The 121,138-nt window shown below is 40.4% G+C and overlaps 7 protein-coding genes and 1 long non-coding RNA gene across 16 annotated transcripts; 3 read left to right on the top strand and 5 right to left on the bottom strand.

Moving 5' to 3' along the window:
- Positions 1 to 1,279: 1,279 nt before the first annotated feature.
- On the bottom strand, positions 1,280 to 17,007 carry tfg (trafficking from ER to golgi regulator). Of its 4 annotated transcripts, none has more exons than XM_071478538.1 (8): positions 16,849 to 17,007; positions 14,914 to 15,127; positions 14,700 to 14,783; positions 11,690 to 11,836; positions 10,592 to 10,759; positions 9,073 to 9,219; positions 2,638 to 2,730; positions 1,280 to 2,514 (listed from the first exon to the last, which is right to left on the bottom strand). In XM_071478538.1, exons 2-8 carry the CDS (start codon positions 15,095 to 15,097, stop codon positions 2,105 to 2,107), a joined length of 1,233 nt encoding a protein of 410 aa, XP_071334639.1. In that variant the 5' UTR covers positions 15,098 to 15,127; positions 16,849 to 17,007; the 3' UTR covers positions 1,280 to 2,104. The 4 variants fall into 4 exon arrangements, with proteins under 4 accessions (XP_071334639.1, XP_071334646.1, XP_071334651.1 ...); XM_071478545.1 differs by having other exon boundaries at positions 1,280 to 2,511; XM_071478550.1 differs by having other exon boundaries at positions 2,653 to 2,730.
- A 190-nt stretch (positions 17,008 to 17,197) lies between these two features.
- On the bottom strand, positions 17,198 to 19,551 carry jagn1a (jagunal homolog 1a). Its single transcript, XM_071478566.1, is given in 4 exon segments — positions 17,198 to 18,191; positions 18,194 to 18,456; positions 18,562 to 18,662; positions 19,411 to 19,551. Coding segments are annotated over 3 exon segments (558 nt in total). The 5' UTR covers positions 18,651 to 18,662; positions 19,411 to 19,551; the 3' UTR covers positions 17,198 to 17,985.
- Positions 19,552 to 20,335: 784 nt separating this feature from the next.
- col8a1a (collagen, type VIII, alpha 1a) lies at positions 20,336 to 33,865 on the bottom strand. Of its 2 annotated transcripts, XM_071478447.1 has the most exons (3): positions 33,755 to 33,865; positions 24,568 to 24,871; positions 20,336 to 24,287 (listed from the first exon to the last, which is right to left on the bottom strand). In XM_071478447.1, exons 2-3 carry the CDS (start codon positions 24,860 to 24,862, stop codon positions 22,351 to 22,353), a joined length of 2,232 nt encoding a protein of 743 aa, XP_071334548.1. In that variant the 5' UTR covers positions 24,863 to 24,871; positions 33,755 to 33,865; the 3' UTR covers positions 20,336 to 22,350. The 2 variants fall into 2 exon arrangements, with proteins under 2 accessions (XP_071334548.1, XP_071334538.1); XM_071478437.1 differs by lacking the exon at positions 33,755 to 33,865 and having other exon boundaries at positions 24,568 to 24,937.
- Positions 33,866 to 57,037: 23,172 nt separating this feature from the next.
- dcbld2 (discoidin, CUB and LCCL domain containing 2) lies at positions 57,038 to 74,576 on the top strand. Its single transcript, XM_071478411.1, has 15 exons — positions 57,038 to 57,356; positions 59,281 to 59,505; positions 60,355 to 60,492; positions 64,514 to 64,565; positions 64,651 to 64,723; positions 67,552 to 67,685; positions 68,011 to 68,051; positions 68,286 to 68,498; positions 69,485 to 69,609; positions 70,154 to 70,301; positions 70,408 to 70,557; positions 70,650 to 70,743; positions 70,834 to 70,883; positions 70,975 to 71,109; positions 72,537 to 74,576. The coding sequence occupies exons 1-15, from the start codon at positions 57,254 to 57,256 to the stop codon at positions 72,944 to 72,946; spliced, it is 2,091 nt and encodes a 696-aa protein (XP_071334512.1). The 5' UTR covers positions 57,038 to 57,253; the 3' UTR covers positions 72,947 to 74,576.
- tmem30c (transmembrane protein 30C) lies at positions 74,563 to 78,268 on the bottom strand. The gene is made up of 7 exons (XM_071478424.1): positions 77,926 to 78,268; positions 77,560 to 77,676; positions 77,143 to 77,250; positions 76,302 to 76,392; positions 76,072 to 76,218; positions 75,759 to 75,971; positions 74,563 to 75,567 (listed from the first exon to the last, which is right to left on the bottom strand). Exons 1-7 carry the CDS (start codon positions 78,121 to 78,123, stop codon positions 75,380 to 75,382), a joined length of 1,062 nt encoding a protein of 353 aa, XP_071334525.1. The 5' UTR covers positions 78,124 to 78,268; the 3' UTR covers positions 74,563 to 75,379.
- Positions 78,269 to 78,685: 417 nt separating this feature from the next.
- cmss1 (cms1 ribosomal small subunit homolog) lies at positions 78,686 to 114,337 on the bottom strand. 2 transcript variants are annotated; one of them, XM_071478376.1, is made up of 10 exons: positions 114,187 to 114,337; positions 82,393 to 82,529; positions 80,860 to 80,931; positions 80,604 to 80,736; positions 80,446 to 80,505; positions 80,253 to 80,355; positions 80,099 to 80,159; positions 79,910 to 79,997; positions 79,731 to 79,819; positions 78,686 to 79,012 (listed from the first exon to the last, which is right to left on the bottom strand). In XM_071478376.1, the coding sequence occupies exons 1-10, from the start codon at positions 114,224 to 114,226 to the stop codon at positions 78,929 to 78,931; spliced, it is 867 nt and encodes a 288-aa protein (XP_071334477.1). In that variant the 5' UTR covers positions 114,227 to 114,337; the 3' UTR covers positions 78,686 to 78,928. The 2 variants fall into 2 exon arrangements, with proteins under 2 accessions (XP_071334477.1, XP_071334485.1); XM_071478384.1 differs by having other exon boundaries at positions 80,604 to 80,733.
- On the top strand, positions 91,517 to 113,152 carry LOC139621636 (filamin A-interacting protein 1-like). 2 transcript variants are annotated; one of them, XM_071478353.1, is made up of 6 exons: positions 91,517 to 93,063; positions 94,052 to 94,291; positions 94,427 to 94,597; positions 97,383 to 97,561; positions 106,611 to 109,152; positions 112,322 to 113,152. In XM_071478353.1, the coding sequence occupies exons 2-6, from the start codon at positions 94,190 to 94,192 to the stop codon at positions 112,469 to 112,471; spliced, it is 3,144 nt and encodes a 1,047-aa protein (XP_071334454.1). In that variant the 5' UTR covers positions 91,517 to 93,063; positions 94,052 to 94,189; the 3' UTR covers positions 112,472 to 113,152. The 2 variants fall into 2 exon arrangements, with proteins under 2 accessions (XP_071334454.1, XP_071334464.1); XM_071478363.1 differs by having other exon boundaries at positions 94,035 to 94,291.
- Positions 113,704 to 120,635, top strand: LOC139621656 (uncharacterized). 3 transcript variants are annotated; one of them, XR_011691040.1, is made up of 4 exons: positions 113,704 to 113,910; positions 114,634 to 114,810; positions 118,723 to 118,941; positions 119,459 to 120,635. It is a non-coding gene; the product is annotated as an uncharacterized lncRNA (long non-coding RNA). The 3 variants fall into 3 exon arrangements; XR_011691043.1 differs by having other exon boundaries at positions 118,678 to 118,941; positions 119,462 to 120,635; XR_011691039.1 differs by having other exon boundaries at positions 118,678 to 118,941.
- The last annotated feature ends 503 nt before the right edge of the window (positions 120,636 to 121,138 follow it).

The following is a 121,138-nucleotide window of genomic DNA, read 5'->3' as shown; positions in this document are numbered from 1 at the left end:
CAATTTGTTCTTTCTTTGTTTAATCTGATCAAAACAAGTCACCATTTCATTGAGGCTGAACTATTGCTTGGTAAGCACCAGTTGCCAGGCAACAAGAATAGACTCCAGGAAAGTTACCAAGAAATAGTCAAATACACAACCCTTCCTAAAACAGGAGTTTGTTTATATACTTCAGTATTTGGTGTACAGGTTAAACGAACAAGATACACCTCATTAATTAGAGAGCTTTAGTAGTGTCAGTAGGTGAGTTAAGTCACCACTGGACAGAGCCAGGCTAACCAAGCAAAGTTACAATTTTAGGATAACCAACTAGGCAAAGCCGGCCAGTGCCCGGGTGTCCCAGACCCCAAGATTACTCCACATCATTTGTGTATATAATTTGATTTACAAGTTTGTTAGATATTTGCATCACTTGAAGTACCGCATCAACTATGCCCACGTCCTCCAATTTAAAGAGTCACTGGTAAAGCTGCAAAAACAATTATTTTCTCAAATGCTTGTTTATTAGCTTGTGTATTAGATGTCAGGAACTAGTGACAAATGTCCTTATTAATCCCTTAAACTCAAGTTAATATGTTAAAACCCCCAAATGCTGAGTTTTCTATCATAGACAACTTGGAAAATGAGGAGATATTTACATTTGAAAAGCTGGCGCCTGTAAATGACAAATGATTTAACAATTACCAAAATTGTTAGAATTTTTTTGTCAATTGACAAATCACGTCAGCTGTAGAGCACTGGTTGGTGTTGTTATTACACTCTGATCTGAAATGGATGCACCACATGATGAAGAATGTAATGCAGAATTCAACTCCAGAAGTAGATATTAGCCAAACTTAATAAATCCCTAACACTGGGCTGACTGACTGTATCGATATTGTAGATAATTTACAGTGGATAAAGTCATCTAAACACTGATTTCACTTTGGCACAGACCAGGTGGAGAGTAACTACACACACTTCTCTGAATTATCCTTAATAAACCCTGTGCGAGTAATTCCTCGCACTCAGTGAGACAGTTTGACATGAAAAGTCCAACCACATGCTCCCATGCCACATGTCCCAGCCAACCACAACCCACAGGCAGGAAAACAAAATAGGAATACCAGCATTACCACACTTTTCCAAATTCATGTGGGGGAGAAGGACGAGAGAAGCCAAACTTAACTGAGACATGAACTCAGAAACCACAAAGAGAGACAGAGAGGGTGTTAACAGAAAGTAAGACTGCAGTGCCAAGAGCAACACAAAACAAAAAGATAAAAAAAAGGACTCCTGCTGGGTCTCAATCATTTATTAGGTTCAAGAAAAAAATGTTACAGTTTATACATAAACAACTAATCTCACTTGAAGGTGGAATTTGATTTGATATTAGTAAAAACCAGTGATAAGAGAAAAAGAGAGGAATAGCAAGCTTTACTGGAGGTGATATAACAAGCTAAACAAAAGAAGCCTTCTTCATTACACTGGGATCTACACCTCCCACAAGCCATCACTTAGCTAGTGTTCCCAACACGGGGCAGTTTCATTAACACATCATTAATACCGACATGGTGGTAAAATTGATCAAATAAAGAGAAAAAAACAAAACGACGAAGGGGTAACTTTTCATTTAGTGTCTTATAAATGCATCTATGCACAGTACTCAACACAACCGGCTGAGATGTTTGTCACAAATGCAGAATGTGGATGTTGATCTCACTCGCAAAATGAAGTGTTACCACAGAAAGAACAACAAACAGTTTGTGCGACAGCCTGTTTTGGTCACCCAGGTGTGTGCATACAGACTGGTTACATGTTTACAATGACAGGTACAAGAGGGCGGAGCAGACAAGTGGTGACGACAAGAGAAGACAGGAAAATAACACAAGGAAAGGTACAGGAGGGTCAGAACAGAGTGGTGTGTTGAAGAGACAGCATACAAACACTAACCATCAGACTGGGGCAGGGGGTTGCTTGTTTCATATTTGGACTTGATATTTGTACGAGGGAAGGGGTGTAGAGCAGTAAACCAGGTTTCCTGCACCTACTCCAAACAGCTGGAGCAACACAGAGGGTAGGGGTTTGGGATGTGTGAGGATCAGTAACATCAGCTGTCCTCCTTTTACCGATATCCAGGGCCTGGCTGAGTGTAGCCCTGGCCGTAAGGGGGGCGGTTGCGGGCATACGGGTTAGCAGCTCCTGGTGGAGGGGTGACGGTGCTGCCTGGAGGAGCAGTGTATCCCGGGCGGGGCTGGTACCCTGAGCCGGGCTGGGAGCTGGGCGGCAGGCTGTAGTTAGCGGGCTGGGAGGCCTGGGAGGTATAGTTTTGGGGAGGGAAGGCTCCTGGTGGATACTGCTGGGCTCCCTGAGTAGGATGGGGCTGCTGCTGGCCACCTTGGAAGCCCGGGGCTGGGGCTGGGCCAGGGGCAGGAGCAGGAGCCTGGGAGGAAGGAGGTGCGTAGTTCTGAAACTGCTGCTGCTGTGGCTGTGGTGGACAAGGCTGAGGGGCTCCAGGCTGAGGGCTGTATCCTGCTGAGAGAGGGACGAAGAGAGGAGGTCTCTTTAATTCACTCTACAGAGTACAGAGGGCCACCTTACAACAACACTGTAGCTACCTTTTTCCTTTTTTAAAATCCTGACCATTTTTACTCTTACCAGGGTACTGCATACCGTACTGCTGCTGCGGTGGGGCACCTGGTTGTTGAGGCGGGTATCCACCTGGAGCCTGGTACTGCTGGTACACCTGACCTGAAGAGACAAGGACAAACATTATCAGTACAAGAAAACAAGAAAAAAAGATTTTCATCATCCATTACATCTACATACACTTGTGATTTAAGGTGTTTCATCCACATAAAATCCAGATGAGATTTAATGCACTTTCATCTACACTTAGTGACATGTATGAGTCTCCACTGGCCACATGATAAATCAGAATGTAATCTATTTTGGTTTCTCAGGCTAAATGCAAATCAAGTTCAGTGCTACTCCACTGCAGAGGGTGAAGCTGAAGCTGTTTGTTAACTGCCGGGGGAAACCAGGAGAACAATAATTTGCACCTCAGCTACTTACAGTTTGCAATGAACAGCTAGTTAGCCTAAAACATGCTACACGAATCCTGTTAATGGACTGCAAGTCTTCATAGGCTCTCAGGGATCAGATGAATGCAGCTCAGTGGGCCTTTTAAATGATTATATGTTGAAATCTAAGCAGCTTTTGGAAAACAAATTGTAGTGTAATTTCAGCGTAACTGTAGCTGTTATCCACAGATGACTTACTTACATAGTTACAGGAGGGAGTAGTAGTGCTAGAGTAGTAAAAGACTATGTATGCGGCTTGGAGAGATGGATGCATTTCACCCATTTTCAACACATATCAGGAATGCAATCAAGCAGCAAATTCATCTCAAATACTATTTTGGTTGCATTTACACTTTGCTTTTTGAGATCATATAGCTGTCCAGTTCACCCAAGACACAAGAAGTGATTGAGTGTATAGTGGGATTTGTATCTTCACAGAAATACCTGTGCATCTGGAGAGAACAACACACAACTGCTACAGTGAAAACAGCTGCAACCACTTTCGAGCTAGAGACCAGCATGTAGGTGCCTGAGCAGATGTGAAAATACATACAAACTCTCCTTACACTCTGGCTGACACATGTATCCACTAGGTGCTATAGTGGACAAATAATGGTGACAGATGTTAATAACTGAAACATGTCTGGAGCTGCAGAGGGCAAGCTCTTGTCCAGATTCAGGAAAATATGCCTAAGCCTTCAGACAGTGACTTTCTGCTGCACTTTTATAAACTATGATTTCACCAGTCCACACTGCCTACGTGCACATGTGGAGGATAGTCACCATCACCTCTACGACTGCAGTCATCTCAGTCATGTACTTTAAATAGTATTTTTTTACAAGGCCTCAAAATGTTTCAAAAACATGAAAACTTATTTTCCTTGTTATTTTAATTTGCTCCTCAAGTTTTCCATTGAATGCCTGAATGTTCAGCAAACATGCAAAGACCTGGCAAAGACCTGTTCTCCCTTAACGAGGTCTAAATCTTACTCCCAAATCTCTTGCCTGGCACATAACTTGGAGTGACGACACATGAAAAATACAACAAGAGAAGGCATAATGAAACAGGGCTGCACCCCCGTGCACTGATTTTTCAAGTGCTGGTAAAACTGGTGCTGATTTTCCACTCTTTGGGAGGGCTGATTTTGTGTCAACATTCAGTTCTTCAGAGTAAAACAGCAAAGCTGAGAGGAGACCATAAATTATTCTGTCCTTTCATGGACCTTCATTCAGTCCTCTCAAAAATGGAAGAAAATCCTTACTTTGCGACCAATGGTTCATAATTCAAACCATTCCATGCAGCACGGGCAGTACAAGACAATTCACTTTATGTTGGCGCATTGAAATAAATATACACCAATGAGCCAAAACATTATGACCACTTACAGATGAAGCGAATAACATTGATTAGCTCATAAGAACGGCGCATGTCAAAGTCTGGGATATATTAGATGGTAAGTGAATAGTTGGTTCTCACAGTCACCACATTGGATATGGTACAAATGGGCAGGTGCAAAGACGTGGTCTACTTTGAAAAGGGTCAGATCACTATGGCCAGATGACTGGTTGGAGCATCTCCAAAACGACAAGGCTCACAAGGTGCTCCCAGTCAGCAGTGCCAACAGTGATCCGAGGAGAAACAAACCACGGTGTTGTGGGATCTGCTGGAACAAGCCCGATCCATGGTGGCTCTACCTCGCAACTTTCAGGACTCTGAGAATCTGCTGCTAACACCTTGGTGCCAGATACCATAGGACACCTTCAGAGGTCTTGTAGCATCCATGCCTCAATGGGTCGGAGCCATTTTGGCAACACACAAATGACCAACAGCTTATTAGACAGTGGTGGTCGTAATGTTTTAGCAAGTCAGTGTTTTTGCTGTATAGTCCAGACAACTAAGACTCGTTGTGGCAAAAAACAAGTCATATTACTTTGCATTGCTCAGGGAGATACTTGACAACTAAATATTTAGCTAGAAACAGTGTCTTTGGTGTCTTTTTATAAGCATTGAAGTGATGTGGCAACCATCTGTTATCTCGCTGACAGCACCTTAAACATGCTCTTTATTGTGTGAAAAGGCATGTGTGTGAAACTGGCTTCATCTCCTATTCCCCACGGTCTGTAATCCATCATGAGTGTTATGTAAGAGTGACGGAAGCATGTGCGGCTGTTAGACCTCTTTGGCCTGGGAGTTCACTTCATTCCAGCGTAGCCAAGAGGTCAGCTATCGGGGACAAAAAAATTCGACTGGGGGCTTGCAGAAGACAGCGGAGCATTGCTTTGGGAAATAAAACCCCTGGTTAGGAAAATGATGTTCACTGAAACAAAGAAGTGTTTGGCTGTAGTTCTGCTGACCTTCATGCATGCCTTGAGAAGGAGTCATGGGAATATCGTCCTATTTTTAAGTAAACATTTCACACCAAATGCACATCTGCCCATCTGATAAAGAGCCTCACGCTAAATTTCTGAGCTGCTGCTTCATACACACATTTACAGTTTTGTTCCTGCACAGATGTAAATTATTGCCAAGGATCCATTAGCATCTAAGAGACAACAGGTTGAAATCTTTACCATCGGCTTATGGATCTTGTTAGCAGCATTCTTATGGTTACAAGTAATTTAAGCTTGCATCACAAGTGAGCTTAAGGCTACCTTTAAAAGGCCACAAATGCTCAGCTGGTGTCTAATCTCATGTACTGGCATTACCTTATAAATTCTTGTGTATTGACTGGCTGTTCTGATTTGCCTTGAGGATGTCAAACTGACAAACAGTCTGCAACTAGAGATGGGAATAATGCAAGGATAAACCGTGAGGAAAGGGTGGAGTTGGAGAGAAGGCTGGCCAAGGTCTAGTTTAATGTCTTTGTGTGCCAACCATCTGCAGCCTTGTAGTGGAGTAAGAAAACAGATGAAGAAGGGAAACTGTAGCAGGGAGGAAAACATTTTCATTGTCCACTGCTGGGATCTAACAACCTGCCATGAGATTAAGAGACGCAAACTAGCCAAAGCTGCCAATGTGTGTAGTAACGATACTTTACTGATCTCTGTGGGTAGATTACCTTTTTAGTTGTCTCCCTCCACAGGGAGGTCAAAGTTAACTTGCTGAACTTCACTTGATCGCACAAGGGCTTCAGTCAAATGTGTGTCCTACACTATTGGGGGGTCAGCCTACTTCCTACATCCAGTTGTTGATCTAGACCCGTGATTCCCAAACTCCAATGTATTCCATCAGCCACATCAGATGAGCTCAAGAACCCCTTTATCTCCACTGCCTGTCCTGTTCCAAATGTATTTGTTTTACTTGACAATACTGAATGTTATTTAACATTAATATTATAACATAAAGATATTATTACAATAACTTTTTCATACAAGACAGTGACCCTGAAATTGTTGGTAAGTTTGGTGTGGTTTTCATTCATACTACCACTTGCAGAGGCTGAATGCTGAAGTGTCAGCTTTTTACCTCAGGGTGTCCTGATCCAGTTTTTTTGGCTCCTATCTTGATCCATCTCCTTCATTACTGGATATCTGCTGATACTGATACTTATATTTACTAAACTGTTGATTAAATATGTATCTGACATATTACACTAACAGCAGTAGCCTTATCCAAATACTCAAGGTTCTGTTTAAAAAATTATTCATATGATATCAATAAAAAATAAACTAGGAAAATGCAATTCCTAAAACTGACTCTTGAAATCAGCCCAGTTCGGCTTTATCCCTTCAGTGATTTATTTCAACTAATCTGCCCACTTGCTATGAAGTTTTCAAACATTCGCAGTTGAATCAGACTGTTATGAACTTACAACTTATCTAGTTTGATTGTTTGAAGTGTGTCCTGCGCATTTAGCTTAAGCATAAAGCCCACATTTAAATTAAGATCTGTCTCACACTAATTTGGTTTGTAATATAATTTATAATATAAACAAAGAAGATGTGATGAGAACTTGCACACAATCATCACAGAGCAAGAGAGATGGAGTCTAATGAGCAATTTGAAACTATTACTCAATAATAACAATTCCACAAAAACGTCCTGTCATTCCTTGCAGTAAGCTAAGCCAATTTTATACCCATGCAGAGCTTGGACTGATTGTCAGACCTCCATGATCACATGGCCACATCACCACTTCAGGATCAAACATCATATTAGCAAGAACAAGTTGCTTGTTAGACAACGAAGTCTGTTGTTTCTCCCTGTCCTCATGTTATGGAGGGAAAAGCCATGACCAGCTTTCTGTTGAGCTGGATGTTTGTATGCAACATGTCGCTGGCTAACCCTGTGACCCTGTAAGTCTTCCTTCTGGACCAACTAAACTCTTATTTAGCCCTATGGATAGGCCCTAACACTAAACTGGCCAAACCACATAACACCAGTGAAACTGAAGAAGTCATACCACATGTGTGCTGATTTTCAGTCTTGCAGGTGTGACTGCTCCCACAGCAAAATACTGCTCTCAGAGGGTGCAACACGAGGCATCTTTTTTGCTCCAGTGGCTTCCACATTCATCTGGGCTCAACCACCGAAAACAATCCAGTCTGCTTATTGCAATGTGGTAAACAATACAAAGGTTTCACCTTTATGGCTGCACCTGCTTGGGCTGTTCTTCACAACAATGGGCAAACAAGCCAGAAAATTCCCTAAAGTTAAGTGAGAAGCTTGGGAAAGGGAAAAAAAGGTTTGGGACATTGGCACAGATGTCTAACCCCCTCTGAGCTGCGTCTCAGAGTGGTACTGTGCTGAGAAAATTAAGTAAAATATGTCATGTTTGCTTTTGCCAATACTGCCTGATCCTTTGTTCATTTATCTTTATCAAAGGCTTTGGTTTGGATCCAACAGTTCGGTGTTAAAAAAAAATAAAATACACGTGGGGGCGAGCTGTGATAAGTTCTGTTCTGAGTAAGATAAATGCTCATCTAATTCCATGGATACTCAATGTTTACATAGTCCTGATTAAGACTCCACCATGGTGCGTCTCGAGGATCATTTCTCATTCAATGAAACTTGCTGCTTAAACAAGCCTCAACAAGAATGGATTTGATGACCAAAAAAGGTAATAATCTTAAAGTACATGAAACTGTGAATTTGAAGACTATAAACATTTGTCAATGTAAATCAGTTCACAAAGATCCTGTATGTAAATTCTTCCCATGAATGATTTAACCTCAATTTGATCTTTTGATTAAATTATATTTTCCCTTTTCTTTGTATATTTCACTTAATCTAATCAACTAAGGATCACTGGCGGGGTGAAAGTGATACTATCTGTATTCCAATGAGAAATCAAAAGAAGGTCAGTTGATTTTAATCAAAAGTTCACTAAACAATGGCAGTATAGTATGGTCTGTTGTACTCTGACCCCAATCTATCATGTAACAAAATTACATATGACTAAAAAGTGGGCCAGTCAAGAGTGGTATGACTGACTGAAACAGTGGCTGCACATTTTCCTGGAGTAAATCCTATAAGAATTCTTATTTTAAAAGAAGAAAAAGAAAGAAAGAAAAGGCATTTTCTTGCATCAGACTGGACTGAGCTATGAACAATATCCTACAAGAACCAATACTACTAATGCAGTGTTTAAAAGCCAGAACTATCTGGCCTGCAAACAAAGTAATACCAGCTAAAAGTTAACATAGGATATATTTCTAGGCTTCCTACTTTATGTTTACATGATCCTAGGAAGAACTACGCTTTGGAAAACAAATAATCCTAGACCAGTATTTTAGGGCTTGCTTAATGAGGCTACTTTGGTGGTGGTGTTGGATAAACATCCCATATGACAGCTCAACTGTAAAACATATGTAACTACTTAATAAACTACACTGCAGGGTCTCTGACTCCCCTGTGCTCATTAGGACATTACGCCTTTCTATATACTTTCTTATACACACATATATCTGCCTCAGCGTCTGCAAAGTTTTTGTATTCAACCATATGCTGTGTTAAATAAGACATGCACATGTGATCTTTGTTGGGGACATCTGTGTGCACATGTCTCACCATCCATGCCAGCTGGGGCTCCCTGCTGTACTCCAGGATAGGGAGCCTGTGGTTGGGGGGGCACTCCTGGCTGAGGGGCTGCAGACGAGGAGGAGGCGATGCTGTCAGGGGTTCCTGAGCGCTCCTCTGGTGCAACTGCTGGGGGAGCTACTCAGGGGGACACAGACAGAAGTGTGGCTATGAACACTTTTACATGACAGCTATTCACTGTAACTAAACAAATACAGTCATGTGAAAAAATACGGAAATCCAATGGAAATCGTTGACTTTTTCAACATATATGAAAAAGCAAACCTTTGATCCTTTTAGATACAGTGTCTACAAGGTGATATACTTCAACAAAACCAGAAGTAAAATGAGCTTTTTCAACCACTTATTTAACAGAAATATCAACAGATATAATATGCCTTTGTGGAAAACTAAGCAGACCCTTGGTCTCAGATGGTAGTATTTCCGCCTTTAGCAGAAATAACTTTTGCATAATTGTCCACCATTCTCTGATATCAACTTGCTGACATTTTTGACCACTCTTCCATGCAAAATTCCTTCAAATGCAAGATATGTTTAAATATTTTCTTGGATTTACTACCCATTTCAAATTCCCACAAAGGATCTAAATGGGATTCAAACCTGAGCTTTGACCAGGCCATTACATAACCCTTCATTTCTTCTATTTGAGCTATTCCCGGGTGGATTTGTTTGTGTGCTCAGGATTATTGTCCTAGTCAAAGGGGTACTTTCGTTTCAACTTCAACTGTCTGACAGATGGCCTCACAGTATCTTCAAGCAGTCTTTGTATGACGCAGAATTCATAGCTGAATCAGTGACTGCAAGCTGCACAGTCCCTGAGACAGGAAAAGCTGTTACTCTGGTCAACCAACTATCTTTCATTTGATTATTCCAAAAGGGGTGGCATGGTCTTTAGCTACATGTTCACTGGCAACCTGTACTCTTGCGCTAATGTTCTTTTTGGACAGCAACGACTTTCTCCTGACACACCTCCCACACAGGTCAAATTTGTGTAATCTCTTGCATACCCTTTGACACCAACAGTTGCATGAGTTACCTGCAGATCCTGGGATCAAATGTTGGGGTCTTGGAGACTTTTTGCATCATACTGTTGGCTCTTGGGATAAATTTGCTCAAGTCCTAGACAAATTGTCAATCGTTTGAAATCTATGCAGCTTGCAGATCATTACACATACAGTGAAATGATTTATTTCTAATAATTTGAAGAACTTATTAAATCCCTTGCCAGACTCATCCGCATCCACAACCTTTTTTGGGAAGGACTTAGAGAGCTCTTTAGATCTTGGCATGATGACACCACACACTTCAACAGCAAAGAGAACACCAGAACCTGGATGGCAGAGGTTTAAATAAGACAGGTTTAACCTGCACTCCCTACTTTTTCAAATATGTTGAAAAAATCAACAGTTTCCATGGGATGCACTTCATTTTTCACAACTGCACTTAAAGAAAGCACTTTTAATTTTTGCAGCTGGATAACGTGCAATACCTTGGGCTTGGTCCTCGCTCAAGCCAAAAGCAGAGATGACATTCTTGTTGACCTCATCCTGGTTTTTTAATGGGTCGAAGGCTGACATGCTGGCTGCACTGACTGGAGTTGCCTGTTTCACTGTGGGGTCTGTTGGCACAACTTTGCCTTCACGTACATCCACTGATTCTAGAAAGAGCCAGAGAAATGTTTAAAAACCAGCCAAAAAATGTTACAACAATGCAATGCATGTATGTAGTGTTTTAGGTATAAACAGACCGTGACCAAAAAAACTAAACCTCACCCAATTATAAATGTTCTTACAGCTGTAACTTACAGCAGCCTACAATACCTACAATCATACTGTGATATGACATCACATGTTCCTCATATAAATGCTTTGGTCAGTCATGATGGCAAGAGTGACCACAAACAAACTGGACAAAACGGGTACATATGAAGCACATAATTAAAAATACAAAATATACTGTACAATTGACAAACAATGATTGAGTCTTATAAACTGTCTCAGTCTGGTGCCAGTGTCCATGTGGGACACAGATCTTGAGGAATATGAACAAGTGTTACTTGTTAAGGAGGCTGTGCAGCACCCATCAGGAGGATTAAGAGACCTAACACAAGGTTTGCATTGAAAAATAAAGAAATCAAATCATGTTTGGCTGTGTTTGTGCACATCTGCCAGTACCTAATGGAGCGTAATGCTTGTTGTGGATCCAGCAGGTTAATCTAGTCAATTGTGCTTCTCGTCAATAGGTAGAAATCAGAAAAAAATAAGATAATGAATACATATGACAATAGTAAAGTCATTACAAAAATGAACAATCTTGATATGGACCCCTTAGATTTGTTTTGTGAACAAGATACAAACTAATCAGGAAAAAAATCAGTGTTAAAACTATGTGAGTTTTAACACAGATTTTTTTTAACACAGTATCTCTAAATCTAGTAAGGCATTTCTGCACTGCAGTTTCTTGTTATATACTGGCCAACCTATGCATTAATATTGATCTATCTGCAATAAAGTTCTGTTGGCTGGCGTAGCACTAAGTGGTCTAGCATTAACGAGCGCATGTGTGCATGTGTATCAAAGAAACTTACCACTGTCTGGTGCTGTAGCTGCCACACCAGGCTCTGTGGGGGGCTCCAGGCTATCCAGGAGGTTATTGACTTTATTCCTGAGCTCAATGAGCTCCCTGCGCAGGTACTTCACCTGACTGGACTCCAAAGGCCGCGGCTGACCATTCACTGCAGATAGTAAGACAGCGGGAGGGGAACCAAGTGAACAAATCAAACAAATCCTTAATATGTATTTGGAGAATGTATTTCAAACATTTCTCAATCTTAGCACAGCTGACACTATTTGTGTGCTAGGCCTCAGGGAGGATGATGGATAGCACCTGAATCTTGATTGCTTTTCAAGATTTTTTGTGCATCACTGAATCTGGATCTCATTTTCTACTTGGGACAATTTTGTCTTTAACTTGAACCGCTTGTTGACATAGATCACAGTCTCCAACTGAGTTACAGCCGCGAGTTTCTAGGAATATCTGGGTGAGACTGTACCAAATGTGTCAACAGCCAAGCAGATAATAAATCCAATACAATTTGGTAGGAATACCTAGCAGAGCCTCACACCCCAAGAAATCCTTAGAGTGCTGTACATACGTACTGATGATACAAGTAAGTGTTTGTTGGAGCCTAAAAACTGAAAATATACTGCTATAATGGAGAGGATGTCAACTAATGGAAATATGTGTCTGGTAAATAATGATTAATGGGCAAGTGGACAGTCTTAGAGTATCCCATTAGTCAGTAAACAAAAAAAAACCAATACTGTTACACACAGCAACATCTGTATAATGTAAAACCTTCCGCAGTTCATTGGTCTGGAAAAGCTGTTAATTCAACATTAAGTATGTGCACATTATGAATGATGATCTGTCCAAATTCTGTTAGCTCCTCATTCTGAAAACCTGGGATTACAGGGATCATCTATCACATGGTTGACTTCACAAAGCTATTCACAACAGCAGCCAGGCTGACAGGGGGACTGAGAGCTTCATCATCACCACCACAGCCTGCCAGCTAGGCACTTAACTAACAATGAAGCTGGGAACAGTGGGCACGAGGGCACTGGTTTATTGTCCAGCTTGTCTGTCAGCCTACATGTACTGAAATTTACTTAATGTTATTTCATATTCAGCAAGACAACAAACTTCAGTGCAAAGTTGATCTCACTGTGTTTACTTTATGACATAAAATTAAAGCTATCATGCACAAGACAAAGTTCTTCAAAACCTTCAGCCATACGTTACCTGCAGCACATGGATCACTCTAACTACTTTCAAACTTTACTTTCCTTTTCCAAATTGATTAAGGAGTGAAATTTCTATTGCTGAAGAATGAATGTGAGAATAGAGAACCCCAGACATTCCTTTCTCACACAAGTTTCTCTGTTTGAGTGGATAATGTTAAACAGAGATGCATGGGGTCGTAAGTTACTGGGCTGAAAGACGGGCTGCCATGAGACTGCAGCTACACTTGCTTTCTTTGAATCTCGACACATGTCTGAGGACAACATTTCCACGTGAAGTCATGCCATGTGATGATGAGCCACGACTCAGCTTTGATTGGGAGGAAATAAAATACTTTTCTAAAAAGAAGAAACAAATATATCTTACAGCCCCTTGGCTAATAATAGCAGCAACAGAAGAACAGACTCGGAGCAGAGCACAAGAAACATCATGTAGTCATTACAAATTCTATTATTAAATATCCACAATGCCATGGTGTGTTACCGTTTTGAGACATGTTTTTTTTCACAGATGACAGTACACATATTCTGTGGACTCATAAAGTTTGACTTTGTTTATATGTATATTCCCATACAGATAAAGCTCTACCACAACTTTATTTTCTGACAGGAAGGCCAAAGCCCTGAAACACCATCTTGTCTACCTAACAGCTGAAGACTGGGACATAATACTGCCTTTAAATGAATAACATTCACAGGAAATAGAATAATTCATGGGCAGTAACAAAAACACGTGTAATGTAGAAGAGGCTTGCCAGGAGATATCATTAGTGAAAGCATTTGTATTTTGACATTCACAGATTAAAATCATGTGGTGTACACAACCATATACTGAAACAAAACAATCCCAGATGACATATTTGATTACTACAATTTAATTAATGACATGCAATATTCTTCCACATTAACTTTGTGTATCTGTCTTCTTTTATTTTATGAATATATCTTCTGTTAAGTTAAAATTGTTCAAAACAGTCTAATTCACTTACATAGTTTATATTTTAAAACATGTAACATGATGGGCAAGAGTAGAGTATTTTTAAATGTCTTTGTTGTTTCTATGATTATAGCAGTACAAATTAACCTAAACTTAAAGCTTTACCTATGTGACTGTGTTTGCCATATAGTTTCCTGGTTGCCTTGACTCCTGGTTTCAAGTGAAAACATATTTTGTATACCTATGTAATTATCATAATAATACTCTCTATCAAGCATTAACACTGTATGTAAATAGTCCTGTAAAAACCAACAAACCAACTAGATTTTTTGCAACATGTTGTTGACAAAAACATGTTTCAACCTGACTTGTTAGGGTGAGGCCTACTGGCTGTTTGAGTGATGTAATTAATTATTCTAGGACATAAACCTGAATTCACATTACTGAGGGCCTACTGAATGGCTGCTGACTTAGCTGGGTTGATGCATATTTAGAATTAAAACTAGGAACCTGTATAACTGGCACAAAGATCTTTTGTCAGTATATCTACTGCCTGTCACAGTGTTTGTTTGCTGAAACAGTGCTAAGAGACACACAGAAATTCCACCCAAAATTAGTCAGAAGGGAGCGCAGACAACTTTTGTTGAACAGTGAAGAGCTGAGGTTTGTTGTGTGAAACATAAACTGGACTGCCCTCCAGTGACGGGTTGCTGCAACAGCTGATGTGGAAAATCTTGGTTTACAGTTTATCATGACAACACTATCATATAATTGAACACTCTCCAAGTTTAGATTCCTCATGGAATTTCAATTGCACGGCTGTGGATGCTTATGAATGAAATGCTTTTATATCTTACCAAACAAAGTCAGTTTGAGTATTCTACTGCACTGGATGGCGAAGGAGAGGTCAGAGCTGTCAAAGATGGTGATGAGGTCATCATCTACAAAAACAGGAAAGAGACCAGATGATTCACTATACATAAAATTACCTATTTCCAAAAAAACAAAAACAAATAATAAAATAAGAATAATTAAAAAAAAAAAACAACCAAAAAACCAACCCTGACTCACCTTCATCCTTGTATTTAATGGTAACTTCGTCGTTACTCTGCAGCTTGCCCCTAAAAACACGCTGCATCATCAGCACCAGCTCATCATAAGTTATGTCTTCATTATGGATAGGGATGCGTCTGATGTCGTCGCCCAACTGGGCTTTGATGATCAGCTTCCCGCTCAGGTCCAGCTGGCCGTTCATGGTGCCGTCTGACCTGTTCTGCTCCCACCACTTAACAAAGTCAGAGGAGGGGTAGTTTTAAAAACAACCCACTAAACCACATGCACAAGGTTAAAATGGTTTTAAAAATTAAAAAATATCAATTATTTACGATTATATGTACCTTTGGAAATAAAAGATTGTCAATATGGTACTAGTAGTGTCAAACATGCAAAAAGGATAGGCAACTGCAAATACTGCATGTTAGTTTACCTGGAGCTGCTGATGATAAAATATGTGGTTATCCTGCTGTGTCTTTATGCTTTACAGAACTCAGTGAAAATAAAGAGGTGGTTCATTCACTCTAAGAGCCTGGTTTATCTGTACAGGTGAGCTACATCATCACACATAAATATAAACAAATTAATAAAAACAACATGCATTTGTCATTACAGTGGCATTGAAGCTTTGGTCAGGTCAGGGGAAATGGTTGCTCTCAGAGTCATTGTTCATGATTAAATTGTGCCTTTCTTTAACAAGGACAGTGAAATTATGATCAAATTAGCAACTTCTCTATACTGATATTTGTATTGCCTAAAGGCACCTTATGACAATCACAAGTGAAGGAGCAAGCTGCCCCTTACTCTAAGGATTTAATCAAAGTCTCCCTCAGTAAGAGCATCACAGTTTCACTTTAGCTGCAGGGTTTAAAGGTCAAACATCACCCTGTGAGGTGGCAAAGACTATCCTGTGCTATTGTAGATCTCCTTACAGACTTTGACCCAGATAACGATCAGTGAGATAAAGAGAGTCAAAGCTTTCAACCTAGTGTAGCGTATCTTTTAGAAAAATAATGTAATCACTTGTATGCAAGATCGGTGAAATCCCCAGATTTTATTTGATATACGATCAGGGACCTACATTTCTAGACTGGGGTAATTTAACATGTCTCTCGCTGATTGTGTGTTGTCACCAGCTGGATAAACTACGACGTTACCTGCTCATGATCTAGGCTGGACAATTTACTACTGTGAATTTAATTCCAGAAATGCTACGGCTTTGCCTGTCCTAGCCAGATGAATAATTGGCTGGATGCTAGGGATTGTCTGGTAGCTAACGTTTAGCATACATTTATATTAAATCAGGACAACAACAAACCAGTATCTACCGATATCAACTCTTCCACGCTTAACATTTAAATGTCATTAAAGCGTAACTTAGCTAACGTTGTTTGTAAGAGACGCTCAATCGCAGAGTCATCTGTCAGTGGCCCATAAACAGCAGTCCTCTACTGACTGTTAACATTTACTAGGCCGTTTCACCACTACAGTGCCACTGTTCACAATATGAACCAGTCACGCTGCCTAAAAAGCAATAATAATAGTGTATCATTGTAGAATTGAGTGAGTCGGAATAAACTGTATGCCTTAATTTCACTTTTGAGGAAAAGGTCGGCAAAAAACGGTTTCCTGTGTAACTTGTAATTGCTACCTTTAATAGGCATTCAGAGCTGGCTAACCCAACATATTCTTAACTAAATAATGTACAACTTCCCCTTCCTTTAAACAAGAGTAAATTAGTTGCGTATCTTTTTATAGCTAACTTCCCACAAATCAGTCTCTACACCTGCTTGGGCGAGTTAGCTTAGCGTTAGCTCATTACATTAGCCAGCTAACGCTAGCTACTTCGTTTGCTGGTTGCCCTAGAGGTGGCTAATGATAGCACAGAAACTGCTGTGTGGTTAAGACTTAATGATAATAGAGCTGGACAACAAATCCAAGAAAGTTTTTCACCTGAATCTGACGACTTGACCACGCTGTAATTCAGTGGTTGCCCCAAACAGTGAAAATCAAATCTGTTAGCTTGCCTAGCCAGACCGGGACAGCATCAGGAAGTGTCCCTCAGAAAGTCAACGTCAGCCAGTACGTGGCATTCACTGCGCGCAGCCGCAGTGCATCTGAACAAAGTGCGGTGTGACTGACACACCTAACGATGAAAATAACATCAAATCTAAAGATGACGAGCATCTGTTTATTTTTATTTGGTTTACAGTGCATATTTTTACTCATGGGCACAGGCTGAATACGCTGACTTTCTGATGCTGACTGAAAAATACCTGAAAACATAACAGTACAGGTAGCCACTGTGATTACCACCTTTCTTTATTCATGGCTTAAATGCATTCTGGGGGAAAAAAAAGATATTTTGAGAGGTAGACTTAATGAAGGAGAAAAAATTAGGACACCTGCAGCAACCACAAACAACTTCCTTTAACACACACAGTAGCATTTTCTAAGCAAACTTTACAGAACTGTGCAAGTGTTTTTGGCATTAAAACTAAAGTGAGGATGCTTTCAAAAACAGATTGACTCGATGATGTTGAAATCAAGCCTCTGTGGCAGCCATACCATCTGTTGCATGACACCTTGTAGACTCCTCCCTGATGGGAGCTACTGCATGATGGATAAGAATCTAAACATCTGAAGTGCTTAAAATCTTTGCACAGGATTGTATATGTTGGAACAGCTCATGTCTTCACTCTGTTTTATTATGGTGTGCATTACTAACACTTCTACATCTATTCTGTCCAAATCATGGCAACATTTTTATAGGGATGGCAACAGTCATCTGGTCCTAAATGACCTCTTTCTCCGTTTGAGGTAAAGTAGCAGTCCAGACTCAGTGATGAAGAGGGTTCAAGGTGACTGAATTACAATGACACTTATCATCAATAATTCTGTCAAAAAAAACAAAAAACAAAGTTTCAGCATAAATTGTACATCTTACTCTGTCCTATCTATCTATGTGAGAACCCTGGTTTCTAAGGTATGTTATATGATATTGATAACTGAATAAACATACATGAATAAGTCTCATAACTCATGTGTAACTTAAGATAAAAACACAGTTTTGTCCAGTCACAGCTTTCTTCACTCCATTATTTCTTCTTCTTCTCCTCTGTGGCACTGAACCATGAGTCTAACAGCTTTTTCATGTAATATAACTGCCAGGCGTGCACTTGAACAGCAACCACCATGATGAGGTACATAACTGTCACTGCAGAGAAGCCAAAAATGAAGCGGTAGGCCTTTCCATGGCGGTAGAGCTGCTGCGCTACAGGAAACATCTCCATTCCACCATAAATAAGAGGTGCTACAGTGAACAGCCCTGCACTGATCATGGATATGACCAGGTAACTGATATTGTTCTTTGGAAGTGACAGACTGCTGCAGAGCAGAGGGAGGAGGCTGAGCAGGTAGGGGTACTCCCACTGGTATGGCATGGACACTGTGTCATGGGACACCAGGTTGAAGTGGCTGACAGTCACCTGTGCAGCAACCAGCAGCCAGATCAGAAGGTGGACCAAGTTTAACTTCCGCACCTCTGACTTTAGAGAAGCACTGTAAAATAAAAAGCAGAATATCAGGGTGTGTTAGAAATCTGTGTACACATTGTTGCCATTTGGAGATAACATTTAAATTTAATTACACATCAAATGTACTTGCCTCATTTGGTAGTGCGGGGCCACCTTTTCTCTGTGTTTAAAGTGACTTCCATTGGAACCCTCAGCTCTAGGACCTACACGTGATGTCATGTTGAGAGAAACCTGCAGATACACAAAACACATCCTATTTTAGAAGCTGAAACCTGACAGAACTGCTATTATCAATTATTTAATTGTGAAGTCTATAATATATATCAGGAAATAGAGAAAAATGCCCATCACAGTTTTCTGAAGTGCAGAGTGGTGCCCCCAAATAGTTTGTTTTGCCCAAAACAGTCCAAAAAAAAAAAAAAAAAAAGATATTGAAAATATTGATGTGTAATTTGCTATCACATGAGAGACAGAAAAATCAGCAAATCCGAATAACAATCTTTTGACAATTAATCATTTAACAAAATAGTTGCCTGGTATTTTTCTGTTAGTCATTTAATCAAAATTTTTTTTTTTGTGATACAGTCACATCATTTGTCAATTTTAACCTGCTCTCGTCACAGTGTGAGAACACATTCCCATGTCTACAGTGTAGCAACACAAAAAATACGCTGTCGGAGGAGATTGAAAATCAAGTAAATAATGACATGATATCAGCCATAATAAGCCAGACTGTTGTCTGATTCCGATACCAAGGTGCTTGCTGCTATATGAACTGAAAATAACTTCTTTCACGTAGATTATTTGGTTTGAAGTAGGTTAGTGCGTTAGCTGCAGCTGCTAACTAACCTAATTCAGCATTACCTTTAAACAGATACGTACTCTGTGCTAGGGCCAGCGTCAGTGTGTCATAAGCAAAGACAACAGAGTACGGCAGTATGTGCGACACTGTAAAGTGTAGCTTACTTATAAAGCTTACCGCTGTGAATTTCCTCACGACTGCTCAAACCCGTTGTTCAAATTTGTACTAACAAAAGATGTGGTAAATGGATGTTGCCAACAGCTATGCGCATGCGCACAATCTCAGTCTTCAAACCGGAAGACCTCCCACCGCAGCATCAGCACCCCTCCTCTCATCACGATTTAAACGGGTCAATGACGGGTTTCCTGAATGTTGCTGTGCCAGCCTTTTATAAGCAATAACACCAAACACCAAATCAATGATTATGAACATTAAATGTAAAAGCAACTTGCAGGTTAGAGACCCCAGTGAATTAATGAACTGAAAGGTTAAGCCACAACTTTAAAACCAGGACAATTAAACTTGGTTCAATTCAAGACAATTAAAATCGGTTGTTACTGTATGAATGATAACACGATCAGTGTTACAGAACAGGTGCTTATGGCAAATTTTGTCCTACATGATGCCTAACTGAGTAATCCAGGCAGCAGCTCCACGAAGCAGCTTTTTAAAACCTGGACGGCATACATTTCCACAGGGTGTGGCTTTCACGGCTTAGGTGACTGGGCATCTTGTGACTTACCACTTATATTGTCTTACCTTTCCAATGTTGCTTTTAATTTTTTTTTTTTTTTTATTGGAAGTGTCAACAAGGGCAGATGTGACCCGACAATCCTGTAACCCAGCCAGATGCCTCAAAGCTCTCTTTTGTACCATCAGAGAGACTCCACAAACCCACAGCACCCAGTACCTCCTACCTTTATTGTATCTATCATTCCTACTTTATTTTAACTTGTTTTATTTTTTACCTTAAACATTTTTTAGTAATTGGCCTTCTTACACTTTTTCATTGGTGAGTCCCCTTGGTGAATTTTTAGTTTATATACGAGTCTCACTCAAAAGGGGCTGCCTTCAGTGACCTTAGAAATACAAAAGCCAACAGTTTTTTAATTAAACAATTTTTATTTAGAAAAAACAACATAGACAATAATAACAAACATGAAAAATTAAGACATAAATTCATTGGTTACACTGAAAATATTAGCACCGTGGTTAAAAAAGGGGAGATATTTGTTTTTCCTTTAAAACTTTGTGTGCTTGATATCCATTTCAAAGCATGTAGGTGATCAGTAGATAAGATAATAAATTATTGACATAATTGTTATTATGAGCTGCAGAAACATATTATACTTTTTCTGAGTCCATTAATAGTTATGCAAATGTATATGTTGTCTCCACAAGCCTGGCAGCAAGACATACTGAATCAAGTGCACCAAGGATACTCTGGAACCTAACTTAGTTATCTCACTTCTAAACAAATCACACCAGAGAAACTGGTTAAATACCAAGTCCCACTGTTAAGTAGTTTCATTTCAAAAGTGTAATCCGTAGTTCATTTTCCACATATTACACGAACTTACAGTATGTATAATTAATTTATACTGCCATTATTCTAATTAGAAATCATGGCTTGCAAACCAGTCACAGAATATTAACAGTTGAATTTTAAATTACATCAGCCAGGTAAAAGTTTATTTCTACAATGATTCTTAGTCAGATCGAGAGTCATCAGATACATTTGATTGACTTTTCTTTTTACATCAGCACTGAGAGGAACACTGCTTAATCCTTGTTGAGTATTACATTGTAGTCGTAACTGTACAATTATACATGTTCAAAGATCTATGTTTTTTCATATCAACCATCTGTCACCTACACCTGTATAACACTACGGCTTGGGTAGTGACACAGAAATGCTGTATAGCATTGTATTTTCTGTTCTATTGTTTGTTGTGTTAAATTTAGTGGAAGGAGTGGTTTTCATGTTTCAGGGAAATCCTGTATTTGTTTGACCTTTGAGTTTTAGCACAAAAATCTCTTTACATCACTACACCCATAAACCTATATAACATTAAAACATAAAATTAATATTACATTCTTACTCTTTGATTCTCACTCATGGGAGCAATTGTCACACTTGCTCAGATAATATTTCATGCATGATTATCTAATTTTGACCATCTAATTTTTGTGTGCTCCTCCATGTGAGCACATTAATTACCATTATTAGTAAATCACCAATAACAGTTGTCCCTGTTGTATGTAATGCCTTCACACATCTGAAGTGAAGGTCATTTAGGTTGCTCCCACATGTATTTTGCAAATTTAATTCTCTTTTGGTAATCCAACAGGGAGCCTGAGAGATGGGTCCTTTGAACATCTGAATTAGAGTGTATACAAATAACCAGTAATACTCAGTCATCTGCAGGTCATGCAACCAGAAATGTGTTTACCTCTAAAGCACATACAAACTGCTGCAGTGTAAACCTGTTAATGATGTACATTGTCATTCTCTCTTGTCATTTTACATATTTGCTGTTATCAATTGGGAGACAAAGACTATATTTATACAAAGGTATGCATGCAAAAATAGAAATTTCCTACTAGAATGTCTTCATATTTTCCACTGTATTTCACATTCTTAACACATGGGGTAGCTGCCAGTTTTGAACAGGTGCAGAGACAAACTCCGACACTGTTGCAACAGTCTAACTAGAATTGTATGGTTTGTTTTATCTTCTTTTGTTTTGGCTGTACAGTTCACACATTCCATTCATGTGTTTGTACCTAATAACAAATTGCACTCTTATGGTTATGCATATGTATGAAAATACATGTGGATCCATCTTTAGGTGTTCTTTGAATGTCTTTTTCTCCATGCTTTAAAATAATAAATCTTTACTCTCCCAATTAAACAGCTATAAAGGTCTGAAGTATAAAAGCTGCTGAACATACAGACTGTCATATTTAATACTTTCCTTGAAATGTTTTTATCTTGTCCTCTCTTGACTTAAGACTGCTCAGTCGGAGGAAATTTATGATCATATTTTATATTATACAAAAACATGTTCCCATTTTGTTCTCACTGAAGCCTCTCTTTCCCTGCAGTTTGTGGTTTTACATGGGATACAACAAGTACCCAGAAAAGGAGGAGTGCACGTACTGCCCAGCATAAAGTCCTGAGGCCTGATCTGAGGGCAGCTGAATATACACAGTGTCTCCGGGTTGTAGAGGTAATACCGCACTCCCTGACGCTTGGTCTAGGAAACCCTTTTTGTATTCATCATATGTATACATCACTGGCTCATTGTTCCTCATCAAAGCCACCCAAACATTAGCTCCTTTGCAATGGATGTGGTAAGCAAAGTAATAAATTCCAGGCATGTCACAGGTGAAAATTCCTGTCTCGGGGTTGTAGTTTTGGCGGCCATTGTACAAGAGCTTGTCAAAAACAACTGGAGTGCCCACAGGTGGAAAGGGAGTTGTTGCTACAGCTGTGAAAGCTGGCATTTCCAACCCATTGGCACCCATTACTTCTGCCCCATTGCCTCCATACTTGCCCTTTTTACCATAACTACCAGCTTTAACACCATCTAATCTGGGTCCCATTTCAGAGAGCACTCCAGCCATGTCAGGAGACAGACCAGATGCTCCAGGTGGACCAGGTGGTCCAGGAGGGCCAGGTTGACCTGCTTGCCCGGGGGGTCCTGATGGGCCCTCTTTTCCTGGTGGTCCTATGGGACCAGGAAGACCTGGACTGCCTTCACCTTTAATACCTGGTAGACCAGGTGGACCACTATCTCCCTTTGGTCCATGAAGACCAGGAGGCCCAATTGGTCCTGCTGCCCCATCCATTCCTGGGATTCCTTTTGGACCTTGAGGTCCCACTTCACCAGGTAATCCACCTTGTCCTTTTGGCCCTGGAAGTCCTGGAGAACCAGGGTTACCAGGTAGACCTTTATGCCCACTGTCTCCTTTGGCACCACTTGGTCCTGGAGGACCTCTTGGCCCTGGCTCTCCACGGTCTCCAGGCAGACCATCCTTACCAGGTATCCCAGGAGGACCAGGGTCACCCTGGGCTCCATCAAGCCCTTTAGGCCCTCCTTCTCCACAGTCTCCTTTGGGACCAGGTGGACCTAAGCCTCCTGGGGGTCCCATAGGGCCTATAGGACCTGGTGGACCATTTGGTCCAGGGGGTCCAAGCATACCAGGAAGTCCTCCATGGCCCTTATCTCCTTTTGGTCCTGGAGATCCAGGTGGCCCACCGATACCTTTATCACCCTTTGGTCCTGGAAGTCCTGGTTTACCAAATCCAGGAAGTCCTGGCTTTCCTGGCAAACCTGGTGGTCCTGGATGGCCTTTTGCACCTGGCATGCCTGGCTGTCCCGGTAGACCATTTTGACCTGGCTTTCCTTGACCAGGTAGTCCCGGGGGGCCAGGCTGCCCTCCTTCACCGGGTGGCCCAGCTGGTCCTTGCTCTCCAGGATGACCTTTCTCTCCTGGTGGTCCTTGTGGGCCTGCTGCTCCATTTAACCCAGGTTTTCCAAAACCAGGCAGTCCTCTTGGTCCAGCTGGCCCGGGGGGCCCTGGGAGTCCTTTGTGACCAGGTTGTCCCGGCTGGCCCATCCCTTTATCTCCTTTGGGTCCTGGTAATCCTGGTAGTCCTGGCAAACCTTTGTGACCTGGCTCTCCTTTTGGCCCTGGCTGGCCTGGTAATCCCTGCACCCCAGGTTTACCTATTCCAGGTAGCCCAGGTGGTCCTGGGGGACCCTGAGGGCCTGGCTGTCCTGATGGCCCTTCCTCACCTCTTGGGCCCATTTCACCTTGTGGCCCTGCCTCACCATTTGCTCCTGTCTTGCCTGGCAGTCCTGGCAAACCTGGTTTCCCCACTCCAGGCATTCCCGGTGGACCAGGAGGTCCAGGTCGTCCCATTGGTCCTGGCTGTCCATTTCCTGGAGGTCCAGGAGGTCCTGGAGGTCCCTCTGGTCCAGGTGGCCCAGCTGGGCCTGGTTCCCCTTGAGGAAGTCCCTCAGCACCACTGGGGATTGTCTGACCTGTGAGGAATGAGAATAATTCAACTAGAAATCATGAAATTGACAATGCATGGACTAAGTTGTGGTTATCAAGTTGCCAAAGTTGCTAGTTGGTTGTACCTATACATTCTATAAATGTTTCCTTTCTGGTATTCGAAACAATAAATACAAACAAATTATTTACTATATGCTATGAAAATAAAGTAATGTTTGTGTTCTTGTTTTAATAGGTCATGTCACATTTGTTCAAGATCTGACTGTAAATGTTCTTGGAAGGTTCTTAGTTGCTGAAGTTCCTCACCTTTGTCTTGACCACCATTATATCCGCCCCCTTTACGAGGATTTTCTTTGCCCTTGTACACAGGCATCTGAGGTAGCTCCTTCCTATAATTGGGATATTGCATATAAGGTACTTCTTTGCCAAGGTACTGTTGTTGGGGAAAGCCATCTTTGCCCATTCCCATGTGTTGGAGGTGCTGTACTGGTTGGTATGGCTGAGGGTGTTGCTTGTGTGCGTAGTATGCCCCACCACTCACACAAGTAAGCACCATAAGCTGTAACAGTGTCGGGAGGAGGGGGGCAGGGAGGGGAGGCATGGCCAAGGCCTGCATGGAATGTAGAGAAGACAAGATATGAGGCAGGGGTGTATTTCTTTTTAAGTCCTGTTTGTTAGTAAGTACATCAAACATTACTGTGGTAACAGTTTACAACTTCTTGAAAGTTCTTGAGTGCCTTCAAGTGAGTCAAATGAACAACCTCGTTTGCACAGTGCAGGCAGTTGTATGCTCTGTCTCACTCTGGTGGCTATACATTGGAACTACACATTACACATTGGTCTCGTGAACAGTGGTTTCTGTTAAGTTGCCCTTACAGTGTGTCAACTATGTAATACTGTCATAGCTAGACAAGAATCATGACGTTTGTTTTTCTCTCAGCTCTTTTCAGCATTCATAAACAAAAACAAAATAGATTAAATGAGTAACTGGGCTGCTTTAGTGTATGCCATTTGCAATTTACTGAAGCATTTCTCCCACTGTGAACTTTAAACACTTATTCTATTATTCTTTAAAACCACCATAAATTGTATTGCCTACTGGAAAAATTACAGTAAACAATACAGCTGTTAATGTTTTAAGGCCTAAATGACCTTCATTAGTCAGAACACTTAACCTTACTGTTATTTCAGCAATAAAAATGACAACAGCAACAACAAGTAAATTTGGCAAATTTTCACTATCACAATCAAAGAGCTCAAATTGCTCCAACTTCTGTTCATGTATTTTGGGCTGAACTATCAGACCCTTCCTGTATATCTCTACTAAGGAAGAGCACAATCACATGGACTCGAATGGGACATGAATATGCCTTCAAGAATCCTTCAAAGTCCCACTTTGAGATGAGATAATATGAGATGAGATAACATATATTCTTCAGTATGATAATTCAGAATAGAATTTTGGAAAGTTTTCTTCTTGGGAATAACCTCTTAGACATGTCTCAAATCGTCTTTGGTCTAAATCTAACACCCTTTAACTCCTAACTAACAAATGTGTTCAACTTACAATATAACACAATAGATTTGCTTATTTATGAGCTTTATTGATTGGACTGCCTATGTTTTATGTCTATTTCCATATTTTGGCTGAGTCTAAGGCAAATGTGTATGGTAAGCACTGGTGTGCCATTTAAGCCTGGTACTAAATATATACATGAGACAAATAACAATGCCTCACTCTCACTGACTGGGCAGGGGTAAAATGCACTTACTAGAGTTGTCCACAAGAGGGTGACACACTAAATATAAACAAGATATTTAAATTTTCCCACTGATGTTCAATTGTTGGGCTCATGCTCTGGTGGTGCCATGATTAATCAGTTCTGAGTTGCTAATAATTCATTGCATCTGCACATAGGTGTGTACACCTGTGGCTATAACATACTGGTGTGCACATTATTACAAGGTATACAGACATATTTGTCTGTATACCCTGTATTACTGCAATAAATTCAGTCAGGCATTGACCCAACAAATAAAGACAATGAATACCATTAATGGTATAAAAAGTAAAATGAGAAGATGACACAGAAAGGGGTGTGGTAAGACATAGCTACAGGAAGTCCCTGTCAGAACAACAAGCAACACACATCCAACATCCAACCTCAAACCTCAAAACAAGACTTTTTCTCTCAGCTCAAAACTAGTGAAGAAGAATCCATTCACGTCACGGTGCCTGTCTGATGTCTTTTCTCTGATTTTGGCTAGAATTCAGATGTCTGGTCCAACAAGTACGTTTCTGAGGAAAGAGAGTTTTGTCCTGCTGAGCTTGGCTCCACAGCTCATGAATAAGACTACCAGCTGCTCGTCTGAGTATCTACTTGTGTTATTCAGTCACTCTTTACAACGACTACCTCCACCTCCACCTCCATCCACCACCACCACCATCTCCACCTAATCGGCTCATCTCCTGCCACACTCCCTACCTTGGTTCAGCTGCGATCCCAGTCCCAGTTTTATTACAGCCAACTCATCTGTAGCTTTTCTAATTCACTTCCTAAACCATATCCCTACTGTCCACTCCATCACTGGCTCCTTGGATCTTTCCGCCCTTTCACCTTTTCTCAGTCGACTGCTGATTTTGACATGGCCATGCCACTGTCTCCCCCAATGAGAGCTGGCCTTTGAAGGAAGCCCACCTAGTTTCCGCCGTGATTGAGGCCAGACATGCCAAAGAGTGCAGCGGAATGCCGCTGATTTTTCCCAACAAGAACTGGAACCTATTTTTGACTACTGAGCGGAAGCTGTTCCCTGTTCCCAGTACCCTGATCAGCTCTATGAATCTGTGAGATCTGCAGACAATACAGAGAAGTGGAGGAAGGAGTGTGTGAGTGTGACACAGGCTAGTCTTAGCATTAAGCCTCTGCCACTGTATGTGTGAGGGTGCATTAAGGTTCCCAGGCTGGTCAGATGAACATTATATAGGACAGCAATGACTGATAAATATATAGAGATAATGCAAATACATAACGGAACAGAAGGGGGGGTATACTGACAGTGGTGAGCATTATAAGATTTCTCATTACTTCTGTACTCTTTTTGAATTGTTTTCTCTGTAACAACAAAGACTGTTGATAGTTCTCTACGAAAGGTGACACTATGTATTTGTACGCATTATATGCTGTATAGTTCTCTCCATTCGGAGTGGTGGAGGCTGGATGTGGGGGTTAGGAGAAAAAGCTGTATTAATCATGAGGGATTTGTCGGATTAAAATAATCAGACACTTTTGCCAACAAATACTTGGAGGCAAAAAAAACAAAAACAAAAAAACATCAGAAATGTTTCAAGACCGTGGGTCTTTGTGGCTTGTGAAAAACTGATTCACTTCTACTTTCTACAATAGGATGAAGAAGCTTTTCTGTCCATCATCACTGAATTTTAAATCTGAAGAAATTAGAACAATGCTGACTGTATTTTCTCTGACTTGCATGACACTGTAAATATGCCTATTTTTTGTTTTTAGCTAACTAAAGAGATGAAAGGGTGCTTGGTGATGCGATAGTTCTGATATATAATGTGATACATAATGTGTATTTGCCCAAACGTGAGTGTGTAAATACACATAAAGTGGTTTAAGAAAATGTGACCGTTTTACTACATTTGAGGAACGTCCCAGCTCAGTGTTGGTATGTGTGTGTATAAGTGTTTTTAAAGGGGTGGAAATATTCTAACAAAACTTGCAACTACACATCAGAGGGACCCGTACAACGAGGGTCTGTTTAGTGTCACATAGCAACGCCATAACATTGTCACGACGACCACAGAGTGATGGAAACACCTTGTGTCTTTACCTGGTGTGTTTTTCTCCAACACATTATTCTACATAAGTGTTGCCCCCCGAGTGACTTGTTCATACAGTAGAGCCACTTTCAGACTCTGACATAAACATTAACCAGCAATTTCCACATTTTAACTTGTTATTACAGAAAACAGAAAGAGAGAAGGGTGCAGTTACAACAAAGTGACTATAAAGAAGTCTGTTATGCCCAGTAAAATTATTTTCAAGTGCTAGTGTCATCCCTCCATCTATATTCATGCCTATGGCAGACATGAAGTCACATATAAATGTGCGACATCTGTGAGAAGTTGTGATGGTGTGAGTAATGCGTTGTGAGCGTTTTCTCTCATTTGTAAGATTTACAGTTTAATTTTTTCACACACGGGTGTAAAACATTTTGTCTCCCTCAATGAGGACTCCCTTCCAAGCAGTCATTTGTAACAGTGACTAAACACGAACAGCAACCATGTTCTACATTTTCATGCCAGGCAGATTTCACCAGTGTGTCACTCAGTTCACACCCTTCCAAAACTGGTTTGGTTATGAGACAGGAAAAGATACACATGCATATTTGCACACATAGTGAGAGAACTGTAGACAAGTGCACAAACATGCACAACATCCTGTAGAAGTTAAAACAGTGTTTGAAGAGCAATACATTCATGACTAATCAAGTGACTTTCCCTAAATTAATGGTGAATATATTTTCATTTCTATTGTCTAATAATCACCTGTGTTTTGCATAAATGCATATTTTGTTGCACTATATGGGACTGAAAATCTAGTCATGCCAGTGGCTCTGTGAAGCAGTACTTGTGTTTACCATGTTCACCGTCTTGGTTTAGTGTGTTACCATGTTAATAGTTGCTTACTGGTGCTAAACACACGGTGGTGCTAGATTAAACATCCGGTGACCATGGATGTTTGTACAAAATTTCATAGCAATAGTTGTTGAGATATTTCAGTCCCGACATAAGTGGTGAACCAGCGGACCCTCCCCAGAGCCATGATGTATGCGGCTTTATCACATTTGCTCAGACTGCGAATGCTATGATGCTATGAAATGTGTGGACTTTTAGAAAATATTATATTTGTGTGCATCTATCACTTTAAAAATAGTTGTGTAAAAATTCTACGAAATAATTCATCTGCTCATTTTTTCACACTCACAACATCCCATCCCGTCATCCAACATGTATACCATTAGACAACAGCCCAGGGGGACAAAGAGGTACACATATCTGTGGTTGGGTCCCTAATTTTTCAACCTCTGCTGCCAGAATCATGTGTGGCAGGTCATACACCACTGAGCTCTCAGCATGTCCTGCCTGGCCCAGACAGCCTCAAAAATAAGCAAACCTGAAAGCAGTCTACATCATATGTCTATGTGTCATGTGTGTATGAACGCGTACGTGTGCGCCTCCGTTTCCTCGACTACTTCCAGATGTCCATCTTTTTGACACTTTACATAAACGAAACACAGCAAACTGTCCATCAGGTGTGCGACGTGAGAGGACTCATGGGCATCATATGCCTGTAAGCTGTATTGTTTTTTTTGCTGAGTCAACTTTCAGCCAGCAGAAGCTGAGGTGTTACTGCAGTTTATACAAGCCGCATTCTCCATAACGTCATTAAAATCGTAGCAGCTGTGCCACCCCCCTGAACAAATGTGTGAAGAAAGAATAAGGCTATCAAAAGTACAGTGTGTTGAAATGAACACCAGCTTCCTTAGTCTAGCACAGGAAGGTAGTGAGGGAACGTTTCCATTAGGCAGCCTCAAACATCATGGCATTTAGCTCATGACTAAAAGAGAAAAAACAACTGTATTGGTATTCAAGAGAGCTACTGAGGTTTGTTTATTTGGAAAGGAATTACCTTTCAATGCTTGTAGTGTCAGGACTACCACTGTACATGATATCTACAGTAGGTGGTAATTATATTGTGTTGGTATAACTACAAACTGTGTAACAGTGAGCTCTGAAGTGCTGTGTCACTTTAATAATTTAATACACATTGTAAATAAGGTAAATGTTATTATTATTTGAAGAAGAGAGGAGCTATAATATTTGTGGAGAGTGATTCCTGGCTGATTCTTCACACACACACACACACACATACATACACACACACACACACACACATATGCACACAGGCTCAGACAGACTGATGCACACACAGACAGCGCTCAGCTGACGGGACAGGACCACCAAATACACACAGCTACAGTAAGCAGCGTGCCATGTCTTCCTCAAAATCTCTCCTCCCATGATGGAAATATTAGCCGTGTCCACTGTCCTCATGTCTCCAGACATCTGTCTCACATCCACCCTCCTCTGTCAGATGCAGACGGCTCTCTTCTCACAGTCGTCCTTTCTTCCGATGTCTCTGTGTGAACAGAGACATGTCTGTTCTTCACCTTCTTCACCCTCATTTCTTTCCTCTCTGTTTCCATCTGTCTGTTTGCCCTCACTGGCCTTTTTCTCTCTTTGGAAACATCCCAGTTCAGTGACCTGGAGCCGCTCAGTGACCTTGCAAACTGCACTGGAGGTCAGAGGGCGAGACAGCGTGTCTCATTAAACCACCTTGCTAACAGAGTGGGGAAAAGAACTACAGAAAAGTCCAATGGTGATGAGATGCACAAGGTATTGATTACATTTTGGGCAAAGATTTGAGGTTACATCTGATAAAGTGTTGTTATGTTTGTGTGTGTAGAAAGACGGCATTGCAAAAGCAAAAATAGTCACTTTTTCAACCAAATTAGGTCTTATTTAAAGTTTCTTCTGCTGCATATATGAAACAGGAAGCCTGACCGAAAACTAGTGTTTAAATCCCACGGAACATGCTTGGCAAACCACTCTGCCTTCCTCCCTGCGCTACAGACCATTTACGAATTTATACTTAAGCCAGTGGTACCCGTGCACTCAATCTTGGTAAGTGCCCTGGCGTTGTGGTTTCTCAGTGAAAGGGAAAAACATTTGCAGCTCCTCGAACTCCCTAAACGCAGCTTTTATCACAAAGCACACCTCATAAAATTAACACCTCTTCAAGTCACGCTACAAACGTCCCTGTTCAAACAAACCTCGTACACACACGTACACAGCTGTGCAGCTAAATGACCAAAGTGTTTACTTCTTTCCCTTCCCTTTACCCTACCACCATTCTTGGTTTTCATTGGGCCTTTTTGTCCCTTTTGTCCTGCGTATTCCTAAAGTTTGTCGAATAATGTGTACAGGGAGGCACAATGTTGTATCCGCACACACACAGTTTACTTCTTGTGCGCGGGACTAGCCATACTTAAGGGTCTTGTTTTTAGTAAAATTTCTTACAATCTAAGGTCAGTGCAGGTCCCATACATCAACTTTATAGTCTGAAGAGAGAAAGAAACTGAATGTGCGGAAATAAGAGAGAAAGGAGGAATTAGTAATGAATAGAAAATGAGGTCTGTTTATTAGATTTCATTTTCATGCACTGTAATGTGTATTTTTCTGTTAAATTAGTAGATCAGAGTAGGGCAGAGACAAAACTGCACATCAATGATCAAACAAGAGAAAAAGACCTCATCTTCATCCAAACAAAGCATCAATAATACCAAGAAACAAGAAAAAATTTCATTATTATCATCATTATCATATTCTATTTATTTATTTATTTATTTTTGGGGTGGGACCGGCAGACACCACACACGTTCATGCCACATACAGCCACTCCACATAAGATAAGAAGATAAAAATACTTTATTAATCCCTCGGGAAATTCAAATTGTCCAATATCTTATTCATATATATAGATGGATTTGAGTCCATGTCATGATCCACTGCCTTTGGTTAAGGTGTTATACTGCCTAATGGCATGACCAAAACAGATCAAAATATTTTTCTCACATTGTTTTCATTCATAGTCATGCATAATAGACACTAAAGGACTGTGGTCTCTGTAAAAGGATTCATTTATAGGGATATGGAACTGTATGAATGGCCAGCAAAAGCTGAAAAAGCCCTGAAAACCCACACTGTCTAGTGAACATTCATGTTTTACTAACTACTACAAATCACATCTCAGCTGTAGCCTCATTGCTCAGGCTTTTGAACCCTCAGATCTATTCCTCCGTTTGAACACTAAATGTATGATCAGGAGAAGTGATACTGCATATAATCAAGTCAAGAGGAATTTATCTTGCAGCAAGTGACTCATTCAAAAGTTGCTATGACTGACGAGGCTCCAAACTGAGGAGGATTGTCAGGGAAAGAGCATTACAAAGCACATCAGACTGGAATGACAGAGCTGCACAGAGCCACAGACGGCGTTTGCTCTGCAGTCTCTTCTCACCAAACTGCTGCTCTTGCCCCCGTCACATACATCTGACAGTTTGGCTTCAGCTTTCTGCATTTCTCATACATTATTATTCAACATTGCTCCTATGCCCATGACATTCTACTTTTAATACACTCAGTCCTCAGGGCTGGCTGACCTTATATGTTCTGGCAGTAAGTACTAATGTTGGCAGGACAGGCTTCAGATATCACGCTCCATTTGTGTGGAATAACTTAGAGAACAGACTGAAACTCGACACACTGTTACCAACAGGCCAATTCAAAAATTTCGGTAGAAGTCTTACTGACTTGGGATGTAATTGCTTTACTTAGTCTCTTTTCTAACTTACACTACATCTAAATATACAGTCTGATCACAGTTTATACAAACATATCCATTTGTTTGTATGAATATATATATATCTGAATGTATATTTAAATAGCTGAAATTTTGTTTTTTCTGCAATTAAAATTTCTTTTTGCTATTTATTTTATTTTTCTGCACTCGGGTCTCACTTGTAAACAAGATCTTGATTTCAAAGTGACTTCTGGATTAAATCAAGTATGAGTAGATACACACACACGCACAAAACATTTAAATGTATGTTTGCCTTCAGCAGAGGGTTTCTCTCACAGAGGGATGTACAGCGCACGCCTCAGCCCTCTGAAGCCCTGGAGAACGCAGCCTAACTACAGGGATGCTGTAAATGCAGCTGCCTGATAAAACACCACTACTGCTGTTGCCACTTTCTCTGCAGGACAATGATGTGCAGAAACAATGCTAACTCGGTAGCTAAAGGCCAGATTTGCGAGGCCTATCAAATCCCATAGCAGCCCAAAACAGCTACCACTGACACTTGATTCATTTCTGTTACAAAGATTTTGGACTAGAAGAATAATTTACATTAATTAACATTTATTTGTTTTGCTATATTTCATATTTATCTTGATATATCCATTTAAAACTTTGATCAAATCTGAAGTTGGACCCATGTTAATAATGGGGAAGGGGATATTTTGAATGCTGTAATGAGTCACTCTGTCACCAACAATTCAACCAGTCAAACTCAAATAATTTCACTATGAATTCCTGCAAAATTACAGTTACAATGAAAGCAAACTCAGTTTACTCCTTAGAAGATCTAATGGATAGTTAGTATGAAATGGAACAACACTGGAAACTGAGCTCACAGAATGCACAAAGAATTTGTTAACAGCAATAAAAAAAAAACAACATGCAAAAGTTCAAGAAATTGCTTGTATCAATCACAATGAACTGCCAATAGAGATTAAAATCAAATGCATGTAAAACAGTGGATATAGTGAGAGTAGGGCAGTGCTTACCTTTGTGAGTGGCCGTTTATGGGGAAATAATCACTGCAGTCAGACTAACAGACTGAAAAGCAGGCAGACAGACAACCACACAGAGGGAACCCTGGGATATGTGCTCATAACAGATGCACACCTTGTGGACACAGCTTATATCTGCTGGAAGGTGGAGCCACTCCGGTGGGAGGAAGGGAGAGAGAGAGAGAGAGAGAGAGAGAGAGGGATAAGAAGGGAGGGATGGGGACTTGACTGAAAATAAATAAATGTTATACCATAATTTATAGTGGCAAAACCTACTCACATCCCTGAGCACCCACAGTGGATGACAATGACAAAGAGGAATGTTTCCCTCATTAATGTTGTGATCTACAGGCCACTGAATGCAATAAAAAGCAGAGTAAATTATTAATCTTCTGTTTGAGCCCAGACACACTGCAACTGGTTGTTCAAGATCACCTGTCCTGGCACACACCTGGGAAAAATCCCGTAAAACATCCAAGGATGCTTACACATACTTGAGATCATAATTAAACATTTACAGGGACTTTGTTTACTGCATGTGAACAATTGTGTATAAAAGACATATACATTAAATACATATATTTATTATGAAAAGGACTCTTAATGGTACCTTAAGTATTTCTGTTTGTAAGTTTTACTTAACTGTTACTATATTGGTTTGCTGTAATTAGATTTAAATTATGTTATAGATTACGAATTATGCTTTAAAAATAAGCAATAACATATGAAAGCATGACCTTTTGCTATAGTTAGACATATCTAACAGTATAATGTTATCAGAGTTGGTGCCATCTTGACCAATACAGGATCAAAGTACTGATTATACATTAATATCAATAATTTTAATTTCTTAAGTGACAACTTTTCATTTTTCAAGTACATTTACTTTTGATGCTTGACTGTAATTAATTCTAATACCTCTCTAATATTGATTATTCAAATCTGAATGCAAGACTTTCACTTGTAATGTGTATTTAATTTTTTTTTTTTTTGTGGTATTGCTACTTTAGTTTTTCCATAAGAAAATGATTTAAGCCCTTCTTTCACCACTATGTAGAGTATACAAAAAGGTCTATTTTTTCCAATAATGTGATGATCATCCTCTGCCAGTTAAAATTTAACATCTGTATTTGTCTAAAAGCAGAAGGAAAAATAACATCCTTACTTTTACACCTGTCATAGCAACGGGGTGAAAACTTTAGTCAGCACTGAACGTGGTGAAAAGCTGTCTGATGAGCACCTAGACAGATCGTTCGGTCACAGCCACAGACTAAAAATAATCTTCCTCTCTGAGGTTCTTTGTTGGTCTGTGACGGCAGATACTTTCCAGGGCAGTTTTGACACCAGTGTACAACAACTTTGTAACTCTGACGTGTCCAGCTACTTAAGTATACAGAGTATAAACAGTATCATACCTATGCTATGATGACTGTGTGTCTTCTCTTTTATTTCCTTTGCATAAATCCCTGCACTCTTTGCTCTTGTGATTTTAGATACAGAACAGAGGCCAGCAGTGTGTCCTGGATGAGGGTCCTGGTTGAGGGCGCCCTAATGTGCGTGCGTATGAGGGATAGCGGATGCGTGCAGTTTCAAAGTGACACAGTGGCGTAAAAGGGTGGATGCTCTGCTGTATCTCCAACAGCCAAGTGTCAGCTTAGTCAGTTTACCAGTCTTTGGCGTGATTTGGTAGCTGAGGAATTTCAGTCTCAATGATGTTCTCAGCAGTATCGAACATTTTGCTGCTATGTTGAGTTTATATGACAAAACAAAAAACATTTGTCTAATAAAACTGTATATACCTGCTTGAAAATTCTCTAATGAGATCCTTCATTAATGAGGTAATCATTTTAAAGTCATCATGTTAGCCTCAATGCTATAGTATTTGTATATGTAATGTAACCCACAACCTTAAGTCCAAATACTCCAGAGCAGTTTTCATCTCTAAGGAGCATAGCTTGTAATTGTTCTCAACCCGCCCACTCAAACACAAAGCTCATATAGATGCAATAAATGCACCACACACACGCACACAGACACACACTTTGAGTTGCGGTGTGAAAGGTACACGATAGCCAGGGGGTAATGAGTTGTGTGTGTTTGCCCTTGTGCTTCAAATCTCTTCCTGTTCCATTAATGAAGCCTCAATGGGCCTTACAACTGCCTCTCACCATCCGGCCTGCACCCGTTGTACTGTATGCTGCAGCGTGTGAAAGCAGGCCCTGATCACTGCTTCACTGCTGTTATCTCAATACTGTAAAACCCTCTCCTTTGACTCGTGTCATCTGAGCATTCAGTTTGTTCTTCTGCCAGAAAAGAACCACAACTTATAGTTAACTTGAAGGTGCACTAATCAATATCTTATATTAACAATGAAAGAAGTTACTGTGTGTAACGTGAAGACAGTTGCTCAGTGAACCTACACATAATTATCACCCTATTTTGCAGTTTCTTTCCACTCTGCTGAGTGTTATTTAGCGTCTTTAAGAAAACTGTTTTGGTTTTGCTGTCCAAAACTTCACTGCTTTGGTTCAATCTCACTGCTCTCATGAACTGTTTTCAGAATAAAAGCCCACTCTAAACCCACTGTACACAACCTGTCCTGGTGGAGACCAAAACAGAGCTAAAAAGGGATTTAATATTGTACTAGACATTCACTGCAAATCCATAAGAATTCAAATTTTGCTCCATGTCTGCTGGCTGTGTATATAAGTGACTGTTTGCCAACACATTTGCTATATCAGCTTTATCGGGTGAAAATTTATCAATGTTAAGTTTACAGCTTGTTGCACTGCCCCAGAGTGGCCCACATGGCTGCAGTCTGGGGGGTAGAATCACAAGTGAGTCTTCAAGCAGGAAGATAGATGAAGCTCTTCTCTCCTCTGTTAGACATACACTGAGTGTGAAGAACCAAGAATCCACAAACATAAACGATCAACCAGATATTTCATGTGCAACAAAGAATTGCTTGCAGTATATACGATAGAGTGCCTTTGTTTTCCCACCAGCTAGCATGCCTCCCCTGTGCCTTGAGAAAGTTTATGATGCATATTATGCGTGACATTGTCCAGAGCCCCTGATGAGAGTTACACTAGGTATTTGTGTTTTAGTCGAAGCGCTCAAATGGAGCACCACTGAGCAAAAATACTTGTTTGGTCAAACTATAAATACCATGTATTAATGGTCCAAACAAGTAGATGGCAGACAGAATGGCATTTAGGCAAAAGATGTAGTATGTTTGTCAGTGTGGGGAAATGTGCTGAAGTGTTCTTATTAGATGAATTTGTAACTTGCAGAGCAATCTGTGCCCAGGCTGCCATTTATCACTGTCTATCTATTGCTCATGGTCTCAGACTTTCACACAGTATTTTCTGTGACCTCTGCTCCTCAAACTGTGCAGAGCTTGTGTTTTGTGAATGAATGCACATGTTGTCCAAAGGCCTAAAGGGTCCCAGCAAATCACTGTCTGTGCTTTAGTGCAGCACGGTGACTACAGATGTTTTTCTAAATATTTCCACTGTGTTGAGTTTACATTTTACAGTCATAAAACAGAGACAATCAGCCCGTCACCACGGTAACTCTCTGTTAAGAATCTGTTTTTAACAGTGTAAGTTGAGTTTGAGTTGCGGTCCCATAGTCCTGTCACATTTTCAGATGAGTTTATGGCATCTGAGTTTGTGAGTCGTCCACATTCCTTACTCCGTCCCTCTTCACCATGAGGCAATCTTGGAATTTGCAGTGCAAACAAAAGTAAACATCTGAATGTATCCATGTCACCTCACCCATAGGGACAGAGAGCTGTGGAATTTAGCCCTCCTGGAAAGTGCCTAAAAATACTAGTGATCTGCAAATCAATCAGTGCCGTCAACATGAGAATGACAGTCTTTAGAATACCTACCTTGTCAGCGATTTAACCACTGCTTTCTTTTTTAAGAAAGAGCATTCCCATACTGAGTAATTACCTAAATATAGTCTGAAAATATTTATGTCCCTGTTGCCAGATTCTGATCTCACACTGAGTTAATATTTACCTCTACATGATGTCATGCAGGGGCATCCAGCTGCTGGGGGACTCTTTCAGCGGACAACAAGTAAATCAGGGTTATACCTACAAAGCTTTTCAACAAGTGTGTGATCAGCGTCTTTCTTTTTAGACTTTTACTATTTTGAACTTTTGCCCCAGTGCCCAGAACAGTGAACCTTGACGTTCCTTCTCTGACCCTGTAGGTCACACTGAACTAACCCTACACACGGACAATGGAGGCGGTAAATCAAAATAACTCATGTCAGGACTAATTATTATACTATACAAATCAAGTGTACATGGGCTTTGCCACAACAGCACACCAAATCTTCTTCTTGTAATTTTTAGCCACTCTAGCACCAGGGCTCAGTTCAGGCATCCGTGGTCCCCAAAGAATAAATCCAAATGACTTTGGTGGTGCTTAGATTTTTCCTCTATTGCATTCATCAGGTCAAAATTTCAGATTGCCCAGGAGTTTGGTTCACGACAAACATTCCCATCAGCCTCGGCTGATTTTTGTGCTACTCAGCTAATTTTTACCATAATAATATGCTGTACTAAGATAGTGAGCATGGTAAACAGTGTTAGCATTATCATTATGAACATGTTAGGATGCTGACAGTAGCTAACTTAGCTGTAGTCTCTTATAAGCTGTGTCCCAATTCAGGGGCCGCATCCTAATGAGACGGTCTGGTCTGTGGAAAATTTTCACCGTGCGTCACCAGCTACATTTCTCGGCTGTATTTGAGGGAGCCTCCAAAATGGGACAGCCTAGTTGGGCCACTGTGACACAATTGGTCTACATACGCAGCCTCCGAAGGACACGGCCCCTGAATTGAGACACTGCTATAGTCTTGCTCTCTATTGAGTCCTAAAAACCTTATTTTCCTGAAAGGGGTGAAAAATGAATAAATAAATAAATCTGCCAGTAATGCGCTATGAGTTTTACCAGTTTCTATCACAAATCAAATTCTTTCAAGAATTTTCAAGAATCAAGGGTCATTTTCATTTGCTAACACCAGAATTTGTCTTTTGTCTGTTTCATGGGTGAAATAATCTCACTGGATTGGGTTTTCTTCTTCTTTTAGGTTAAAATGGACCAAACAAAACACAATCATGACAAGATGAAGATTTTTCCCAGGTCATCTTGTCAATGTCAGTAGCAGCCAATTACTGAATATCATAGTTGTTTGTATCAAACAAAACTTATACAAAACCATTTGTTTAATGTCGTAAAATAAATGTGAAGGTATACTTTCCTACACAGCTGGCTTGCTAACAGATTAACTGTAGGTCTACAGTTCCCTTAAAGCTAGTTCAGTCCTGCCCTCTTCAGCGCTGGCTTCACCACTGTGGCAGCTTTCACTACAAACCTGCTACACTCAGGGTGGGTACTTTTCGTTCCTTGCCCCCCTACCACTGGTTTAGTCATAAATCATTGGGTTTAAGAGTCCCCTGTGTCACTTCAAAAATGCCCCTCTCACCACCAACAAGGCCAGAGGTTTGTTATTCAGTTTTTTAAGAAAACAACTTCGTTGCTCACGCAGTGGGGCTCCCAGGACTTGTGCTGCCACCTCCCTCCCTCACAAACCTCCACCCCTACGAAACAGATGCACACTGTGGTAAACCCCACAGTGTGCAAAAGTGAGGCATTCCAGTAAGGTCAAAATCCCACAACCTTTACTTTATCTCTAAAAGATAAGCCATTTGTCATATGTACAATATTTGTACAGTATTTGGGATAAGGACAACACAAACTACTTGATCACACATTTAAGCTAATTTTCTCTCGAAGTGGTACTAAATGTGTAATGTATTCCTCACTGGAGAATCCCATGGCTCAGGCCCAACCACCATGACCAGTCATTATGACCCTAAACACCACAGTCTCCACTCTGTCTACCGGGGGGACCAGGAACAAACCCTGTGGCTACAGTTGCGTATTCATCCTGCTGCACTGTACATATATCCGTGTCTCTTAGTGAGTATTGGGTTTATTTAGCTTTGTGAGTTTGCTGTGAACGTACAGGCGGTCCACACACTCCCCCGCTCACAGCTGGCTGTACCTAGACAAGTCTTCACACAGCAGTGTCGCAGCAAAGCCCCCATACGTGCACATACTACAGAAGTACACATGCACAGTCTCTCTTCATACCACATGTTAAAAAACACACATACACAGCACCCAGCCCACAGTCCTTTGCCTCAATCGACAGCCTGTAACATTCCTGTCTCTCACCCGGGGCTGTCCAATGATGACATCACTGCACCGAGAGAGACAGGTACAGGCTTTACAAGTTATGAGGTGGCTTGGTCGGTTGAGCCTGATTCAAAAGGCTCTCTCTTTCTTATGGACCCTTGCAAAAACAGCAGTTTATCCAAATGAAACATTTTACAGGACATCAAAAACAAACAGAGCTGAATCAACTTTGTCAGATGTATCTTTGTCTGAGAGGAATGTGAGAATGAGTGATGTCTGTGATCTGTATATTTTGAAGAAATAGTTCACATTTTGGGAAATACACTTATTTGCTTTTTTTCCCCATGGATGAGATGAGCAGATTTACACCAACTTCAAATCTGTGTGTAGAGTATAACACTTCTACAACTGATTAATTTGTACATCATGTTTCTAAAGACACAGAAATGTAACAGAAATGTAAAAAGGACAATTGAAATATTTTGGGGAGAACAACAGTCCAGCATAGCAAAAGTGCACGGCATCCTGAAGCCAGAAGTTTCCACCTCCATTTAGTATCTCACCATATCCAACATCCGGTGTTGGGCAAGATACTTGAAAACTGTGATCAGTTACTCATTACAGATCACATAATGAAAAGGTGGTTAACTTACTTTTCTATTTACTCAGCAGCAAAGTTGCTCATTACTCATTTTTGTTTCTCAGCTCTCAGTTCTACCTTTGAACAACTCCAAATCCTTAGCACCCACCTGAGGGTGTGCTTTGTGTTTAAAACATGTAGGAAACATGTAGGAAGAAATAGACATGTGACAGGAAGAAGGGGGTGCTACAGTTTGGAAGGATTTTCTGACTGTCCAGCAGCTAGCTTAGCCTCTGTGACTTCACACAGTTCTCCAGAAGTCCTGACTTCAGAAGCCCTTTTACACACAGTCCACCACATTCTGTGAGGTCACCGTGACCTTGACCTTTGACCACCCAAATTCAATCAGTACATCCTTGAGTCCAACTGAATGTTTGTGAGAAATCTAAGGAAGTTCCACTGAGGCGTTACTGAGATATCATGTCCACAAGAATGGGACAGACGGATGGACTAACAACCTGAAAACAATATGCCTCCAGCTCTGGCTGTCGCCAGCGCAAAGGCATAAAAACGGTGGCTCCTGAATGTACTTGTGGCTAAAATTTGCTACATCTGCCAACCAAAATGCAAAATTTAAATAAGACAACGGTGGAGTCGCATTCTTGAGTCCTTGAGCTTTTACGTCCATTATGGGAATGTAAAGTCACACCTACCAGATAATCCAAAGCAGCCTACAGTCACACATATGTACAGAACCCCCCATACTCCCTCATCACACTATGGTATGACTGCCTCAGCCCAAGACACCTGCATCCACAACTTGGCAAACAGATTTAACTATATGAGTGGTAAACTGTGAAATGTATCAGAGGGAGACAGACAGTCTGTAGATTCTTGACATGTTTGATTTACTGGTCTGATTTTAGGTGAGTGGGAGAAACAAGTTAATAACAGATAAACATATTTACAGGAGCATATGGGGCATTAGGTTTTATAGTATAAGGTCATATATGGACCAAAAAGTAAACAGGAATTTCAGGCCTATTCTGTCATCTCTCTTTCCGTCTTTCTCCCCAGTGGTGAGTTTGCCAAAAGCTCTTTTTAATTTTATACAAAATGATACATAATTATTAATTAAACACACACACACACACACACACACACACACAGGTACACAAGACAACATTCTATATTTGCCTTGATGTGATTAATAGTCTTCATAGCTTTGTGCCAATACTTGCACACTGTGTGCAAATGAAGGTTTATTTCAACTCCTCCACCCGACACTCTGATTTATGAACAAGTATATCTCTCACCTTGTCTAAGGACAATTTAAAGGGAAGAGGATGTACCACCTCTGAGATGAGCCTCCCGGCAACACTTCCTGTCATGCTGTGTACATATCCCACCTACTCCGCAAGGATTAACAGACCCTCTCTGACCCCAAACCATACTCTTTGATTTGCTGGTCACTGGTAAAGCCACACCGAACACAGCAAGCAAGGCAGAGCTGCTACCTACCATTTTCCATGAGGTGCAACATGTCTCTCAGCTAAATAGTGATAAAAGACCTGGAAGTGTTGCAAAAGAACAGAGCAGTAACCGATCACACCGTAAATCTGTCACATTTTTATTGTGAATACATGAAAATTTTTCCTGCTGAAATAAAACTACAGTCAGACACAGCCCCTACAGAAACCTCTCTTACTATGAAATAAAACTTCTACAACCACAGATGTCAGTAATAAACTGTAGTTGCCTGGCAAGATGATGGAGCCACCCTCAGCAGGCAGTTGCGGGAGATGTTGTGCTTAGCTCAGTCTGGTTGTGACATTAGTCTGAAGAAAGTGACACTGATGATGTCATCAGGGTTATCTTGGACTGGTCTTGGAGACCAGGCACAGAGGGTCTCTCTAAAAGTCTGTGCTTATTTGTTATCTTGAGATATAGTCCTGCACGTAATCACCCGTAAAATCACAAATTGTTGTTTTTACATTCAGGTCTTTGTGCAGATTAAATAAACGAGATAAAATATAATCTGTGAGCTAGTAAGCTTTAGAGGCACCAGATGGCAGATTTCGTTACCTTTGAAAAGAGTCGGGCTAGCTGTTTCCCCATACCCAGTCTTTATGCTAAGCTAATTGGCTGCTAGCTCCAGTTTCATATGAGATGGACCAATAAAACAATAATACACATTTTCTCATCAAACTCTTAGTTCGAAAGCAAATAAGTGTATTTCCCAAAATGTAAAAATATTTAAACTATTCCTTTAACTCAGGCATTTACAGTGCTGCAGTGTGAAAAATGTTCACAAACTCTTCTGTCTAACCATTTTCAGTGACTATCATGAATTTTACCCTATTTCATAGCTTGACATTAATGGTAGCAATGAGCTTAAGGATGAGCAGGAAGGTCAGTGTGAATGCATGCTGTCAGAGAACAGGGCAAACAGCAGGATGTGACCACACACAAGCACTGCAGAATTTAGGTGCTGCAAGGTCAGAGGTTAAATGACAATTCTGACTTGCTATGTAACAGATATCAGAGATGAGCAAATTGTACATTTCTATATACACGTTAGAGTCTTGTAAACATGCTGCAGCACACACTCGCATACACTCACATACAGGTATTTCTTGTGATGCTCATAGTGCCTTCCTTCGTCGATATCTGCTGTTTTTAACTAGAGAAAAAAAATACAGATGTGTTCCTCACTAGGGGAAAGGGTAAGGTATTGGGCTATAAACACAGGTGCTTGCTGAAAGGCATTGTGGGTAGAGTATTCTGCATTGAGGTGTTAGTATGTGAGGAATGCTCATGGGACTCAGTGTTTACCTGGGACAAACAGATAGCATGCTGGGATGCAGCATATGGGGACAAGACAGCTCTGGCTTCTGCAGTTTGCCAGGCCTCCTAAGTGGAAATCGTTGGCAAAAGTCAAGCAAGAAAACAGAGTATTTGTAAGATACCAATATCCAAAGAAAAATAATTTTTTATGCATTTGGGTGCACTCAAAAGAGGCCAAATTTCTGCTATGGTATTGTGTCAAACAATACAACCCATAAGTACACAGTAAGTGAATTCACAGCCTGTTTCACTTTATTTCATGCATTTTATGCTCTGAAACCAATCCGCCCATCATGGTTTGTGTCAACCGTAGCTCAGCTTACACAAAAGCACTATTTAACGTCTACCTTGTGACTGAAAGCACATTGAAATAATCTGTATAATGACTGTAAATGTTGGCACTCCTCATAGCTGGGGAGAACAGTTAATGTACAGTCCATAGTCCCACATGGCCTATATATTAGGCGGCCCGCTGCACTACCCTGTGTTATTTAACACTCCACAGACTGTTGCCATCATTAAATGTCAAACCAAGGGCTCTGAAATGGCAGGCAAGCATGCCAGGTATAATACGCTTCCAAAAAAATGCAGCCCCAAATTGTATTCTAAATACTGTGATGTTTGTTTGTGCCATTTAGTTTGTTTAAATCTTAGCAGAATTTCAGCCACACAAACTTGACATGGCATGTATCTAATGGCATGGGTCTGTTCTTACCTCCCTCAATACTGACCCTCACTATACATGGTAGTTTCATTATTTCCCCTGGCACACAAATACCAACCAATACTTTTAAAGCTGAAATGATTAGTTGATTAATTTGTTAGTTGACTGACAAAAAAAAGTAAATGCCAACATTTTTGATAATTGTTTAATTGTTTCAGTAATTTTTTAAGCAAAAAGCTGGGTTTTTGACCGTTATGAAAAAAGCAATTAGACTATGCTACCTTTTGGGAATAATGATGGGCAAAGGAGGGAAAAACTGTCAAATTATCAGCTGTACTGACAGATAAAACACAACCTGCAACAAATGAGCAAAAATACAAACAAAAACAGTTGAGCTCTTAAAACTAGATTTTGACACAGGATCCATCACCAAGACTGGGGCCACAAGATGGAGGATGTTGGACCTGTCACAGTTGGTTGGTATTCTATTTCATTGGTGCAGGTTTTGAATACAATTGTGATTAATCAAATTATGTAGATCAAAATGATATGGAGTAAACCCAGGGCTTTTGGGGCCCCAGGGGTGCTGGGTCAGTTTCCCACTTTGCCCAGTTAGTAAACCAGTAGTATGGAGACTAAGACCCAAACAAAGGTTTAATCAAAGATGTTTTGTATTTGACAGCCCACTGCATTTTTAAATAAAATTCTATGGGTTTTAATCCTACTACTTCTCAAATTATTGTTAAAATTGACTATGGCTGAAGATTAACACTCATTCAAAGATCCAGTTCTCTTTTTCCTGTATCACCTCAAGCTATATTAGTTTAGTGCATGTCAAAACAGGCATGAAATGAAAAAAACAACACACTGAATAAATGTAACATTGAATAAACCAAACCAAGCCTAACTGCGTGATGTCTATGCCAAAAACCCTCTCTAGTTCTCAGGTTTTATAAACAGTTGTAACTGTTCTATTATAAGCTGGAGTGAAATCTCACCACCAAAGCCAGATCACTCCTACAGTCACTACATCCATACAGAGGTAATATTTGCCCAAGTTTACCACAGAAAAGGGTCAGAGATCAAACTGGACGAAATTAGACCTGTTTTATGTAACATACAGTGGATTTTTTTTTACTTGGAGACACCAAATTAATCCAGATGAATATAGATACACCAACTTGGGTAATGCCCAAACTTGACTGATTCACATTTTTAAAAAAGTTTTTTGTCAGTGTCATTATAAGATTCAACACTTCTTCAATCAGTTAAATTCATAAAGTCAAGGAGGCAGCCAATTCCACACAAGCTCCCCAGCAATCATTGACCTCATGTTACCTCAACTAAAAATGATAGCAGTCACTTCCATCTAGTGATGTATACAGGGAATTTGGGAAAAAAGAGCACTGTTATCAGATAGATACTCTCTTTAAGGCAGCTCTGTTACAAGATGTTGCTATTGAGAGTTGAACTCCACAAACCAAGTGTCATTGACCTCTATTATATTGGACTAGTGACATAAATTTGAATAAGTAGAAAAACCATGTTGTTTGGCGGTTGATTTTTTTTTTTTACTTCAACAGCAAATCAATCAAGAAATAAAGAAAAATACAAGATGCACTGTTATACGTTTTTTCCTTTTTATGTATGCATTTACTACGGCATGATTAAATGAAACACACATGACATTTGTGAAGCTTTATTAACCAAATGAATTGATCTTCATTGTGACGTGAATTTTGAGGTGTATTGCATTTCAGTCTTGTCCAGCAGAGAGCAGCCTTGAGCTGCCAATACTAAAATTAAAACGCTGTCATTAGTTTTCCTGGAGAAATTCAAGAAAGCTTCTTTTTTTGTGGATGTTAACACAATGACCATGCTAAAATGAGAAACAGTTTGTTTTAATTTAGGTGTTTTAAGTCTTCCATATAAATGACTCTCCTCTTGAACATTTTCTTTATCCACCCACTGGCTTTTCTCTTTAAAGGCTGTTAAATTCACTTTAAGTAATTTATTTTGAGATCTACATATAGCCTAACCAATCCGCAAACTCATGTTTATTCACTCTCACAGATGACTCTGGCCCCCCCTCACATTCATGCAGATTTAAATCCGTCCACAATCTGGTCGGGCCAATCGCAACCATTTATCTATCATGGGACAAGTTTGAGAAAATAGGAGTACAACTGAAGCTCATACACAGATAACCAAAGCAAGTCCTTCCACTTTGCTACTCCATTCCTAACACAACTAGCACCTAATTTAAGAGAAAAATGAAGAGTGAGTTATGAGCAACACTGGATATATATTATAACACCTACCTGGAGCAGTAGCCTTCCGCCTGACTTCCCCCTCCCTCATCATTCTCTGTCAATCACTAATGTATTCTTGGGCTGCTAGTTTCTACTTGGGAGACCATACAATAAAAACTACATTGTAAACAATGTGTAGAGGAGCCACCCTGAAACACACATGGGAGCTGAGTGTGGGCAGACAGACCTCCTACAATTTGACCTTTGAACTTTTGAAAAGTATAGATATTGCAGTTCATTTATTCTGTCTTGGAACATGAAACACCCATAAAATATGCCTCTGTTCCTCCATTAAAAACTGATACCATAACAAACAAGATTGCCTTAAAATGTTAGCTGTGTTTGAGAGTGAATGAAGTATGACCTGCTGGAAAACTATTTTTTATTATCTGAGTTAAGTCATTAATTTTCCCTTTAACTGATGTCTTCCATTCTTCCTCTGAAGCTGAGTCATTGGGCAGAGTTGATGGTTAGGCCAGAAAAAGAAAAAAAACTTAAAAAACATGAAGTCTTGGGCTGGCTGCCAGAGAGATGAAACATTTTATTGTGTGTTTGAATAATAAATGAATTTGGCCTGGAAAGGTTTACACGAGGTGCTCATGCAGAATGAAAAAGAAAATACACAGCACCTGGACAAGGAATGTGTCCACAAAGCCAAGAATGGATCCTGGGCAGTGAGAAAGAGCTAGTCCATGCAGCTCAGGTCCAAATATTTCAGCCACAAGAAAAGCTCTGGGACTTGAACCAAAACTGGATATTGCCAAACACTTTTCAAAGCAGAAAAACCACAGTTAGAAATCTGTCCCATCTCTAGAAGATTCAAACTGAATTTCTGTCCCGAATCCAAACCACAACCATAGCTTGTAAAAGTCTTTGATTAAAATGCCTCCATCACATACTGTAAATCTGTGCATTCGTGAACACTAAGAGACCAGAAAAATGAATACATGTAATATTATCCATCATAACACCACAAACTACTACAAGCCTATTTTAAAGCTCAATCAACACCTCTCTTCCACAGTGTTAACAACAATCAAAACTGATATATTTCAAAAAGCATTTACTTCTGTGTACAAATGGTTTCAATTTTTCTGCCAGATCAGTTAAAAACAGTCTGTGGGTACAGGCATAGGCATACAAACTATTTTTTTCATCATCAATGAAGCTATTTATACATTATTTATCTATTATGTATTTATAACTTATTACTTCTTTGATTTATCAACTAATCATTTGCACTATAAAATGTCAGAAAATAGTTTTACCAACCAATGGTTCAGAAATGATACTGCCCATAGATATAGTCTAAAAGCATTTAATTTACAGTGATTTACAACATAGAAAAGCATTAATCATCACATTTGACTCTTGAGAAGATGAAAGCAGAGATTAGGATTTTTGCTTGATGATGATGAAGTGACTGAAGCAATTCATCTGTTATCAAAATTGTTGCCAACTAACTCATCAATTAATCCACAAATCAGATGAACAGTGGTTGTTTGTGATGGATGGATATGGATGCATGTGACATGTGGTCTTTCTTATACAGAAGGGAAGCATAGGCCTACACAACAGCTCTTCAGTTGGAGTAAGCATCGTCATGTAGGACCTACTCAACCTGAGCTTCAGTGCCTGGTCTATAAATATTACTAAGTCACTAAACCTTTCCTAAAAAGTTTGTTTTTTCCATGTCTTTTCTGTCATAATTTGGAAACAATTAAGGAAGGAGAGAATAAGAGGGAGGAAGAAAACATAGAAGTATTTTATATGTGATTAAACCAGTGCAAATCCACAGTACTGCAGCTTTCAACAAATGATTCATCCATTTTTACAGCAGAATTCATTTGATCTCATTTACATAAACAAGAAAAAGGGCCTTCCATGTGTTGCTGTGTTTTGTGAAGATCTTCGCTGCACATACTTGCATGGCTGAGGTCTGCAAAAGTTTATGGAAGATTGTCAAGTGATCTCTCACCACCTTGTCTCCCACATCCTCATTTTATTTCTTGTTTGACAGCTGACTGTCACATTTAGTGAATGTACACCATGATACTAAATAAACTACAGAGGTATAAGCAGGTTACACCCACACAAGATGTGTTGATATCTGTGACGTGAATATGCTCCACTGGAAGGGAAATTAGAGAGGAAGGGATAACTAAAAGATGACAAACTGGCAGTTAGACATAGTCAACTGAAATGACGATATAGTCTCGGACTAATTCAGAATGAAACGAAGATGTTTGGTGATTACAGTTTTGTCTTAGTGGATCTGACAAGCCATTTTAAGATGGCCATGGAATTCATCATCTTATAAAATTGCCTTGTAAAGGTCTCACTGGAGCAGTTCAACCTCAAAATACATATGATTTCAAAAGATATCAAATCCTTCAATCTAAATGTATGAGCTAATGACCACCCTCTTTATCTGTCATTGTTAATGATTCAGTACTGTCACATAAAACCTGAACAGAGTTAAAAATTGAAGTACAAACTAGTTACAATAGAATTAAAGGGGTTTTTTTTATTACAAGAAGTGCTGTGTTTTTGTACTACATGCAAGTTGTATGGAGGTGGTCTGAATGGATGATTGGCATATTGTGCACAGGATTCTAACAGAGACTGGGAATCCCAGTTTGTGCAAATAGGACAGTAGAAGACCACTACACATGCTATATTATTGTTCTTTTAATATTCTATAATGTGTCTTTTGTTTTTTGTGCATGTATTTATGTATGCACATGCAGAATGAGCACCTTGTTCAGTTGTTTATTAATATGTATTCCCAGGGAAGATGGGATCCTAGTTGAGGTAAAATGACACCCATCATTTACAGTTGGAGGGCGCTGTGGTTTTATGATTATTTAGAAAACTACAGCAAATTCTCCAGGTTAATAGACAACCATCTGTGCACCAGGTCTGATTACTGCTGTGGGTATGTCTTCCATACACTGTCTATTTTTGTGAGGAGGTATATAGGAAGCTGAATATATGATGTATGTCGGCTGTCCCACTGGAGGGTGCTGTGGTGTGAACAGACAATGTGGTTAATGGTTATAAAGTGGTGGACCACCAGCCATGATCTCCCATAAGTCCATGGGGAGGATACTGAGACTGACTCATCAAGTCACACATGTTTATTTAAATGGAACAAAAAAAATATGGAACAAACCAGCAGCTAGAAAACCACATTTCCTTCCACATTTAAAACCACAAACAGCCACAGACCCTTAGATACTTAAACTCTACTGTTCTTCTGCCCAACATTTATGATGATGGATGGAGGATGACGCATAACTCACATGCACTCATGTATACACTCAGACACTTGCACACAAACAAAGGTACACATGCATGGAAAACACTCGCTGATTTTTATCACTGACTGAAACACACGCACACAGAGAGTCAATTGTCTGAATAACCAAAGCTACATTGATTATGCTGAACATTAATCTAAGTGGGGACAATAATCACTTGGATCAAACACATTAATCTGTTGAAACACAGTTGTGCAAAGAAGCTGTACCTTAGCTCCATATGACACAAATGGTTTTTAAAGACAAGTAGTCAAGTAGAGGTCTACTTTCACTGTGCGTGTCCTTCTGATCAGATAAACAAGGATTTTAGGATCACAGAAAAACACGTAATGTTAAAAATAAGACAAAGTCTATATGTCCAAAGTGACGCTTACATCTCCCCCTGCACTTTGTTGTGTGTGAAAAAAAGACCAGTGTGTTGGATTCAGAGGGGGGTATTGGAAAAATGAAAGATGATATTCATAAATATGTTTTCATTAGTGTAAAATCACCTGAAACTAGGAATGGGTGTGTTACTGTTATCTTAGACTGAGCCCTTCATATCTACAAAGGAAGTGGGTCCTCTTCCACAGAACCCATCATGTTGCCCCACCATGTTTCTACAGTAGTCCAGACTGGACAAACCAAATACTGGCTCTAAAGAAGGTCTTTCACATTTTTATGTTACCTGAAGGCCACTACAGTTTCTCCTACATGCTTGGAAAGGGAGGTGAGAGGAGGGGTTGCAATCTGCAACCTCACCTCTAGATGCCACTAAATCATACACAAGATATGTTATTTTCACATCAACTCAGGAATGCATGCGAACACACACACACACACGCACACACACACACACACACACACACACACACACACACACACACACACACACATGACCCAAAAATCTTGCTTCTAACCTAACCAGTAACTCTGAAATATCCTGGAATTAAAATGGCCCAATAAATCACATTAAGTCAGATCCATTTTCTTTGAGCAATAACTCTAAAATCACCCACAAACACACAACTACAATCCACCAAATTAACACAAATTCAAACTAGACACAAACCCACAGACACAATCTCACAACATCTATGTCTAACACCCGAGAGGCTCTGAAGTTAACCTGTAATAATAGTTACAAAAAAGAAAGAAAGAAAGACATTATGAGGATACTTTGTCCTCAATTTGACACTGTAGCTTGAAGCTTTGGCTCCTATTTACAATCGGCAGAGCAGCTCAAAGACACAATTGTCTCACTCAGGACCAGTGGCTATTTTGCACATATTTAGAAACACATTTTCGGTGAGACAGCTGGAAGCTATATACTGCTTTTTAATCAATGAGAGGGAAAAGAATGATTTACATGGTGATTGATTTGCACTTGTGTGAACCCTATACTGACTCCCAGTGGAGATATTATTTAGTGCATGAGTTTTACTCCCAGCAACACAAGGACTTGTAAGATGAACTGCAAATTGAATTAACTTACATTTAATATATTATGACATTGAACTTATTCCTAATTACATTACTAGTTGTGTGAATTCTCTACATCCACACCATCCAGTCTTCAGGGCACTTTCATTTGGATTCAGCATGAAGGTCCAATGTAAACCAGTGAGAGTCCTGCCTTTAGAGCACCCTCCATTTGGAGTAACCATGGAAACGCTTGACCCTGTGGTCACTGTCAGGACCTTGGATGAATTCTTTGAAGTCCAGTCCCCACTTTGCAGCTGAGTGTGTTAGAATACCAATCAGGTTTCTCTTGCATTTGTTGACCTTCTCGAGCTGACCGGTCAAGAACAGCTACATGCTGAGACTTCAAACGTTTGCAGGAAATTCCATTAATTTCCCACAACAACAGGTCTGTATCATTTATAACCTTGTGCCATCTACTCTCCGGTTTATGTCCTTCAGAGGTCGTGTTTGCCCATTTCTATGAAAGAGAGAATTGAAGACCAGAGATGTCATCTATTCTTGCAAAATTTTACTGCACTACTTTCAGCGACTGCTGTTAAACATAATGCTTCTATTCAAATGTTGTCTAATCCTGTCAGTGGGCAGTAATTATGCTTTTAAATGGTCTGGATACATTAAATAGAAACATTTATTTAGTTCCACAAAGACATCATCGTGAAGTTCAAACATAGGTTCAAGAGTGTGCACTGATGGCAGACTCTCTGATATATGTGACCACAATTTTGTGGTATGAGCAGTGAGCAGATTTTAAGCTGCTTGTATTTTACTTGAGAATTTCAGTTTCATACATCTACTACATTTCAGAAAGAAATATCATTTTTTTTCTACTTCTATAGGCCCTACATTTATTTGGCAGGTAAAGTTACTAGTTTCTAGTTACTAGTTACTATATTACAGCTATAGATTATACAGTTGTTCCTATTTTTTTTTTTAATTTTAATTGTGACCACTTATGAATGAATACTTTATTTATTTCCATACTTTTACTTAAATAGGATTTTAAATGCAGGGCCTTTACTTTTAACTCTGGTGTTGGTACACTTTTTGTTATTACCAAAAGTGCAGTTTTATTTGGTTGTACCTATTGTTTCCTGTATTCATTCCTGAGTTGATCGTTGCCCACACCTGGAGCAGCAAGTACAGACACGACTGTGATGACTAACCCCCCACACTAACTGTCTTTTTTCCCCAAAAGGCAGTGCCAAGTGATAATCTGACATGGGAAAATAAAGCAAAGATCCACTGATAATCAACTAACCGTCACTATCAGACCTACACAAACACAACTTTGTAGTCATGCATGCTGTCAAATAGTCTTTTGTTTTGAATTAAATCTAATTTAAAAATTAAAATAGGTATTACTCGTGTAGAAGTCGCTTTAGGTACAGTATAGACTGTATATGTTGAGGGTGACATAAAATGAAACAAAGGCATATAGAACAGGTACTGTGAGACAAACGGCCAGCTTTTGCCAAATTGCTATGAGACTTTGTGACCACAGAGTGGCACGGTCTCATTTCAGTGGTTTGAGTCTGGTCAACCTTTCTAACAAAATATGCATTTTTCCAGTAGGGGTCCTCGCTGTTACAGGTTTCCTGTCTTTATGATGACAGCTGCTTAAAAATGTGAATGTTTATTATTTTAGCCACTATCATCAAATTAACCAACTCGGCAATCACTAGTGTAACTCCAAGACAAAAGAAAATTTCTAATGATGATTATGATGCATATCTGTATGTTGTTAGCAAGATAGTAGATCTTTGACACAAGACTTTTACTTCCTGTAAAATAAATCACATGCTAAGCAGTCTCAAGGCAACATCTGATGAATACATAGTAAAGTCTTTGTACAGGCAACACCACCAGGACTGAAAATCATTGTTTTATACGTATAACAACTTGTCTGAAGAAATGGTAGAATCTATTATTCCAAGGGTTAGACATAGTGTCATGAACAATTTAATTCAATATCAAAAAATAGCACTGCAATGAATAACTACTCATACTTCTTGGGTGCTTAAAATCTTGAATGTTTGTTGAGACGCATGCAACTCAATTTTTTTTAAAAGGCAGCACAATATAAGCGTGTCCATCACAACACCAATATAGACTTTATGGCCAGTATGGAAGTGTCTGTAGTCCATTTGGATTTCTGGTAGCTTTAAGTTACCTTAAATATGAGTAAAGTCACTATGTTGAATAACACTTCTTGATATAATGTTGTCTAGTAAACACCACCTTTAACTATGACCACACTAATAAACATAATTAAACGTATACATTTCAGACAAGGTCAGCAAGAACTGAACATTAGAAACTATGTTAAAGTTTGAATTTATGGCAGAGCTGTTGCATTGAATTACAACAGAGTATACAGGGGTACATAAGAAAGTGGCTACTGAGTATATTTACTCATGCATAGGCCATATTACATATAAAAAGTGAAATATTACTCTATTTGGGGTAAAAACAATGTTTTATGGTCATTTCTGTGTTTTGTAACCAGTTTTCAGCAAAGTATAGGGTCATCACCTCTACATTCTGGGTATTTATAATGAAAGAAAAACAAACATTTCAGGGGAACATGTCTCTAAAACTCAGTGTGACTGAGTTAAATGAGATTTCAAAAGATTTTCTTTTGTTTTCCTTTTAACTATCCTGGAAATTGTATATTTTCTGAAGGGAAATATGTAAGAATGTCTCATCTTGACACATCTGCCACTTTGAATATATTGGAATTCCCCTTGTGCAAATGTGTCATAGAAATACAGATAGAGAATGCAAAAAATAAAACAGGGAGGCGAGGGGTGTGTGTAGAAGTGGACAATTTCAGCATGAGTGACTATCTGGCTGCTTGTCTAAACATTACACTTTCTTACACCCTCATGGACATCTGTCTACAGCCTGCACACAGATACCGTACACACACAGTCTCTCTCTCCCTCTCTCTCTCTCTCTCTCACACACACACACACACACACAGACATACACACAAACACACACTGGGCCATCAATCCAGAAGTAAAAAACTCTGAATCATTCGATTCATTACTCATAGGCTACAGGCTAAAAACTGTGTTTGTTGCTACATGTTACTATTGGTTACTCTTGACAGTTGCATCACATCCAAGCTCTTTGCCAAGTGAGGGTGTATTGTAGAACAATAACAAATGGATATTTTCTTAAGTCTACTCACATAGCTTGGCTGGTCTGAAATGTCCAGCCAAGGCCTGGACATATGATGTGTGTGCCACCCAGTTTCTGTACAGTCTCATTTTAATAACTCACCTGACTTTCTAAAATCCCAGCGCATATATTCTCTTGTGCCAGATTTGGGTGAACAGATGGAGGCTCATAGCTGAAAGGACAACACATTCATGGTGTAATAAAGGGTGGGCGGTTTATTAGCTTAGTTCAAGTCCCAGTGATTGACCAACATCACAGTGGTTAGGCAGATTTTACTGCTGTTATTCACCAGACATGGAAAGCAGCAATGCACATTCACTCAAGTACTGTACTAGTTTTCTGTGAGGCCTAATACTTTTACACGTCTATGTTGTAGGGGAAATATATTTTACAATATGATTTATTACTTAACAGGTTCTGGACATGATCATTATTGCCACTAGATGTCGCACTAGACCCCCCCCCCCCCCCCCCCCCCCCCCCCCGCGCTTCATGTTCCCAGTCATCAAGAAAATCCCAAGAAATCCCACACTAGCATTGCCATGATATGTTCAACAGCAATGTTGGCAATAAGACAGCTAGCAATAGCAAACACTTGCTGGACACATTTGAAACATCGGTAACAGCGAGTTAGCGAACATATTCATGCCTTCTGAAATTCTTGAAGGTAGCTTTCACCTGACCACTGCACACTGAGCCCCTGTGAGTTTATAAAGGCGGGGAGGACCAGTTTCAACAAGGGGGACCCTTTGCACTAACATGCACACAACATGCACACGTACATACACTAACATGCTCATGTACATGTACTAACATGCACAAGCTGCCAAACCAGACAGCAAAAGAACAGAGAAACTCCGATTACAACACATACATAGGGGGTGTGACTCAGGACGCCATCACCCTACTATACAGTTTGAGTATCTACTTTGAAGATTTTACCACACAGTCAGATTTGAGCACTTCTTTTAGCACTCAAAGATTTATAATTTACATTGTAATTTCGCTACTTTTGTCTGTTCTGAACACATGGCATCTACTGTATGGCATGCTTCACTCCTTTGTGCTGTAAGAGGGTTCCTCTGTATGAATTGTTCAGCCCCTTGAGGCAAATGTGTGCTTTGTGATATTGGGCTATATGAAAAAAACTGACTTGACTTGAAAACCCAAGTAAAAGTACAAAGAATAATAAATGAGGGCAGGTGCAGAGTTCAGCTGAGGGTGCAGAGCATTCATGAAAGTGCAGTGTACCAGCTGTAACTGAGCAACTGTAAAAGAAAGGTGTGTCTGTGTTATTATGTTATACAAATGTTGCAGAAACAACAGTATGAATGGAACAGTTAACACTAAATAAACTGTGTAGCTGAATGAATGGTATAATATCACACTGGTGGTAGAACATGGAATGAAATGTTGTGTCAATAAAAAAGAAGCAGTGGTTTAACTTTGAGGTTTATGAGGTGTATGATAGTAACCCCTTATCATAAATGTCAGTTCAAGCTTCTCAGCTACATGATGAAAAATATCATGTTGCTATTGCTGTTCCCGTTGCTTCGTTCTGACTGTGCAGAGAGTTATGATATAAAAACAGCAATTTTCACAATGGGTTAACTCTTTAAGTCTTTTTTTAACCTAAAGTGAATTAATATTTGTTCATTTTCCTAATGTGATACTAAACTGAATATTGTTGGTTTTTGGAAAGCTGGTTGAACAAAACAAGACATCATTTCTAATTTTCATACTTTCTTTGTTTTGTGTTTATAATGCAAATGTAGCAACTTGCAATAATCTTGTGTTATATATAGCTTAATAGTTTTTTTGTAACGTGTGTGTATGTAAGCATGTACAAAAATGGACTATAAATAAACAGAGGTTTGGTGGTAGCTGACTTTGAATGACCCACGCTGTCTTTCTTGCACTGTGTGAAGAGTTTTATAAAACTAAAAACTATAGTAAAAAAAATTACTATTGGAAAATATGTTACCAACTGTAAAAAAAAAAAAAAAAACAAACAAAAAAAAAACTGTAACATTTTTTGTGTCCAAATTTGCTGGTAATATCTTCGGAAAATAATGTGAGTATTTGCAAATGTTCCAACAGGTGTGACAGTAAACTTAAGTAATAGTAATTTGGGGGTTTTGGACAACTGGCCAGTCAAAACAAGACATCTGAAGAGGTCACCTTGGCCTATAGGGAATTGTTTAAATTATTTTATAATTATAAATCAGTTGATAACAAAATAAGACTACAGTACTCCTGTGTTGGTAATATAACAATACTTTCCACCTGGTTTTCTCTGTGGTATTTACTTTAAATAAAACACACTGTATTTAGAAATACATATACATATAGGGACAGTATAAATTAAATTTACAGTCCTTAAGCAAAAATAAAAATGTAATCTTTGAGACAAAAATAGGGCCACAAGACTCACAAGACCAGTGGTTCAAGTAGTGACATAAAGTAAACCTGGGGCTTTTGGGGCCCCTGGGGACCCTTGGCCCCGGTGCACTTGCCTGCTTCGCCCAGTTGGTGAGCCAGTTTTGGTCGCTGGTAAATCTGGGATTATTCAGACCACTTGGGGGACTCGGGTCTCCCAGATCCAGATCGGGAGGAGGAGCCTCGGTGGAGGAAGTAGAGCTCCACAGATTGGATGTGTGTATGTGTGTATGTGTGTGTTTGTGTGTGTGCGTGTGGAGCAGCTCACTCCACAGTGAGAGTGTCGCCAATCACTGGACTGTTGGACGAGAAGTAAAAGGGCATCCTCAGGAGGACCTCGCTGTCGAGAAAACTGAGGATTAGCAGATTTTCTTTTTGTTTTTATTTTCCTCGGCACAGGTTGAAGCGGTGCAGCCGGTCCAGAAGCGAGCAGTATGCATTCAGACTGCAGGCTGCTATGGGCAGAGCGGTAATGGTGGGCAGGGGACCGACAGGGGCCGGGGTTCTCGTCCTGTCGATTCTCATCATCCTCACCACGGAAAGCTGTCGAGCGCAGAAAGGTTGGTGCCTCCGCACGGCTGCGTTTGTGACAACTGGAGGAGCCGAGTGCAGCCACAGACACATGCGGCCGTGCTGGGTTAAAATGTGAACACAGACGAGTTAGGGGTTTAGAGATAAACTCGGGGAACGGTGTGCTGTTGTTGTCCAGCACACTTAAACCCACCTTACATGGTCGTGTGTACGTGGAGTTCCGCTTGGTTTGCGCCGCTTGCCGCCGCCCGTCGCGGTGGTTTTAGTGAAAGACGGGTGTAGTTAAACCAGGCAAACCGGTTTTGGAAAAGCTATGATAGCAAAGGAACAACTGCAGATTTGTGGACCAGTTGCTTGCTGAATTGACATGTGGCTTCTAAAAGGTTTTTTAAGCGTTTAAAGTAGCAGTCTATTTCTTATTTACGTTCTCTGATGAGCTAGGTACCTTTAAATTGCTAGATTTTCCAATGGAGTCTGGCTTTCAGCTCCCAATGTACGAGACAACAGCACATTTGGGAGCTTGTGGCCTTGTTGTCCTTCCAGGTAGCCCAGTTACGATTTTACCGTGAACCTATTTCTACAACCACGTCAAACTTGACATGTTTTCATTAGTGGCGGTTCACTTTACACCACATTGTACCTAAATACGAATATTTAGTAGGTTTTTGAAGCCGGGAGCCAGCCTCAGGTGGTCAGAGATTGGGGGTAGGGGAAGCAGCCAGAGTGGGGGTATGACTGTAAACACGTGGACACAGTGTGACATAACTTTAAATTTCACATGAATTATAATTGTTTTATCCCACCCACCCACATTAATTGTCTCATGTTATATGGATATAAGTTTATAGATGAATTTCTGTTTGAATAAAGTTGCGTTTTGGTTTGTTTGTGAGCATGAGGTGTAACTCCAGGAACTCCTGCTGAACACCATGCAGTTGTTCAGAAACATTTGTGAGTCAGAGTGAGGGAGGCAGTTTTGTTTTTGTCCTGTTCATCTGGATAGTGTCCACTGAGGGGCTCTTACATAACTCCAGGCCCACAGAACATACACTTAGCACCATGAAGCGTGACTGCTGAGTGTTATCTCAGAGCCGTGAGCCCTCAGCATCAACAGACACCATGTCTGTGCTTTCTGACAGCTCAGAGCGCACAATACACAAAACCAAACTTCTTCAAACGTCTGAGGTCATAATTGTTGTAAAATTGAATTTAAGAGTCATTAAATTGTCTTTAAATTTTAATGATCTGGTCTTTAACTGCCAGAAACAAATAAAATCAGATAGCTGTTTCTAAGATTTTATGTTTCGGTCAGAATTAGTGGATGTTCTGCGCAGCACAGCCAAAAGGTTTGATTGGTTGTAAAGCCCAACGCCAACCTAACGCTCAGCACTCTGCTGAACCCAATTATTACATGACATTCATTTGGCAGATGCTTTTTTTCCAAGGCAAATCACATTCCTTTTACCACACAGACACCTCAACATGTGGACAATGTCACACCTGAGACCCCATGGTTAAAGCTACAGGTATCTCTCACATGCTACACTTCGAGGCCTATTTGGCAGTTGCTGTTTGAGCCAGCTACCTTCACACATAACTAATGTCCAGACCTGCAGAAAGAAATCTGAACAAACATACAAAGCCTTGTAAAATAAAAATAAAAATTAAAAATTGTTAGATTTGTGCTGCAAAAAACAATTATTTTCAATATTGACGGTTTAGCATTGGTACTTAAAAATACATGTAATGAATAAATAATGTCATGTGTTCCAATTTACATAGCTGTGTTATTATTATTATTGTTATAACTTATTATGTATTTATTGGAATACAAAGAAAGTGCTAAAAATGAGTTTCCTGAATCTTCATTCAAAAGTCTGAAATCAACTCTTGGTTTGTACTTGATCTTCCTGCCTCATTTTTCCTGAAACTGTGTGTTTGTTTGCCCCGCAGGTGATGGCTGTGGCCCCAGTGTGCTTGGCCCCAGCAGTGGGACTCTGTCCTCTCTGGGTTACCCGGGGACATACCCCAACAACACAGTGTGTGAGTGGGAGATCAGCGTGCCGCGTGGCAACAGGATCCACTTTCGCTTTGCTGAGCTGGACATAGAAAACAGTGATTGCCAGGTCAACTACCTCCGCCTCTACAACGGCATTGGACCTGAGAGGAGTGAGATTGGTGAGACTGACGAGTAGACACTGAACTGGACTTAAACTAGTTTGCAGGGAGGAACCTTTTTCTCTGTCTTCACTGCAATCAGCGTCTCTTAAACTTAAAGGTCCCATATTGTATAAATTGAGATTTCTGTGGGGTTTTTTTGAATTATAAGGCAGATCTAGGTGCTGTAGTAATACTATGAAAGTATCAAAGTGCTCAGTACACAGGCTGTGAGGAAAGTAAAAGTGAGATTGTTGCGACAGTGGACTGTGACACTGTCATTACTGCAACTCAAAAGAGCTACTGAGCTCATTAACTCATAATAGGAAAGTGTTGATTATGATTTTAATAAATGTTCTGCTATTCATTTAATTATTATTATATACTGCCGGGAAGTACTGGAAAAATGTGATGTAATAATAAATAATTATCAGCCATGTAGTTCCTACCTGTTTTCCAGTAAAACCAGTAATTAATTACATCATATGTGATACTGAAAAGTGATTTAAAAGTCTGTAATTTGGTGAACCAGCAGAAACCCTGATAATCATTGCATTGTGAGAAACATTTGCGAATCATCAATTAGCAATTATTTTAAACATCAAGGGCTGTAGTCACTCAGATTTCAGATGTGTCATCCTGCTCCAGATTATATGGGAGAAACTCAGTTGTTGGCTCCTGTGATGTGTAGCCCAGTTAGTTACACTACACAAGGATTCTTGCTGTATTATTATTATTATTATTATTATTATTATGATCATGATCCCATGTAATGCAAGCTGAATGGTACGTTTGTTGTAATATTTGTTAAACTAACCAGAGCCTGTATCTCCTGTGTCTTTTCCTGCGGCTGCCTGTGCTGTTTAACAGTGAAGTACTGCGGTTTGGGTCTGAAGGTTAAAGAGCTGATTGAGTCCACTGGCAACCAAGTCACTGTCCAGTTCATGAGTGGGACCCACCACACTGGACGTGGATTCTACCTGTCCTACTCCACCACTGAACACTCAGGTAACAAGCTCTCAGCTCACACACCTGTCTGTGTCTCATCGGTATGTCCCAGCCTGCAGGGGATACGTGACTGAGTGTGTTTTGGAGATCGTGTGTGGCTGTATAAGTCACAGCTGTTTCATTCTGCGCCACATTCTTATGTTTTTATCAGTTCTGATGTAATGTGTGTGTTTCTCTAAAAAGCTGGAAGCTCAATCACTGTTGTCGTGTGAAAACTTTGTATTGCTCCTGATGTCAGCTTTAAAGGAAAACGGCGCTGTCTGCAGCATGGTCGCTGTGCAGTTTTGGCTTTTCAGAAGGTTCTCACCCGGATTTGTTGGAATTCCTGAAGCAAGGTTTCATCCTGTGCTACAATATTTGTTTTTCCAAGTTGTGAGATGAAATTATAGAAATTGGAGCCAACAAAGGTTTTGACAGTGACACTTGTCTCTGTACCAAGTTGGTCATAAAACAAAAGTATTGGACAAAGTCAAATTTGGATTCTGCTGGTAGAGTCATTAGAGGAAACGTTAAATCATGATCCAATAGTAAGATTCTAGATGGATTATTCAAGTTGGACAAAACTGGTGAACCAGTGTGCAACTTTGCTGTCCTCAGAGTCACATTGCTGTTTGCTATGTTTGTGTTTTTTGACGTGAGATGGAAACTCTTTTGTCTCTTATTTGGGTTGATTGCATTATGGATCTGGTCTGATTTATTCTTGGGTAAATTCGGATCATGCCTGACTGTTCTCTGGTCTTTTTAAAAATGACTTCATGCATGTTGGGTTTGGTTTTCCAACTGTTCCCTTGTGGATTGGTTCCAAAGTTTTTCACCTCTAAACCACATTATAGGAAAAACATCATGATGCATTATGTCAAATGCTGTTGTATTTCCTGTATTGTTAATGTGTTTTGTTGTCAGGGCCGACATGTGTTATTGGATCAAAGCAGGCAAATTACATTCCCACTGTCCTGTGAGCAAACAGTGTCCTCTGTTCATATGATGAAAGAGAGTAACGGTTAAGGATGACTTGAGTTGAATGGAGGACTGTGTCTGTAGTTTTGTGTTTGTGGTGATATTCGAGGGCGAATGAGAGGTGCGTTTACGTGATGGGGTGTTTACTCACCATTGAGTGTGTATTTAAACACACAGAGCAGATAAGGAGCTGCTCTGGGGCAAAGGCAGGTGTTGAAAAATCTTTCTCAGTCCCTGCTCACCAGTGAATGTGTCAGTGTCTGAGCTTTGTCAGATTGTAGTTTAACAGCCCTCCATGTCTACAGATTCAAAACGCGAACCAGTTTATTGTTAATGTATTTGTCGTTTATTGGTTGTTGGTTGGGTTTCAGTGGAGTGTGGCTGGTAAGAGATGCCAGAGAGGGGTAGAGGAGAGTTTAGACAGATATTTCAGGCAGTGAGAAGAGTCAGTGATGATGTGAAGCCAGTAAAGAAGAATGAGAACAACGGGCGAGAGGAAATTAGAGGAATTGAGAGTAATTGAGAGAGGAGAGTGGTAATATTTTGTGGTTTCATTATAAGGTTTCCCCTCTGTGAGGAGCTGCCAACCACCCTCGAATGTGATATCACAGGAGTGTAGAAGTGTGATAATAATAATGTGTATGTGATAGACAGATTATTATGTGAGGAAACAGTGTCTGTCACCCCGTCTTAACACTGGATTGTAGATAGAAATCATATTATAGACTAACATAGACTTTTACAATTCATCAAAAAACCAGCAGTGACTCATCATTACTGTAGGATATGAAGCTCACCTGGAATGTGGTTTGTAATTACACTCAGCTACACCTGCACAGCCTAATGCAGTCCAATACAACAGCCCTGCCATAACATTTACCTTTAAGGAATTATAATGTTCAGTTTTTGGTGACATTGATGTAAATGTGTAAATTCAGCTATTGAGGTTGTAGTTAAAGATGGTGATGTCCTGGACTTCATTATATTGACTAATCTTTAGTCCTCACTAATAACATACATGAGGGGTGCAGAATATTAGAGGCAGTATGATGCAGTGCATTACAACACCACCAACTATAACTTTAGTGCTAAAACACCATGACAGTATGACAGTGTGAACGGAAACAAATCAACATGTTGTATTGCTCAACTGATTAGAATTGGAAATAAATGTGTCTCTGTTATGTTCACAAACATTACTGACACAACAAGACACTACAAATATGAGAGGGAGAGAGGGAACCAAAACACATGATGATGAGCAGGCATGTTTATTTCCAAACAGACTGCATTGTGTCTTCTGGTGCATCTCGTCTTGGCTCATCTTCCAGTGTGTGAGCTGCTCCACGATCAAGAAGAGCATTGCTTTCAGGCTGTAACTAATTAGTTTCATTATAGTTTAATCTGCTCCATTAATTTTTTTTAATTAGGAGGCACAATGTCAAAAAAACTGAAAAATGACCATCACAGTTTCCCTGAGAGCAAGATGATGCTTGTTTTGTCTCAGCAACAGACCAAAACCCAAAGATATAAAGCAGAGGAAGGCAGCAAATCCTCACATTTCAGAAAATGGAGCAGGAGATTTTTGGCATTTTTGTTTTTGGCATAAATTCTGAAAGTTGTTGGCAATTAATTTTCAGTCACTTGATTAATAAACTTTGGACATTACAGTTTGATTATCAATGGCATAGATATAACTTAGCTGATGCAGCTGATGGTAGTCCATAAGGCAGTGAAACAGACTGCGATATTTTAAGATTGGCGGATTATCTCCTCAATAAGAATGCTGTTGGTAAGCACTGTGATTTCTGTTTTTGAAGGGCAAGCTTTGTTTTGTGGAAAGATCTGTGTGACTTCAGATAAACGGATAATTGAAGCCACAAGAGGAGGACAGCAGTGACGTGTGAGCAGGAGGAAAATAATTCTGTCTTGTGGTCGTCCTGGTGTAACTGAATCACACTGGGAGGCAAACAAGTCCATCGATGAGTCCATTTCATTTTTCCACCACTGCATGTTTTTTTTTTTTTGTCATGTAACTGATGGGCAAACAGTTGGTATAGCTAAGTAACACCGTCACCATGGCGACTTTTGGTGGTTGGGGGTATTTGTCAGTTTGAGTCAGAGGTTAGTTTCGTTTAGTGAGTTTTTTTGATAATGTGGTTAAGACTCACAGAGACTGACCACCACCACAGGGTTTATAATGAATTCCCAGCAGCCCCCACCATCCTGTTGGACGTGTGTGGTGTGTCTCCTCACTGAAACACTGAGGAACCCCCAAAACACATTTTCATGCTGAATGACCTTGATGTGTTTGGAGTTGAGCTTTGATAATTGATTTGTTTCTTTTTTTTTTAAATCATTGGTTCCAGCTTCTCAAATGTTAATATTTTCTGGTTTTCTTCTTTTTTGATGATATTAAACTGAATATCTCGGAGGTTTGGACTGCTGGGTCAACAGAACAAGCTTCACCTTGGCTACTGAGTAGATTTCATGGGTATTTGATCATTTTCAGCCATTTTATAGACCAAGTTATTCACTGGAATAATGGGTAAAGAAAAAACAGGACTCAATCCTCACATTTGAGAAACTGGAACCAACAACCAATCAGTGACTGAAACAATGAATGATTTATCAAAATTGTTGCCATCAAGTTTTCGACCCATAGAATCATTGTTTATTCGAGGATAATTTCAACTCTAGAAAATAATTTGAGCTGAGCGCATTACTCAATTAGTGAATAAGTTAATTGGCAGAACATTTTGCAACTATTTTGGTTATTGATGAATCATTTCTCAAACAAAAATGGTGAGAAAATGCTCCACGTTCTCTGGTTGCCAGCCTCTCAAACATTTTCTCCTGTTTTATAGATAGAGTGAATATCTTTTGGACTGTTTTTTCAAGATGTCATCTTTGGCTCTGGAGAGTTGCAATGGGGAGTTTTTCACAGTTTTTTTCACAGTTGTTATCTCACCTGAGAGAGAGACAGGAAGCAGCAGTGACGGGTGATGGGTTAGCAGGAACAGGCAGAGAAACCAGTTGTGACATTGTTTGTTTGCCTTTGCAGATCTAATCACCTGCCTGGACAAAGGAACTGATTTCCCCCAGGCAGAGTTCAGGTAAATAACGTTTGCATTGCGCGGATATTTGTGCAGCGATCAAGTTGTCAGATATTCATTGTGTGTGTTCTGTCTTTCTGCCCAGTAAATACTGTCCAGCAGGCTGCCTGACATCTACTGAGGAGATATCTGGAACTATACCAAATGGATACAGAGAGGTGAGTGCATGCACTGCAGGCGTTTTCTTTTTGTTGGTAGTCACTGTCTTCAGCATCACATGTCCAGGTGAGTCATGGTGCCCACTGCTCTCCTGCTGTTTGGTCACAACCCCCAGTGTAACCCCACACAAACCACCACATCATCTGTGTTTGCTCACTCACATTTTCTAATCTTATGTCTCATTACTGTGCTGCAGGTTTGTGTATCTTCCAGTTTGGTTCAGTAAGGGCCTCCTTTTATTTCTTGTGTAAACGGGCCCCCGCTCTGTGGTATGCGAGTCCTAGGCTGATGACCTCACAGCACCCCCGCTGTGCGTGAGGTCATGGGTGCCGAGTCTCTGGCTGATGACCTCATGTTCAGAGCTTGAGGTTTTTGTGGAAGGAGGGAGGGGTGTTGCTGGCTGATGGAGGACAGGCGAGGGTGGAGGGGTGGGGGGGTGAGGGGGGGGAGGGGGGGTTTTCGGGGTGTGCTTCAGGGAGTGAGGCGCCCCACAGGAACAGAGGAGGGGCAGGGTCAGCGGGTGAAAGGGAGGTGAGATAATAGTTTGGCCGAAAATAATAACCCTCTAATCCAGTCCAGCTGCAAGAGGGTGCAGAGCAGAGCTGAGTGCTGTGTGTGTGTGTGTGTGTGTGTGTGTGTGTGTGTGTGTGTGTGTGTGTGTGTTGAAGCTGGAGAGTGAGTGTGATTGAGAAGTTGGAGAAAACCTCTGTGTGTGTGTGTATGCTGGGTTTTTTGATTTTCTGTATGCAGGCATGTGATTCATTCATGCTTGTGTCTTTGGGGGCATGTGTGTGTGTCACTAGGCTGTAATATTATGGTGATTATGGAAGCCTGATTGAGTATTATACATACTTGAGTCTGTATCACGCAGGGATCAGCTGCCCCACCCAGACCAGACTCTGCAGCTCGCCTTTCTCTTTCTGAATTCTGCCTCAGTATCTTTTGGTGTGATCCATGTTTTTATATTTCATCCCACTTATCATATCTGTGTGTTTGTGTTAGTGTGGTTTCCTCTGTTGGAGGCAGGGTGCGGCGGTTTGGAGCAGCGCTTCGTGTTTGTGTTAGTGGTTTGGTATGGCTCGCTTTAGGATGTGGTGTGTGTTTTTGGGAAGTTTAAGAGTCACAGGACAAGTGTTGATTGCGTGTGGCAGCATTTGATTGCCGCGCATGTGTGTGAATGCATGCGTACATGTTTACATGTGCTTTTCCCACAATCCTGTCGGCTGCGAATTCCAGCATGGGCCTTTTCCAGTAATAAAATTCCACCTCACTCAAGCAGCTGTTCATGGGAAGGAGCTTGTGGCCAGAGAGGATTCAGGTTTTGTCCTTTTCCCAGTGATGTGGCAGCAGGTTTGGACAGGAATGCAGCCGGCAGTGAATCATTACCAATGCCACTTGATGTTCTCTCTACAGAGAAGTGACTTCATGCTGACTCATCGGCCTTTATCTGCCTCAGTCTGAAGGTTAAGAGCTGACAGTACTGTTCTCTCTCACTTATCTGCAAACGGTCCCAGTTTTCAATGGTACCGAACAGTACCGTACCATTTTAATTTAAATAAAGGTTCGCTCAGTCTGGGTAACAGTCAGGTGCCCATATTAACAGTGAAGCAGTTTTTTGCTTGTTGTAATCAGTTCCCTTCCTAACATGCTCCCAATGTAAGTGATGGGGTGACAGATTCTGCAGTTCTCCTGTGCGAAAATATATAGAAGAGTCTATCTAAAGTGAACATAAGGCTACAACCATTTGAGATAGAAGAATTGAAGTGATATCTTCCAAAGTTTTAGTCTTTTTAGTATAAACTCCCCTTATTTTGTTACTATGCCGCCACTGAAGCTTGTCAGGGAAACACAAATAAGGAATTCTACACAAAAAAGATTTGACTAACTCAGACTCTTTGAAGTCTGAAAAGTTTTAGATAAATACAGGTTTGCACATGACAGACTATTGATTTTGTCACTTACTTTGAAATCACATTAGGAGGGAACCTCTTAATACTGAATATGAACAGAAGGAATGATTACAGGAGACTGGATACTGTTTCTCAATAACCTCGAAACTAGTTTGGCATTTCTCTTCCGCGGTTTCTTGTTACTTATCGGCCAACATACACGCTGATGCTAATACATCTGCAATAAGCTAATATGGCTAATAGGTTTTTGTTCAAATCCAGCTCATTAAATACAAATTAAAATACTACATTTAATCATATTAATGCAAGATTTTTGCATAAAATCCTATATGACCATTAAGCTGTCCTTATCATTGATTTACAACAAGGACTAATACACCACCCACGAGCCTCGAGCCTGCTATAACATGTTCAGCATTCATTCAGGCTGTAAAAACAAACACTGGCAGCAAATATCAATATTAGGACATGTGATTATCTTGCAACATTGCTGATTTTAAAACAAAGTCATGCAGCCAATTTCCTGGCGAGTCTGATAACAGTGTGTGGGCTAAAGCAAAGGAAACTTCAGTTAGCTTTACCTGCTATTTGTTTCAAAGCGGTTCCAGCACATACTGAAGTAGACAAATAACCAACAGCCACTGACCAGTGAACGTCTGTGTGACAACTGTAACCGCCTTGTTTTTCTTGGTGAAATCCCTTGTACATTTCCTTTTTCAACATCCAATCAAACATCACACAAATTCACACAAGCAAATTAGTGATTGTGTTTTGTTTCAAACGAAGCCTTGCCTTTTAGTCTGTTATCAGTTTCATTTGCCTAATCTTCACACACCATTGAATGCAGGTGTAAAACTGTTATGTTAACCAGAGTAAGTTACATAAACAGAGTCTCTGTGTAATCTTTTGTTCTGCAGTCCTCTCCTCTGTGTGTGGCGGCCGTCCATGCAGGTGTGGTGTCTAACGCTGTGGGAGGGAGGATCAGCGTGGTCAGCAGCAAAGGAATCCCTCATTATGAGGGCACACTGGCTAACAATGTCACTTCCACTGGGTAACTACAGCTCATAAACCTACCTCTCACTCTGTTCTTCATTTACTTGTAGTTTGCTCCTGCTTTTTAATCATATGTACTTTGTTTCTGTCCTTTAAAAATACCTCTTTAAATTTATCAGTGTTTATTTTTGAATTGATCAGAATGTGAGTCTGATTTTTCATCAGTAACACAAAATGGGTCAAAGTCATGTTACAGAAAGTTTTAAATTCCTTTGAATCAAAATTTTGGCTTTTTGGGGGTAAGATTGTTAAAAACTGACTGAAAACAATGAAATTTTATGGACTCTATGTCTGATCGTCTAATCCTGCTCTTCTCTCCTCAGAGGAACTTTGTCAAACAGCCTCTTCACCTTCAGGACCAATGGTGAGTTTTTTTTCATAACGCACCATTATGAGGTATAAAAGCTTTGCTGTAAGATGTCCTGTTAATGTTTGCATCTGGATGTCTGGACCATGAGCAGGGATCCCTCATCCTTTATCCAAATGAAACTTACATGCAAACACTTACAAAGAAGTCTCATTAAGACCTCCTAAATCTCCTTCAGTTTCCCAAACATTTTATATTGTTATTAATGATGCTAATGGCCTCTGCTTGCAGGCTGCTATGGGACACTGGGATTAGAGTCTGGTGGTGTCGCTGACACTCAGCTCTCTGCTTCATCTGTGTGGGAGTGGAACAAGTTTGGTCAGCACAGCGAGTGGGTGCCATCAGGGGCACGCCTTAAGAAGACAGGACTGCCCTGGGCGCCGTCTCAGAGTGACCAGCAGCAGTGGCTGCAGATCGATCTCAAGAGGGAGAAGAGGATCACAGGTACACAACATGAACACAATCGCAAAGATACCTTTACATAAAACTACACATTCTCCTTCAGGTTTCACCTTACTTGTTTATTTTTAGTAGCAAAAATTGGTCCACCACTTTGGTCCAGACTGATATACTGAAACACTGAGTGTGTGTTCTGGAGACAAAAAAACTGAAAAGAAGTCATTTAATGTGACTGAGAAGTTAGAGAAGACCTCTGTGTTGAATGTGCAGGTTTTTAGCCATGCTTGCAGAATCGCTCTGTGGTTCCAAACTGAATTATCTTAACAAGTAATAAATAAATTTTGTGCAAACCTTTGTCATTCCCAGAGTAAAAATCCCTCTGACTAGGATTGTGATTGCTTCACTTTTTCTCTACTTTACTCAAAAGTAAGCAGTGAACCGATTCTTCGGACTCAGTTGTCACTTTGCGTCATCACTGACAGGGTCGCTTAACAGTAATTTTTACTTCTATAAAACGCAACACATTACATTGTGGGATGTTTAGCAGCAAGTACTGTACATGCCATGGACACTTCTTGTTTGTTCCACTGTGACTGTATTGTGCATACATTTCTCTTATTTAACCAGGATGTCTCGTACATAAATGATCTTTTTTACCTGACATGAGACCTAGCAAAACGGCAGCGCAAGATGGGTATGACATAGTTATATAAGAACACACATCGCTAATTTACAACAATCACATATAGCACAACAAAATAGGACCTGATAAACATGTGGTATAAAACCTGGCTATTTAAAACAATTACATTCCTGAGAACATATTTCTAAATGTGATGTTTGAGGATGAAGGCAGCCTTTTCCAGATGAAGATTTACACACTCAGTCTCATCTCAGTTCATATAAAGTGGTGGACAGTAAATACAGTGCACTTTACAGTAAGTAGGGAGTAATACTGGACACAGCGTCAGTCTTGTTTAAGATCACAGTCGAGTCAGCTGTGCATTATTTTCCTGTCTCTGTCCAACCAGGCATCACCACCACAGGCTCTACACTGAGAGAGTATCAGTACTATGTTTCTGCATACCGGGTCCTGTACAGTAATGATGGCCAGCAGTGGTACATCTACAGGGAAACAAATTCGACACAAGACAAGGTAATACAATCACAAAATCAATAGACCATGCTCCCTCAACAATTACGTCATTTGCTTTTATCCTTTTTTTTTTTTCTTTCTTCAAATTAGTGCAAATGGACAAAAATGTCACTTTAGAAGGCTGCAGGGACACATACTTGGATTGTGTCCATAGCAACTGGTATTGACTAAGAGATGTTTATGGCAGGAAGTAAGAGCAGTCAGTGGTTTGAGTTAAGTGCTGTGGTAGACAAGTCAGGGCACTTGGGCATTAATAATGAATGGATATGGATTTAGTGGCCGGGTTGTGATGCTGGAACTGCTGTCTACGAGCTGCTCTCTGCCGGGATTCTCACAGGCTCTTATTGTGTGGAGGAAAGTAGTTATTATCTCGCCAAGTTGGAAAATAATCAGCTTATGGCTTATAGTGTAATTGTTCACAGTCCAGTCTGAAACAAGAATTGCTCTGATGATTTTTTTTTTCTTCTAAAATACAACTACTGGCTCACTGTTGGATTTTTAATCTCTGCCTCAAATAAAATGTTTTTTTCTTATTTTATGGTAGATTTTCCAAGGCAATAACAACTACCTGCACGAGGTCAGGAATAACTTCATTCCTCCAATGGAGGCCAGGTTTGTGAGGATAAATCCCACCTTATGGCACCAGAGAATCGCACTCAAGTTGGAGCTGCTCGGCTGCCAAATTCCTGCAGGTAAATAAAGTTGGTTGATTAGCAGGGAGACAAGTATCCCATAATAAGAGAGTTGTATGTTCCAAGAACCTAAGATGTAAGTTTGTTTCGTTTGTTTTTTGGACAGCGAGGCGGAAGACGGTACCGAAGCCGAGGACAATAAACCCTTCTCGTCATACTCCACCTCCTCCGGGTACCAAACGCCCGCCTCACCTTGGCCAAACGACACACACCCCAGACATAAGAAACACCACTATGCCTCCCCACACCAATAAAGGTGCGTCAGACTTTCAGTAAAAGGAAAAAAAGGTAGTTTAATTGATAGAGACAGTTGTCATCAGGTGTTCACTGTGGTATCTCATCTCTTAGATGTGGCGCTGGCAGCAGTTCTGGTTCCTGTGTTGGTCATGGTTCTAACCGCTCTCATCTTGACCGTGGTTTGTGCTTGGCACTGGAGGAACAGGTGCGTATTCTTCTTGTTATCATGTAAAAAAAAAAAAACTCTGAAAGCTTTTGTTTTTGCCTCCATTACTTTGTTTTCCTCTGTTAATAGGAAAAAGAGCTCTGAAGGAACATATGACCTTCCTCACTGGGATCGCACAGGTACGTCATCACTCTGCATTACTAGCTGTGCATGTGCTCCGTGAGGGTTTGCTGGTGCAACTCTGTTCATCTCACTGTGCTTCTGCTGTAGACTGGTGGAAGAGCATGAAGCAGCTGCTGCCATCCAAGATGGTGGAGACCGAGGATTCAGTTCGGTACAGCAGCAGTGAGGTGGGCCGGATAACGGGGAGAGGAGCTGTCCCACGGCTTCATGCTGAACCTGCAGGTAAACACTGTTCAACGTGGTCACTAGTGGAGTAACCAAATGTTCTTAGTGCAAGCTGCTTGTTTTTGTGTTTCATGAGAGATGTTTTCATTGTTTGTGTAGGGTAGCCTGCTAACAGCTATCACACCTACCCTGTGGAGTGTTAATTGTTAAAAAAAAAAACAGATTTATTTACGTTGTGTTTGTCACAGAAATGCTTTCTGTGTACCCTTTCAACAAAACGTAAAAGCTGAGTGGATTTCTTATCTCGTAAAACTCTTGCGAAACCTTTATTTTTTTAATGTTGTGAAACGTCTATTTCAGCAGTTCTGTCTTTAAAAGAGCATCACAGCCACCAACCGTTGTATACAGAACTGTGTGGAAATGAGGAATGTCCGACAACTGTTCTTGTTTGACATGGCCAGTCTTTGAGGTAAACACCAGTAGTATTGGCCAAGACATTAATTGACTTAAAGATGCACAGTGGAGTTTTTTTGTAAACAAGGAAAACTTGTTTACGTTCAGTTTTATACCGAAACACATTGTGTATGATCTAACCCAAGTGAATGCATTTCCTTAAAACATCCATAAACATCTGCAAAGCAGCGTTCTTGTACATAAAAAATCGTACATTGTCTGCAAGCACAACTTGTACTCGTTGTCTTTTCGCTGGATTTGTTGGCATGTGGCTACCCCAACTCACACCGACCGTTGATGAGTGGAAAAGAGTGAAACTGGCAGCTGGAATATGTATCATGTCACCTGCATGCATCACAGACATGCACGTTGGTACAATACAACTCATCGGGAACCTACATGTAAAAAAAAACTGCTCTGTGTTGCTACTGTTGGTCACAGGGTACCTTTAACACATAGGCCTGCCAAGGTCAGAATTCTCTAAAAATGGCTTTGACGCTTCAACCCAACACGAGCCCACATTTGTTCCTGTATGTGAACTACAGTTAGTGTGACTTTAATGTGTGAAAAAATAAAAACAAACCTGAGCATGTCGGTGGGTTGAGTCGTCATCTTCTAGTTCATGTGATACAAACAATACAAACAATGCTTATCACATTGTTCTGCAGTGCAAGAGTGGCCAGAATCTCACTGAGGTACCTTTTTAATGGTCAAACCAATCATTTTTTTTAATGTCACATTAGTTATCATTTAAAAAATCTTAAGTATCTGCACACATTTACGTCTTTGCATCTAATGCAAAAGTAATGCAGAAGACTCCATGCACACACAATTGTTTTTACTTTAAATATGCTACACTTGGCAGTTTTTTATATGATTGTTGTCCTATACAGCTTCCTTGGTTGCTCAGCTTTATAGAAACTGGCCTTCTGGAAAATTGTTCAGCAAATTGCTGACTGTGTGGACACCAGGTAACCTATCAACTGTAAGATATCCCTGGTAATTAATATAATATAAATGCTGTCTTTCAGAATATGCCCAGCCGCTGGTGAGTGGTGTTACAACATTAGGTCCACGTTCAACCTTTAAACCAGACGAGGGGCCTGACCCAGGATACTCAGATCCAGACCTGTACGACGCCCCCATCTCACCAGATGTGTACCATGCCTACGCAGAACCCCTGCCAGCTTCGGGATCAGAATATGCCACACCCATTGTGGTTGATATGGGTTGCCACCCATCGGGGGGCTCAGCTTTGAACCAACCCACCAATGTGTGTAGTTTCATGGGTGCTGGGGCCGCCTCCCTTCTCACACGGACAGACAGTGGCCAGTCAGGGAGGTCGGCGTACGATACGCCGAAGAATGCCACTGGACAGGTCACACCCACTGAGGATCTGACTTATCAGGTGCCTCAGAGTTGCACTCAGAAGCCTACGTGACAGAGCTGCCCCTCACTGCTCAGCACAACCAATTGGACAAAGACAGAGAGGGTTGTTAAAGGATGAGGAGGTGTGAACCTGTGAGCCCGGAACAGGAGCCTGGGCTGAGTCTTGAATGAACACTACCTTAGCTTTAGATTCATCTGGAGATGTCTGTATTGCCTAATTGTTTCTGCATGGCCACAATCCGCTTGTGTAGTGCCATTACAGTCCTATCACTGAAACCACAAAGATGAATGTGTTTGTGCCGTGTGTGAGCATCGGAGGGATGAAAAGGAGAAAGCTGACTACTATTTGCTAAAGACTTTGTCCCTGTTCTGTGATTCTTAGTAGTTCTTGCATTCTTTGAAACTGTGATTTCCATTATTCCCTAATTATTCAGTTACGTGCTAAACCAGGTTAAACTAAAATGTGCCTCTCAATTTCCTTTCATCAAATCTAATGGTTCTCTTACTGAATTAATTGCATGTTGCATTAAGTAGCCCACATTCAAAGAATTCTTCCTTTCATGGTACGTTTTGTCTGACCTTTTTTTTTTTTTTTTTTTTTTTTTTAAAGCATGACTTGAAATTGTGTATAATTCTAGTAATTCCATTCATGCAGACCTGTTAAAACTCTCAAGTGATTTACTGATATTTATTTTTATTTCACATCCTGCTGATGAGGAGAGACTCTTACTAAAAAAATACCCCACCACCATCACCCTTAATGACTAGAGATCAGAAATTTGTGGTTACACTGTTGTTGACGACACCTGACTGACAATGAGTGTCTGTTTTTTTTTTTTTTTTTAACCCTGTCAGAGACGTTGTATGTTAACCTGAAGAGGCTGATCGGGAGAATCAAATCCAATGTACTCCCCAAAGAGAAAATACTTTTTGTAGTATTGGAGACCAAATGTTGCCTTTTCTGTGTTTATGCAATGTTGATTCACGACAGATTCGACTTTCACAACTGTGCCAACATCGCAAGTTTGGCCAAATAAACATGCAAACAGTCTTAATGCAGGAAGAAACATTTTTAAAGTCCTAGTTAAGGATGTTCTAGAGAAAAGGTACAGAGAAGAAGTAGATGGGTAAATCTGTTACAGCTGATAATTCTCCCTTGTGTTTGTTTATTTGTGCATCATGGTGACTGTCTCATGTTGAAATGGGTGTTTGATCTAACCTAATGCATTTGGGTGTGACTTGTTCCTTTCTTGTAACTATGTGCATCAACATCTGTGTGTGTGCTAAGCTGATTCCATATTTCAGTCCTGTGAGTTTGTGTTTTACGGACTGGTGATGATGTGGCTTATAGCTGTATTAGGATGTGTTCAGTCGTTGTCTGTAGCACCAGTAGACTGCATTCCCCTCCTGTCCACCTGTGGTACTGACCTGACCAAACACAACGTGGCGGGAGTGTAGATAGAGAAAAATGGAACAAGCTGCTTTGTAACTTTACAGAACAGCGGCCGCCCCCCGAGGGAAGTTGCTGTTCACGCAGCTGTGCCACCAGTCGTGCTTTGATTATGCTCAATAACCAAGGCGATCAATATACAGAGTTTTGGTGCTCCCTGGTCACAGAGGGGTTGTGTTTATGTGGCTCTCACTGATTGTATATAGAGAAATAAAGAGTTTTTAAAAGAAAATGTTTTATTACAACCTTCAGCTGTCATCAAAAGAGACTTCACAATTACACTGCAAATACAGTTAAATAATAATACATAACACATTTTTTTCCTTGAGCAACAATGGCCATACTTATTCAAGAAAATCAAAACTGCATCATTGTTTCAGTTTATAGAAACATTGTTATGTGATAGTTTGTTTTCTAACTAAATATCAATTTAACGGCCTTAATGCTTAAGAATTGATATTATAGGGTGTGTCCAATAGCTGGTGTCCTCTATTTTACATGACACTTAACTACACTTACACTACACTTAAACCGTTGTTTTTCCACTTTGCATTAATGACACGTGAAATGCAGCCTTAACACCAGTGACTGGACTTTATTACTTGTTAATGTAATAATTATAATAAATATATTACAGTCATCTTAAATATTAACAGTACATGAACAAAATGGTGTGTATTTGTTCATCAAGTAAAAACGTGCCTAGCTTTCAAAAGTGGTTGTTCAGAACAACATCATGACAATGAAAGGCGTCACACGTGGACCATTTAGTTGATTGGTAAAGTCATTTCCAGATGTCAAACTGAATTCTTCATTGGTTTTCCTGCAAATGGTGTTGCGGTATTGTACCAAATTAATGTTCTTTTTCAAACCTTTCTGCTCATCCTTCATTTGATCACATCAGTGCTCTTGTCATTTAGGATTTGATGTCTGTTTAAAACCGCTCCGAAGCAGCCCAACAATCATCAATTTTTAGCTGCTTGTGAGTTTTCTTCTCCATTTCACTCCTCAGCATCCCAGTCCACCTTTTACCCTTCATTCCTCCATGTTCTTGACATTCTTTCCAAACTTACACCAGACCACTGTGAGGATGACAGCTGCCAGTAGGATCAGGCTGCTGGTTACTAGGTAAGCAATGGGCAGGAAATGGTTCTGACCTCCAAACCAGGTCAGCGTGGTCAGCACCACTTCCTTCCTGCCTCGGAAGTACTGCACAGGGAAGTCTGGAAAGGCAAAGGTCAAGGCCAAAAGTAGGTGATCACAAAGAGAAGTTCAAGGAAAAATAGCTGGCTTGTAGTCTTAAAATAGTCCCTTAGACAAAGGAAACAGATGCACACAAAGGGACTGTATAACCTAATTTAACCTATGCCAAAGATCCCACATAAAGCTATCTCTGACACCAGTGAAAGGATACTGTAGGATATGTCGATGGTATAATTCCCAGCTGGAAGGCCCTGAGTAAAGGGCTTGTTGGCTCGAAGTAAAACCCCATAGAGCTTCTTGAAGTTGGGGAAGGCTGCCTCCCTCATCCATACGATCAGGTCATCATTGATGAAGCCATTGTTGTTTGGGCTGATGGGATCAAGCTCATACGCTGGCTTATGCCAGTACAATGGCTTTGCTGTGCCTGAGGAGTAATCCCAAATCCAACATTATTGAAGGGTATCTGAAGTGCTGGCGTACTGACGAGAAAATGAAATACAGATTGTGTTTACATCTCTATTTACCGTCAAACACTTGAGCCAGCGTCAAGTTGTCCATCTTGGGGTTGTGGAACTTGACATTTTTGTCGGTGTACCAGGTGATGCCTCTCCGTAACAGAGGAACACGAACTGAAGCACCACTGGATCCATGATAGGTCAGAGTGAAGGAGTCTAGGAGAACAGAAGCAAGTTAACAGTGCAATGAGAGGACGGATATGATGATTAATGGCGTGTGTGTGAGCAATGGTGTTTACCGTTGAAGATACTGTTGGCCACAGCGCCACAGGGAGCAATGGGGAGTCCATTCTGGTCTTTTATAAACGGCTCGCAATATGAACTGGGATTCTAGTGAAGGAACAAGGTTAATGAAGAAACCCAAGATGATTATTTAACAATGTAAAATAAGCACCAAAGCAGTGGTGGACTGGGGCTAAGTACATTTAATCAGTTACTGTATTTAAGTAGAGGTTTAAAGTACTTCACTTGAATATTTCAGTTTTATGCTACTTGATACTTCTACTGCACCACATGCCAGAGGGAAATATTGTACTTTTCACTCCACAACATTTCTTTTAAAGCTGCAGTTGCTTTTTAGGTTCAGGCTTTACATGCAAAACATGTGATCAGTTCCCAAAATATGATTTTTTATTATAAATTAGATAGTACTACAACATGAAAATGCTGATTACACAGGTATTAGTTAGTAATAACAAGAATAAAATTATGATATTATAATATGTACTAATTTAACATATTCTGCTATAAAATGAGCATTTTTATCCTCATTTCTGATACTTAAAATATTTATGTTAATATTTATGCACTTTAAGTAAGATTTGAAATGGAGGACTTTGACTTGTAAAAGGGTATTTTTGCATTGTAGTATTGCAACTTTAGCTGAAGTAAATCGTTTGAGCACCATTGCATCAAAGGCAAACAAAGCAGCGTATAAAAAAAATCAGTTCCAATCAAGCTTTTTATCTGGAGATAAAAATGATTTTTGTTGCAGTCACTTATGTCAATATGCAATCTAACAGTAAGTGAAGTGTTAACAGTGTTATTCTGGTGAATTAACACATAATATTGTGAAGCTACCTTCAGGTTTTTCTTCCTGCCAACCAGCTGCCCATCATCTCTGGAGTCCATGTATCTACGGAGGTTCTGATGAAAGTTTTTCAGGCCATAATAGAAAAAGACATCTCCCTGGAACGGCAGCAGGGTACACATCATCAACATAGGTGTGCAAACAGAAATGCTGAATTCTGTCTCTGATTCACGATAGACACTGTATAAGAAGTAAATTCTTGACCATGGAATATGGTGGTTTGAGAACATAATCTTAACTGAAGGTCCACTTACAAGCTTTTTCAAAGCATTCAACCAAACTTCAACAGCTGAGCAAACTCCATCTACTTATGAGGACGTGATGAAGTGGATGAAAGTTCTGGATAAAGCTTTTATGTGGACCTTCAGGAAGATTGGATATGTTTGTCAAATTTAAAGGTTATTTACCTTGAATGGTTTGTTGACAGAAAGCACTACTGTGCAGCTGCAGCTCTCTCCTGCTTTGCTCACATTTTTACGCTTTTCAAAACATTTATCACACGTACCGGCCTCTGTGTAGTCCATCTGAAAAGACGGGAGAATGTTACTTGTAAATGGTATGCAAATTGTTCCTGTTTACCCATTTCAAAACCTAACCCTGGACCTTTCCTCTCTTTGTCACTCCCTTTTTTATTGCACACAAGGGCATTCGGTCTCTTCCTCTCTCTGCCTCTCTTACACACATACACTACGTATATTATAATACAATATTTCAACATATGTCAAAAAGCTACTAAACAAGAAAGTGCATTTTTCACAAACACAAACACTCACCTTTATTTCCTGTGTGCTCTGTACCGTAAGAAGCAGCCATACTCCCAGCAGCATACATATCGAGGCCATAAAGTAGAAGAAAGGCAGCACAGTGTTAGCTGTCAGCATAGGAGACCACGCAGGTAGCCTCTGCTGTTTGAAAGCTGAGTTGTCTGGCCTCCGGGCCAAGGGCCCAGACTTGTCCTTTCCTCTGCCCATGAGATGGACCTTCGTTTGGGGACAGGAGAGGAACTTGCTGCACAACGGAAGAGCCAAAAACTGTGTACGAGAGGGCACTATCTTCTCTTCCTGTTCTTTAGTTAAGTGATATCTCCCTGTGTGTGCATGAACGCGCGCACACACACACACAACTCTGCTTGCCAAGAGATTTTCCCAGCAGGCTTTGCAGGGTGGGGGTGACCGTTGTGGCCTGTTACTTATTAACCACAATCTTTCACTGACTACCTCTTTCTGCTTTCCGTTACTTCCATATTATATTTTGTGATTACGTTTTGTTCTTCTTTGCTACTTCCTTCCTACAAACCCACAGGTTTCTGCTTATTTACATCAAAATGACAAAGTAGAGTATTTTATATCTTTGTTGTAATTTGCTGTGGGATACAATCTGTTGGTTCTTAGCTGCCTTTGTGCTGCTTTAAAACGCTTCATCAAAGGATGCTATGATAAATGTGGCTTCCTAGTGGGCAAGTAAACACATGATCTCACATTGTCAGTAGGAGGGACTTCCCAAGGTCAAGAGTAAACAAACAGAAGGATGCCGTTTCATTTTGAGACAATTTATTCAATCCATCACACTGAGACATTGTGTTGGACAACAAGACTGAACAAACAGCAGCACACATTTGACACAGCCTCTGAAAATAGTAAAAGCACAGCACAGGTTTCACATCCACACAAAGGGAAAACAAACGGGATGAGGTGGCTCGGCACGTTGTCAGGACCGTCAGTACATCGCCTTAAACACCGAGTCATTGTGGATCATCAGCAAGTTTACAACGTACATTTAAAAAAGTCCAATTTTGACTTTGTCTTCTTTGCAGCCATTCAGGATACCACTCTCAAGCATCTTCATAAAGTCCAGTTTGATCTGAAAGAGACAGGCATATGTGATGTGTAACATATAGTCCCTAGGAAGAAAAAAAACTAAACAAAACAATCTTTCCTCGCTAACTGAAATGGGAGGTTTCCAACCAGTCGCAATGTCAGAAAATCATGCCTGTATGCAGCACTGCAACTAACAATTAACATTAACATTTAATTCTCAAATAATCATTTAATCAATAAAATATCAGTCATAATTTCCTAGTGCACAAAGTTACATCTTCCATCTTCCTATTGTTTTGGCTGACTAACAATCCACAACCCAAAGATATATGTATGGAAAAAAAAAAGGCAGGTCCTCACAAATCAGAAGCTGGAACTATGGGAAGGTTGGCTTGAAAAATGATCATGACTTTATTATGAAAAAAAAATGTCTCTGATGATATTAATAATAATAATAATAATAATGATAATAACAAATTGTCTGTCGATCAACTAATGACTGACTAGACGCCTGTAAACGCCTTTAACTCAGATTAAAGCTGAGCACAATCAAGCTTTTTATTCAGCAGATGATGTGAAAATAAACCCTGCACATATTATGCACAGTAAAGATCAAACATACACACGTGATAATATTAATAAAAACACATTTTTGGGTGTAGTGGGACTTTACATATCTTTAGATACCATCAAATCCTTTAAAAAGTGAGGTGATGTGCTTGGTCATTATCTTTTCAGTCCAGCAGGGGGCAGTAGCTCACCTCAGGAATGTCAACCATCCTTCTGAGCTTCTGGTCCCTCCAGTTCCAGTCCAGAACCAGGTACCTCAGGGCCTTCAAGTTCAAACCCTCTAGGAAAACAAATAAAACAGAATTTCCACAGATTAGGAAGGTTTTAAGGCTTTGATGTTAAACATTGAGACTATCGTATCCACACACACCTCTCTCAATAAGAGCACTGATCCTGCCAGGGGTTCCCACTCCAATGTGGGTGACGCCTTTCTGCAGCAGCTTCACCTGCTCCTCTATCTGTACAATTGAAAGACACACACACAGAGAAGTGTTCTGGTGAAACTAGTCATTGCATACAATCCACACGCATCATAATGACTAACTGTCCTCTACAGTACCTTGATATGTTTTGCAAAAAGTTTTACTGCTTTGGCTTCACCCTTGAAGGTGGTCAGCTGCCTGGGAGTAACAAAGACAAACAGGTCTCATGTAAGTCTAAGTAAGAAGCTGTAACGCACAAAAAATAACAAACATCACTGGTGTGTCACTTACTTGATGAGCTCGATGGTTCGGAGAGCAGAGCTACAGACGATGAGCAGAACCACCGAACTGTTTTCTGTGTGCTGCTTTTGAATCTTTGCCCACTTGGGACAAACTAAGAAGAACAGGAAAAAGAAACATGCGTGTTTAGAAGTAACAGATGATAAGGGGACTTATCCAAACTAAGTCCAGAAACATCACTCACCCTGTTTCAGATAAGAGGAGAGGCTGTGTGTCAGGTCATTACTGGACAGGAAACAGGAGTCTGGAAGATGCAGGAGGGCAGACGGTGACCTTGGTGAATCAACAGATCAGCAGATATTGACTGAACTTTCAAGTTAAAGGGGACTTGCCCCGACTCACCCTGCAATTTGAGCTCCTCCTGCTCGATCACGGAGCGCTTGTCTGAGAAGTACTGTGTGACCAGGTTCTGCAGGTCAGCCGGACAGCCCGGCTTTGGCTCAGAGGTGGCCAGGACATCTGTAATTGTCTTCTTCTGGAAAACAAAATATATTGATCTAACAGTCAAAGACAAATCCCAGTTCCTTCAAATGCATTGAGCAACAGTCGATCAATAATTCTTGTCTCTCTTTGCATCAGCAGGTGTCGCCACACTCACCTTCCTCTTTTTTTTGGGTTTAGTTGACTTTTCATTCTCAGTCTCTTTCTTTTGAGATGTCACACACTCGGTCTGTGAAAAGAGTACAGTCAGAACACACAATTCAGGCAAAGTACTTCCATTTATAAATCAGTGCTTGAATGCATTTCAATACTCAGGGGTAAAAGGTGTATTTCAAATCTCATATTGTTATAAATACAAAATCCATCAAGATGCCACAACAAATTATTCACTGCAAAAACACACACAAGCCCAGTACATGACATTCTTGTATTAAGCACTGATTAATTTTACTATTGTTCATGTTGCACAAAATTACTCTTAATTTGATACATTTTCTGAAATCTATTTGATCTAACAGCAGAATGCCGGCTTATTTCTGTAGAAGTTTGTAAAAAATGTGCTTTCTGAATAAATGTGCATATGAGACACCACAGAAACTTGTACCAACTGATATCAAATGCATTACTAAATCAAAAAGCTTCAAACTGCAAACGAGATACAGTATGTCTCAGCAAATCAGTCTCTGTCTTGTTGTTCATCTATTTGTGGGCAGTGTTGGGGAAACTACTTTGAAGGCATAGCTTTGCAAGCTACCAATTACTTAAAACTGGAAAAAGTTGAATTACATCAAAGCTTCTCTTGGCAGAAATCTAGTTTATTCAAGCTACTTGGGAAAAGTTGTTCAAACTAAATGTGATACAAAATTATAACAAAATGTAATTTTAAAAAAACGAACATGCCAGCAAAAAAATGCCACTCTGTGGAATTTATTGAAAAAAGTGCCTACTTCACAGATCATACTTAACCCAAAAAAAAAACAAAAAACAAAACTCTGCTGTTCATGGAAAAGTGCAAGAATCAGTCAGTTGTTTTGTAAACAATAACTGCTGAAGTATGGCCGTGATGATTCTTCCTCAGGCGGAGATTCGGGAGGTTTATCCAAGATGACGATGTAGCTGTGTGAGTGTGAGCGGCATCCGCCCTTGGCTTTTGTACACATGCACCACACAAAGGTCAAGTGCGTGGTGGTGACTGCAGGTGCATTGCCTGGGCATGTCTTCACAACAGTCAGGGCTGTTGAAGTGGGTTCAATTACAGTAGGGAAGCAATGGTAAAAAAAATATATAATTAAATAAAATTGGTTGTAGTTTCACTTGTTAACAAAAATAAACTACATGTCTGAAGCAATGGTAAAAAAAATATAATTAAATAAAATTGGCTGTAGTTTCAGTTGTTAACAAAAATGGTGGAAAAGTAATTAAACTACTTGAATCACAGTGCACGTATGAATGGAGTTGAACTACAAGCAAGTAATTGCAAAATGTAGTTAAACTACATGTCTGTAGTTCACTACTCCCCTACACTGTTTGTGGGTTATATAACACTTGTTTTACAATTCTCTCTTTTTTAACTCTTCATGTCTAGATTGTATCTAATGCAACTGCAAAGTCTTCCAGTGCTGCAGTTGTTGTGGAGATCACATACTGTAAAATGAAAACCTACTGGATACACAGGTACGACAGAAAATACCTGTTCATTATTTTTCTTCTTCTTGGCATTAACCGTTTTCTCTGTTATCCTCTTCCTCTTCTCTGGTTTTGTCTTTGTGTTTGTTTTTTCTGTCGGCTGTTTCTCTTGTTCTATCTCCTCCTCTGACTCACACGCATCTGGGAAAAAAAAAAAAAGAAGAGCTTTATATATCTGGATTTATGGGGTTAACTTGCAACTGGGAGTAGTGCAAGATTAAGAAACTGTCAAGATGAGGCAACTCGGAGCAAAGAACATATTTTGTATCAGCCAAAATGAGATTTTCCTATGAACAGACATGCCTAACCATGATGCCATCTTGGATACCGACACTTCTCATGAAATACAAACTTATGGCGCGAGAATCTGTTTCCACAGCTGCACCCCTGTACCAGAGGTTTGGCATTTGTATATTATGTCTCAGACTGTTTCTCCAGTACACATTCAGTAACTACAGAAAAGCAGAAATACATAAATGCTACTTGAGATAACAACAATGCAGCAGACCTCAAACAAAGCGTCTGGTTATATTTAGCCTCTCTGTTGCTACCACTTCTCCTCATACCTTTCGCCTCATGTTATGATGTCATCCTCAGACCCTTTCCTATATACACATGCTTGTTCAAAACATTTTAGCTTTAAAAACAGCTGCCGGAAAGAACTCTGCAATAAATCTGCAGGTTTTATTTAGGTGTCCTTGCTGGATACGCACTTTCAAATTACTGGTGCTTTTACTTTGTAGTTCTTCCTGAGGATCTTCAATGTCAAAGAGCAGTCCACCTTAGACTCTGGGACAGTGGGATGGACATTTTCCAAAAATTTCTGATAGACAAAACTTTTTGTCAATTAATTGTGAAAACAACCCACAGGTATTGAAAATAATTGTTTGTTGCAGTCATGGCGACATCATCGCCCACTCAGTGAAAAGAAGCACAGACTGTTGACAGAATGGCTGCAAGCCACCATCACCTGCAGTTACATCTAAATAAATTCTATATTCTATAATATTAATAATCAATTAATCACAGTTGAGTTGCATCTAGTTTTACTTGTAAATGAGAACTGCTACAAATACTGTAAAAGTAGCTTTTAAGGAATTTAAGCGATGTGAATACAAGGCAGTGGGGCTAACCATGCTTCAGTGCATATCACCATGCAACACTCCACCTTTCCCACTCTGACAACTCTGTGTGCATGCAGCATCATGTTCTAGTGTTTATTATACTGAATCAATACCTAAAGCAACAACAAAGCCGTGAAGTCTGTGAGCTCTGTATAACTGTGACGAACAACACTTCAACATCTGACACCTGACCTCAGATTTTCTACCTTATCCTCTGATTTCCCAGCTCACAATGCAATCATCCAATCCTTATTATCACACCCCTCCACTGCTAGAGTCGAGGCCGTTTGAGTCAACAACCATATAAAAGACAAGACAGTGTGACAGATGGATGGGGGATCTTCATCCACTCTTGCTCTCACATTTTCCCTCACACGTCTTTTTCTTTCTATCATCCCATGACCACTCCCCTTCTTTTCCACTTCATCCCTCACTCCAAGACCTTCATCCTTATTTGTTGAAGTCATCTGTCCAGGCATACACCCCTTCCGCTGAAAGACCGCCCCCAATATTGATGAGCCAAGTCAACCATTCACCACTCTGTCTCTCTCTCTCTTTCCTCTGCTCCTCATGCCCTTTTCTTGTTTTTTATTGTTGACTGTTGGAAGGAAAGTGGGGATAAACAAGTGCCAGAGATCAAGGAAGAGAGGACAACCGAAAGAGGGAAGACTAATTACAGAAGTGAGGAGGATTTCATGAACGGACCATAATCCATCCAGTGAGCAGTCCACCTGTCCTGCACCAGGTAAGAGAGTCCCCCCCACCCCACCCCCCTGAACCCCCAGTCTGCATCTGGCTTTGGTTTATCTGGCTAAAGAAAACGGGTACTTCAGAATACCATGGTACTGGTGAAATATTTAAGTAGAAATAAAGACGGTAACAATTAATTCACCTTTAACGTGATTTGCCTCATCGACAGGCATAATTTATATTTGCTTGAATTGACAACACCAAATGCAATCACCTGCCACTGCTGCTCTGTGTTCAATAGGCTGTGAAATACCAAACTGTCAGAGGACTAGAAGGTGCTGACAGGGCAGCCACGCTGACGTTAGGCTTGAAAAATCTCACCAGTGGCACAAAGGAAACCCTAACACACTGGTCAAGGAACCAGTCAGCATCACTCTGGGCGCGCTGAGTTGCTGATTCAGCATTTTTTTTTTTTGATTTGGTGTTATGTAGGGAAATCAGCCATCTGGATAATTCATTCAGTGTGCACATACCCTTAATACAATGGAAGCACATATGGTTACATAGATATGCGTCAACAATTTAGAGGATCAGAGGTTTTTTCCCCTTTGGCGCAATACTGCCTTAACATTTACACATGAAATTATAATGTAGAAGAGAGCAGATGGCCGGTAAAGGGTTGATAATGAAACATTTAATATAGAAGAATTTAAAAAACCAACACTAATGAACTGTAAGTTTTTATAAAAAAGGAAAAAAAAAAAATTAAACAGAATTTTCTAATGTTGTGAGGACCACAAATACATTTCTGTTCACTTTACCGTTCTAGAGCAAAGGCAGAAATTTTAGACAGATCGAAAGCTGAGAAGATTAAACCAAAACAATATGCATGGCTAGATACTAGAGGAAAAGAAAGATTTGGGCGAAATATCTGTACAATTGCAATTATAGGCTAGGTAATATAACAAGTGCAGAGGAAGTGAAAGTAGGACAAAGGTTGGTGGTGCAGTATTTAAAGACATTTTCAACACTAGCAAATGGTCTCATCGTGCGCAGGTAAAAATGTGACGTTTGTGGTGACTTCTACTGGTCACTCTAACAGTGCAACCAACAACAGTGTTTTTTTTTACTAAAAGCTGTATAAGAGAACAATACAGCTACAATGAGGTCATTCAGAGATGAGGAGTAATAAAGCAATAATTAGCTGCGATTTCTTTCATTTTTACGATGTCAAAACACACATTTATTAAGCAAGCTCTAAACGTACAGAGGCCTGAGGGCATGATTTTTGTAAATTATTGCAATCTGCATATGCAATCTGTCTGTAATCAGCACCAGACTTATTAAAGTCCCAAAAATGCACAACAAAAGACACAAGATCTGATGGTAAGTGAAACGAGCCAAAGATGATACACCTGTTTGACTGATTGCAAGTGTTTGAGAGCCTGTGGATCTGTGAGTCTGTACATCACTGCTGGTGTTTAATAGTCCAACATACCTGACACAGGATGTGTGACAAATGACAAATGTTTTAATAAGTGCTGGGCCGCTAGAACAGTCTCAGTGCTCCTGGGTACAGACTGGAAATCCACTGGAGGGATGAACTCCATTTTCCAAAACATGTTTCCTGCATTTGTTTTAATGAGAGTAGTGCTGTCTCTTTTGAGTCCAAAATCTCACATAGGTTGAGTTAGGTTGAGATATGGTGACTGTGAAGGCTGCAGCAGAGGATTCAATTGATTTTCATAGTCATCAGATGATTGTGAGACCCCTCATAACCTGAGTATGTTAGGATGGCAATGTTACACTCAGTATAACTTGTGTATTTGCTGTGGCATTACCCTCTAAGTGGACCCACACAATGCCAGAACAATATCTCACAGAGCATAAAAGAAGACCTGTGAGACAGTCAGTATCTTCAGCGTCCTCATTCCCACTACCCTCCATGCCACAGTTCATCCAGATGGTGGAGGCTGGAGGAGGAAAAGTGGATCCTTTCAAACGCATCCAAAGCAATAACGTTACAGCTCAGATAACCAGAGATCAATGAAAGTCAAAGGCTCTGGAGAGGAATCACATGAGGGGAAATGGGGCTGCATGGTCATTTTTAATGGCTGATCAATAGAGGTGACTGTTTTTAATGGATGGTCAATGGCGGGGACTGGATGTAATGAGGATCTGCTGACTGGTTCCAGGAAATGGCTGAATGTTTTCAGTTTTTACACAAAAGGGACCAAGATTTGGTTCTTAGTTTTCAAGGGTGATGTGCTTGCTCGTGTAAACTGGTGACGTGCCCACACATCTGCTGAAAACATTGTTGGCCGTGACCTCAGAGAAGCTCTTAATCACCACGGCAGCTTACACTACGAGTCTGATTCTAGATACCACTTTGGCCTTACAGCGGAATAAGACAAAAATTACACCTTTCATCCCCCTGTAAACCCAACATGTCCTTTTATATACAGACATGGACCCCCCCCCCCCACACCTCCCAAAGATACTGTGAGCTATTTTTGTTGTTACATTGGTGCTTCTACAAAAAAAAAATATGCTATACGCTTGTTTCAACAATCAATAACTCATCTCAAGACATGAACTATTGGCTGATCTTGGGAGGGGTGTGGGTGGGTGAGTGGGTGTAGCAGTTATTGGTTTTGGAGGCCTGCAGCTTCTTTTAAACCACAATTTGAGCATGTGTTATTGTTAAATCAATGGGGACTTGAGGCTGCATGCACAAAATTAACAAGTGGGCTATAGTGGAATGACTGGAGGAAAGGCAGTAAATTCAAATTCAGCTGGCCCCCAGCACTTAGCTGTTTAGCCCATACAGACAATTGTCCTAACATTTTTACTTTTGGCAGCTGTTGTTTTACACTTCTTGCTCTTGTTAGTGTTTGTTCGGATATTTAACCTTTTGGCAATAATGCTCATAGCTTAGGCAAGACAAACTGCAGGGATTACGTATCACCAGCAGGAGGAGTATTGGATTCACAGTAAGAGCCACACTGATTACCTAGTAAGGATTCTTACAACCAAATTTTGGATGCACAAAGTAGGACATGCTATGGGACTCCTGTGACAGCAAACAAACACTCACACTCAATCCCTACTAATATATGAAATCTGGATAACTAAACCAAATGATTTCCCTGCTCTAAAGCAATGCACACAAAACAATAAGACAGAAACCGATATCAACTACCTTCACATGCAGCAGGTGTTCCGCAGCATGCAGGTTTTAGTTGAGGAACTTCTAGTTGACCTTTAGTTCATCAAAGTTAAACCAAGCCTGATTTCAGGACAGTGTAGACCTTGGTCCCTGTTTCAATTCCCCATCAACTGTTTTCAGTGACTGCAAGTCTCGGCGGAATAGTAAAAAGAGAATTTATGCATGCATGTCCAAAATGTGTGGGTATGTGTGAGCACTGCCATGTCTCATTTGATCCTCCTCTGTGTCTGGTTTATTAAATTATCCATGACCTGACCTCATCTTCCATCTTCCTCTGAGGAATTCAGTCTCATAAGAACTGGCAAGTCACATTAAGTCCTCAGCCTAAAAGCTTGGTGTAATTTCTGTTCAGGACTTGTGTTTTGAACCCCCAGGTAAAGACGTTGTTCAGTCATGTTTATAACATTTGAGAAATATAGCCAACGTTAAGTTTTTTATTTCAGCCACATATCTGGAGAAACTCAACCATGCTTTTATTTCCTCCTGCCTCGACCATTGCAATTCCCTATATACCTGTCTCAGTCAGAAATCAATCCACCTCCTTCAGTTAGTTTAAAATGCTGCAGCTTGGCTCCTAACTCAGTCCAAAAAAAATATCACCCCTGTTTTAGCTTGTTTGCACTTGCTGCCCATTTATTTTAGGACTGATTTTAAAACTCTTTTAAGTACTTTTTAAGGCCATGCATGCGCTGGCCCCTCCCTGATGTTTATTTTAATGTTACTTTGATATATATTGATTGTTGTGGAGCACTTTTAATTCTTCTTTTTAATAATAATAATAAACTATTATTATTAATAAACTATTATTATTAATAAACTATTATTATTATTATTATTATTATTATTATTATTATTATTATTATTATTATTATTATTATTATAATGGTCAGTTACAAAAAAGTGAAATTTCCTTTCCTCACTTCATTTTCTGGTCTTTTGATTGACTGACCTGTGTGGTATAATCTATCCAATCTATACAGGGATGCTCTGACATTCATGTGTGTCAGTGAAGCCAATCCTGTGTGACGGCGTGTGATAGGAGGTCCTGATGATGTCGCACAGGAGGTGCTAATCACAGATACGAGGTTATGTAAATAACTCGAAGCTTTTAAGCTTTCACAAGGACATAACAAGGGAACCCTTTTCTCTCCTTGACAGCATATTGCTAGTTGTGTAACGTGGGTATTGTTGCTGGCCAAAACTAATTGAGGCTGCCAAACTTTAGCTTAAATAATTAGGTTTTGGCACCATATTAACATTACAGCTCTTGTGTCCTCCCTGCTTTTCTTTTTATGCACAGACTTAATCCTAATCTTTGAGTCTATTCCTCTCTTGCGCTTTTCTAAATCCCCCAGTGGCAAGTATCACATGGATGATATTAGTAACACCACACTCATCTTTCATTCTCTATCAATCATCAATGCAAGACTCTGATGCAATACACGTGGAATCTAGCATCTGATATCACAGTTAGAGGAGGGGCTACATGTGTTTGTGTGAAAAGTGAATGCCTACGTACGAGCACATCCACGGAGACCAGTGCACACAAAATCAACAGTAAATGGTAGAATTTCACATCTTCATTACTCAGTGAGGATTTCCTGCCACAGAGTCTTGACGAACAAAAACAACTCCTTAAGGACACAGTTTACATAAGAACACAACGATGTGGACCATATTTCATTACGTCACAGACTACTTTGTTGGTTGTTGTTTTGCTTGCACAACTATGGTTACCATTTGATTTATGTATGAACTCATTTAGAAAAGACCACCTACAAGGATTAAGCCATACAACACAAATAACAAATACATCGATTTGGAAAGTAAACTAAAAAAACAATGATTAAATGTTAAGTCTGATTGCAGCTGCCAAATAAAACTTATATAATATAATAATATTTTGCTTTTAATGTATGTCAGTCACATAAAACCACAGAACATCACTGCATTACCTCACACTGTTAAAACTTTTAGCTCACCCTCACCATTTTATTTTACTTGTAGTCCAACCAACACCACATCTAGACTTCAAAGATCACTTAAGGCCTGACAGCTGTGTGCCAGCTTATGATGGCACTAAAGCTGTGCTCGTTCCTCACACATCATGTGAGGAGGAAAATATTTAATTCCAAGTGGAACCAAAGATTCAGATTATAAGCGAAGCCTTTAAAGGAGTCTATATCATAAGAAAATGTTTGCAGTCTTTCATCAACCCCAAACCCAACATTCAGTGGTCCTGAAAGCCACGGGCACGTTGAGCAGCACAGACGGTGGGAACACTGTCACATCTGATGCTTAAAACGTATCACTGCCGATAAAAAGGGGAAACCAAGCTCATCAAACAAGACACACCAAAATAACAAAACGGAAAGAGGCTTAAGGCAGAAAATAACTGAGTCCAGGATTTGGCATGTGGAATTTAATATCATATTAAACATATCTTTGGGGCCCATCTACAAGAATTGCATAATAATGGTAAAACTAAACAGTTTATGTTGCACCAGACAAACTTTTCTCCCTCTATACCAATTGTATTTCCTCCACTAAATCAAGGTACCGAGTCAAGTTGACAATCTGTGCTTAACTATGTAAAAATTCAAAACCATGAAAATTCAATGGTCTAACACTTTACACAGAGCATAGAGAGTCATTAGAGACAGTAATTATAACACTTGCAGTGATGGTGGTTGTTTCATCTAATGCTCCCTCTTTTTATGCTAAAGTAATCAATCATTTAGCAATGTGCAGATTAACCACACTCATAATCACAAAGTTCAACAGTGGCATTGCTGGTGACAAAATAAATTTATAGGCTGTTCAACATCTCCCACTCTCTCTAGCTGGCTTGCTAACAGTATAATTTCCCTGTTATAACGCTCTTAGCAGCCATGCCTGCAGTACTGTGCTCCTGCCAAAACATACATCAGCCATACAGAATGTGAATTACAGAGTGCTGTGCCAACTTGACCCTGGAAACTGGAGGCCGAAGATGACTCCCGGGCACAGACTGAGCCAGCCTCCCATGACAGGTGGATATAAAGTGGATATGAGCTGCCAGCTGGGAATGAATAGCTAGGACAGGGGTCTCAAACATAAATTACCTGGGGGCCATGGGCCAGGTTGTTTGGTCCCACGGGGAGGGAGAAAACATTCAGGGGAAAATAATATATATAGCTCTTTTCTTCTGACAATAAATTTAAACCATTGTATTCAATCCAAAGCTGAGCAATGCTACTTTGCCTCTACTCTCTCCTGTACCATCCATACCAATCTGTATGCTTAGTAGTGTAAGGGTCAGTTTATGGTCTCTCAGAACTACATATATCAAATGTGTTTATAGTTGGTCTGACCGGCCACACTGATAGAGAGGGAGGAGACGCGATTTCATTTGAACACCAGGATAACACCGCATATTTTCAGACAGTCTCTCAACGAAGACACTGGGCTGTTCACATTACAAGTGCCACAAATAGTTAAACCGTGCAACAAATGACAACGGCATGTGTGCATGGGTGTCTGTGTGTTGTATTTGGGGGGACTTTCTGCCACTATCCAATCATCTAATATGTAGTCCAGAGGGAGTAGAAATCCAGTTTTAGATCGTGTTCCTGGAGAAGAGAGGCTTTCTCCTTGCAGCTGAGCTAAACCTTGAAAAACAGACACAGTTTCATATTGTGAGAAATCTTTGTCTTCCTACGTTTCTTGGCATGTCACAACTACAAACTGTTGAACAGCATGAAACCGCTGGCAAGAGTTTAAATCACGTCACTTGCATGCATGTGTGATACTAATGGACTTGACAACATTCTCAAAAACACTCCTCTACAGAAGAACTGCACAACATTTGAAAAAACTGACAGACAGTAGGGTCCAAAATGAGACCCCTTTCCACTTTTGGACCCCACTCCATATTGCAATATGGAAAAAAAAAAAAATACAGGAGCTTTCAACCGATGACTTAAATCAACATCAACCTCATCCTTTCTGCAGCTGGAATAATTCCATTCAACTGACACTGCAAAACTTTTTAATCTTTTCAAACCTTTTGAAGGGGGGGGGGGGGGGGGGGGGGGGGAATGGGGGGAGGGGGCTGCTTTGGTTATTTGATAAACTGATCAAGAATGATTGTAATTGATGGTTCTCTGTGCATGCAAAGCCTGCATGTCTCTCACTAGCAACAAACTCTGTGTATTCAAGAACCCTTAAATGGAGTAGATTATGTTGTATCACTAAATTCTCTTGTAGTCATAGTGAATGAGAAACATGCTAATTTTGCTTTTCAAACAGCGAAAACACTGCAGCATGATATGTTAATATATATGAGTTAATTTGCTTTACTGGACATTGTGCATACTGTGATGTGACTCTTCACCCCGAGACAATCTGAAAGAAGTACAGACAAGCCCACTCACTGTTCTAATAAAAACTGCACATAAAGGTGAGAAACCTCAACTGATTACAGAGCTGGTCTGACAGTGTGAAACAACAGGTGGAACTACCACACTACCATATTTCACTTTACTGTTACAATGCCACCTGTGTGTATGCACAGACCGGATTTTGGATTGGGAGACAAGCACAGTGAGTGAGATTATTTTTCAGAAGTGTTAATAGTTTATTCCGAGGGTAGCCGGTGCCCTTTTTAGTAGACAGGAGGGATGCGGGCATGCTGCCCTGGGTGGTGTTCAGACAAATAAACAGAGGCAGCCAGCCACATGTGTTACGGCCAGCGTGCCTGCCAGTGGACAGTCCTCTGAGGGGCAACCCTGGCAGCCACTGTTAAAGCTGAGCCTGGCTCAGAGCCACAGTTTAAGAGGTATTTTCACATGCCTGCCATTGTGTGGGAGTGGGCTTAGACATCAGTATGCATTTGCATGTGTTTGTCTAGACACCGAGCACACCAAAGAAGAATAGTCTGAGTCATGTCATCTGTGTGCGTGTGTGTTTGAAAGAGAATTTCGAGGTGGTCAGACCCCATCAACATTAGTCAATTGAAGGCCAAGGGCAAGGAAACAGCCGCACGTGTTTTGGCTTGACTGCTCACATTAACAGCACCGTCGAATGGGCAGAGTAAAGAAATATATACACACTCGTGTCCAAGGAAAACAGACCCCAGGCCACGACAGAAAATATGTGCCAGGGATCACCATCTAACAGCTCTACTGCATGTCTTCATCTTGAGCTGTACCAACCTTGGGCTAAACCTATTCTAGCTGATTGATGAAGGTTGTCTTTAGTCCCAATCTTCAATCATTCCCTGTCTTATCGGGGGCTCTCAACAAAGAATACAAAAATAATAGAACAGCTTGAGTTCACAGTGCAGTAGTGTGTCCTGTATGTTGTGGGGACTGAGTTTTAGAATACTGAGTTCTGAGTGCAGTGAGTCTCAACAGTTTAAAAGAGACCTAATGAAAACTCCTTTGCAATTGTGTTAAGAGCTTCCATCATCCTTTCCTGTCGCTGCAAACAAGTGGGTCAAAGGAACACAAGGACAGCCAAGACAGCTTCATGTGTCTTCCTGATTGATAACAAGAGGGTATTAAGAGGAAGGGAGAGAGTTTAAGAACGTCACACTTTTTCTTCCCACACAGAGGCCAAAAGAAAAATACCTCATTGCAGACGCCATCCAGTAAGTAAACCGACACTCTCACAAGGATTCAATATCCAAGCGATGTTACTGGCTACAATCTGAACCAGCTAAAGGGCTTGCTTTCTGTTTGGTCTGTCTTTCTTGCACAATGTTTGTCCTTCATGTACCAGCGTTCTTCTTGTTTACAGAGTCTCAAGGTTGCTCAACGGCCTTGAGGATAGATAGAGAGACAGAGCTTTCCTGTTCAGATACAGAATTTCTAACAGGCAGCAGTAAGAAGGTCAGGGATCTTAACTACAGTCTGAAAGCAACTGCACTAAAAACACAACCTCTAGATGTTTTAAAATTTTCATTTAATTGCTTTTCTCAATTTTCACAAGACAGGAAAACACCAGGGCCTTCAGTAACTTCCAAAGAAACTTGACCAACATCTAGGGAATAAGAGGTGGTTCCTGGCTTCTGTGAGAGTTTGGACTAGAGAAGCAGAGCTGAAGAACAGAGAGATGACATCATCTTTCACTAATACGAACCTGCTTGCTTTCTCTCTCTAAATCTAGGTTGCACACATTAAGTCAGCGAGCGCTGGCTAGCTAACACTGTTTAGCTGATGTGATTTGTTTCACATACCCACATACACACACACACGCCGCCCACACGTATTTAGCCCTTATGTGGTCAGTAATCAACATCCTACTTTTTGGCAACCTTGAGTCCTTTTGTCTGCCAAGCTGACAGCGATCGCTGTAACTGTGCTCAGACTATGAGATGACATAAGCCTCACACAAAGTAATGCCAGACACACACTTATCTGTTTCAGTAACACTAAGTGTTATGACAAGAGGCCGACTGACTTTGGATTAGCCCAGCAGGGTTTATATAATCTGCATCAGTTGGTCGTCTATTAAAGCCGCATAACCATTTACTGTGAGGACACAATACATGACCTTGTTTAACCTTTTTGATTGGAAGTTGTTCAACGTTCAGCTGCTATTTCAACTGTCATGTCTCAGTCTCCTGTTCCTCCTAGGTGGACTGAAAGACATGGACCCCTTTTGGTAAAAGCAGCAACACGGTTTCTTGGAATCAAGGGACTCCAGAGAACCACATTACAGAGCCTCTCTTCCACCCAGTCAACCCCCCAAAGACCACTATTCAGGGGGACAACATGCGAGACAAGAGGGAGAGGTGGCAGGGCAGACACACAAGAGAAGACCTGTCCCGTGATGACCTATTGTTTCTGCTCAGTATCCTGGAGGGAGAACTACAGGCAGGATGATTTGTTCCCACAAACACACTCACTCTGCAACATACACCGCAAAAATTGACACTGTGACTGTAACAGCAGCTACAATTATATATTTAAGGTAAAGTAACTTTTCTTCTGTGATGCTTGTCGTGCTAGGCCAGAGATGAGGTAATCACTGTGTTGAAATCAGAGAAGACAGACTCAGCTCTACTGGAGGCCCACTATGGTTTCAGAGGACCAGAGAGGGTGCTCCGTGCCCTGCAGAGAGACTCCCTCCAGGCCCGGCGGGACCACCTGCAGGATGTGTACGAAAAACCAATTGCTAAGGTACCAACAGCCAATAGTAAGAAACCAGACACCATATGGACAAGATAATCAAATTTAATGAGATGAATGCATTACTGTCTGACAAAGGAGCATCTATTACTCCTGCATCATTGCACAAATTTGTTATTTTGCACTACAGGTGTTAACATGTGCTGGATCTACTCCTTGGCAATGATAATGCATTTGTCAACCAAAGCACTATTTTCTTGTTTTTTACTAATCTACAGACTTCACTGTCAACCGTTTTTGTAATGATTATTTAAGGAGAACAAGTTAGAATGAATGAAGTGATTGTCTAACTAACTAGGGTTGAAACAACTCCTTGAGAAACTCACTTAATAAAAGTAATCGAGGCTAATTCTTTGCATCAAAGCTTTGTTTTATCCAAATGACGGCTCAGTAGTCACCATTAGAGACGAAACGGTTACCAGTTTCAAGCTAAAATAACAGTAAAAATGCCAGATGGTTAGTATTACCGTCTGAATTTTAATTAGCACTAGAACCATGGCCAACTACTGCGGTTAATTTAACTCAGGTTAGGTTCTGTAACATCAACCAGCAACAGTCTCCCAGACACATGTGCAGCAAGCAACGTGAGTTTGTTTTGTGTCAGTCAAAACATGGCGAAAGACAGTGACAGAGCTCCTCCCGAGGTTTTCCAACTTTCTAATATCCTTTTACACCTAAGTGAGCAGGTATAAGCAGGTTTTCTAAATGTGAGTAAACCTGCTAAAAAGGTGATTGTCTCCTTTTTCAGGCAACCTTTCAGTTCGGAGTGATGTCATCACATGCACACAGAGCACACATACAGATGCAGTTAAGACAGATAATATTGTAGCAATTAAAAATGTAGATTTTGTTTTTAAAAGGAAACCAATTTGTTGTTCATTTTAAGAGACCTGTGTTCTTTCTCTTCATTGTATTTTCTATATTCTATTATATTGATTTTATTGTTTTCTTACATCTCATTCCTTGATAAGACAAAAGTAGTTCTTATCCGATTACTTGAATTATCGATGGAATAATCGGTAGAATACTCTATTGCTAAAATAATCGATAGCTGCAGCCCTATAAGCAACAACAACCACCTTGTTCCCCTTTCTGTAAGTCGCTTTGGAAAAAAGCGTCTGCTAAATGACTAAATGTAAATGTAAATGCAATAAAATACCATCTATGCCAATTGTATTGCGGTGAAGGTCCTCAATATCAAAAAGCTTAGCAGAGAAACTCCCAACTATCTGTCTGACTACACACCACTGGGGGGGATAAGTGGAAAAATACACTTTTTGAAATCTTCCAGGCATTTTACAGTGATACTGTAAGATAGTGTTGTGCAGATCAACCCTCAAACAAATACTTCCAATCACAGATTTTTCTGTTCCAGGATCAATTCTCATATTAAAAGATTAATATCAAAACAAAGTAATTTAAATGTGCATTTATAATCAACAGGGATAATACCTGGTTTATTGGAACTACTTCTCCTGCTGCCTGTAATAGTCATATGTGAAATAAAGCTCTATAAATGCATAAGTCACTGAACTGAATGATGACATCGATGAAGGCTGACTGTAAATGTAGTGTTGTGTGGAACCTTCTCAGTTCTCAGAACAGCAACAACGCTGTGAGTGTGAAGTGTGTGGGAGGACTGTGAGGTGCTGTGGCAACACCACAAACATTGTTAGGCATCTCAGATTTAATCACAACACAGAATACAGAATACGATGAGGTTATGCAGTGGCAGTCTGAAGAAGAGGACATGTGATGCCAGGGTGAGACAGACCTCACTCACTGAGTCCTTTGGCGGTGGCCGGCATTATCCAGGTGCAGAGAGAGAGTGTGTAGTTATTGGCGACATTTATCACTGTCACTCTACCGTAGGAAAGAAATTCACATCTTTTCTAGGCTTCAGTTTGTGTTGATGCCCACACAACTGGAGCTGCCCCTATTCTTAAAACCTACGGTAGGCAATTTCATTCAGATTGATAAGACATAAAAATGCCAGCTAATTAAATGAATATGGCCATGAAGTAAGTAATGAAATAAATGCTACAACAAAGAGCTATAAAGATCAGGACTGCCACTCTTGAATTCAGCTTGTAGTGAAATTTGCACTCCTGGTATAACATCACATCAATTCAACAAAATATTTCTCTTGTTATATTTTTTTAAAGCCCAGTTATACTAGTATACACAGTTATACTGTCGAAATGACAAAAGCCAGCATCTGCTAACAGAAATGCCCTTTTTATTCCCAATACCCTGGATATTTTGACACTTATGTACCCATTTCAAATGATTTACTCTACAGGCAACAAACCTTACCTTACTAAATGCAGGCCTATGAGCAGCCAATGGTGTCCACTGACCTAGTCTAATTTGTTGTCACTGACAGCTGAAAGATTATTATAAAAAAAATGTAGGGAGTGACTCATTTATGCTTTAATATGGCATTTATTTATTTCATTATGTATTTCAGTGGCATTATTCAAATTTCAGTTTGAATAACATGGCATTCTTTGTCTGTAACCTGTCGGTTCCTCTCCTCTTAGCGCATTTTGTACATAGTATCACTGTTGTACTGGTGTGTGTGATACCAGCCTGGGTTTTACTTGGTACCAGGTTGGAAAAAGAAATCAGTGGTATCACATATCGCTACTGTAAGAGCTTCACTTCTCACATTTACTAACCATGTAGGCCTGACACTGAGCAACCCGTCCTCTAGTCAAGGTACATTCACACCTTCTTCACAGCCCACTGATTTGTTTCCCCTTTTTCCCCTCAGCTTAACCATGTGGTGGAGGCCCAGAAGCGCTCATCCAAAAGGATGCTGGAACAGCTTGTGGAGGTTTCCCACTTTCACACCAATGCCCTACACAGGCTAGAGGAGCAAGAGAGGGGCCACAGGGCTTTTATTCGCAAGAGCAACTGCCTTACCACTCTACTGGAGCAGGACAGAGAAAGGTTGGTGCACCAAACCCTAGAGGCTCTTATGAATGGCAAAGAAAAGGCAACACTGATATTTTATAGTTCCCACTAAATTGGTAGCCTGCATTGAAGCAGGCAGAAATATCCACCTATGCCTTTCAGAATCCCTCCTGATGTAAAAGAGATGAGGATTTACAGCTAGTGCAGAAGAGGCTAAGGGATTAAAGTATTCCAGTAGTGCAACAAGCCAGATCTGAGCTCTGTGACGTACACTTGTGCAGGCTTAGATTCTTTTAGTCTATGTTCGGCTGTAATGCTCTTCATGGCTGAGTGACAGAGCTGAGGCACTGTTGACTGCTGCATTTCTATGAGACAGTGTATGTGACCTCAAGACTGTTCTTAGATTTACTCCACTCAGACACAGTCCATTACATCCTGGACTTGGTTAGACCTTGCGGCCAGCTTGGCTCTGTTTACTCTCCCTTGTAAACACATAAACATGCACTCACATGCAATTACATGTACGGTCTAAATTGGCACCCTTCAACAATACCACACAGCAAAGGATCAAGCCTTCTTCTAAACTAAGTAAATGGGCTGAGGGTTTGCTGGTGGTTCCCAAATAGAGAGCACATTTAGATGTGGCCTGTGGGTATAGCTAGGTCTAACATGAAGGTGGCCCCTGATTCTCCTATGCAATTTGAGGCCCACAACAGGGCCGTTGTGCTGCAGTCCTCGGTTGTCTCGGCTCATGTACCACCAGAGTCCACTCTGTAATCTAGCTGTATAGAGACTGGACCCATACTGGGCTTGCAGCCTTGGGAGGAGACTAGTTGTCTGCATTTGTGTGCCAAAGTGAAAACGCTTTACTGATCCACCACAGGCACACACACAATTAAAGACCAAAAATAGTCATGCCAGCAGAGTGATTAAGTTTACTAGAATTCTGTCTATTCAAATACAATGTGGAAACCCTAAACATGCACACATAAAGGCTTTGTGGTTCATCTTGGCCTAATGATGATTAATACATGAGTAGACAGCATGTCTGTGGTGCTGTGTGAACCCTGAGTGGCTCATACATTCCTGCCTGCTAAAACACAGAGGATTCTCATCTCCCTGCCTGTCCGCCTTTATGATTTCCATTTCAGAACACGCTTCGACAACATCACACTTGGGTAGATCACAGTACCTGAAGTGAGGGCTAACAGGGCTGAAACTCTTTATTTCAGTAATAAATTACTCAATAGCTGCTTTGATAATTGATTTATTGTTTCAGTCATTTTTCAAGCAAAAACGCCAAACATCGTCTAAAATCCACTTCTAAGTTTTATGGGACTTGCTGCTTTTCATTGTCTTATATGACAGTGAACTGAATATCTAACTCTTGGTCGGCCAAATCAATCAACCTGATGGTGCCACTTTGGAATTTAGGAAACAAACTGCTGCTTGGCCTCTCTGCTGCTCCCCGAGCAGAGCAGACACAGAGAGAGATGTGCCTCTCGCTTGCATGTGAATTACTGATGACTGCCTTGGAAAGCAACTAAGGTTTGTCCAGAAAATTGCTAGATTTGTCGCTAAAAAAAAAAGTCGCTAAAGGGGAATAAAAATTAAAACTACTGTCAACCCACTGTAAACGTCCCCTGATGACGTAATACAAAATTTTCGCCATATCATTTTGAAAGAGCAACAGCCAATAGGAAGTCCAACATTCAGCCAGCCAATGGTGTAACTCATGAACTCACAGACATGGGATGTAGCACTGGCCAGTCCAGCCAATAAAAGGTCTACTCCTCATTGCACAGGCAGAATCAATCCACACAGCAATGCTCCCTTGCCAGTATATATTTATATTTGTTCAGAGGTGCACTTGAAAATACTTCATATTCCCCTTCTTTGCATTCCCAACTGCACTTCCTTGAGCTTTGTGCAAATAGGTTTGAGCTGAGTCAATGCTTGCATTTATCCACAGGGTAAACAACACAAGGCACATGGTGATACGTCTGTCCCTTTCATCTCCCTCGCCATCCTCTCCTTCCTGCATCTTGCTCTGCAGTAGCCTAAATATTTAACCGAAAGAATTTCCACTCCTACTCCAAATCCTCTTCAACTATCTTTCAACCTCCCTCGCTGCTGCTTTTCAAAGCATATGCTCTGAGTCAAGAGAGCCACTTAAAATCAACACCACTCTCTTTTTTATAACCTGAAAAAAAAAAAAAAAAAAAATCCACAAGGTGCCATGTGCAGAGCAGATGACCTGTTCTAGCTGTGAACTATTCTGTAAATTCCAGTCACGGCATATAATCACTTTATGCCATAGCATGATCCCTGTTGCGTGTCAGAGGATGATTACATCTGCACATCACAATGCAGCAATCTGATTGTTCCAACCTCAGCTATCTGAACATGCTCTATGCCTGCATGTGTTTCCTATGGTCTGTCACTGGACTGACAGCTTCTCATCATTAACCCCACACACACACACACACACACACACACACACACACACACACACACACACACACACGTTCAACCTACAAAAGACACCCATGCTCTCATTTGTCCACTTGAGTTCTGAATCACAAACACTTCACAGACTCTATGCTACACCCACAAAACCACTTTTAAACTCCATCATGTTTTCACTCCCCAACTGATGTGGCTTTCTCATGGGTACATCATCAATACGTTCTACAGATGTAGGAAAGGAATACGCATAATCTACTAAGACAAGACTAAGCATCCACAGCCACGCTAACAGCTCTGTGAGGCTGTACTTAGGCACAGCAACACTTTTACGCTACACGGTACAATGTTTATGGTGTTCACCCTTTTAGTTTAGCATATAACCATGCTAATATTTGGTAATTAGCACTGAACACAAGTACACCTGCAGCCAATGGTAATGTCATGAGATATGCAGGTTTTAGAGTTGGGCATCGCTTGAAATGTATCGATTCTGATTACAATTCTGCTTATCGATGCCGGCTCTTATTGAGTCCCTGTTTTGATTCCAAAATGGTTAAAGAGGTCAGATGTTTAGAAAATAAAAATTACATAAGCTTTGTGAATGAAGGACAGACAGACAGACAGACAGACAGACAGACAGATCCAGAAATGTGCATTATTCTTTTTATTGTCCCAGTGAAAAGCACTGCACACATCTTGTATCTTTGTTTGTCCTCTGTTGTCAACACATAAACAGCTTGTCCAGAGTTTTTAATTTTAACAGTCAAACAAGCAAATGTAGAAATTATACTCTTGAATTGTGGCATCAAAAGAAGAAAATAATACTAAAATAAACAACTGTGGCCAGAATCAGAGTTTAATTGTAATCAGAGCTAAATCCACTCCAGAAAGAGAAACATGAAAGTGAATGTCAAACTGCTGTTATTGAACCAGGTGCTCAGCAGCTGAGCTTTACGTTACTGTAGGACAGCAGCAGCAGCAGCAGCAGCATCAAACACTGCACAGTCTTTAAGATCATTCGCTGTGCTGCTTTAAATGCTTGCTGATTTGATTATGCTACCTGACGTGGAGCTACTTAGCTTCCCCACATTTACAGTAGTGCATCTTTCACACATTTGTGATGTTAGCTGTGCATGCAAGCTCATGAATTAACTCACGAGTTAATTGTATAGTGTACATTTTTAACTGTTGAAGCTGTCAAGGGTGCACTGGCTCTGCTCTAATTTTTTTTCCCTGGCTACTCCGTTCTTTTGGAACCAGTTCTAATTTGGAACCGGGTTTCGATCCCCAACTCTAGCCCGTATTTGGTTTCAAACCACAGTATTGAACAAATTTAAATTCTGACCTGATGATGGTGCTAAATGATCAAGTCCAGTCAAGGGAAAGTCATTAAAACTCACCCTGAAGGGAGGACATGAATATCTGGACCCAATTTCATGGCAATCCATCCAATACTTGTCGAGGCATTTCACTCAAAACCACTAATGCCAACCTCATGGGGGGGCTAGAGGAAAAGTCAGGGGATCACAAACATCAATGGAGTCCATCCTCTGCAGACCATGAATGTCTGTACATAATTTCATGGAAACTCATCTGATATTGGTTGAGAGATCTCAGCAAAATGTCAACCTGCTGGTGGTGCTAGAGGCCAGAGCAAAAGTCAGCAGGTCATCAAAGTCAGTAGGATTTATCTTTTGGGGACCATGAATGCCTGCACAAAAGTTAATACCAATCCATAAAGTTATTGTTGAGATACTTCAGTCTGTATTAAAGTGGTAGACCGACTGACCAGACAGATGGACAGACTAACATTGCCATCCCAAGAGCCATCCTAGCAAGCAGTCAATTAAAAAAAAAACAAAAAAAAACTCTGGCTTAGTTAAACATAGTGGAGAAAACATTTTATAGACTTTGCTCAAAGAAAAAGGACAAAGTAAACTTGGCTGTGCAATAGCGGAAACCCACAGCTGTTCAGTCCATCCCTCACTCTCAAACATATCCACCATCTGCTCGCTCAGCCAATAATGTGTCAGAGGAAGATCTCCATAAATTACCATAGGAGCCTGGCAGTGCATCACTTCAGAGCAGAACTGCAGTGCTGATTGCAAGCTGTTGGGCCCATTTATTAGCTATACTGAGCATATGAGGTCAGTTTAGTCATTCCCTCAATTTTATTAAACGAACTGATAAATAAGGAGAAAGCCAGCACAGACTGCCGAAGCAGCTGCTTTTCTCTTTGTATCGTCACTATGCCTTTTTTATGATCCCTTACAGCAGTGTTTAGTAAAACTAGAGGATTTGTCAAAGGCAGCAGCTAAAAAAACTCAATATCTTTAAATTATACCCCTGGTTGAAAATAGGAGCTATGACAACAGAAGAGAGATTGCTCCTCTCATATAAGGGCAATATTACATATCGGCAATGTTTGAGGGTTTTCTTGGAAATGCCCTTGAGGGATTGGATCACGCTTGTAATTGAGGACAAGCGGTGCAGATGCCAGCCCCTCCTCTAAGGGACCTCATGAACTCTGGTTTGGGAGTTGGTCCCACGGATAGGAATTGCAAGGAATGAGGAGGATTTTTCTCCCACATCCCACAACAAGAGAAATGTCTCATCTTACTGAGACTTTTCCCTAAAAAAAAAAAAAAGAGTCTTCAGGGTGAAGGCAGAATAAGCAAGCGGGTCGATTTATCAACTACACCCTCCACTGTAGGAAACTACTGGGACCTGTAGCTGATAATCAGTTTGCGAGTGGTTTGGGAAAAGAGTGGCAAGACCAATTTCTTAATATTTAAGGTGTTGCATGAGTAACATGGTCTCTCTCTATATAAAGCAGTTAGCGTTTCAATCACTTTTTTTCAATGACCAGTATCACAGACTGTCTTGGATGCATTCCCATTATGGGACAGCTTCAGTTTTGACTACAAGCTGTGTTCAGCAATGCAGTGGAACTGAGGTGCTAACTTTCTGCATTTTGATGTTCCACTTCCATTTAAATCCATCCAAAAATACAAGTATAATAAACTGGGCTCCTAGTATAAGGCAATAAACAACACCTCAGCAACATCTTGCTATGTGCCTGAGGTAGCCATTTTCATCTAATGTTTTAATTAAATCACTGTTTGTGTGTTTGTGTTGTGTTATTTACCCCTACAGACTACTGAGTCACCAGATGAGGTTCAACTTCTTTACCTAGAGGAGGAACAGTAACATAACTCCAGATGGTTGTCCGCTGCAGTGGAGACACTCTTTTGCCATTTTATTGGGAACACCTGGCTAAAACTTATACAGCCTCATACAACAGCCCTGCATGAATCCTACATTCATAAAAAGGTTACACTTTATATTATTGGGGGTATAATGTAATAAAATTCAACAGCACCACAAATTACAGCTCTGTTGAATCAGAATATCTATTAAAAACAGTTTAAACACAACATGATGACAGCCTTACCATAATTAAGAAGTGTATTCAACATCAAGAAATCACCATCACAAACCCAAAAAAAAAAGTTGAGATGAAATGTTATCAAAGGCAGTAATCTCTGACTTTGAAACAGGCAGCCAGCGCTGTGCTGAATCAGTTAATGGATTAAAGAGAATGCCAAAAAGGCCCGACATCATTAACTTCCATAGCTGCCGCAGACAGTAACTTCATATATTGAGGCTTGTGAACATAAATGTCTAAAAAGTGAAGTGTGAGTGTGTCTTGTAAGCTGTTCTGCAAATTCTTGTGCGATGACAACAAGACACAGGGGAAATAGTTCTCCTTTTAATTGGGGACTAGATGGATTTGTTTGACAGAAAGAAATACCACCAGCCGCATATTTCACAGTGAAAGCTGGAACTAGGAGGCATAGTGCTAGTAAGTTCTCCCCGAGGGAACCTGCGCCACACGCAGACCTGTGTTTGTTTTGTCCTGCAGCACTGTTAGTACTATCATCTAGCAAGCTAAAATATCATTTATTTTTCCATTATGACTTTTGTCATTCTTGTTGTGACAGACAAAACTATCAGTGAGAATAATGGGAGTATTATCCGTCATCCCTCCTTGCTCCACTGAACACAGATTTATTTGAGTAATGCCGCAAAGGAACACAGGGATACAAAAGAAATAGATGATGCCACAAGAAAGGTAAAACTTTCACTTGCAAAAGAAAAAAAAATCCAGAATGTAAAGCAAAAAGGTAGGCTGAAGAATTAATTGACAGAAAGAGAACAAGATAGAGAAGGGGTGTTGGAGAGAGAGAGAGAGAGAGAGAGAGAGAGAGAGAGAGAGAGTGAGAGTGAGAGTGAGAGTGAGAGTGAGAGTGAGAGTGAGAGTGAGAGAGAGAGAGAGAGAGAGAGAGAGAGAGAGAGAGAGACATATGGATGTAATTGAGGGCTGATGAACTGATGATGTCATCTCCCAGTCAGGTTATCAGGCCCCAGGCAAAGCAGCTACAACTCACAAAACATGTCTCTTCTTAAAACATATGAGAACATCACACACTCGTACTCACACACGACAACTGTACATGTGCAGGGCATGCTAAGTTAGGCTTGGTACTTAGGAAGCATAGTTAACATATTTGCTCATGCTAATCCTACAAAACTGAGTGTTAACCTTTCAAGTTTGAATTTTGATTGAAGCTTTAGTTTTCTTTGCATGCACACACACACACACACACACACACACACACAAACTCTCTGTCCTTCCCATTAGCCTCTTTGGCATGGCTACACAATGACCTCATCTGGAATGGGCTGAACTCCAGCAAAAACACACACACACACACACACACACACACACACACACACACACACACTCTCACACACACTCTCTCACACACACACACACACACACTCACACAAGTAGAGCCTGTACAGTCCCATATAAGGGCTTGCTGATGATGTAATGGGCGCCACTGACTGTGAGTGAGACTTCGTGTGCAGAGCACTTCTCATAATGTTTGGTTTTCCGGATGGAATGTCCACATCACTGGGATCTCCGGGAAAGGGAGAGGTGAAAGAGTAGAGACAATTTATTCTCTGAGGATTTTAAAGGACAGGAGGCGAACAGCAGAGTACAGGTAGGAACATCGGAAAGAAACAAATGTGCATTTAGAAACATCTGTCAGTCAGAAAACTTGCTTTGTAACTGCAAGAAGAGCTGTTACGGATAAAGTAATAATTGGGCAATTCTGCATAGATTAAAGAGATCACCTTGTAATGCCAAGTTGCTATTGGATAACCAAAAGCAGACTTCAAAAAAAGGTATCTATGTCATATATTTAAAGACATTAATATATGTCTGTCACTGAAACTTTTATACTGAAAATCTACCACCTTTAATTCCTAACCCTTTGCAATTCTTGCTTTTTAAAAGAAACATTATGACAAGACAATACTTACAAATAAGAGATAAACAAATCTTGAGGTTAAGTAGTGCAGGCAATTGATCTATGCTTTAGAACAATATACTATCATTTTACCAGACCTGTCATCCATTCCATACAGAACAACAAATCTTTGCTACTTTAACCCAGCCAGGCTGAGTGATGACATGTATTTTAATAGAAAATAGTAGAGGTGCTCTTAATGTTAAATTTCAAGATCCAGTTCACTTTAAAACCTTAAATACAATGTACAGGTTTGCATTTTACACTTAACACTGGCTGCCCTGCAGATCTTATCCACAAATTACAAGCAGCTCTCCAAATACCACTTATCAAATGTAAAAAAATAAAAATAAAAATAACACATGCAGGAGTGTTTAAACATGCAAGACAAACATCATGTGTGGACTTTGAACATAAATGCAATTAGACCTAAATGTCAGCACTCTGAACACATCCAGTACGCATCATTGGATCACACATAACAAAAATCATATGAGGAGCTGGATTCTAAATAATGAAATTGCACGGGTGAGAAATCACTTTCAAGTGTCCTTCTTTTGCAGTAACACATGACAAAAATGTGTGCAGTGTATTAAATGCATTGGTACAGTGCTGGTATGCATCTGTGGGTACGTGAGGAGTGACAGCATTTGGTAAATGTTGCCTGTCTGTAATTACTTATGGAACGGGGGGGGGGGGGGGGGTGCTTGCCTCTCATAGCTGGAAATGTAGCGTTCGAGACGCGCAGAGGGAGGGTGATTGGGTACAATGTTGAGGGTACTCAAGAGGAGAGGAACTTCTTAATTAACAAACACTCCCTGCCAAGGGACCATCTGCCACGTTAGTCATAACATCCTACAGAACCCTGCCTAGAAAGAGGGGCAGAACAACAAGGGAATACATGGACAAATCTGCATGTTTTAGGGTTTACAGGTAGGCGCAAACACAGATGAGGCATGTACACACAAACACACACATGTAGAAAAGAGAAAGGAGAGTGTTCCTGGCTTTTCTAAGTTCGAGTAGAGAGGACATTATGATTTAAATTCTTCTGAAAGTGAAAAAAAATGTTACTGGAAATACACAACTTAAGAAGCTATTTGTGTTTAAAAGCCGCAACCAAGAGCTTAAACATAAACACTACAAAGGGTCCTTGGAGGCTGAAATAAGAGTAAATTACACAACCAGGCCACCAGATTATGTTTGACATCACCATAATTTGTTTTTCTTCACAGACTCAAGCTCCTGATTATAAAGGAGAGAGAATACCAGGAAATAAAGGAGAAGATAAATGAAAGAGAAGTATCAGCTCTGAAAGAGGAGCTGACCAAGCTGAAGGCTTTCGCACTGCTGGTTGTAAAGGAGCAACAGAGTTTGACTGAGCTGCTGGAGGAACAGAGGCGTCGTGTCAGAGAACTGACCATCATCACTGACCACATCAAGCAGGACGTCGGTGCTGCTTCCCTCAGTGCAAAGGAGGAGGAGCTCAAATCCCTGCGTCTGGAGGTGGAGCACCACAAACAAGTTTCCATCTTCAACCAAAGCCAGTACACCATGACAGCCCCGAGTCTGCTGTCAGAGGTGGAGGTACTGAGGAGAAGGGTGGTGGAAATGGAGGGGAAGGACGAGGAGCTGATACGCATTGGGGACCAGTGTCGAGACCTGGATCGCAGACTAGCGAGGGAGTCCAGCCAGTGCCGTAGCCTGAAGCTGGAGGTGGATAACCTCAGTAGCAGAATCAGTGAATTGGACAGAATAGAAGAGGCTTTAGTTCACAGCAAACAGGACTGTAGTACTCTGAAGTGCAGCTTGGAGAGAGAGAGAGAGGTGAGCAAGATGCTGTCGAGTGAGCTCGACACTATGAAAGTCAGGGTGAGGGAGCTAGAGGCTGCTGAAGGCCAAATGGAAAAGAGTGAAGCGACAATTAAACAGGACCTGGCCAAGCTCAGGTCACTGACTGTAGCTTTGGTGGAGGACAGAAAGACCATGGCTGAGAGGCTGCGGCAGGCTGAGGAAAAACTCAACAGGAAGGAGGGCAAAAGAAACGAGCAAAGCAATTTGGCAACAATGACAGAAAGACTGAGAGAAGACAGGCAGCAGGCACTGAGGTCTCAAGCAGATTTAGAGGAAAGGCTTGAGAGCATAGCAAAGGAAAAAGATGAGCTCCAACACCGACTAAAAACAGAGGAGGGGAAGAACGGAGAGCTACAGAATAAAATAAGCATCATGAAGAAAAGGTTACAGGTCTTGGAAAATAGGAAAGAAAAGGAGGAGAAGTACACACACTCTGTTCAAAACAACACTAACCATCACTGCCAAACAGAGGACAACAAAGTCAGAGAGCTGACCCAGGAGCTAGACAGGCTGCGAAAGAGGCTCCGGGACAAGGAGGCGTTGGAGGGAGAACTGTTGAAGGTGGAAGAGGACTTTGAGTCCCTGGAGAAGAGGTTCAAGGAAGAACAGAGGAGGTCCCGGGCTCTAACAGAGGAACTAGAAGTGGCGAAGAGGGAGCTTTCCCGGTACGAGCAGGCCGAGAAGCAGGAGGTCAACCAGGAACACCTTCTCCTTTGCCGTCTTCAGAAGGAGCAGGTTAAGTCCAGACTGCTAGCCAGAGAAGTAGATACCCTGAAGGAGAAACTCCAGAAGCTGATGGGGACCGAGGAGTCCATCTGTAGGGTGCAGACGGATCACTCCTCACTGCAGAGGAAAGTGACCCAACAAGAAGCCAGGAACAGAGAGCTAGCCAAAGAGATGAAGGAACTGAGTAGTGAGCTGGACAGGTATAGACGAATTAAGAATCTGACACCTGCTGTTAACACACAACACTTTTCAGACCTTCATCAGACCACCAAAGAGGTGCAAACTGAGCCAGCAGACAGCCTGCCCCCTGACTACAGTGAGCACAGCGAGAAGCTAGATGATGAAAATGACGACAAGGACCCAAACCACAATGGACAAGTCATAAACAGAAGAAGCTCTCTTGTAAACAACCTTAACAGCTTGAACAGCGCAAATAACAACGTAAGCCAATACAGCAGCCACTCAGGGAATGGCATAGATATGCACCAAACAGCTAATGGAGAGGTGATGATGTTAACACACACACCAGGGCAGCCCTTGCACATCAAGGTAACGCCACATCATGTACTCAACACAGCCACACTCGAGATTAGCAGCCCCACTGGAGACACAGCAACATCCTACACCAGCAAAGCTGTCATCCCAACAAGCGCAGCCTCACCCAAGCAGAGAATCACCATCATCCAGAACTCAGGTCTGCCTGCAAATGCCAAGACCCCCCCTTCAAGCCCTGATCGCACCATTTCCCCGCTTCAGGGCACAACCATCACTCGGATGTTAAGTCCAAATTCATCACGCTCCGTAACACCCGACCACAGCAACTCCCCGATTCAGATCGTAACAGTCAGGACCTGCTCTCCAGAGCCGATAGAGGCTGCAAACCAGGCCACCTTCTGCAAGACTCCAGAGTGGCAGAACAGCTGGCAACATCAGAAGTCCAGCAGTACGGACACAAGTCCCAGTGTCATCACCACAGAGGATAACAAGATCCATATCCACCTGGGGAGCCCATATATCCAGTCTCTGAATGGTCTGACCCACAGCCTCCCCCAGCCCGTTGGACCATACTATCTCCGACATGAGCAAAGGACTCAAGTACTCGCCAACGGCTGTCACGTCAAAGGTGCTGGCAAGATTACAAGTAGCATCACTATATCCCCCGCTACCTCTCCAGCATCACACCCCTCAAATATTACAGTAAGTGGCCTTTGTGATTAGGTGAAAAAATACTTCTGAACATTCAGCATTATGCTTTCAGTCACATTCCTGGACTAGACAACTATAACAACACACTTCCTCTAATGATAACCCTGAGTTTGTTGTATTTGGTAACAGTAACCATATAAATGCTTTGTGGTGTTTGTCCTACAAGAGCATTTGTAAAATCTAATTAATGTGTACCTGGACTTACTGACTTTAACAATTCTGTTTGTTGTTTGTATGGCATGTGTGTCTAGTACCTGTATGAGAGCTAAGAGAGATATCACTGCAACCAAATGTGTGATGGTCTATTCATAATTTTCTGTTTCATTCATGTTTATTTTCTCTATTCATTAAAAGTGTTTGTGTTGTATTTACTTATTCACATTGTATTTACTTATTCACATTCACATATCTTTGAGAGGGATATACACATCAACAGAGCTACAGGTTGCTAGACAAATAAATACAAAACAGTTTGAGTCAAGAAAGATTATTGGTTACTTTCAGTCTTTCGTTAGCCACTTATCCTGCCACAGCATTCAGCACCTGTCATCTCCTGCCAGCCAAAGATAAATGATACAGTTTGTAGCAGCATCATTTTACAGGAGGGAAAGTCACAAATGGTTGTGGTGATTTGCTGACTTTATGAACATTTCCTGTCCTCTTTATCAGATTTTCCTGTTTGTAAAATACATGTGAAACAACAAACTTAAACTATTTGATGGCTTGTTGGAAAAACGTCTGTTTAACCTTCACTTGTTCAAACTGCTCTGTACGGCATGCAGGGGGGGAACACAAATCCACAATAATAAAGGGTAAGAAGGACACAGTCGCCAAATATAATAGAAAATACATAGATGTACGAGTGTGCATCACTGAATGTGAGCACACTACTGAGGAGCACTAGGCAATTTATTTTGGAGAAATGTAAAGTCTCAATGTCTCCAACTTCTAAAGTAAAAAAAACAGGAATAAACAAAAGGAAGAAATGTATTGTCTGTATTTAGGTCAGCCCATTTGTTTAAATAAACTGAGGACTAGTATCAGAGCTTTCATAGTCTTAAGTCAAAACAACAAGCATCATATCAACTTTTTAAAGGTCAACAACACAAGATATATGGTTACATAGTGTGACAGAAATAAATGCTCCAACACATTTGGCAGGTAAATAGCTTTAAAAAAAAAAAAAAAAATTCTCACAGCCAAAGTAGTGACGAATGCCATCTAAATAAGGAACTAGCAGACAGTATTTGGAGATAGCTGTGGTAGGAGAGGCTGGCAGAGACAAGACATAGCAGGTATATGATGACAAATGTGGAGACACACTAACCACCCTGACATCACCAGTTGGCAAGGTTGAAACCAGAGGAAGCATTTGAGCCACAAGACACATCACCATGAACGTCATACTGCTTCTCCCAAATATCTGCTTCATTTTTAAAACTTCAAAGCCAATCCCATGCTCTAACTAATAGACTTCAGCTCTCCTTTTCTGTCTTGTCAGTTTTAAGTTAGCCTCACAGCCTTTTCTGTCAAGCATCTCTGTGAAACAAATGCAAGTAAGGGTGGAGTGTCAGTCAGGGTAAAGAGGCCAACCTAGAAAAAGATACTGCTGCGCAAATCTCTCGATATAAGAAGGACATGGGTTTATATAAATAATCTCATAAAGGCTTGGATCTAACATGTTGCAGTAAAAACATTCTTTTTACATAGCAAAACATGTGCAGCATACCCACTTAGCTATGGCTGTATGTTGCTTTTTATTACAGTTTTACAATGTGGCCAATCTCACAACAAATAAGAAACAAATAAGAACATGCTTACATTAATTGGTCATCAGTGGGCATCCACATTAGCACAGGATATCAACACTTATCTCTGGATTTGATTTCGATTCACAAAGTCAAGAACGGTGATGATTCACTTACATTAGATAAACACCAATGTTGCACCAAGTGCTTCTTAGGATTCATCCTGGGAACTTACATTTCTTCTGCTTTCAAAAAGCAAGCAAAACTGTTGTTTCCATGATAATAAAATTGCAAATTATAGCACATTTAATAAAAATAAAACTGTTGACCAAGGATTTATGTTCCTAGACAAATGCAAAATGACTAAATCATGACACATGAATATTTCTTTTGGCCTATATTTGCAAAACAGTTGAGCAAGAATAATTTTTTTTTTTTTTTTTTTTTTTAAAATTGCAACACATTTTGAAAAACAAATGTTATTCCAGGAAGCTATGTGTGGACTGTCAGTAGCAGATGTTTCAACTAAATACAGCACATCCACTTTAATTATCATAGACAGGGCAGAAAGTGAGAGTCTCCTCACAATTCATCTGCACCGTTTGTGTTGACGAGACATCAGCCTGATCACTGCAGACAGCTGCTAGCTAGTGTTAGCTCCCCCACAGGGACACACGGTTCACTTGACTTCCACGGCCTCACATGTCATAGCCAGAGATAATATCCCATCGACAAACACAGAAAGAGCTCAGACTGTTTCAGTCTATCCCTCTTGTGAATCTTGTGGATGAGAGTCAAAACAGGCCCATGCACAGCAGTGGATGCATATAGACTGTAGCTATTCCTGTCACAGTTTATATGAAAGTGTCATTTGTTTTACTTTTTACTTAAAACAACCTTTTTGTGCAGGTTGTGATTACTTGATTTCCACAAAGTAGACGAACAACACAGCATGCTGCCAGAACTGAGCCAGTTTCAAGTAATGAGAAGGCGCAAATGCAAAGATTGATCTTGGGATTGTAAGATGTGATACTGGATCATTCACGTAAAAACTGTGATTATTTGGGCAGTTAAATTTTTTTCCAGACCTTATTCCCAATTTATTGGTCCCATAATGCTGGAAAGCCCATGCTGAGTAATGCAGAGAGCAACCATCACCAGTCAGCCTTACTACCAAGATGTACCATGAAATCTGCAATGAAGATCCACATGATCATGGCTCATAACACTATGTCATGGCTATAACAGGCTCTACAAGGCCGATGGAAACAAACCATGTGTTTTTCTTTGCAACACTACTACAGCTTAACACAAACGACAAATGCTTCAACAAATGGAAAAAAAAAAAATCTCCAGGAGTGAACATCTGTTGAACGCTGCCTAACAGATAGTTATGCCTCATTTCTCTACAGATTCCTGTGGGGTCGCTGCAGAAACATGGTCCAACAAGGATTCCCAAGACCAAAGGATACTGCACAAACAGAAGAAGCAGCATAACTCTCAATACAGGACAGGAAAACAGAAAACCTCCCACAGTGCTTACAGGGAAAACACTGACCTGAGAATGCCCAACATTCCTGCAACCACATTGTGTTTAGCACTGCAGCTAGATGTTACAAAATAAAAGATTTCATAATGAAAAAATGCAGAGTATACGCAAGAATTGTGATTCTTTTTTAATGCAGATAATTTATAGGCAGTATCAGGAGGATACAGCAACAAGAACATGAACAAGCACTAACAAATGATCAGTTGAATAAAATATACATGTCCTATGCATTGTTGATGTAACAAAACAAAGGACTCAGTGCAAAGTGTTTCCACACCATTAAATTGACATGTTTTACCAAGAGCTGTTTTGCTTGATGAACAGATGGTAGACCTTTTATTTTTAACAAGTAATGTTGGTTCCTCCATCTTTTACAAAACAAACAGTAACTTATTTTAATAACATCAGAACTGAGATTTTGTCAGGCATGGTAAACCGTTACACATTGGAATTTGGGGCAATAAGGGTAAAATTACAAAAGACAACTAAATATATTGATCATATTGACCAGACTGTGCACATTTGCATCTCCTTTGTCTACATACAGTAGCCACATACAGACTCAGTTGCAAGTTTATTATGTACACCTGAAACTAAAACTAATGCAGTCTAATATAACTGCAATAAACCCCATCCTCATGACAGTTATAATGTCCGGTTTTTATACAAGTTGAATCAGCGGTGTTGATTCAACCGTATGATAATTTCAGAGGATGCAGGCTGTGGAGCTGTTGAACTGTATTGCATTATACAGGGGGGTGTATTTGTTATTTATAGGCTGCTCTCACTGATATGAGATGGTCAAAATAATAGAAATCTCAGTCCTGTCCAAGTATAATGCAATATAATTGAACTGCAGCACAAACTCTGCAGCCTTCAATTTGAGCAAGTGGACTTCATGAACTGCAAACTGAGTGTATGAGCTAAATGTGTCTGTGTGTGTGTGTGTGTGTGTGTGTGTGTGTGTGTGTGTGTGTGTGTGTGTGTGTGTGTGTGTGTGAAGAAAGACGAGAGAGAAATAATATGTCTAAATAAGCTTAATAGAGACGTTTCATTTTGATACCTCCTGAAAAGACACTTAAACCTTCGCTGTTCAACACAATCAGGTCAATAGTCCTTACAGAACATGAGTGCCCTCTGTTGGTATGCATGGGAGCATGGTGCTATGCGCGGAGTAGCCGCAGGCAGCTTCCTGTGTTGACGCATGGAGATGAGGGTGGGAACAGAGCTGGGTGAACTGGATGAATGCAGAAAGTTTGGGAGAGAGTTTGTTCACTGTGAGGGTCAGTGGCAGGTTCGTAGCTGGACAGGCGATGTTAGCGAAAAGTTCATGTAATCATTTCCCAGTGAACACACACACACACACACACACACGCACACACGTGTTTACACGCCTTCTGTTAGTAACAACATGAGCAACAAACGCCAACTTTCCCTGCCAGCAATTCATAGGTAAGCTTTACACACACTCACTGGTACTTCGTGTTCCTACACCTGTCGCTATGTGTCGAAACACTTGTCGCTAAGTGAATTTAACAGGAACTCACCGGCTAATGCCGGCTAGTTAACGTTAGCTTACAGTTAGCCACAACCAAGGGACGCTGCTCACGACAGCTACAAGCTAACGTTCAGAATCCGTTAATCGGGCTAAAGCAAAACCTCCCGGACCACAAGTTTCAGAAACACGAAGTTATCAAAGATAATAAAGCACATGGATAAATGAATTACCCTCGTGTTGCCACCACTCGTCACCCAGGTCGTCTCCCATTTTCCTCCGGACTCGGCGCGGCCAATCCAAATCTACCGCTGACCGAGCGAGGCAGGGGTGTGTTCACAAGCAGCACGTTGAAAACATGGTCTGTAGTTTATAGCGTCAACAAGACCCTTAAATCACCAAACCTAAGAGACTCTTATCCCCACAGTATCATCCAATCACTATAAAAAATGGTAAACAAATGTGGGATTTGATTTAGATGAGGTAAAATATCATAATTTCATTTACTGTTCACACGTTTGCCAGTTCACAATTTTACATTTGAGACTTTAAACGTAATTACATTCAAGGCTTCAGACTAGAGTCTATTTTTTAAAAAAAAAGTATATACAGTACTGTTCTAAAGCTTTATGCACTTTATAGAGGGAGGAATCTCATCAGTCCCAAAAATTGTTGTTCAGGATGGCAACAACCCAACATCACAGAGACGGGGGTATACAAGAAGAGACAGAAGACACTTACACAGTCTAAAACCATAGAAGAACTGTGCCAAGTTCTCCAAGATGCTTGGAACAACCTACCTGCTAAGTACCTTGAAAAACTGCAGTGTATCAAGAAGAACTAGTGCTGTTTGAAAGGTAAAGGGTCGTTGCAGTACTGTGTGGTATGGCTCTGACTCTGTCTCACACACACACACACACACACACACACACACACATATATATATATATATATATATATAATGCTAATGCTAATGCTGCAAATCTTCATTAGGCAAGCAAGCAAAAATAGCCCCATATTGGACTTGTAATGTAAAAGCTATTACATGATTGCTCAGAAAAACGCTCAATACTCTTATTTTTTCATAACAAAAATAAAGCTGTGTGTCGAGGCAACAGTCTTTCTTGATATGCCTTGGCAAAACATGCACATTTTGCACAAACAGAACCTGATTAATAATGATCATTTTGTTTGCCATGTGTCTCAGGTAGAGCCACGTGATTGCAAAAAGTCAGACGTGCACAAATCAAAAATAGTATGTATATAGAGTGACTGTAAAATAACCATCAGATAGGCTGACATTACCTGAGCTTAGTGCTTCCTATCTTGCACTGAAAGCAATAATCAATGCTAAATAATTTGCCTGCCTCAGTGTTAGTTTGTCTGTGGCTCTATGAGTGCATAAAAGAAGTTTAAACTTAACACTTTTTGCAAGCAAAGAGGTTTTCATCTTCTTTGTTTTTTACTGTCTGGGCCAGTTGAAAGCCTCACTGTGTTCCCCCACTGTATTTGATGTTGGAAGAAATGAGGACATGTTTTAGAGAGACATCATAGTCGCCTTAAAGCAGTTTCTCACGTGTTGTGTTGTAGTTACTGTAGGTGGTCACAGTTTTCTATTAAATAGGTCATGTCTATTAAATGGGGTGTTGGGATGGCAGAGCAATAAACACGACTTCTCAGTTTACAATTAGTTTTGCATGCATACAGCTCTCTCTCTCTCTCTCTCTCCCTTCCCCACACACAGAGTTTATGGAAATGAAAAAGGAATAAAGGCACATCACTTTGCTTTGTTACTTCAGTTCTCTGGCATTTGATTATATATCAGACAAAAGGCCTCCATACGTTACATTTGGGTTATAAACCTCAAAATCCATTTTTTTTACAAATGGCATATCCAATTATAGGATAAATCCTCATTATCTACCATAAGGTGATGTTTCCACATAAAAGAGAGTAACCTAGTGTTCTGCTGAGTGTTCCTATATTATAAAACACATCTTTACATTCTCTGTCATTATGGTTTCGGCTCGGTGGTCTTATTTTCCAGCACACAGAAGAAAGGAAAGAGGAGAGAAAGGAGGAGGATGTGTTTGGAGTGGTGCCCTCTTTTCTGCAGCTGTAGCGGAGAGGAGGGACAGGTCCTCTGAGAGTAATTGCATGCTTTTTTGTGTTTTAGTCGGAATAACACATTTCTGGCTGGTAGAGGCTGTGAGATGTTTGATTAAAGCTTTGCCACAAAAAAAAAAAGAACAGACTGATTACTGGGGAAATTATAAAGGGTTCAGAATGGTTATGCCGTGTAACCCTAAAATGGGGGAAGAAAAACAAATCAAGAAAGAGAAAGGAAGGATGCAGTCAACACATTATGCTGAGGTCTGCCAACATTCAGGCAGGACAATGGACTCTAAATGGCAGCTTTGAATGTAATTAAGCATCATTCCTGTAAAACACAGGCCTCTTCCTCATTTGTCATTCGCTCTGTTTATCGTTTGGCTGCGTTTTCACCAGGAACAATATGCTGTGCAAAAGCACAATGGTTTGCCTCGAGACCCCAGGGAAACTTGTTAAACTTGTTAAATCTGCTTTTCCTGTGTTAATCAGCCAACCTGTTTGTGGAGGAGAGAGCATATTTCCAAAGAGAAAAGTGTACAGGATGGGTCACAATGTAAAAATCCTTAAAATATCAAAGGCCAAACATTTTTGATGTAAAGAAGAGGTCAAAAAGGAGGTTGGGAATTATGCTAATGTGCTCTTTTGAGGAAGTGTTGGTAGTAGAAAATTGTGCTTGTGTGCATTTGCTGATGGGGAATAAAATATGGATAACATGTAGCCCACCCTATTTAGAATATCATTAAGTGTGTTTTCAAATTTCAAGAACAAAATGTCTTGTTATTTTATTTCATCCTTAATCTTCAGTTATACTTTAAAAGAGTAGTTCCACACTTTGGAAAATGTCCCATATTTGCTCTCTTGCTGAAATATACCACTCATTAGAAATGAGGCTACAGTCAGCAGCCAGTTAGCCTGACAACAGGAAGTCACTGCGCCAGGCTAAGAAATGGTGCTGCACGTAACCCTCTGTAAATCCTCAACTTGTCATTTTTACACCTTATTTTTGTGTGGATCAAACATAAAGATGAAAACAGTAAATTACTGATCTTTAAAAGTAGCGATAGGTGGATTTTGTTACCTTTGGACAGAGACAGGTTCCACCATGTTTCCATTCCTTATACTAAGCTAAAATAATTGACAGCTGGCTGTAGCTTCGAATCAGCTGTGAGAGTGGTATTGATCGTCTCATCCAACACCTTGCAAGAAAATGAGTTAGCGTATTCACCAAAATGTTAAATTATTCTCTAACTAACATTATATCAGAACATACGGTCATTTGCCTGAACTGACTTACACTGGGCAAACTGCTCCTGCATGATTTATGTGTAGCAACACACAAGAAAAATCGAATTTAATATGCAAAAAGATCTAAGTAATGACAATAAAAGTCCAGAAATTTGTGAGAACAGTGAAAGAGAAGATGAGCGTCATTGTAATTAAAGGCGGACAGCTGTCTCTTCAGGCCTCTGTGATTGCACACTGTGGAGCATTGATGTTAATGTGTTTATTTTGTTGTAAGCAGCTGTTCCTCCACTTTCTCATTTTAATGATCACAAGAAGTTGTGTTATTTTTGGTTGCCATCCTCCTCTCGTTTACTGTGTGTTTTTTCTTCTTCTGCTGAACACGGAGAAAGAGGGGGAGGACAAGCAAGTGAGAATGGACAGAGACTAATTATGGCTTTGAAAAATATCAGTGTTAATTTCTACGCATCCACAAAGACATCTATTTCCTACCTATTCTCGAGCTTTGCTTTTCCACTATGATGAAAGCAGACCTTATCTTCCTTGCCTAAGATCTTTACAGTAACCCTTCTCTCCCTTGAATCCCTGTCTTTTTTTTTGCCACTGAAGAACCTACATTTAAGTTGGTGTTAATTTGATTCTGCCAGCTAGAGCAACACCGAGATCGTCTACCTTTGTGTTTTCCAAAACAGCTCAAAGATTACAGGTGTTTGAGAGGCAACATGAGACTGTGTTTTGTTGTCAAAAAAAGATTAAATGATTGGTTAGCTGGCATTAAATGATTTTATTTCCTGCCTAATTATGCCTGTACCCTTGTCTAATTAGTGGACAACAGTTCAAGGAGAGTTAAGTAATGACAAAATGATGATTCAAATGAATATGAAGTGAAATACAGTAACTGTCATGTAAATAAATGTACTTCAGAACAGAGGGGTCAGCAAGGCAGCCAGTGGCCTGACAGCCACTATGTGACCAAGTGCAAATAAACAGGAAGTGACCTTGAGCTTTCCAAAACTTCACCACACATAACTTCCCATACAAGCCTCCAAGTTACAACTGTATTCATGAGCATCTGGCTGAGCCTGACCTGCATGGAGATGTGCTGCATTCTTAACACAAATGCAAATATTCGTTTGTTGCTCTTACTTTCTGTCTGTTTGTTGCTTTTGTATTTATGTTATGAGGTAATAGTGAAAGATGGAAAATGTTAGAAACAGTTATTGGTTAGAAATATTTCAAAATGGCACAAACAACATATGTGCAGTATATGTGAACCTATGGTATATACCCACATTGGAATTCCTCTATGTCATAATGTATTTCTATATGATAGAAGTGTCTGTCAGCAGTTTTTGGTCATATGTTCATAGGTCTGTGGCCACAGATGGGATTAACAAGTGAATGCCTTCCTCTAGATGCGTCAGGGGGTTACAGGTAAGACAGAAGTTGTCTCAGACCAGGGATCATTGTGGCATAGGTCCTGGTTACTGTCAGCCTCACCAACTGTCCAACCACATGGGTCACTCTGCGCCTGATGGAAGTTTTAAGGCCACACACTGCAAAGAGTCCTGGAGAGGCTACGCCATGACAACTGAATCCGCAAATATCATGCTGGCATTTGGAAACACCATAAGGTTAGTGCTTTTACTTTAGACAGCGACTTCTATGCCTTTTCATACATGAGGTCACCATTCACCTTACAAATAACTCCTTTAAAGTCCAAATCTCCCCGCAAGAATTTTTTAATGAGCCATCAACCAATTGAGTTTTTTTTTCTAGAATATTTGAAAGAAAACACTAAATGTAACATTTATTTATTAAATTTGCCGTTATATAAAATTGACTGAGTAGTGTCATACAAATATATTTCCAGTGTTATTACTGAGGACACATCCTCCTACACTGTTCCAACTACCATTTACAAGCATTATGTGAGTTGACATGAGTGATCGCAGAGTGCTGAATTGTAATTGCAGATTTGGGTTATTAATGCATCTGGCACATAGCTTTTCTTGACAGTGAGAGGAAGAAACTTGTCAGAACTTTCAACAGTCCAGTGCAATTGTTGTTATCAAATTTGACCTTTGTTCTTAAAGAGATCATCCATTTTAATGCCAAATGTGTCTTCTTATTCACACCTTTTGTTTCCAGCAGATGGAACAGAATATCAGCTCCCATGTGTGAGACCTCTGAGTGTCTGGGACACAGCTTGTTGATGCAGCAGACACCAGAGACTCTGCAGCGTGGGCAGAGTGACATGACATCCTGTCCCCTCTCTAATTATTGTGTGAAGAGTATGTGAAGAGGGTGATTGTTGTTAGTTGCAGAAGTCACGGTGCTAAAGGGCTGAGGGCTATCCACACAGCTGGGAGCTTAGCGACACATACATATTTTTGCCTCAACACATACATCACTGAGGGGACACAGAGGCACAAAACAAGGTGAGAGGGGACTTCTGGGTAATGCACCTGTCAACTAGGACATTACTGTGTGTGTGTGATGTTATGTGACCCAGCAGAGGAAGGCCAGGACAGTTGAAAAATGAACAAACACTTGTGTTGCTGGCTAAATGAGATGAGGCCTCTAGGATACAGACTGCTTATGAACTGGCTGACACTGCTTTTGTTCCTGCGGAAAAGGCTGATGTAGTGTTATTTTGATCTCGTGTTTTGACACCGAATTTATGCTCGTATATTCATATCTGAAAACACGCAGACCTGCATCTTTTCAAATGACTTTAGAGACTGCTGCTAGACCAAAACAATCCTTTGCAACAAATACAAATGATGACTACACTGTAATGCTTCCACTCCATTAACCAGCCTTACACATGACAACAAAACAAAGAGTGACCTTGTAGTCTTTGTTTTTAATCACTATTTCAAATGTATCAAATATCACTGTGCAAACCATGCCATGGAGTTTGTTCAGTCAGTCCTCAGTGTTTCTCAGTATAACCTTAATAAAGCTTCAAAATAATTGGGTTTCAATCACAATTCTTTTTTTTTTAATAGTAAGAGGGTTTTGTGTAATTTTTCTATTGTGTAAATTGTGTAGGAGTGGTCAAAATATACTGTATTAAGGGAACCTGACATACAAACCAGCAATCTAATCACCTCCAGATTCAAGTTGTACTGACAAGTTGCCCAAAAGTGAAAACATCTTCAATTAAAATACTCACAGTGTTACTTGATGCACTTCAGAAGCAACAGTTCTGTGCAAGTTCACTGTCGGACTCCTAGTAGCCATCAACAGCAATTGCTCAGAAACTTGGTGTGAATATTACTGAATTAAACTTAGGCCCTGAAAAGATCAAATGCCTCAAATGTCTGCCTCCATTGATTGTTGGTCAACAATAGAGAGTTGACATTTACACAAATTTGATTCACTCCATTGTTGCAGACCTCTGAGTTTGTTCTCTGTTGTGAAACTGCTGTTGTGAAACAGCAGGAGACATACTGTTTCTCTTTATGGTAGCCTGATGCTATGTCAACAGAATGAACAAATAGAAGACTGGCTGATCACAATGAATATCATTTCAACATAACTTTTCCTATTAAATATTAACTTTGTTTGTCTATACAGAAAAGCTTCTGATAAGACTGTTTTCTCAAATTCTGTTTGCAAGTACAAGAAAGAACTTCGGCTTTTAGCCAAATGAATAAGAAGTCTTTTTTTTAAAAATGGAAATTTAGACATATTTTTAAAAAATGGAAAGCTTGACATGCACAGCTCCATGAGAGCTTTTACTCCACTGCATTTCAGAGGGAAGTATTGTACTTTTTACTCCACTGCATTTATCTGAAAGATATAGATGAAGATTCAAATGAA

This window comes from Trachinotus anak, unplaced genomic scaffold (genome assembly GCF_046630095.1).
Source record: "Trachinotus anak isolate AG129_WGS33_773 ecotype Australia unplaced genomic scaffold, CSIRO_AGI_Tana_v1 ptg000001l, whole genome shotgun sequence".
Classification (NCBI taxonomy): Eukaryota; Metazoa; Chordata; class Actinopteri; order Carangiformes; family Carangidae; genus Trachinotus; species Trachinotus anak.
The sequence above is the reverse complement of the archived record's forward strand: the minus strand, read 5'-3'. Positions and strand labels throughout refer to the sequence as shown.

Excerpts from the sequence above, each read along its gene's own strand:
- tfg (XM_071478538.1), bottom strand. The coding sequence starts at position 15,097 with ATGAACGGCCAGCTGGACCTGAGCGGGAAGCTGATCATCAAAGCCCAG. Across the intron at positions 14,784-14,913 it reads CATTAAATACAAGGATGAAG|ATGATGACCTCATCACCATC; the intron begins GTGAGTCAGGGT and ends CTGTTTTTGTAG. Across the intron at positions 10,760-11,689 it reads AGCTACAGCACCAGACAGTG|AATCAGTGGATGTACGTGAA; the intron begins GTAAGTTTCTTT and ends GGCTCTTTCTAG.
- LOC139621636 (XM_071478353.1), top strand. The coding sequence starts at position 94,190 with ATGCGAGACAAGAGGGAGAGGTGGCAGGGCAGACACACAAGAGAAGAC. Across the intron at positions 94,598-97,382 it reads ACGAAAAACCAATTGCTAAG|CTTAACCATGTGGTGGAGGC; the intron begins GTACCAACAGCC and ends TTTTCCCCTCAG. Across the intron at positions 97,562-106,610 it reads CTGGAGCAGGACAGAGAAAG|ACTCAAGCTCCTGATTATAA; the intron begins GTTGGTGCACCA and ends TTTTCTTCACAG.
- cmss1 (XM_071478376.1), bottom strand. The coding sequence starts at position 114,226 with ATGGGAGACGACCTGGGTGACGAGTGGTGGCAACACGAGG. Across the intron at positions 80,506-80,603 it reads GGAGGAGCTCAAATTGCAGG|ACTCCTGTTTCCTGTCCAGT; the intron begins GTGAGTCGGGGC and ends TGCATCTTCCAG. Across the intron at positions 80,160-80,252 it reads CGAACCATCGAGCTCATCAA|GCAGCTGACCACCTTCAAGG; the intron begins GTAAGTGACACA and ends TGTTACTCCCAG.
- dcbld2 (XM_071478411.1), top strand. The coding sequence starts at position 57,254 with ATGGGCAGAGCGGTAATGGTGGGCAGGGGACCGACAGGGGCCGGGGTT. Across the intron at positions 68,052-68,285 it reads CTTCACCTTCAGGACCAATG|GCTGCTATGGGACACTGGGA; the intron begins GTGAGTTTTTTT and ends CTCTGCTTGCAG. Across the intron at positions 68,499-69,484 it reads GAGGGAGAAGAGGATCACAG|GCATCACCACCACAGGCTCT; the intron begins GTACACAACATG and ends CTGTCCAACCAG.
- col8a1a (XM_071478437.1), bottom strand. The coding sequence starts at position 24,877 with ATGCAGGCCTTGGCCATGCCTCCCCTCCCTGCCCCCCTCCTCCCGACA. Across the intron at positions 24,288-24,567 it reads TAATGGTGGTCAAGACAAAG|GTCAGACAATCCCCAGTGGT; the intron begins GTGAGGAACTTC and ends CATTCCTCACAG.
- tmem30c (XM_071478424.1), bottom strand. The coding sequence starts at position 78,123 with ATGGGCAGAGGAAAGGACAAGTCTGGGCCCTTGGCCCGGAGGCCAGAC. Across the intron at positions 76,393-77,142 it reads GCAGGAAGAAAAACCTGAAG|AATCCCAGTTCATATTGCGA; the intron begins GTAGCTTCACAA and ends TTCCTTCACTAG. Across the intron at positions 76,219-76,301 it reads GGCCAACAGTATCTTCAACG|ACTCCTTCACTCTGACCTAT; the intron begins GTAAACACCATT and ends CTGTTCTCCTAG.